At 41.2% G+C, this 115629-nt stretch overlaps 1 protein-coding gene and 1 long non-coding RNA gene across 6 annotated transcripts; one reads left to right on the top strand and one right to left on the bottom strand.

Moving 5' to 3' along the window:
- Nucleotides 1-7172: 7172 nt before the first annotated feature.
- Nucleotides 7173-12113, bottom strand: LOC148053332 (uncharacterized). The gene is made up of 4 exons (XR_015708542.1): nt 11470-12113; nt 9921-10582; nt 9273-9362; nt 7173-8041 (listed from the first exon to the last, which is right to left on the bottom strand). It is a non-coding gene; the product is annotated as an uncharacterized LOC148053332 (long non-coding RNA).
- Nucleotides 12114-12571: 458 nt separating this feature from the next.
- Nucleotides 12572-108241, top strand: ARFGEF3 (ARFGEF family member 3). 5 transcript variants are annotated; one of them, XM_087775938.1, is made up of 36 exons: nt 12572-12867; nt 14023-14074; nt 30289-30370; nt 33177-33308; nt 47742-47810; nt 50638-50769; nt 53060-53182; nt 54723-54765; nt 55783-55861; nt 59238-59342; nt 62078-62402; nt 63814-63926; nt 64679-65589; nt 69203-69286; nt 70472-70638; nt 71905-72070; nt 73525-73632; nt 73884-74099; nt 74358-74468; nt 75874-76024; nt 76644-76958; nt 78320-78453; nt 79987-80132; nt 81713-81892; nt 82280-82424; nt 83529-83651; nt 85916-86019; nt 87580-87724; nt 90408-90536; nt 91087-91263; nt 91848-91962; nt 92608-92710; nt 93347-93478; nt 95103-95233; nt 98979-100209; nt 100972-108241. In XM_087775938.1, exons 1-36 carry the CDS (start codon nt 12783-12785, stop codon nt 101161-101163), a joined length of 6756 nt encoding a protein of 2251 aa, XP_087632064.1. In that variant the 5' UTR covers nt 12572-12782; the 3' UTR covers nt 101164-108241. The 5 variants fall into 5 exon arrangements, with proteins under 5 accessions (XP_087632064.1, XP_087632066.1, XP_087632065.1 ...); XM_087775940.1 differs by lacking the exon at nt 50638-50769; XM_087775939.1 differs by lacking the exon at nt 69203-69286.
- Nucleotides 108242-115629: the final 7388 nt, after the last annotated feature.

The raw sequence follows: 115629 nt of genomic DNA, 5'->3' as shown, positions 1-115629 counted from the left end.
AAAGTGTTCATGTATGACACATTAGGATACAATCAGGATGCACAGCCAAATGACTTAATCTTCTATGAAGATGATACTTTTATTGGGAGCCCATTAAAAAGCTGCTATAATTTTGTTCTTTTGGCTGAACTGGTGTAAGCACCTCAAAACATAGCAACAGCTTTCCAGTGTCTTGATTGTTAGGCTTTTGGGCTCATCTTTGCAAGACACTTAGCAGTTTCTTCTCCTCCAGTCATTTTATGTTATTTTCTTTTTTTTTTTTTTCACAGGGGGGGATATTTTTGGTGTGCTAATACTGCAACAGTGAAGCTCTTCCCTCAGGCTGGTTTTATTTTGTGGACATCTGAAACATTTGGGATCAGATTACATACTGGCAAGTAGGACAATGGCATTGCCATGACGAGCTGGAGGCTAATTTATAGGCTTTGCAGATGTGAATGCATTAGCATGCAAATCATGACTAGCCCCTGCCTATAAATAAAAGAACTTACCTTGCCAAGAGATGGCTGTCCCAAAAATATAATGAGTATTATAAATTATAGACAGGTGTCAGATTATTCAGCTTCCTTTATTCTTGTTTGTGCTTCTCTAAGGGAGAATTTAAAGATAAAATGTATAATACCATGCATGGCACAGGCAGTTATAATCTTTGCTGCCCAGTGCTATTATTACCTTTTGCCAACTGCCACTCCTTCATTTGTTAGAAAAAGAGCTATTCAGACTTGTCAGCAACTTTGAATAGTACATAGCAGTACTCTGAAAAGGAAGGATGAACTGTGCTTAATGCACTGAACTCTGGCTTGGGAGAGATTTTCTGTTCACAGCTCTGCCTCAGGCATAGCTCTTCCTCAGACTTTGTGTGTGGCCTTGGGCAAATCATTTAAGCAGTCCATGCCATCATTTCTTTAGCTAAGAAATCAGCAAAAATAAAGTTTGTTTTACCTGTAGTGTTTTGGGGTAAAGCCTGTCTTTAGTGTCTGTCTGTAGAGGGCTGTATATGTTGGCACATGCTGGGCACTCCTGGCAGCAGAAGTAACAGCAGAAATAGCTTCTGAAGTTACAACTTCAGAAGATATTTAGGAATTAGCTCAACTCATATCGGAGCAAAGTTTCTTTTTTCTTTTGGAACTTGATGAGAAGAACTTAATGAGACTGCCCTTACTGATGCGATTGGCTCTATCAAGCCGCGCACACGTGCAGTGCTGATGTCTCTGTGGCTTTGCCAGCTTCCTGCCACTCCCTACTTCCCCAAAACACCTTTTCATGACAGAAGAGCAGAAGCAGCAAAACTGAGGAATTCCTACAAGTTTCGTCAAAACACATTGCCTTGCAGAGGAGAGAATCCCAGAGTATCGCCTTCCTCCCCTAAGGGAGAAGCTCTACAGTGAGCTCACAGGGAACCGCAGAACCGCTAACTTTTGCTGCTCATAGAGCTACTCATTTCTTCCTAAAGTCATATTTTTTTGAGGTTCATTCCAGTGGAAGAAAAATTCTCCTGAAAGTAAAATAGGCCTGCTGGAGACAAGGCTCCCTGACAGCTTTGCTTATTTTATGGACATGTTACATCAAGCTAAGCCTTTGCCATCTGCTCGGCCCCCGATTGTAAATGGAAAAAAACTCCAACCAAACAAAAAGAACAAATCACAAGAGCATCAAGGAGATAAAAGTGATTTAACTGCTGGTATATGCTCTGCCAACAATGCAGCTTGCACTGAAGATGTTCTTTCTCATGATTCAGACACAAATCATGAGGAAAACAGTTCACACATGACACAGTAAATTTCCTGCTGAGCTGGAGTTTTCTTGAAGCAAACCTGACTCCACAAGAGGGTTCAACTGTATTTATATGAAATTATGTGAGCTTTATGTAAGGACTGTCCTTAAATATTTTTATATTGTTTGCAGCTCAGGCAGTAAGGCACAATGGCCTGTGAATTATTTAAGGGGTAATGCCCATGGTGGAGGAACACGTGAGGCAATAAATGGCTTTTGTAGGTAACTGAACACCACAGCAAGGCTGTGAGATACCTGAGAAGCACAGAAGGCATTCATTGAAAATATGTCCCAGTGCCATGTTCAACAAGGAGAAAGTTAAACAAACCTAAGTGTGAAGATTGTGGTTTTCTGGCTATGTGAGAATTTAGAAAATCTATGCAGCTAGTTTGCTAGAGAAAAACCATCAGAAAGCATTGAGGCAAATAGATTAATGGGGCAAATAATTAGGAGGGGGGGGGAAGTGATGAGATTCAGCACACGCAGGTGTCAATAAAGATGCATCATCCGTAGGAAGCTTACATTTTGCACTCAGTGATAAATCGTCGTATTGACATGCCGCTTGTTATATGGTATTCTTGCTGCACTGTTAAGCACAAAGACAAAAGACATGAACCATCCATACAACATAACATAAATCACTGTAATGCCCATTTAAGGGTTTTCCCTTAAGAAATTAAATTATAATCTAATGTGTTGTATACATCTGTGGAATGCAAATTCCTGTAGAACTGGATTCATTGTGAGCATAATGGGGAAAGATCATTAATGGAAAAATTAACAAGCAGTATATCTACTCCTTGAATTTCTCTTTAAGTTAATTAAGTTAATAAAATTTAATTAGCATCCAGACATTTGATTTTCTCTTAGGATTATGAAACTAGAGACTCTAAATTGTGGTGTGTGTATATATATATGCTTCAGCATAAAAAAATATAGGCCTGCCTCTTCTGCTGGTGTAACTCTATTGGACCATCTTCTGTGACTCTGAAGGACCTGTGTCAGCTCACAGTCTTGCAATTACCTACAGTGGCTACCCTCTATTTACAGCAACAGCCTTTGAGAATGAAGGCAGGGAATACAGGAATTGCTGCTGCCCTCCTCAGAGGGTAGAGTGCACGCACATACACTGGGGCATCTGGCAACTGCAAGAAATATGTGAGGTACGTTAACTTGTGTTATTGGGAAGGACTGTGGTAGCTACAAGACTTGCTTCCACTGCTGAAGGGAAATCCTATAACAGCAATTGACTCCTGCTGCAGGAAGGTGTGTCTTCGGTCAGTGGCCAGTAACAGTAAATTGGTTTCCAACATTTGCACAAGGCTGAATGGAAACAAATGGAACCTGGGATCTTAATTTAAAAAAAAAAAAAGAGAGAGACAATTATTTATTTTTCATATACTTTGTATTTATATATCCTCAGGTTACATGAATAAATCCTCTTATTCTGATATATTCATTGCTGTTCATTAACGAGTCAATGACACTCTGCTATTCTGCATCATAAAGATCAGCTTACTCCTGACATGAGCAACTATTGGACTAATTTGTTCCTAAATGAAGAAATTATTCAAGTTAGACACTTGGTATTTAAGAAGATAATGTTTTCATCTTTCACACAGATTGGGAAACGCACATTAAATTAAATGAACAATATTCTTATTACTAATGAAATGTGACTGTATGAAATAAATACTGTATCTGTAATATATACATAATTTATAAAGTTGGCTGGCATTACAGGTGGGACTACCTTAAGATTACCTGGCAACTGCCACAGTACAATCTCATTTTCACTCACTTTGCCAAATACTAACTGGGGCTGAAGTCTTCCATCTGCATGGGAGCAGGGGTGATTGCTTTGCATTTTGATCAGATTAGTTTCACTATTTCTAGACAAGAGAGAAAATAATGTTTTGCCAGTGTTAATACAATCTGATAACCTTTCTTTGAGAAGATATACTGTCCCTGTTTGCTGTCATGAAGAATTAAAACAAAATGTATGAGTGGCTTATGTATCAGGGTTATGCTTTTTGCTGCATTTTTGAAAACTTGTCCAAATCTCTCCTAATTTCAGAAAATCAGTCTACACATGTTCAGTAAGGCCACTAGATTTTATCAGCTAAAATCTCTGAAGAGTTTTTTTATAGTTAGATGCTAATACTCTACACTGTCAGGGACTAAACAACAGTTTTCCTGTATTTGTAAACCTGCACACTTGTGGGCGGTCATTAGCGTGTGATGCAGGAGCTGAGAGCAAGCAGACTTGCTTATCTTGTTTGGTAATGGTGTCCATGTAACTTAGCAGAGCCCAATCTAAACGTAAACTTGTTACTCATGTCCTAAACAGAGAGTACTGCAGCAACACATAGCTCAGTCCAAGTTACTCTAACCTAATTCAGAACTGTCCCACATACAGGAATATGTCATCTAACTAAGATCTACTAAGGGATAGATTTCTAACTAAGATCTACTAAGGGATAGATCTCACTCTTTAAAAATAAAACAGACAGAGACAGAAGGGCTGACTGAGGGGAGACATTGGCAAGGGGCAAGGTAGGCTGATGCCTGTACAAGGCGAACTATGGCTGGCCTGGGAAGAAGTGTGGGACAGGAAGGCAGTGAGAATAGCTGAAAGCACCTGCAGAAAGAGAGGAGACGTGACAAAGCACAGAGGATCTAGGGCAGAACTGGGCAGAGTGAACAAGGAGCCTGGGACTGTGAGGAGTCATGAAGCTGGATGAGCATCTACGCTTTATGACAACGCACAAGCTGCATCTCAACGTTCTTCTAATAATTACGCTTTTGTATGTACATTCTAACTAAACGTGAGAATATACCAGACAGAATAGCAAAGACAGGTGAAAAAGAAAAAAGGGCAGAGTCATCACGTCTTGTAAACTAGCTGTCAGGAAATCATAGCAATATTAATTCAGAACATCTTTAATTCAAGCTAAACGTCAATTATTGTACACGTCTGAACATTAATTGGTGTTTAAATTTTACACAGAAGAACTTCTCTGTTAAAATCTAATGCCTTTTTGTAAAATATGCCATATACACGAAATTATTCTGAGAAATTAAGTACCTGAAAAGGCAAGTACCTTATCCTCCAATAAAAGAGCAATCTTCTTCAGTCCAGTGGTCTGGCTTCTTATTATTCCTATCTCCCTGTTCCTTACAGGCCCAGAAAAAAAAAATTATGGGCAAACCAGTGCAGCTACTGTGCAGCAATCCAAGCTCTTACAGATCAAAGGGGAGAGAGAGCACATTGCAAAAGTAAAGGGCTATGGTAGAAAAGCCTCTCTCTTTTCATGTCAGTAAGACTTGAAAGCAGACGGTTCTGCTGGCTGCAATTGTGGCAACATAACATGAGGGAAAAGACTTGCATACGTCCAATCATGTACTGCTGAAATCCGTGAGGCTTACAGTAGTACTGAAAGCACGGCTTCTGCTAGGTATGTTTAAGATCAAGCCAACCAAATACATTCAGACTGTATCCTTATAAACAGCCATTGTTCGTTAAAGGACCATCATTCTAATAATCTCCCAAACGTTTTCATCTTTTTTCTTTCTGCTTACTCCATAGCATACCGTAGATAGCAAGGAATCCAATCTGATAGAAACCAGATGAATCTGTAGCCTTGGTTATCAGATCCTTTTTCCCCCAAGGTTTTTCATTTGTAGGCTGAGTATATTTGATCTGGAAGCTACTGAAATCCAAACACAGAACTCTGCAATGCCTTTCTTTGAAACCCCTTTTCAAAATACATGTTGGGAAACACTGTGTCTTTCTGCTAGATTTTCTATTTGTAAGAGCAATTTCCAAAAGCCTTAAAAAACATTTGGATAACAGCGCTCTCCCTCAAGCCTACGAGGCTGTGTGCTTGTGTGCCTGTTGCTGTAATAAGAGCTTTTGTGTGGTTCAATATCCACTTAGCATTGGATTTTCAGATCATGACTTAGAGGCAATTACTGTCTACTCTTAGCAAGTTGGAAGCTGAATGCTATATTCCCTCTGATTATATCTCCAGAAAGTATATGCCAATAACAATCTGAGCATTGATTTCACATTGATTAATACTAGTAGTGAAATTTAAAAGGGCATCACTCAATATGCAAGTTCATTGGTCAGCTTATAGCAAACTGCTGTCTTGAAGAACATCTCAAGAAAAACCTCCAAGCATGTGACTATACCACAGGTCTACGTACAGATTGACTTTACTGTTAATTTGCAGTTTAAGTGTGAAATCCAGCAAATCGGTCCTGTGCCCAGTCAGACGGTAGAGAGAGACGTATAAGTAATTGAGTCTCCTAATTCATGTTGGAAGTATTGAACATGCTCTGCCTTTGAGAAGATGAGTAGTGTCTGCAGGGACAAGAGCACGTGGGGAGTAACAGATCCTTACGTCCTTCGGAAGAGCTTTTGGAGCCCAGGGCTTACCTTTCATGAAATAAGTTCCTACTTATTATTGTGCAGAACAAAGCACACTAAATAGGAACCAAACTATGTTCTGGAGCAAACTTGCTTTCTTAATTCAGAACATTTTATCTTTTAAATCTTCTAAGTTGGTCTTTAAAGTTGGCAAAATAACCACCATTGACTAACACAGTCAAACGACATCTCAGAGAGTTCAGGGGCAGCATGGAGAAGAAAAGGGAGAAATTTTCTCATGTTTAGTCTGTATATGTGAATATTATATGAATGCATAAAAAGAAGGCTCTGACTTGAATTTTGCCACTATTGCATTGTAAAACTGACAACATTCCCCTGAAACCAGGGAATTCATTTCAGATTGATCTGTCTGGGGCAGAATAGCATCTGCAAATCAACACTATTAAATAAACTTCTTTTTAACCTGTCCCTTTGTGCTTCTCTTCACTTTGCATTATACTTAACAAATTTAGGGATCTGTCACAGGGGAGCTATACATTACAATTTGAAATAGTGGCATGAAAATCTATTTATCTATTTTAAAAAGAGCATATTAGGTTGAAAACGTACACAATTTCAGATTTTTCTAGGAATATTTCTAGTACTTCAACCCATTTATTTACACGCTTAACACCAAACAGGGTATGCAATTCACAATCCATTCCCTGGTCGGCAGAGATGGAGTTAGGTCTTGCCGACCTTTCTTGACTGTACATCACAAGCATCTGACAGCTGTAGATGCCATGATGTCCTTGTTTCCTCATAATGAGAGATATCTTTTTCTCAGTCAAAGGCCACAACAGATTTCAAAGCCATTTATGGCCCCAAATATGTATAATGCATTTGTACCTTTGAGTGACCTACATTTCATACAGCTATATGACAAGTTGTCAGTTCAGTCTCTTTCTAGACACAGCTTCAGAGAGCTTGGTTTTGCCCATTTTGCATATTCCAAATCTATGATGGCTAGATGGTACAATCCTGACTTTAGTATTCAAGCCTTTGAATGTACTGCTGTTACACTTTTAAGCTCTCTTTCCATAGATTTCCGTTGAGTACTGCATCCAGCTCTGGAGCCCTCAACACAAGAAAGATGTGGACCTTTTAGAACGGATCCAGAGGAGGGCCACTAAGATGATCAGAGGGCTGGAGCACCTCTGCTATGAAGACAGGCTGAAGGAGTTGGGGTTGTTCAGCCTGGAGAAGAGAAGGTTCCGGGGAGACCTTATTGCAGCCTTCCAATACTTAAAGGGAGCTTATATAAAAGAGGGGGAGAGACTTTTTATAAGGGCAGATAGCGATAGGACAAGGGGGAACAGTTTCAAACTGAAAGAGGGGAAACTTAGATTAGATGTTAGGAAAAAATTCTTTATTCAGAGGGTGGTGAGGCACTGGAACAGGTTGCCCAGGGAGGTTGTGGACGCCCCGTCACTGGCAGTGTTCAAGGCCAGGTTGGACGGGGCCCTGAGCAACCTGGTTGAGTGGGTGGCGTCCCTGCCCATGGCAGGGGGGCTGGAGTTAGATGATCTTTAAGGTCCCTTCCAGCCCAAGCCATTCTATGATTCTATGAGATTAAGACTATGGGAATCCTCTGTACTACAGAGAGAAAGGTGGGACACAATGAGTCCTCTGAAGTTTAGCTGTCTGGCCAACTTGGAACTCTTGTGATATCAAGTTTAACTCCACAGCTACTGCTAATTTCCTTTCCCCTTGAAGACTTTTCAGTAGAGTCTGATGGAAGACAGAGAGCTTTTATAGTTCAAATCTTCATGCTGCCTTTTCCCATGTATTCACTCTTCTTTCCAAACTCTCGTATTTCAGGGTAGAGCAGAACTGGAAATGGCACAAAGAAGGGCAGTCAGTATGACCAAAGAACATACATGAAGATTAAATAGAATAGTCCACTGTAGACTGGAATAAAAACAGTGGAGGGAGGACACACTCAATGCATAAGGCACCATGAATGGTGGGGAGAATGTGAACAGGGAAAGCTTATGCAGTGTTCCTCACAGTACAAAAGCTAGGTAGCATCAAAAACGTAAGCAAAAAGAAGCTAAAACTGTACAAAAAAAGTGTGCAACTCAGCTGTGAAACTTGCTGCCACAGGATAGCTGTGAAGGTCAAAAGTGTAAAGTTCAAAAAGAATTAGATACATTCACAGAAGAAAAATCTGTCGAGTATTACTGAATACATAAAGTGAATAAAACCACTGTCTCAGGAAGTACCTACTCGGCAAATTAACAGAAACTGGGAGAGCTTACCAGAGGAAGGGGCACTATACTCTTTCTACCCTTTCTTAAAGAATCCCCAACTAACTTTTGTCAGAAATAAGCTACTGGGTAAAAAGGACCTTGATCTGACCCAGAATAGCTGTTCTGCGTTCCTGATACCCTCTTCGATTGCCTTTGCAATTCTGCAGGGAGATGAGAAGATTATGGTAGATTGAAGGCAGTTAAGGGGATTTTTGCTTTCCCTCTGTCTTTGCAGAAAGTATGTCTCAGCAGGGCCAGAGAATCTTGTCTCTTATTTCTATCCTGCCATGGATCTCAAGACTTTACTTTTGCTTCAACTGTTCTTTACAGAATAAATGATGTAAGGTTATGTTGAACAGTCAGTCCTGAATATATGCTAGCTTTATTCACAGCTCCCACTCCAGAGGGTTTTTCTCCCTACCTTTGTAATCCCTGTGCTCAGCAGCACTCGTCGGCATTGTGCTTTGCAGTGCTTTGCCTTTGTTCAGCAAGGTCATGCTGTGGAGGGTGCAGAAAGCAGCACCTGATCAGGAACGACTTCCCTGAGCACTCAGCTAGCCTCCGGTAACTCACTGTGTAATCAGGCAAACAAGGACAGATGCCACCCTGCCGTCAATGATGTGGTTACAGTCTAGACAACCAACACTGAAAACAAACCCTGACAAAGGTCTTGCTTGTCTGAGTCTTGCTGCCCTCTGGGAGAGGGAAGGAAGGGTACCTTCCTCTGGTATCAGGTGCCATGAAGGCGTTGGTGAGCCCGTGTCCCAGCTACAGCCTCCTTCACATCAAGTTTTTTGAGCAATTTGTCTTACCTAAGGGGAGTCACACGTACAGAGCTTCCTGAGGAAAACCAGGCCCAAGCTTCTTTTGCAAGTCTGGTCAGTCCAGTCATGGGGGTGCTTCTGGGAAAAGAGTAATTTTGAAAAATCTGGCTAAGCACCATTTTTGAACCATGGAACCAGGCGTTTTTGCTGTCCTTAGAGAGTATTTCTTAGTATTTTGTAATTAAACTGGAAGTTCTCAGGGACACACCCCATCTCTTTGGTCCACACCATCCAGCGTCCGCAGTGTACAATGAGATCTTGACCAAACATATTGTTAAAATGGCCAAAGCATAGGTAATACATGAGTGATAATGACTAATAGCAAATATATGTGATTATTTCACCCTCTAACATGCCTTTCTCTCATACTTTTCCACTGTACATTTGGTTCTTTTTTAGGATCTCAAAGACTAGAGTGAGGGGGCAGGTGTGTGCATGGGCAATATGGCTATATGATACGGGAAGAGATTTAAACTAGCATCACGTTGCCTTCCTTGGCTACTGGAAGGAGCAGAGCCATAGTAGCACGGAGATCTCTGAAGGCAAGCATGTGCTGCTCCTTAAGTCTGCTTACAAGCCTAGAGAGAGAATTGTACTAACACAACCCTGTTACTCTGGATATCTTGGGTAGCTTGCCTTTGCTTACACACTTCTTGGCTGCATTCAGAGCTGTGGATACATCCTGGGATATAATCTGCATTCACGTAATGCAGAAGATCAGTAGCACTGCCAGGTGAGAGTCACAAAAGCACGCTGCATATCTGCCGCTGCATCTTAGTGATACATAACGACTGCATCCTGCAGATACCAGATCTGCATAGGATCCTTCTGACTTCCAGTTGGACAAGGCTTGAGCTGTGCAGGGGATCATCAGAGCTGAGTCCTACGTAGCCGCTACCCCGGTAGAAGTCTGCTGGCTTTGAAGAGCCGGGACAAGGACTGGTGGACTCCTGTTCATTTGGAGATGGAGGGCCTCACATGAAAAGTGCCAGCAAGCTGACTCATAGTACTCTGACATACATTTGCTTGGGAAGATTCATCATGGCTTACTTGTTTTTCCATCTGCATCATCTTATAGGCAGACCTTAAGATGCTCTAGAGAGCCTGAACATGACCTTTGTTTCTCTCACTCTGTTGACATAACTACTGGGAAAAAGTGTTTAGCAGCACAGAATCCATTTTGCTTGAAGACATTGGACAGTGCGTGAAACACAAATAAATACAAATCTTGATTCAGTGACATCAGCATCTATGAAAACACTGTAGCTCTAGTGAAGATTTCAGCTGCAAAGGGCTTCCTGTAGGGACCACAGAGAAATTAGCTAGTGAGTTGATGATGCATGTAGCTAGAAAATAATCTAAAATTAAAAATTAATTCAGTTTCATCAGTGGCTTCCTGAAAATAAGCAATTAATTATTTACTATGAATAAATACATATTTATCTTCTAGCATTCCACAGGTCCAAATGACCTCTGGTACATCATTTCTACATTAAAAATACCTCAAACACCATCACAATCCTTTTTGTTGTTTTTCCCCCAGGAAAAAAAAAAACAATCAAAGACTGGAAAAGACAGAAACTGACCCCCATGCTCATTTCCACTAAGCACATCACAGAACAAAGAGGAAGCACATAGGCAGGGAACAATTCATCATCACTTCAACTCGAGCCTTGACTTAGAGCATCATGGTTCACTGACAACCCTGGCCACTAGCTATTACTACTTTTTTATTCCAAGGAAGGTGGCAGAGCATGGTCAAAGATAAGAAACTTTGGGAAGCTACTTCTAGTTTCTTAGAGGATGGTTTATGCCCTGGAATCTGAAGCTTAAGGGTCTTTCTGTTAGAGCTTTTTTTTTTTTTTAATCCTTAGTATTGTAGCTCTAGGCATTCCCTATCCATCTCCAGACCTTTCTGGCATCATTCTAAATCCTTTTCTTCAGACACGAGTTTTACACTCTGGTGTTAAAATGCAACTGTGGATTATGCATTCATTATACTTCCGAACACAAGCAGGATCAGCCCTTGTAAGTATTTGGATAAGGGACAGCTTTGAAAGGCCAATATCCTATGGGAAATGCTATGGCTGATTCACCAGGTGCCAATATTCTGTCTGGTAATTCGCAGTTGGTACTCTTCCAATTAGCAGTAGGAGACATAACCGCTAATACCACCAGCTGCTACCTGGACTGCTTTCTTATCTGTTGTCTTTTTCTTTTCCCAGCCTGTTTGTCCTCTTGTATGTTTTGAGAGAGATTCTGCAACAAGACAAGGGCATTAAAACACTCAATTAACATTAACTGACGCAGTCGCAAAAAGGGCAAGCAGCATAGCCTACAGATAAGGCAGGGAAACAACAAACTGAAGAAGGCAGGAGTTTTGCTGGATGGAAAGCATTCGGGGCGTGAGGAGGAAGGTCTGAGCTAGCGGAGTAGCTGTTCTCTCTCCCAGGGGCTGGCTTGGTGGGGGGACACAGGGGTGTGCACTCTTCTCAAGGCAAAAGGCATAGATCCTGCAGAGCTCCTGGCCATTTGTTTGATCCCACTTGTTTCAAGGATGACCAGCGCCTGCACACGCTGGTGTGCGGGCCTGACTCCCTCCGCCCCTCCCGCGCGGCTCCGCAGGAGGCCGCGGGAGAAAGGGGCTGCCTGGCGGCAGGGCTGCGGGGAGAGGAGCGCCGGGCCGGCGGGGCTGGGGCGCAGGAATCCAGCCCTGCGGGCCCAGGCCGCGCTCAGCAGCGCGGCGGTGGGGAGGCCGGAGGGGCCCCGCAAAGCCCAGAAAGCCTCTCCCGGCCCCGGACGCGGGGCGCGCCGCCCGACCCCGCCGGTCCGCCGGCTGGGACCGCTGAGCCCGCACCGCCGGCGGACACCAAGCCCACCCCTCCCGCTTCCCGGGGGCGGGCGGGCAGGGGCTGCCCCCGGCCCCCGGCCCCCGCCCGCCGGCCAGGCCGCCCGTCGCCATGGCAACCGGCCAGGCCGCAGCCCGCCCGCCGCCTCCCCGCGCCGTGTTCCTCCCGCGGGGGCGGCTGCCGCCGCAGGGTCCAGCTCCGGCGGCGCTGTCCCCCGCTCCGCTGCCCGGGCCCTTCGCGGCCGGCGGCAGCTGCCACCGCCTCCTCTCGCCTCGGCGCTGGGAAGGGACTCCCCGCGCTCCCGGGGCGGGGGGGAGGCCGCAGCCGCGGGCAGGGCGAGGCTCGGCCCCAGCCCGGCTGCGCCACCGGGGCCTGCCCGGGGTGGGAGAGGAGGAGGAGGAGGAGGAGGAGGAGGAGGAGGAGGAGGGACTCCGCAGCGGCAGCAACTGACGTGTCCCTGCCATGGAGCTCGGCGTGATTCATCAGCGGCGGCGGGGCGGCAGCGGGGTGCCGCGCACCCTCCCCGTGTAGGCACGGCCGCGGCGGGGGCAGCCCCGGCACCGCTCTGCCGCCCGCACCGCCCTCCTCCTCCGCCTCGCCGCCTGCTCCTCTGTCCCCGCAGTTACGCGAGGATCCCGGGGGAGGCAAGATGGAAGAAATCCTGCGAAAGCTGCAGAAGGAGGCGTCGGGGAGCAAGCACAGGGCTATCAAGGAGAGCTGCACCTGGGCCATCGGTAAGGGCGCGGGCAGCGGCGCCGGGCTGACCCCGCGGCGCAGCGGAGCGGAGCGGGGCACGGCCCTGCCCTGCCCGGAGCGGAGCGGGGCAGCAGCCGCCGATGGAGAGGTTTTGTAACGGCGGGGGCAGGGAGACCTCAACAAACTTGTTCGGCGCCGGCCGCGGAGCCGGCCGCGGGTGGGGAGGGACCGGAGCGACTCCGGCGGTTCGAGATGCCCGGGAGCTCGGCGCTGCTGGAAGGGGCGGCGGCACCTGCTGGCGGCCCCGCAGGGCATCCGCGCCCCCCGCCACCCCCACCGGCCCCGTCTGCTTCGTGGGTCTTGCGAGGCAGATACGGGCATCGGTAGCTATGGGTTTCGGTGTATGTTGCGGGGGGTTGTCTTTTCTCTAAAAGTCGTCCGTGCCCCCCCCCCCCCGATATCATCGTAAAAAAACCCTCCAGTACAGTTTTCACTGCTGGCTTATGTTCGGGCATCTATTTTAGAAGCTGGATTTTTTTGACTGGATTCCATGCACTCTTTGATCCTTGCTGTATAATGGAAATAATGATCAATACAATGAGTTTTCTTTTAAGGGAATATGAGCTTAGGTACATTTCAGCATCCACCCATTTTCAGAGGTTGGCTGTGGCTTGAAGTGCTTTTGACGCTAACTACCTAAAGCACTAGTCAGTAAGCCCCTTCACTTCCATCAGCATAACTGTGATACTTAAAATTGCTTTAAATTTTTATTTTTCATCCATGCATAGTTACAGCAATCTGTGGTAGTTTATACCTGTTGCTGTCTTACTAGTGGCCTTTCAGCTTGATGTTCCATAGGTTGCTTCATTAATTGTGTGTTATCCTTGCACAGCAGCCATGCTAAAATCCTCTATAGTGTTCCAGTTTTAGTATATGTGTTGCTGAAGTGCTGATATGTGAAAGGGAGTTCACTGAGGAAAAGGTGGTACTCGGTGCCTTCTCACTGGGCACCCAGTGTCCTGATAGATTCATGCAAATCTTCGGAGGCTTGGAGCCACAGTGATTGTTGTTCTGTCAGCTGGAGTAGGTATAAACTTTAGGATCGTTGGTTCAGAGGTCGTAGCCAGATGTATTACTATGGTTGAACTCAAAAGTTTCTTTTAAAAGCCCTGTTGTTTCCTTTGGTTATACAGAAACCTTGGATTCTCCTGATGCTGCTGTCAAGATACCTCCATATCAGCTAAGGTAAGAACATTTAATGTTGAATCCTGTGGAGCTCTGAGTATTTGTAAAATTGAAGTAAAAATTTGAATTAAAAGTGAGGTAGACAGAGGAAGGGGCTGAATCTATGTGGTTTCTTTAGTTTGTAGATATACATATCTAGGCTGGTAGTAGCAGATAATTTGCTGATGAGCCCTTGGCCTTTAGCCATGAATGAAATGTAAGGAAATGTGTTAAAATGGGCATGAATATGTATAATGGCGACACTTAGTTAGAAAGGAGGGCTGTCTTATGGTCTAAAGAGTTTTACTTCTAAATTACAGCCTTCAGTATAAGTGATGATGCTTCTCAGTCTTCTCAGTGTGTTTGGTTTCTTTTAAATCTAGATCAGTTTTTGTTTACTGAAAATAAATATTCTAGAAACTGAAAGGTTGTATCATCATATAGCTAGGACACTGGGTAGAAACTAAAATAATACAGTTTCTATGCCTACTTCTTCCTTTAGCCTGCTAGGTTATCTTGAGTAAACGTTCTCCCTTCTTCCTGCCTGCATTTGTACACCTATAAAATGGGGGAGGTGGCACTGCCCTCATTTGTAGAGCTATTTAAGATCTCATTTTGGAAAGTCTGATTGCTATGGAGAAAATAAATAGGCAAAATTATTCACTGTCCCTTCTGACAGAACCATTAGGAAGCATCAAAAGTAACTACAAGTGCACTGTTCAAAACAGGAGAGCACTATTTCACGCAGCTTATAGTTAAGATGTGAAATGCTTAGGCTTGCCTTGTTAGAGAATGTAATGGATGCTAAACATTTGCGTGGAAAAAATCCATGGAAGAAATTGATTGAAGTCTATCGGATGCAAAGGTACCCCTTCTTATACAGCAGTACTTTAGTCAGAGATGATTGAGTTTATAAGAGAGTATGTAGGAGTGTTGCTATGAATTTGGCCTGTCCTGTAGTCCTCCTAGATATCTGCTATTAGCTGCTGACAGAGACGACACTTTTTTACCGCAGTATTACTCTCCTGAGAATATTTCTATCACCTTGTTACTCCCCACTGGCTTCTTTCAGATATGCTTGGTGCAGCTTTGTGCAAGGAAAATTAGGGATTGAAGAGCTAGTTATTCCAGAGCAGTCGCCAAATAGGGAAGGAATAAAAGCAGTTCTTTTGCTGCTGTAAAATCCTGTCGGCTGCAGTCCACAAGGAGCCTCAAGTCAATGGGGAATGGATGTAGCACAGGTCTGACATGACCAGTGCCAGACACATGCATTTCCAACACAGGCTGGGCAGCTGAGAACAGCTGGATGAGTAATTCCCAGTAGCTCCATTAGAATTAGATTATGTTTGCTTGGCACTGTGGTTGGAGAAAACTTGGCTTTTTATCTTCCCATTTATCACCCTTCGTCTTTAATACAGTGTATGGTCTCTCTGTTTTTAAGTACTATTCTCATTCCCTATGAATTAGTTAGTTAGCTGTTACCGCATTTCTTCCTTTTTCACTTGCCTACTGCCTCTTTACAGATATGCCTACCTTTTTCTCTTCTGCCTTCAATGTTCTTAATGTTGTATTTGTTTAGTTGGGTTTTTTTCCCACTGTAAATCCTAATCTTTTTAGGTAAAGCTAATACCTTCACAGGTGCAGCTATGATGAAGTAAGCTCTTAACGTTAGACTTGTCAGTAACAATGCGTTCAATATTGCTGGATGTTTTACAAAATGAAGGTTGCACTAGAGAATTTGAATAAAAGCTTTTGTTGTGAGGTCCTTGGTATGGTTCTGCCACACAACCTCAGACAGTGTGGGAGATGTTGCTGTCACCAGTACTCCGAGCTTACTCTTAATTTTCTGCTACCAAGCTACTGCCAAACTCCAGATCAGCACACTGAGCCACATCTTGGGTTGGAGTTCACCTGCGTGATGTGCAAATTAGATAAAAGTTCATCTTTGTTTGGTATTTGTTAAAGAACAGCACTGTGACATCTGGGTTCCTAACACTGTAAAAGAATAGCCTTGAAAATGGAGCAGTGGCCATGACCACAAATACAGCCCAGATGGGTGCAGGATGGAGAATCCTGACCATGCCACTTTCATGCTTTCATCTTGATCAGGTGCAGATTGCATCATCTGCTCTAACACAGATCAGCCCCTGGCTGCTCATCCACTTTGAATCTGCCATTCACCCTTTCTGCTCTAATATTTTTAGGTGTAGTAGCAGAGGCTGGAATACTCCGTGATAATAGAGTTAGAGTGAAGGTATGTATCATATTTCCACCAAGTGACCCTAGTCCACCACTTGGATCTGAGATCCAAAGTGGTAATATAGTAAAAGTGTTAAAGGCAGTGTGCCAAATAGTTCAGGAGAAAAATATGTATTTTTGAGGTCTCTTCCAAGAGCAGCAGCTGAATGAGTACTGCATGGTGGGAGAATGTTCCAGCTTGTTTAGTAGGAAAGTTTGGTGTGTCCTTAGAATATGCTGAATACAAGGAAAGTGTATCGGCACTTCTCTACAGTATATTTGGGGAGGTTAATGATCTAGGGCACATCTATACGGCACAAGAATGGGGGACAAAGATTCATGATCTGCCATGTCCAGTTGAGATAGATACTAGCTCACTTTCAGAAACAGTGAATCTAGTAAGTACCCCAATCAGTACTGTTTAAATTTCTCCACAAAGCAGCATCTGGCTTCCACTAGCAAGTTGTTCTGGTGTTACTGCTGTTTAACAGGATGGCCGTGCCCTTACTTAAGTCCTTTTCTTTCTGGAACTGAAGAATGAAGTCTGCTCACAGGAAGGAGAAGGTGTAAACTGCATATTCCCTTTTTTCCCTTAAAAAGTAAAAGGCCATTTGTGGGTTTTGAAACCAGAGTTCTAGATGAGTCGAGGTTCTTCATAATGTTTTCTTTTAAGACAGTGCTCCTAGTGTGAGAACAGGGAGGACAAGTTATCTCTTTGCATTTCCTCAGACTATGACTAGTTGAGTTCAGGGGTTTTTACATGTGTTATATCAGCTACGTACTTATCTGCACCATACTGTTGGGGTAGATAACTTCTATGTTCTGGCTTGCTCTTGACCTATCCATAGCTTCCTCCCTTGTGTTGGGCTTCTGTTACTGAACACCAGGCAGGCCACATGATAGTTTCCTGAAGTCCATGCAATGAGTTAGGGGGTTCAGCTGTAGCATTTGTACGGGAGCTGTTTCCAGCACTTGTCTGGTAACTGCTCAGATAGCACATGCCTGCTCTGTTTGGGAGCACCTGGGGTACTTTTGCCCCAAGGGAGTGCAGTGACTGGACATTCAGCCTGGAATGTCATTCTTTAATTAGTTTGATAGAGATCTGTTGGGTATATCTTCAGGCAGCTAAATTAGACTATTTTGCTGTTCAGCTTCCTTTGATGTTAATTGGACTTATGAATCCAAATCCTAGTTAATGACCATGCATATTAATTCTAGTCAGGGGCGTTATTTAAATGTCTCGCTTCCTAAAGAAATACAAATGTCCAGCAGATACGGACTTCCACACAGAGTCCTGTCAGCTCTGCTTTGAGATAGCAGTATGTGTGTGCTTTTTCAGTACTTTGACTTGTGATCAGACTATTGAGCAAGGGTATGAAATAGTAAAGAAGATTAAAGTGGACTGGGATGGAAATGACCTTATGTCAGTTCAAGGCTTTGCTATAGATGTCTTGTGAATTCTTGAGAAGGGAGAGTCATGTAACCCATTGGTAACCAGTCCGTCGTTGCCTGCCTAGTATGACGTTTGTCTCTGATGAACAGGTGTCATGAAGATTAGATATATACTAAGTGCTTGAGGAGGCTGGATGGATGACTTGTAAATAATGAATTAGATAAAAGAAATTGATGTGCTGGTGTTTTAATTGGTGAATTGATCACATGGAAAATAGCTTAAGAGAGCTTAATGTTGTCTGCCAGCAAACAATTGTTTGCTACTAAGTTGGGTCACACTCACTTCAGTATTTTCAAGATGACAAATTCTGCCCTAAGGCCAACCACCTACGCTGAGCAAGTCTCTCTTGGCTCATTCCTGGCCAGTTTCTCCACTGTGATTTTAGAGGCTGAGGTGTGATCCGTAGAAGGTAACTGAACAGACACAAGAAAATGAACCTTGAAAGACAACGTTTGATCAGAGCGGTTTAATACTGATGAGGATTATATACATACCAGAGTATAAAATATGAGGCTAGACAGCGCTTGCCAGTCACATAGTGCTTTGAAAAAACTTGGTTACACTAGAGTTTCTTGGAATGCCTTATGCAATTAAGTCACGCCTTATAGGCTGTATAAAACTTAGTGGCTTTCTTTCAGCACGGACTTGGTGCTGTGAAGAGGAGGCTGGTTGGGACTTTTGAGGGAGGCTGTGGCTTGGTGGGTAATTTAGCTGTTGTGTTTTGGTGTTTCTGTCCTTGCTGGAACCTGAAATCTTGTATACAGAATTTCTTACTATGTCCCTGCCATTCTTCATTAGGAAATTTTTTTTATTATCCTAAAGAGACTTGCTCATAGTTCTAAGATATTTCCTGTAATTTCCAGGTCTTTCTACTATCCTGTCACTACTTTTCTTTTCTTCTGACCGGAACAATGGCAAAATACGGTTTTTTCCCCCTTTTGTCAGTGTAGCGGAAGCATCGCTGCAGACTTGAGTTGGAGCTGTTCTGTGGAGCTTGTGTGACGGTTGTCTCTACTCTCGGAGAAACGTGGCTGAGGGCAGAAGATGCATACACAAGACTCTCGATAGTGTAAATTGCTGTTCATGCCAGCTTAAAGTTTCCCCTGTGGACTTTAAAGTAATGGCCATGAGACATGTTGATGAGTGAAGCGTTCTGGCATAGTAACTGATGTAATTTACATTCCTTCAAAGAAGAACCAGAGAGGCTTTCCAAATGCTTACTTATCTCTTCAGCATATCTGTACACTGCACATCTCTGTACCTAAAAGTTGCAGAAAGTAATTGAAATCAAATGCAGGTGCAGTCTCAGACCTTCAAGGCACCAATTGTGGGTGCCTAATTGGAGAGATACGGGTCTTGGCTTTCAGAGGTGCTAAGCGTTTCCAAGTCCTGTTTGTGTTGGTAGCAGTTCTTATGTTCGTTACTGCAAAAGCTTGCATCCCTCTGGTATTTCACATTGGCCTTTCAAAAATAGCCAGTGTTTCTGGGGATTAGAGCTGGAAAGGCAGCATTCGGTGGTGAGCAGGGTCCTCTGTAACAACCAGCTTATCTCCAGTTCTGTCTCCCCTGTTTGTGTCCCAGTGCTATTCATCCTGGTGCTCGTTTTTGAGGGCAATTTGTGAACTTCAGGAACCCAGTGGAATGTTGAGTGGTCAGGAACAGAATTAAACCTTAAACTTAGCTGAACTTTGAAATGTCTGTCCTCCTTGCATTTTTTTCCCCTATAATCATGGGAATTTGGGGATGAAATGGGTAGTTCTGCTCTGTGATTTATTTTTGCATCTCTGGCTTTGCATCTGACATACTTCTTGAGAAGCAGATGCAGCTTAACAAACTCTTAAATAAAACAACATGCTCACACATTTTAGCTTGCATGTGCTTAACAAATAATAAAAGCAGTAAATATGATGTTATCATCACCAAACATCCAATGCCATGGAGACTTCCAATCCACTTAGCTTTGCAGATAATTCATGCACTTAAATAATCTTGAGGCTTGGGATGCATTTTGGCTTCTCCATTGTGAAGAAATATTTGTGATTTAATCATTTCATTCTTCTCCTATCTACTTGATTTTGTTCATCGTTTTTATTAGTTTCTTTCTACTGGGAGAGAGTGCATAGGGAAGCTGATATATATAGATCTCTCTCTCTCTCTGATCCCCTGACCAGAAGAAAGGAGCAGCGAGGGAGGAATGACTGTCTCTGAGGGGTTCTGGGTGGCATACCCATCTCTATTTTACTCTTTCTTATTTTTAAAACACCTTGCTTCCTGCTTATGCTGCCCCAGCCACCTGGCATTAAGTGCTCCTGTGCTTTCCTCCTGAACCTGACTGCTGGGTATGTGACTCATGCTGTTCAACCATTACACAGTTGCTATCTGGCATTCAGCAAGTGGATGATGTTCCCTGGCAGGCATATGGCCAAGAAGAGATTCTAGTGGCAGCGTGGACTGCTGAGCTGTATCTCCTGTGCTGGCAGTTTACAGGCTGGATCCAGACTTTTGGGGGCATTTATGTAGTCCATTTGGTGTTTTGAATGGTGTATATGCTCTGGTCTTGATTTAAAATGTTGCATTCCTAGTTCAAATGTTGGGGGATGGGTGAGGGGAGGAGATACGTGTTTAGAAAGGCAGTGTGCCACTGTTTGATATGGTATTTGGCTCAATCTGCATGTTTAATCTGGGATATGTAACTGGCCCTATTTCTTGTCTGATGGGCAGGTATTTTTATCTCAGCAGAACTTTGCATTTGTTCTGAGACCCCAAAAGACAGCAGTGTTGAGAGGAAAGGGGTGTATAGGGTCGGTTTCCATCATCCATGTCTGAACTCTTGCTGTCAAGGAAAGATTCCAAAAGTGTTGGAAGGCCTCTAGATCTAGGAGTCCCTAAAAACCTGTCAGCTGGGGTTATGGCTCTTGAAGGTATCAAAGAAGGCTTGGTATTGTCATGGGAAAAGGTACATGCTTCTGAAAGACTCTTTCTGTTACTCTTATTTGTGGATTTGTGTGGGTTTTTGTTTTTGTTTTTTTATTTTTTTTAAAGAGCAGTGCTTGCTGTTTCTGAAACTAACTTTCTGCCCTTACGGACATTTTTGTAGTAGCGAACCTTAATATTCACTACTGCTTTGGTCTTTGTTCCTTTTATGGATTCTTCTGAAAGTCCATTCTAGATTTGTGACAAAGGCCCACAATGCACTGGTTTTGGCTGGGCTAGAGTTGATTTTCTTCATAGGAGCTGGTAGGGTGGGAGTGCGGAGCAGCCGAGTGGGGCTGAGCTGCCTGTTGGGGTTAACCCTCAACATACAGTTATTGTGGGATGTACGTAATTCATTCCGTACAGGAGTAGCACCAATAAAAGATGAGAGCAGCCATAGTTTTGAGTGCTTGTCTAATTTCTAACAACAAATGCAACTGAAACATTGCCCTGAGGGTCTAAAGGTGATAATAGGGTAGCAGTGTGTGTGTTTGTTTTAAACATCTGATCACCTTTAGTGCTTGCAAAGGAGAAGAAAGTGAGAACATCGGGAGGCTGTTGGTAATTGCCTTAGAGAATGAAATACGGTTGGGCGGCGAAACCAGGGGACGGAAGAAGAGAAGTGGCACTGAAACTGAGAGGACTGTTTTCCTGCTAAATAAAGCTTGGCTCTGCTGTGGTCTTTGTGTGATGCTGCGCAAGTCATGACTTTTCTCTGTTTCGAAAATGAAGGGGTGAGTGGGAATAATAAAAGTCTTTTCTCACAGTTCTTTTATTTACATTCCATGAAAAGTAACAAAGCTGCAGGAAATACATTACCCTTGGTTTCCTTGAATGTTTGTTTTTTTAAGAAATTGAATATGCCAAGGTGCAGTGAGTATAAAATTACATAATGCATTGCAAATGTGGGGATATTTTTAACAATCATCCCTTAGGTCTGTCAAGATTTAGCATTGCACTGCTGTGAAAGTTGAATGGAATTGCAGATTGCAGTATTAACCTTCAAAATGTAACTAGTAATGACCAGAAATATACTTCGTCCTCCCATTTGTTCATCAAACTGTTTTGTAACTAACTCCAGGCCATCCAGGTGTAATGGAGAAAATAAGGTCATTTGCAAGATGTCTATGCTGTAGTACCTCTGTGTCTCTTTTCTGTTCCCTCAATCCTACCCTGTCCCAGCATTGTAAAACTTCTCCTGATGGAAGTTTAATTCTCCTAAGATGCTTTATTTGTTGTTTTCAGTGTACTGAAATTTTGAAACAAAAATGTTTTCACTGCAAAAATCCTCAGCTTCCCTTCCAGGCTTACCAAATATAGGGAAGAGAGGTTTCATGGAACAGCTAGATAAGCTTTCAAAATTGTAGGCTGAGCAAGTCCAGCATGTGCTCTGCCTCAGGCCAGGAGGTATACACTAAGGATGGATACTCTGCTCCTGACCTCATTTTCATGCCGTGCTTCAAATGATAATCAATAAAACCACCTAAAGGATACAGATTGCTTTATAATGAAGACCTTGTGAGGTTTATGTGTGTCATCAAATTCCTTAAGAGCAGAGTTAGTAAGTGGCTTGTGCACAAAGGCAAACATCTGCTGGGGTGGATGTTCTAGGGAGGATTATAATAAGGTATCACAGAGAGATTACACTGCAGCTTTGGAGACTGGAACCATCCTGATTATTATTTTGGCCTTGTCCACCTCAATATTGTGTCGAATCTTTTGTTGCCTCTCTTCCTCTCCTCTCAAGCAAAGGCACATCCTGTGCTTATGGGTCTTGTTTTGTTCTGTTTGGGTTTCATCTTGACAACAGTATCAGGCTCCTATCTAGGAACTTTGTGTTTGTGTTGAAATCAAGATGTTATTAGCAAGTATAGCAAAGAAGCAAATGACCTTACAAGCGCTTTCCAGCTGAGTGACTGTGCTGAGCATTTTAATTATGATAGAAAGAATGCTGTGGTCTTGGCTGCATTAGGTTGGATGGAAGATTAAATTGTTCATGTTTGCCTTTCCCATGAGTAGAGCTATACTTCTGTTGTTATGGCAAATCCATTTCTCTTGGAAAGTAACAATCTTGTAAATAACAAAAATTAGAAATGCCACTGTGTCACTTTTTTGATACCAAACAGTATTAAATTGCAATCCCATTCAACATTCCAGGTTGAAAAATTTTTAAAGTTCTAGCTAACAAACTGTATTAAGTTCCATTTAAGCATTATTCCTCACTTCCTTTTCCCTATTTCATTCAGTGTCCTCTGATAAGCAACTCATATGCTTCCCTCCAGAGGCAGGTTTATTTTAGTGTTGGGTGAAGTGGTTACTTTGTGTCTTGGTTTGGAAAGCTAAAGGAGTCAAGGGAAGGGGGAAATACATGAAGCAAAGAGGATGGAAAAAGGAAATACTGAGCTGGAGGGGAGATCCAGAGGGAAGTCCAAGAGAGACCTGATGTCAGCAGCTGAGGTGAGAGAGAATCAGATATGGAAAGAAAAGGAGAGTTAAAGCTCAAGTCATATGAAAAGAAGCCTTTCCATTGTAACTGGATGGAAGTGAAGAGTTTTGTACTGTGTGGGGAGAAAAAGAATAAGATTTTTTTGAAAAAGAAGCTGCAAGTGGTGAGAAAGAAAAATGGAAATCATGGAATCATAGAATTATAGAATAGTTTGGGTTGGAAGGGACCTTTAAAGGTCATCTAGTCCAACGCCCCGGCAGTGAGCAGGGACATCTTCAACTAGATCAGGTTGCTCAGAGCCCCATCCAACCTGACCTGGCTTTCAGCCAGAAATTATAAAGTTATTAGTAAAGGTGGAACCTCACCTCGTTATGTGGGAGGCAAATCTCTTGACATGGGAAACATGCACACAAGTGTCTCTATGCTTGTGAGTACCTGGAGTAAAATCCTGGCCCTGCCGAAGCACGTCAGAATTTATATCAACGTAGTATGACAGCAGCCTCTCAACTGTTTTTTTTTCAGGACCTGTAAACTGCCACATGGACTGCTTGTTCGTTCTTACGTAGCACTGTAACACCAAAGTTGTTTAATGGTGTGTCGTCACCTTGTAGTGGTACAGCATCATAAAGTAATTTACTGTTGTTGTTTTCTTCTTGAAAAGGAAGGCTTCAGATTTTGTCTTTTATCCTGTTGCTCTAAGAGGTCTCTAAGTACTATCAAGAAACTTGTATTTGCATAGAGATATAAATTTTGGTGCTGGAAGGTCTCTTGTAGTCATCTGGTCTGACTTCCTTCATTGTGGAGGCATGAGAACTTGCCCTATATTTGTACGCTGCAAGCTCCAAACTTCTGTCTGAGCTCGACTGTAATACTCTTCCTAAGTGGGACGGTCACATTTCTGCTGTAGATAAAATGAATCATTTCTCTAGCATGTGAGCAAGGACTTAAAATCTCCCTTCTTCTTGAAGAGCTGTTGCGCGGAAAAGGATGTATTTATTTCTTGTTCTTCCTCCAGTTTTTAAGTACTTTCATTATGCACCATAAAGTTGTTGGTGGAGTCTTTTATCCATGTTCTCTAAGCTAGCACAGGAAAAGAAGAGTTATTTCTACTTTAATATGTACATGTGTTCATGTATACACTGCTGGAATTTGTTTTACACAAACCAAATCATCCCTTTTGTATAGGGACAGTATTTGCTTCTGTTCTGTTTATTTAAGGGTAACAGCTGGGAGTACCTCCAGAATTTTGAGAATTCATCTGTACCATTTATTTTCTCATGGTGGGCCAAATTTTCTGCTTGAGTAGGTGAGGCTAACGGAGTTACACGCTGTGATGCTTTGTCCATTTTAAGCTACGAAGACTGAGAAGCTCTTCTGAACTGTCAGTGTTACTCTGACTGAAAAATGTCAGACTCTGGCTATGACTGTTATCCTGCCTAACAAACAGCGTATCAGAAAATGGCAACAGCCATGAATCAAGTTCTTATCTGTTCTTTGACTGGGCTGTGAATTATGCTATGGAATGCAAATTACATGCTGGTAAGGCCCCGAGGTTCTGAATTTTGCTTCTGCTATGTAATTTTCAGGGGGAAGATAATGCAGAGATGTCTTATTTTTAATCTCTTTATTTTTAATCCTGTTTCTGAAAATTAATATGGTTATCACCATTTGCATGAAGGGAAATAACTCTTACAGTGGTGACAAATACTTCATTTATAGTTCCCCCTTCCCTAAGTCAGTATCATGGAGGTGAAGGTGGGCCAAGAGACTGTGTTCCAGGCACTAACAAGAAGAAGTTAAGATTGGGCCATTTCCTATCTTCGTTACAATTTTCATCATGAGTGAATTAATGAGCCATTATTCTTCTCTCACTAAAGGCTTTTTCCACTACAATGAGGACAGAAAGATTTTTATTATCTCTTACTTACAATAGTAATCTGTCTTGCTCTGCCCTTTTTGGCAGTCTGTTTTGACTGGCCTGTCATAGCATCCCTTGTGACAGACCTGCAGGGAAAGAGGTAGGTTGATGAGCCATGGCAAACTCGGATGACTAGAAAGGTCGTTGTAACCCAGCATGCTGAATATAAAGGCTATTTACGTTCTCATGACTCATTCTGCAGTTTACGAAGCTGACAGTCATGGAGTGGGTAGCTCAGGAAGGACAACCTGTGCTCCTGGAGGTACTGGTCCTCGATTACGCACTTGGTTCTGTCTCTGACCTTTTTGCTTGATCCTGGGCAGGTCACTTGGGATTCAGTCCAGATACCATGGAGGTCTAGTGACAAAACTCCAGGTAACCTCAGTAGGAACAGGACTGAGTCTTTGTCCTTGATGCTCTGTGCTTTTTCTGTTTTGCACGTAACAAGGTCCACACTTACCAAATGCTGTTTTCTGTAATGGAGTGCCTGTTAGTGCAAATGGCTACTGGTTTCTGGTGACCTTAAAATATATATTTTTATATAATTTTTTTTTAATTGGTCTTCTGGGTCAGGACAGGAGGGTGGTTGGTGCTCTTTCTTCTGAAGGGAAGGGGCTGCCATCATGTTGTACTCATTTGTTCAGTGTTTATGTGTTATACCAGATTTCAATAGAAACACCATGATTAGGAAAGCTGTTTCATGTCTCTGCAATTACTTTCTGTGCTGTAAAATCATTCTTCCAGACCCTTGTTCTGCAGTGACTCTGACCATAGCCTTTGCACAGGTGACCACAGCAGCAGGTGAAGAGTGATCCCTGTCTTCTCTTCTGCTGTCAGGGAAAGAACACTACAGCCAAGATCTGTTATTGGTGCCTCTTTTTTTTTTTTTTTTCTTTTCCTTCTTTCCCTCCTTTTTTGGGGGGTGTGTGTGTTTGTTTTGTTTTGTTTTGTTTTATAAACTGAGCTGTGTTTTGAGAACACTGCTGTGTGGACATATGCAAACAATGCAATTAGTGTGGATTTCAGCATAGTACACCACTCATATCTGAGCACATCCTTCTTCTTCACTATCATTCCTTCTTTACACCATCTCAACTTCTTTCTTCCCTCTAGCTTCTGTTTTCCTTGGTTTGTTTCATCTGTCAATGCCCAGGATACCTTATCCTGAAGCTTTTGGTAGCTTCCCCTCCTCCAAGTCGAAGGTGCTCCCTTCCTTTCATGCCTGCTCTGTGTTGTGCTTGACTCGTCTCATTCAGGGTTAAGTTGGTATTTGTGCCTAAAACTATGTGTATGTATGTCCACACCTGCATGCATCAGTATGGAAACTTAGGAGTTCCAGTGTGAAACTAGTTTCTGTACAGTAACATGAATGGAAAACATTCTTAAATGTGTTTTGAAGTATATTGATGTGCACCAGCTTATTCTGAGGACTTCACATATGTAAAATGTCTTACATGTGTAGCACTACAAAACCTGCATGAATTGTCACTTGACAGTATAGAACTGCAGAGTGGAGTAAGCAATGAGATCCCATGGTGTGGGACCACTCAAAACAGGGTGGAATTATAAAAGGGCTGTAAGGTATGAGAGGAAACCTCAATCCCTTTCTTCATTGCACTCTGAGACCAAATTCTGGTCTGCATTATCTCTTGTACAGCCTTATTGAACGCAGCGCTTAAGTGGTAGACCTTAGTAGGGACCAACTGTGTTAATGTACATCATCCTCTCCCATTCTGCCTGAGGATTATCTGCCGTGTCCTTCTGTGTTCTCATACTAGCAGATGATGCATTTAAATGGCAGGTCGAACTGAAGTGTGGAAGATGCTCAAGCTAATCAAACATTGCGAGGTATCTCTGCAGGTGTTTTATAGCTGTAGCATGGAAATGCTAAAGATTTAATTGACTGAGTGTGTAACAAGAACAGGAAATGACACAATGGCAGTTCATTTTCTCTGAGAATACAGTGGGAACACAAGCTGCGGCAACCTTAATTAGATTTTCAGTTAAAGATTTTTAGCAAGGATGGGAAGTTCAGCTAATTGAATCTGTTCTAATTTCCATCCTCCTGTTTGTCAGTTTTTGCTCTTCGTTTTGGGAGGTATCTCAAGAAACAGCTCTCATTGTTCTCTGCTCATTGCAGTATGTGACAGCAGATGGTAGGCAACCTGCTGATGTGCAGGGTAGCTACACATAAGCCATAGGAGCTCCCACCTGTCTTCATTATAATGAAACTGAACTGGATCCACTCCAGTGACTTATGACTGCCCTCCCTTTCCCCTCTCCTCCCAGTCTCCATCCACTTTAATGTGAGAATAAGTTTCTTGTGTATTAATAATACCCCAGATGTTTATATGCTGTTGTAGTGAACTGTAGAAAGTCTAAAAGAAATGTGGTGTTCTGCCCTGAAGAGGTGCAGGTCTAAATAATCATCAGTCTTTAGCATCCCTGCAGTTACTACTATACACTATTATTAATATTTTTTCTTCTTTTTCTCCTGTGTGTGTCTGGCTGATTGAGCACCAGTTAATGCACAGGGACCTTGTTTTGGCAGCTGTTGATCTACTGATTTCAAATGTGAGTTCTCCCCCAGAGGCTGATAGTGACAACTTTGAAAAGAGAGAGTATGTCGAAGTCACAATGTCAAAGTTAGCACTTAAAGGTGCTTTGTGGGTTAGAGATGTATTGCTGTGGCACCTCTCCAAACCAGAGAGCCCTATCCCAATTTACCTGCATGCTGTGTATGCTTCCAGGCCCAGGCAAAGCTGGCAGTAGACATATAGGTGGTAGCCAGCTCTGTACTGGCTAGAGGATTACTGTCTGAGCCCTGGAGTAGATGTTTTGGCAGTTTCTGTAGATCTGGATGATACGACACTCTGAGGAAATATTTCCTAGATGTTCTGTAGTTCAAGCTGTTTTGGATGCGAAACTTGCAGGTTTTAAGAGTCCTTCTGGTTAAATTGATTCCAGAAACATTGAAGGAAGGAGCTTCTGAGAAAATTGGGCTTTGTGCCTGCCTGTTTCTCAGAATATCCAAAATAAAGCAAATGGTTAGTTTTTAGTTACAAACCTATTTTAAGATACACATGTAGTCTGCTTCAAGTTCTTTAGAAATGTGTGTAATTCATGTTTCTTTTAAAAAGCTTCTTGTGGTGTTATGCCAAATGGCCTTTTACAAATTCTCATAACCTGGGAAGAAGGTACAAATAAGAAAAGACCTGCAGATTCTCAATAGGTCTTTGCCAAGTACAGGAGCTTGCTAGATTGCTTAACTGAGCCATGCTTGTGACTCTCAAGTCTTTAATTTATCATTAAAAGAAGGGGTTGCATTTCAAGGAGCAAATAGCAGATTTGTGCCCCTTGGTGTAGCTTGTGATTTGTGCTTTTTTGGAAAGGTGGAGAGAAAGGAATATCAATGGAACACACCCAAAATAGAGGTGACTTTTCAGACTGAACATTGTCACCTCTGCAAGCAGGATCCGCTGAAGGAGTTACAAGCGAGGTTCCCCAAAGCTGAGATGGGCAGTGTTTGGTAATGTCCATTTAAGTTTTTAAAAAAGCAAGTTCAGGTTGTAGACTACCATTTTTGCAGGGAGGTTGGTAGGTTATGGGCAGACTGTGGTAAAGCGTGACTTTAGGTAGCTTTGACAATATGTCTGGAACTCCAGTAATCACTAATGCTCTAACCTAGGGCTTCTCCTTAGCTAGTTATGAAGGGAGGATTTGTGAGAGGAGCAGAGTATGCACGCTAGTCTACTGCATGCATTTCATTCGTGTCAGAACTTGAATCTTTAGAATTGTAGGAGGGTTAGTAAATACTTTTATTTTTATATACTTTTAGGCAAATAAACTATTTATCATTGAGTCAAGAGAAAGTAAGCAAATTCAGGTCAAAGGCAGCTCACAGGAGCCAAAGAAGAAAAACTCTTCATTTTAATATTTTTAGAAACTAAACATCTTTGACTCTGCTTTGAAAAGACAGGGGGTTTGGGTGTGTGTTTGAATGCATTGAGACTTGACAAAGAAGAATACTTCAAATGGACCAACTCAGGCCTTTTTGGTTTCCAGTTGGGTAAGAAAAGACTTAAGTAGTTGTTTTCTGTTCCTTCTTACCTTGCACATACTTGTCTCCATGGGGAGGGCATTAATGCGATTCCAAAAGGACTCCTTGGGGTGCAGTGCAGACGGTTGAAGAACTAAGATTCTTAAGGGCTGGCACAGAATGATTTGCCATAAGCAAGTATGTCTGTACAAATGCAAAAATAGACTCTGTATGTACAGATAAGTGCCTCTTATGATATGTGACCTAATGAAGTGTTGCAAACCTTCAGGGAGACTGTGGTTGGACATGGGCTGATCAGGAATGAGTTTCCTGCCAACTAATAGGATTTGCTTACAGGGCTTGTGGTTACTATTCCTCAGATGCTGCAGCTCTTCTCTGATAAGGAGCAAGGAGTAAAGAGAGAAGTCACAGCTCCAGGCACTGTTTGGTTTGATCACCAAATAAAAAAAATTCAGTATCTGAGCACTGAGTCAAAAGCATCTAAACCACTGTCCTAATTCATGATTTATTTTAATATTTAAAAATGGTGTTATTCTGTAATCAAAGTACAGCTTAGTCGCCGTTCTAGCACATGCTAATTCAGGTGTAAACCAAACTCATTAGTGTACATTTGTTTTTGTCTACACCATTTATAGTTGGAGGGCGCTAACATGACAGGACACACTGTACTGTAGAGGAGGCCATAGACCATAGTCCTTGTGGGTCCCTTCCAACTCGGGACATTCTATGACCAAAACTTGACTAACACAAAGTGGATTATGAAACCAGTTTTCTAGCAACCTGAATATTAAACAGAAGGTAAGCGACTGAAGTGTAATGCTTGTCACGTAGAGTTGAAGGACCACTAGTGATCTGTGAATCCCTTCTTTATGCTTTGCACATTCATGCATGCACACAGAGGGCTAACAGTTTGGAAGTATTTTGTGAAATTTCAGTTAAAAGGCCATTCTTCACAGTATGTGAAGAAATATGTCAGCTTTCTTTAAAGGGTAAAAGTGCTTCACAGAGTTGTGAAATTCTCCTTGATTACTGTATGCAAGTGTTATCTTACTGAAAGTGATACAGCCCTTCTGGAACTTTACTCCTTTGAATACCAATTTTAGTTCCATTGTTCCCTCTCACTTTTATTTTTTTTAATTTTCCGCAGGGAGAAGTGTCTCCTTCCTCTCCAACTGGCTCTGGAATCGAAGAGCATGAAGCTGGCCCAACAGGCTCTAGCAGGGATGCAGGTATGGCTTTAGAGTGGGGATGTGTTAGTAGGCAGTGGGTGTCAAGGAAATCTAGGCTTTTCTTTTGAAAAATACTGCAGAAAAAGTGTCTATCCTTGGGTGGACGTAACAATCATGTTCATGTTGCTGTAAGTGTTCAGAAGTTAGGATGCAAGTAAAGGCTGTAGGAGCTAAAAATGTTCTGCAGATAGGTGGGAGTTCCTGGCTTTCAGTGTTGAAATGGAGATGTACTCTTATTTGTGTGCCCCTGTGCTACTCTTAGTAAGCCTTGCCATTGCTGAATGTCTTAGAAACTAAACTGAGTCAAGTTTTTCTGTTTTCTTTGATTAGAAGAGAGGACTGCAGTGCTTGGAAGATGGAGAGGTTAATAAAAGATCTGGGAGCTGCATTCTCTATGTGTGGGCACTTTCCAAGGTTTTTTGTACACTGGAAACAGTAGGAGTAGCATCTGATTTGGAAGTTTATGAAATTGCAAAAGAAAACAGCAGTGCAGCACAAACAACAAAAAGACTCTCTTGGGTTTGACAGTATAAAAACTAAAGCAGTTTACCTTTCTTTTAACTGGACAAATGAGTATGTATCAGTAAATACTTATCACTAGGGGGATGCTAGTTGTGGAAAAGTGGTACACTGCTGGGGTGTAAAATGCATGCCACCGTTTTCCAAGAAGAAATTTCTCCCTCAAAAAGGGCAAGCATGAAGTTGTTTTGGGAGTATAAGGATGTAAGTGTATCATTCAAATTCACTTAATTCAGCATATGAGGTGTCAGGCATTTGGTTAGAGAGTGCACTGCATTGGGTCACTACATGGTTGTAGGAGGCTCTAGCTAAGAAAAAAAGGTACTTTCTGAAGGGTTACTGTAATTGTTGGGCTCTGCCAGAAGACACGTATTCTTGCAGTGTAGCACTCTGGTCCGACTCTGAGATCCTGTGCCCTGTGTTTCAGATATATGGGGCAGGGGCAGGGTTGCTTTTAAAGTGAAAGCAACAGTAGACTAGTGGGACTTGAACATATGTCCACTCTTGTACCGGTGCAGGTATGCCTGTTAGAAGAACATTGTAGGGTGATGATCAAGCAAGAATAGTGGAAGAATTATGAATGACACACTGTCCACTGTAGTGTAACTTCCTTGAGAACACTCAGTGAAGATAGAATTTATCTTTTCACTCTTCTAACTTGCTGCACATACACTTGAGTTCTGTAAGAACTGGAATTGCAAAGTTGCAGATTTGCAGCATGGTACCTTAAATAAGAGTGTTACCTTCTATCTAGAAGCCTAAAAAAGTAATCCAGGCAACAATACAGTCCTTCATCTGCATTTATGATATGTGAAGTTTTATGAAGGACAAAAAAAGCAAACTGCACAACTGATGCTATGGAGATAGGTTAAAAAATAGGGTAAAACACAAAAATGAGATGAAATACAACTTGGATTTACCAAAAGTAGACCACAGGATCACAGGATGGTGGAGGTTAGCAGCGACCTCTGGAAGTCATCTGGTCCAACCCCCCTGCTTAAGCAGGGTGACCTAGAGCAGGTTGCCCAGGACCGTGTCCAGATGTTTTTTGAATATCTCTAGGGATGGAGACTCCACAGCCTCTCTGGACAACCTGTGCCAGTGCTTGGTCACCCTCGCAGTAAAGCGTTCCCTGATGTTCAGAGGGAACCTCCTGTGTTTCAGTCTGTGCCCATTGCTTCTTGTCCTGTCAGTGGCCACCACTGAGAAGAGCCTGGCTCTGTTCTCTTTGCACTTTCCCTTCAGGTATTTATAGACATTGATGAGATTCCCCCCCGAGCCTTCTTTTCTCCAGGCTGAACAGTCCCAGCTCTCTCAGCCTTTCCTCATAAGAGAGATGCTCTAAGACAACTTAAGACAAGGTAGTTTTGCTGTGTCTTGAGAGCTTTTAAGAAGACTGGAGCTGGGAAAAGACTTGAGTGGGTACATCTATTGCAGGATGCCTGCCACTAATAAGAGGCACCCATGAAGGTGGTTATAGACTAAATGGAAGAGGTGTTTCTAGTAGAACTCTGAGGAAATAGTGCCACTGGCCATGCTGGGAGGTACTGACTCGGATATTGGCTTTTTCCAGGCAGAGGAAATCAGACTGAATATTTTAGACTGATCAGAAGTTCAGTCAGTCTGTACTGAATGCACTCCCATGTATGTTTGCAGTCCTCATGCCAGTCACTTGCTGACAGTACTCTTCCTCCTGAGGACTGGATTGCATCCATTATTAGTCAACTTCTGAAGGACACAAAACACATCTTGTCAGTGATCAGAAGTGCCGCCTCCACAGTGCTTGTGCTCTGTGCCCTATCGGAGTGAGCGGGATGATAGCTGACTCTTTGTCTCCTGCGGGGCAGGGTATCTGCTAGCACTAGTTTGAGGCCAGGACACTAGCCTGAGTGGGGTTTTTTTGTTGTGTTTTGGGTTTGGGGGGCGTGTGAGGGTTCCACCCTCTCCCCGCTTCTGAAATGTTGAGAGGTTCTGCTGAGGGCATTACTTGGAGTGGTTTGCGATCTCTCGTGTCAGTTACTGATGTCTGCTTTCTTCTGGACACTGGAGAAGTGGGATGGGGAAGGATGATACCAGAATGGCAGCTGATTCAAAAGATGTTAACTGTCCCCTCGTCATGGCACAGGTCTCCCAAGTTTTGCTGTACTTTCATATTTTATATTGTTGGATCAATTTGAAATTTGTACATAGAAAACCTAGCCACCATGGTACCAAACACAATAGGTTTAGGTGTAGTAGTTTACAGCAGTTTTGTCTCAACTTGTACATTGCCATTTTCTCTCTGCAGAAGCTGCTGTCTGATGAGAGGTTTGTGTCTGTGGAAACAGACTCAGATGAGAAACAGTTGCTTAATCAGATGCTGAATGCTGTCAAAGTGACTCCTTCGCTCAACGAAGACCTGCAGGTTGAAGTGATGAAGGTTAGTGTTTCACACACATCAGTGCTTGCAACAGAGGCTGTGTGACTGAATGCTGGCATTAGCAAACAAATTAGCTGTTGCCTTGGAAATCTTCACCTTAGGACAGTACTTGATTGCCTCCTTCCTGCTGGCAGATGTCAGTTGTTTTCATTTCTACTTCGTTTGTGTTTCCCTGAGTTAAACAGGAGATTTACGAGTCAATGCACTGGTGGACCCAGTTTTAGCAAACTGAAAACAGGACAATCAATTCACTCCATGGAAGTTCACAGATAAATGACTTGTAGATTTGGAAGTTTGTGTTTGGTATTGAGCTTTAGTGCTCATGAGGTGGGCTGTGCAGGTTTGTAATTTTGAATTGTGTGTGTGTAGGTGCTTTCTAGTTTGTTAGCTATATGTTCTCTTTGTAAAATGTTAATGATGGAGCATGATTTGTTTAGGCACCAAAATGTCCCTGCACTAGTGCAGAAGGGAAATTATTGTTTTGTGTACTCAGTGAAAACTCCCATTTCTAGAAATGCTTTAGTATTCTCCTGTATGTATTAGGAAGCTCAGCTGCCAGGAGGTGCTGTCAAATTTCCTTGCCCTGTCATTGGGTTGGTTGCGTGACTTGCCAGTACTGCCATAGAAAAGTGACTTCCAATGCCTTGTGTGAAGCAATACAGTGGTGGATAGTTCTCAGATGGTTGGGTGTAAACTGTGTACTAAAGGGTTTGTTGTGCTATAGCTGATCACTGGTCGAAACTGTTTTGGAACAAACCTGGCGGTCCTTTTTGCATGTTCACTATACCTAGTACTGATTGATGTATTTGGATCTACTTACTTGACTGTCCTTTACTTCTAAGTGCATAGATTAGGTATTTTATTTCTTTCTTACATGTGACAGCCTTGTTCGAATGAATACATGTTATCCACTCTGAAACTGCTCTGTACTAGCTGTACTCTTTGCTGCTGACTCAGTGTCAGAACATGGAGAAGGGCGAGCCTAGCAGCAGAAAAAGGGGAGGAGTATTTGCCTGGACTGTTACCCGTTTTATGGGAGCAGGCTTCTGCACACGTACAGGCTTAACTGGTGACACCCAGATCTGCACCCCAAACCCTGCATGCCTCTTCCCTGCCTCTTTTGTCTCTGCAGTGGGAAAGGGGAAGAGTTACGAAGCAGCATTACTGAACCAGCAGGTCTGTCGTGGTATGCAGTAGTTTTTTGCAAGTCACTTTTTACCTTCTTGAGTGTTGCAGATTCAGAATCTGCATGCACAGTTTCTTTGGAAATCATGACATGCATCTGTGACGCATTGCCTGCACACTGAGAAGAACATGAGCACTGTATTTTAGTACAGTTGTATTTTCTCAAGTTGTCTTGATATGTGAGAAGCAAAAAAAACCCCCAGAACACCAAACCACATAAAACCCAAGCCAAAACCTAAGATTTTATTTATGTACACTTTAAAAAAAAAACAAACCCAACATGTTCAGTTCCAGTTTAAGCGCAACAGAGAAAGGGGAACATCGTCTTCATTCCACTGAGTGAAATTTTAATGTACAAATCCTTTTCTGGCTAAAAGCACAGCAAAATGCACGTATGGTAGAAGTCAGGCTACATCTTTACATCCTGAGAACAAAGCAAAACTTCTATTTTGATTTAAATATTTCAAGAGCCCGGAGGGCCAAAACATGTTGTAATCAGGGCAGTTGAACCTCAGCGTCATTATATCTGAGCCTTGCCTAAAAGTCAAATCAAGTAGAGATCTTTTTACATTGTAACCTGAAGGTTGCAGATGCCATTGCAACACTTGAAAATGTTGTAGCTAACTCAGGTCTGACTGAATGGCTAAAGCCTTCCACGGGTTTTTTAGGCAGCAAGTCTCAGCAATGCATTTATATCCCTGGATCTGTTAAAATGTGTCCTCAAGTCAGCATATGATTGTACATTAGAATGTGTTATTCCATCCGGAGGAAATTAAATACATCTTTATCCAGTGCAGATATTGGACACTCCTGAGTGTGAGCAGGTTTGCGTGAAACTGGGTCAGCAGTGATACCGGCCTGGTTCTTTGTGACTTGTTGCACAGTTGCACCAGTCTTGCAGGTATTAAGAATGCAACCATCAAAGATTCCACAAAAGCTTTTAGTCATGCAAAACAGATGTGAAAATAGAGGTGCAGGAGTACAGACTTCACTGTAAGCTGCTGGCATGTAAGCTCCTAAATAACTTTTTTTTTTAAATCCTATCCAGAATATCTCCTGTTGTTCCCAATAGGTGTACACCAGAAATTCACACTTAACATATTATCCAAAACAAATGTTTTGAATATTTATTTTAATGGTTTGTTGTCATCCACCTGTACTGCAGATGTGAGTGTGAAAAGATTTGATTAGCTGAGGAGAGCATTCTGTAAAGCTTTTTATATTCGGGTGACTACAAGTTAGAATTGACAGCGAAAGGAAGAACACAGGAGAGAGGCATAAGTGCCGTTAGTTGCCTTGCTTGATAGGCTTTTGGATCCTGTCAAATATTATTGTAAAGGGGGAGCATTAGGCAAGAAAGGAATAGGGTAGCTAATGGTTGCTGAAAATAAATGGAGAGAAGCTAGCTGGACCTCTTCTGTCACTGAAAAAACCCAGCAGTTGGGGCCACTGTTGTAAAAGTGGAACGGCACTCAGTAGTTTATGGCTAGGTACCAAATCCTCCTTATTTTTAAGTGTGAGTATCATGGCGTGCTCTACAGATTCGCAGATTGGAGGGTCACAAAAACAGCACACTGACAGTGTTCAGGCTTAAGGGCCAGGGCTGGGGACTGTGCTGGAGTGCATCCTGGGCAGCCAGGGAAGGTTTATCCTGCCCAAATGCAGCTGTAAAGATGAACTCAAAGCCTTCATCTCTCACAATACCTCTCTCCTCTGTGCTAGGTGAGGTACCTCTTATTCTTTCTATAAACTTTGATTTAAAGTGGAATTTTACTTTTTATAATAAGCAAATATTAAACTAAACTCCTGGTTAGGGAATGCTGCCAGCATCTCTAGTTATTCAGAATGCCAGTTGTGGATTGCACCTTTCTCTTAGGTGTTTCATATAGAGTGATTATGTAGGGAAATTCCCCCCTTGAATTCCAGAGTAGAAGTGATACTCTGAAGTCCTTGTTTATCTTTTTGCAGGACACCCTTATTATTACTAAGCACTGCATAATTTTTATGTCAACAGCAGTTTTGTGCCCAAAAGAAGGCAGTGGTCTTTTCAGTGAGGAAGGGGAAAAGACTACGATTTCTCTGTGAGGTGAATGGGCACCTATAACAAACACAGGTGTGCTAACTGCATTTGATTTCCCACATAGTAAAGCAAGCTTTCTGGGGTGTACACATTTCACATTCAGACTTGCATGTTATTTAACTGCTGAGCCTTGTATTTCTTTAGAATATCTCGGTGACTGTGGTGTCTGTGTATTCTCTGTACCTCTGATACAGTTTATGGCAGAGATTTATTAGTATTTTCACACTGGGGACTAAACTGAGGTTATTTAAGTGCTTTAAATCATATTAAAAGATACCGAGAAACCAGATAATCCAGAAAGTGTGACCAGAAGGAGCAGTGTATCTGACACAAGGTCACTTTAGCATTCACCTTTGCTGTTGCCATGATACTTTGCTATCACACTGAAAAGCCCTCTAATATATGTAATACCGGTTTGTGTTTTTACTATGCTCAGCTGACTGTATCAAGGGAATGGAAAATCACACAATCATACAATGCCTTGTTGTGGATCTTCTTGTAATACGTCAATACCTTAATTGCAGTTTCAAATGGCATAATCTAAATATTTTTACTTGTATATTTTTCTTTACAATATTTATGTGAGTTGGGAAGGAAGAGATATACTGATTACTAATCAAATTTGGTGTTTTATCAGTGAGGCACCAAAGTGACTCACTGCTCTATTTATGCAGTTGCAGATGTATAGAAAAAATAAGGGGGGCAGTAATTCAACACTTGCCTTAGACTACCGTCATGCAATATGGCTGGCCCAGAAGTGGGAAGAATTTTGTTGTGTGACATGAGGCCATGTTATAATTCAGGGAAATGCAAGGGCATATCTCGTGTTGAGGAGTAGGGACATTTGTTGACCTTAAGCACTAGACAAATGAGCAAATAGATAGTCTGCAGCAGAAGGCGGACATGTTCTGGATTGAAGATGAATATCATGGGTTTGGGTTTGGTTGTAGAGTGCGGGGGATCCTGATTTCTTTCCTGGTTTGATGGTTTTAAATTTTGGTTTCAGATGTTTTTAAAATGGCTGAAGTACTTCTGCTTCATGCTATTAGACCTTTGCTTGCAGGAACATGTAGTACTGACAAAAGCACTATCAGATATGGTCAGATCAGCAGTGAAAAGGAAACTAATCTGTAGCTGAGCCTCTGGATTGAGGTCCATTCCAACTTCAACGGTTCTGTGATTTTTACTTTTTCTCTTTGTTTTTTTTTTTGGTAATTTTGCATCTGTAACCCTGATCCTAAAATCTAGTTCCTCCAGGAAAGGTTCCTGGAAGAACTGGAATTCAACTTTGAACATAACTGTGGCGTTGAAGCAGGTGAAACCAACTATGACGGAAGTGGGGAGGGTGGAAAGAATCCAAAACAGCAAGGATGTTTTTGTTTTTTGGTTTTTTTTTCCCCCTTCTCTTCTCACTAATGTTATGGTGACTTTCATTTATAAGTTGACAACCTTCTTAATAATGCAGTACCTATCTCTATGTAACTGTGATAATGCTATTCGCAAATAACAAAAAAAAAATAGTTTAATGAATAATTGCAAATTAGTAGATGAGTCCTCACCCAGAAATAAGCTCTCCAGATAAACTAGATATACTGTAATGTAACAGGTACTGACAGTAAACAAGTTTTTAAAAAGAAAGGCATGATTGATTATTTAAAATTTCCCTTTCTACTGCCTCCTTTTGTTTTCTTCAGTCACAGATAAAGCCGTGTCATATAATCCCGTGCATGTCAGTTCAGTCTGTGCCCAGATTTCCCAAGAAGTTTACAGCTAGCAAGACAGAAATCTTCAAGCAAGAATGAGAATAATTATGTTTTATGAAGGAAGCTCAATTTTCTGATTTAACGTCTTTTTAAATATTTGGTCTTTATTTTACTATTCTAATGAATGGTGTTACGATATGCTGGACATGTTACAAATATATGTAACATTTCTGTCAGTGGAGCTTCCAAGCTTTGTTTCTTATTACCTCTGAGAAGACTTCACACACTATTTGTGGCTGCTCTACTTGTGGTGTTTTTTGAGATCAACTTGAGGATTTTCTGGTACCAAAGAATATTCTTCCAAAGTGTCTTCAGAGAGAGAAGACTCTTCTAATTCTCATTATTTACCTGTAGTCCATGACTAAACAGCTATTTCATTTAGGAAAGCTTAGTTTATTTCCAGTGATTCCAACTTACATTTGTTAGTGGATTAGGTGTACTGCTTGCTGATGGGCAAAATCTTTATGATTTTTTTCTGTAGGCTTTCAGTGACGAGTCAGCCAAAAGTCTTTCTAATCTGTGAATGAGGTTTAATGAACCCTTGCTAAATCTGCTGTGTTAAGGCAATCTTTTCTCTTTGTCTCTTCACTGGTCCATTAATACAGCATTTAGGAACTCTCCAGTAATAATACTAGACAGCTTTTTTTGTGATTTCTGTTTTCATTTTGGATATATTCAGAACTAAAATCTGAATTAGAGTTCTGTGGTAAAACTTAGCTTGTGCAAGGAGAGGCAGAATGGAGCAAATAGCTCTGCCTCTGAAATGCTGTCTTTAGATTAGGTATTTGCGATTGTTCTTTCTAAGATTGCTACTGTAATGCTTTAAAGATGCAAAGTGATTCTTTGAGTACTAAGAGCCATGTCCTAGTCTTTATTAATTTTTTTCTGTAATAACTAATTCAGTTGATAGGGCCCCAGTCACAGTGTCAGATTACTCAGCACCTTAGAAGGTCACTATTGAAGATCTACAAGGAGTAGTAGGAAGTTTGGGAACAATTTTTTGTTTGTTCTTAGTTTTTTAACCATCATAGTTGACCTGTTTTAGGTTCTGCACAACCGTGTTGTTACAGGTTCAGGGAGATAGTCCTGACCTAATGCGAACTATATTATGTATTTGAAAAGTAGTTCTAAACTGTTTGATCCAAAATGTTGACAGAACGCAACTGTAAAGTCCCAGCCTCTGTGGATGATTATATTCTGCACCTTTTTCTTGGATACTGGTAAATGAGCTGATCACTGTAATAAACACTCACAAATATATGTATCTTCTCATTGTTTTAAGGTTGATGTTTATGAAATGTATCTTTCCACATACAACTTGGTTATGCTTAATAGAATATCATTTGCAACTGTTCTGTTTTGGGTTTTTTTGCTGGTGACTTTTTAAAGTCATTTTATGTGTGTGCTTAGTTATAAGTAACCAGCTTAGTTCCAGCGGATTGAGTGACCTACCTTGTGTGTTTCAAGATAAGCTTATCCTTTCCCAAATTAATTAGAACTATGGGAAATGCCTAGTACTCATAATTAAGATTGTGATTAAAGAACTCCCCTGGTTCTTAGGTGCCTGGCTGTCATAGCAGAATCCACAGTCTTGAATTAAATACCTGAGATTTCTCCTTAATGGGTACAAAAGAATGAGAATGGTAACAGCCTGGATATGGCCAAATGGACAGTGGATGGGAGTTGCCTAAACCAGTCAGTACTGAATGCAGAGTCTCAAAAATCCAGCCTCTTTCCAGGATCTGTGGTTCTTCCTCAGTAGCTTTCTGTGCCTGAATTCATAGCCCTGAACAACCTCTGTGGATCCGGGCAGCCATGAGGCTTCAAAAATCTAAGCAGAGTGTTGGTCGTGTCTCTTAAAAGGTTTGCAGGAGTAGAAAAGTAGGCTTAGTTTCTTGCCTGAAGAAATTCTAATGCAAAAATTTTAACTTTCTCAATACTCCCTCAGCTGTGAGGTTATGAAAGTGTTTTTGCACAGAGAACGTGCTCATTCTGTTGTGTTGGAACTGTCCCACATGGTGTGGTGTAATCAAAATCATTGGGGTCGGTCACAAAAAGCAGGAATTAGAGGAATGGTCTACCCTGGGGCTGAGGCAATCATAGGAAGGGTAAGAAGGCAAGATTCCTGTCTTTCGTCCTCTGTGGTCATTCCTCCTGCGATCATGGATGGATGGCAGAAGGGTTCTTTACTCCAGGTTAACTCAGCAGCAGGTTTCTTTCCGGGTTACCTGATGAATGACTCTTTCGTGAGGGGTGGGGGGGAAATTATTACCTGTGATACACTGTGATCACTATATTACAGTATACATACTCAGAAGTAGAATTAATACTGCACAGATTTTGCTATTCATGTAGGGGTTTTTGTTATTTTGGAGTACTTGTGGCTGGCATTCTTTTTTGCAACAGTGCGGATTTTTCAGAAATGAAGAAACTCAAGCAGTGCTGGATTTTTATTACTGAGCTGTTATCTGTTGTGCAGCATATGCAAGCAATGAGTCATTGGATCATACCTGCAGGTTTTCCAGTGCTACGTGGAAAGTAGCAAGTCCCTAGCCCTGGAAAGTGTAATTTAACACCTATCCTGCATGGAGGGGAAGTACAAGTTCTTACAGACTTTCTTTAGTCTTAGACATATACCAAGAACCTGGAGATTGCTTAACCATTAAGAAAGTGAACTGGAAAGACATTGTATGATCACAAAACCAAATACAGAAACCGTTTAACTTTCATATATTGCCATTTAATCTTTTCCCTGCTGCCAGACATTATTGCGTACTGCAGGTGACAGCGCCAAGTTCTGCCAGCCAAGTTGGCCACATAGCAGTGGCATGGAAGGGTCACTTGCCATGGTTTTTACATGCAATTATGCACATACTCCAGATGTGCCACAGGTGACATGTACCCAGCTTAGACCTTCTCTGCTTATGAGCTTCCCACGACAAGGGCTGCTGCCACTATAGCTGTTGACACTGTTTGGTTCTGGGGACAGCTGAGGAGAGAATTTGTGTCCCAGTAAGTTATTCTGACAGTGCCAGCCAGCTCCTGGGAGACCTCTTCCCTAAAGCTCCTCCTGCGTATCTCTTGTGAGATAGGAAAAAGATATGAAGCTTCATGTGGCATAGTGGTTGATGTTGCGACCACAAAACCAGCTTATCTGGCTTTTTAGTATCTCTTTCCTGGATGCAGGTCAGGAGATGGTCTGGGATAGGGTGAAATCCTCTGTCAGGCCAGACAGTTTGTAGGATGCCACTTCATAGCTTGTCTTCAGACTATCTTCTTGCCAATTAATCTAGTGACTTGAAACAGTAATTTTAAATTAGTTGTTGTAAAGTACATTGCCAGACAGAAATTTTCCCTGATGTAGTTTTGATGGAACCTTGCATGTATCTGAGGGTAAGGGAGTTGTCTTCCCTCTCCCCTGTCCAAAAAATTCCCTCGTCAAGAATAAATGTCAGAATTTTCCATCCAGAGGATATACTGGTTCTTTTTTCCTCGACAGCTCTGGGTTTACTTACACCCAGGTGCTGACATCCTTTCTGATCATTTTGGTAGTGGGTGCATGTAACTTCATTTTTATTTGAGAACTCTTTAAACTTTGTGTTGGTATTTTTCAGTTTGGTATTTGTCCTTTTTCAGTTTTGTTTTACTCAGATTTATATCTTCTAATTCATAAAGTAATGCAGTATACCTAAATAGGCTGTAACCTGTGAAGGGTGAAGTGCCATCCTAGCAGTGCTGGTCAGCCTTTTTTTAAATCTTTCCTGCCTTTTAGTGCTATAATTCTAAAGATAAAAGCCCCTGTCAGAGCCATTAAGAAAACCTGTTAAATATCTATTAAACAATTGCTTTAAATAATTTCTTTCCCTTCTACAACTGTACTGCATAAGCAGAAGTTTCACTTGGTTCCATACCACCATAAATAGTGTTCAGCACTAGTTCTGTTTTAGTCTAGTAAACTAATGGGCATCGTCTTCTGGGAGTTCAGCATGCCACCACTGATAACGTGTGAGGTTCTTCTATATCAGATACAGTCCTTTTGTTTGAAGCCCTGGTGCATTCATAATGCTGAGCGCCAGTTGCTGCTGTGAGAGCAAGGCATTTTATGGGTTTACTGATTCATGGGAGATACTGTCTCCTTTCCCTCCATAATTAAAATCTGCTGTTTTGTACAGTGATACGTCGTGACACAATGTAATTGAGTTCATTAATGCACTTCATTTCTCTTGCCCTTGTTTTCCTTCAAGGCCAAAGAATGCGACCTGAGCAGTTTACTAGTTATTCTGCCAAATAGGAGGACACCTTCTGTCCAAACTAGTTTGCAGAAATACAGGATGACTGCTTTAAATGTCAATTACTGAACGAGATAAAGGGTTGTCCTGCTTTGTCTTCTGGCTGGGTTTTTCATCCGAGCGTACATTGCATCCAAGTTTACAAGCCTGCAAGTAAAATAAGTCAGCAAAGGCTTCCTTTATGAATCCCACAAAGGGATTAGAGGTGGCTGCAAAATTCAGCACTCTAAGGACTGAAGTGTCTACGTGCATCCCAGCTAGGAGAAACACAAATGTTCAGAGGATTTTGCCAGTGGGACTTTGAGTGCTGGAACAGAAAAAGGATAGCAGTAGCATATGGGTGTTGGACTTGGCACTTAAATGCAAGTGAAGTGCTGAAGCATCCTCAGTTGACGACAGATTATAGTTGCTTTAAAGTTTTGTACCTTTTCCCTCCTTCTCCATCTTGGGGGATACTACTTGCTTTCTTACACACCTTGTTTATTTGATGTGACTCCATCATAAGCTCTTCAATGTGAGAATTGCCTTTTACTACAAATATATGCTAAGCACTTGAGGAACTTGGCTAGCAACACTTAGCAGGCTTACAATCTAAAAATGTTTCCTCTTTTTCCCTCTTTAAAAGGCCTCTCTTAAAATATGGGATAGACATTGGAATGTCAGGTTAATTACATTGCAGTTCAAATCCTGTACCTTTTGTGTCAATTGACCTTCATTATATCATCAGAAGCACCTTTTCTTTTTGTTGTTTTTGTTTTGTTTTGTTTCTTCTTATTGTGAAAACTATCCATGCATGTGCTCTTATACTACAGTTGGTACCCTGGGACTCCAGGGAGTAGGAATTGTATTTCTTGTTCCATGACAGTTAGAGCGTCAACAGTAATTAAAATGAATACTTTCATTATGGATAAGCCGTTTATGGAAATGTGATCTCATCTGAGCATTTGCAAGATAATGCAAGCCAATTAAAACATCATGGTGGTTGTGACTTTGAAACTATATCTGCAGTCATCTAATTCCTTCTTTAAAAAAAAAAAAGAAAAAGAAAAGAAAGAAGTGTGTTTTAGAGTCCATACCAATTAAGATCTCATCACGGTAACATACAGTAAAAACTGATTTTCAATTTTGTTTTGTACTGAAGGTGTTACTAGGAATTGCTTTGTAGTTTTGTTTCTGCTTCCACTACGAGTGGTTGCAAAAACAAGATGTCATTGCCCAAGAAAACCTATCTTTCTTTTCTTTAATTTTTTTAAATGCAGACTGCGCTTCAGTTAGTGTGATGAGTAGTTAAGCAGCCTATGGGATATACTGTCTGGGGACTCAGTGTTTTTAGTGGATGTGAATGATTAAGTTTGGTTTTCTTTGTTTGGTTTTAATCCCATTTTTCATCCGGTAATCTAAAAGAGAAAACTGCTGTCTTCCTGTTTGTTCCACATAAATGGGAAGACACGCGAGTTGAGTGTCTGGAGCATCGCCAAGACTGTAAATGAGCCCTGCAGCAGCACTGATGGAAATCATAGCTGAGAGCAGTCTTGTGCGTTGGTCAGAGACCATTTTTCAGGTCTCGCAAATGATTTGTGAGGGAAGATGGTAGCAAGTGGAGTAAGCCAAGAATATGCTGGCTGATAACTTATGCTTCTGTCATTTGATCACATCATATCATATGCCCTTTCTCTAGCTAGTAGGGTCCCAGATCTCATTTTATACAAAGAGTAGCAGTCAAAACTTAGCAGTCTTTTTGCTGAAATTCCCTCTTGCTTCATAGCAAGGTTTTGATCATCACTTCCTTACTGCAGTTGATATCTGACTTTTCTATTGTTCACCTGTTACAAGCAGGTTATTGGCACTTGTTACAGAAAGGATTAGGCATATATGTACTAAGTTTTCACAGTTCAGCTCTATAAAGGTAGGAAATGGAGAAAAAAAAAAAAGGAGAGAGAGGAAGAAGAGATTTTGAAGAGCAAGGGCTTGTAAGAATGCCTAAATTGGTGTGTACTTCCATGTATTGTAGTATATGGCTTCCAGGTTTTGGTCTGTGGAAAGCATTAGGTATTAACGAACTGTACAAAGCCGAGATGGTACAAGAGAGCAGAAAATCACATGAAGCAGATGAGGTTTTACAAGCAGGGAAAATCAGGACATGCAAACTGCTGAATAAGATTAGTCATGGGCCTGGCTGTCCATCTTGGCTCTTAGCACGATCAGAAGAGATTTGTCAGTGGGAAGTGACAGTTATCTGTCTCTGAGTTTATGAACTGTGTGCTACACCTGTGTTTTACACAGCAGTGTGTGGAGAGTACAAGTCACAGTTTTTCCTTCAATACTGAATATGGTTTTTTAGTCAGCTGCTGAGCTCTCACAACTATTAGAAATGTCAATAAAATTTCAGGGTAGTTAATAGCTGACAAGGTGGGGCCCAACAGCTGGATGCAAGGCTGACCAGTAGTTTAGAATTCACTTAGTGCAAAAAAAAAATTGTTCAGTTTTAAATTCTGCAGGGGTAGGCTGAGCAGCAGATGGAAATAACAACCCTTATAACTTACATACTTATTAACCAAATGGGATTATTGAGGGGTTTTATAATTGACTGTTTACTTTTCAGCTACTCTGTAGGATTTGTTCTGTGGACAGGGAAAAAGGTATCGCTGTTCCTCCTCGCTGGCACTTGTCCATGTGCCAGCAAATGCAGCAGGTTGCAGAGAAATTTGCAGAGTTCGTATCAAGAAATACAAAAGTGCAGCATTCTTGATAATTTGTAATTAGAAACAGATTTCCTTCTCTGGCAAGTTCAGGTGTTAGTGCTCTATAGCTTTTATCTCTCCTTGTAATACTGAGGTAGGCTGTGTAACACTTTTAAGATGAGAATATCCATTTTGCCCATTTCACAGAAAAGGGAAACTGAACCAATTTTGGTTCAGAAACTTTGCTTTGCTCTAAAGCTACATACTAAATATCTGAAAAAGAGATTATAGTCCAGGACTATTGTACTTCAGAAGAGTAGCATGCCCTTTTCTGTTCTCTGTAGTATTTATCCAAATTACTTAGCTTCCATTTATGAAGGACTGAGTGAGAGTCAGGACAAAATAACGTATAAAGACAAATGTAAAATTGCCGTTATGTAATGGTTTTCTTGGGATACTTTTTATAGTAGAAACATCTTCTGTAAGAATAGGATCAAGCTCCTGACTGGTATTTTATTTACAAAAAAAAGAAGCAAACAAAAAAAACCTGGAGTAAGGTGTGACAACCTGTAGTGAAATACAGTTTTTCTGCTGAGAAAAATGTTTGTAAAGATGCGGTGCATTTCAGTGCATAGAAACTTTTCAGTCTGACTGCCAAAATGCAAAGGTGTTTGTTTATGTCCTTCTCCAGAAAAATGGCACACTCGGCCATGGGCAGGCACGTCTCTCTGTACCTGTAAGAGCAAGTAACTAATGCTTAAAGCTTCTCTTATACGGAGAGTTCGAATTCCCCTACAGTTACTAAATGCGTGCTTTCCAGTAATGGATTTTTTCCCCCCTCCCTGGTGCAAAATAACTGCAGAGAGGAGTATTCTCCCAAGATGAGATTCAATAGTAATGATGGGTGTTCAGTGGCTGCAGCATGCTAAATGGTGCTATATTAGAGTAGTCTGCTTCTCTTAACCCGCAGATCAGCATTTTTTTTGTTCTTTATGAAGGCTCTGAGATGGTTTTAGAGATCATCACTGTCTGGAGAGAAGATACAGCTTGCACTTGAGAGGTCAACTAGTTTGCTGCTTCTAGTTGTTGTTACATTACAATTTTCTACTGTTCCACTGTAATGTGGAAACTGTGCAACACCATAAAGGTCAGAAAAATGACGCTTTTATGGGGACCTAATAATCTCCCCAAACATGCATCCCTTTGCCTCCTTTTTTTTTTTGTTTATTTGCAAGTTCTGATCAGACAAGCTGTGGCAAAGTTGTTTATTTGTTTTGCTTTCTAGGCTAAGGAGATTACCCCAGGGTGTCATGCATTAGCAGCTGTCACAGAACCTATCCATAAAATAAAAACCTAGTACCACTGAGAAGCATGTAATAAATAAAAGAAATGGTTAACAGTCAGTAATGTTAACTTACCTGATGCCCCGAATTTCCTGGTGAAGCAGAGAACAGTAGTTCTTAGGTGCTGAGGAAGTTGTAGGGACCAATACATTAGTGTTAGCATGATTGATATTTTCCTGGTATGCTTATCCCCAAAACCTCAGGCTATTTCAGACCAAGCAAAGCATAAATTCTGGCATTGGGGGGATTTTATACTTGGAAGGGGAGAGGACAGTAAGTACTTCAGACTCTCTCAGTCTTCCATGGAGCTGGAGGGATTGGAAAGGGAGATGGGGAGGGAGGGAGGACATCTCCAGACACTACAGGCATTCCACCACAGCACCTCTCACCGCATTTCCCCACTCACCAACCACACTACCCCCTGGTAGATCACATCACATTCCCACTCCCCTTCTCTTCAAAGTAAGGTGTTGGATGGGGCTTTTAGTTCTTATTCCTCCTGCAGAGTTCAAGACAGGACAAGCCTTCCCTCATGAATTGGGGCTTATGAATTGTTTTTTAGCTGCTTGTTATCAAGTGACTATAATACACTTACTGGAAATACCCTAGGCTGGGAAATCCTCATGTCAAACAGTTATTAATGGCTTGTTTCACATAATACATATGTATCTGTGTCACCTAAGTAATAATCTGTATGCATTTTTTCCTTCCTCCTTTGTTATACTGATAGAAATGAATGGAAGGACTGATTATAAATCATGCAAAGCTTGTGGATAAAATATGAATGGACTCTGGCCATCGAGTCCAAGGCCGGAGTTGATCACTGGATTCTCTTTCCTTCCGTGGTCAGACGTAGGAGACAACAATAAATAATCCATTGAGCTGTACCTCTGGGGCCAACAGTTGCAACTTCTCGGGAGGAAGCAACTTGATTGTGCTGTTGTTATCCCAGTAACACGTGGTGCTAAGAAGCTTCTGATGTCTGGTCTGAAAATGGAAGGATCTGTGGCTAAAAGCACATGGGTGAGGAGGGGAGGCAATAACAAATGAATCTTATTTTTTTTTTCCTTTCTCCCTCTCTTTTGATTCAAGGTCTTGCTCTGTATAACATATACCTCCACATTTGAGCTGAATGGGAGTTCAGTGTTGAAGATTGCTGAGGTAAGTGCCACCGTTGTACCATTGTTTGTGTCATTTAGTGTTCCACCACTACCTAGAGTGTGTCTTCCATACATACCCTGAAACTGAACTAGTTCAAATCACTCTTACCATCTTAAGAACTGGTATTACCTTATGTCTAGTGTGAAGAAATAGCTGCAAGTTGGGCAGGGCTGATGGGCTTGCATGGGAAGGCACTTTTGGAAACTGACTGACAATTGTATACTACAGCGTTGCACATTTACCACTCCTCATATTTACTTTGCTTTGCCTTTTGCAATAGAAAAATTTCCTTCAGTTCTTTAGAACACAGCATTGTGCTGATTCCTTACTTGGTGCAAGTCTAAAACTGATGAAGTTTCCTCAAGAGCGGTGTGTAGGCCATAGTGTGCCATGTTAGCACAAGTGCCACGATGTGCCTTGTTAGCCTTGTGTGTATCTTTTTTCCTAATACATCCAAGTAAAAGATTTATTACACCTCTAGATGCATGGTGTTGTCCTGGTGCTATTAGTAACTCTTCTCTCTTTATTCTGTTAGATTTTAGTCTGAATTAAATTGCAAAGGAGCTTTGGCTGTAGAAATACATACCTGCAGGTCTATTAAGTGAGCCTTTGTAGGTGGGTGATAATTTTAGTAGGGTGTGTAGCAAGCCACGAGGGTGTTTGCTTAGGTTAGAGGAGATGCACAGGAACACTTAATCCTCCTGCGCAGCACATGCTATTGTGTGCACAATATATTATAAAATTATATTGTTAATGTGGTACGGGGAGAGCTAATGTCCATGGAGCAATGTAAAGGTTATATATGTGTCCTACACTCCAAGTGTGTGTAGACATTTAGAGACATCTTCCTTCTCAAATTTTGGTATTTTGGCAAAAAGAAAAATCCCATGTGAAAATAAGCTAACTTTACCTGGATGTTACAGTATTTGCTAATTTTAGGAATAAAACTGACCTTGCATTGTCCCATTGGAAGCTGAGAATGGGGTTGTAGAGATAACAGGGAACCAAAGAAAACAGCTGCCTGTTTGTAACCAATGGGCTTTAAAAGGCAGGGATACAACATAAACAGTTTGTGTATACTTGGCAGTGTTAGGTTAATGGTTGGACTCGATGATCTTAAGGGTCTTTTCCAACCTTGACGATTCTATATGTATGTTATATATATAGACTTTATATATATATATAATATATATATTATATATATAGATAGATAGATTCTATGATTCTATATAACATGTATAGGATAAAAAAGTAGTATTCATTCCAGATGCCCTGCACAGCTTAGAATTTGGTTTCTCTTGTGCTATGTGAGACTTCCAAATCTATAAGGTATGGCTATTTTTGGAGGTCTTTGTAAGCCCCACCTGTAGATGCTGCAGCAAGGATTAACTGAATTGGTATTTAGAGCAAGCCACAACTTTTTAAGATTTACTAAACCCTCTTTAGGTCAGTGTCCCAAACTGAAGAAAATACAGATAGTTTCCCCTGCTGCAGTTTTTCTCAGCAGAATTTCTAACATGCAAGGCAAAAGCTGATGAATTCAGCTTAGTGCATCTCTTTACTGTGGTTAAAGAGCTCTACCTTAGACAGAATACTTGCTGGGAAAAGCATTCAATGGCTCTAAACCCTTTAGATTTCAGTCTTTAAGAGCACTGCCTAAGACTGGGGGAAAATGGTCCGTCAATCATGGTCTGTGTGCTATGAGCTGTATCAGAAATAATATTTTCTGTTTTCTCTGTAAATCTGAATAACAATAGGCCTGTTATTAATTTAAAGCATCCTGAAAAATGGCAGTTTTCTTTCATAGAGTGGAGTTAAACCCTGCTGTTCTTGGTGGCTGCCCTTCACTTTCATTCCCGAATGGCTAGCCTGGCTCTTAAAAACCTTTGCTAGTATAGTGGTACAAGTTAGTATGATGATAGTTTGTCTTTTTTCTTTTAAAATGAACAGGAGCTCTGATGCAGGCTGATGAGATGTGCCAGAAAGCAAACAAAGCTTTCATTTCCTTCAGGGAACTGGAACAAGCTGAAATACAGAGCATGCATGTTTCTATTTGGAGTGTTTGGAGGTACAGCTATTTTCCCCACGCACCTCAAGAAAATATTGTCTCAGCGAATGCCTGGGTCTTTCTAATTAGCAGGTCCCATTAGGCACATACATGCTTCCTCAGGTTCTTCCTGGCCAGGTTTTAGGTAAGGCAAAGGCTGTAACAGGTGGACTCAATATGCCTTTATATCTGAATTCTGTAATGTATAAGCAGTAGGAAACAGAAAATTATTTCTGAGCTCAGCATTTGCTTACCCTCAGCATTTATCTTTCTGACTTGCTCTAAGGGAAAGGTGGCAGAGAGGAGCTTTCTGCTCCAGTGCTTGGCATTTCTTTCCAAGTCAGTCCCTTAGTTTTCCTAGCCTGCCCTCTGTAGCAGAGTGGAGCCACTGCAGAATTGGAAAGGTGCTGCCTGCACTGCTGACAGAACTCTCCTGAGGACTCTCTCTGACAAAAAAGGCTGTTTTGCACTGCCTGATCATTCTCAATTCACGTGTACAAAACAATGGCACTCCAAATCTTTCTGAATATTATCAGCCTCAAGTTACAGAAGCATCCAACATGAAGAGTACTATATTTTGTGGCTTAAGTATTGAAAATAGACTGAATCTTGTATGCGCCTTCCCATGCTTGCCTAAACTCCTGCAAGAAAGTTGAGTTCATGCTCTGACTGTTGTTTGTTTTTATGTGTGTATTTGTTACTCCTGTCTACATTTTGGAGGTTTGTTTTGTTTGACTCTGTTGTGTTTCATTGGCTAACCCTTCTGTGTTTTGCTCTTAGTTGTGTTTTGCATGCCATAGATCTGGAAGTCCCCGAATGCATGAAATGATCAAAATGTCCATTGCACACCTCCTTGGGGCCTTGAGCTCTCGCATTTTTACTGGTGCTTCTTCATCAATGGCTTTTCAAAAGGTACCTTGCCCAGCTGTTTTAGAACACAGGCCTTCTGTAAGATCGGAGCTCAAGTGGATGGTACTGTTGCTCATTAGCCAGCATGGGGAGGGGAGAGAAAAAGGAGAGATCAACCATGCTCTTTCCAGAAAGTCAGCCTACCTCTAAGAATGGTATTTCATCAATTCATTCAGGTACTCTAGAAAAAGACTTAAAGCTCAAGAGAATGATCTCAGCAGCACTGGAATGGTTTGGCCTCTGCGAAGAGCTGTACATGGTTAACAGGCTTTAGAGCTTTTTGTCCACTGGAGTTCAGGTGATAGCTGAATGATGGGCAGAGTTGGTCCAGGCCTTCTTTTAACTTACAAGACCATCTTCATCACTGCCTGATTGATCCCAAGCTAAATGAAATCCCTTATTTTTGAGAGGTATTATTTGAGGGGATCTTGGAATCTTGAAAAAGGGCAACAAGAATGAGAGATGCTGTTGATTCAGTCCCTTATATCCTGCAAATACGTTCAACGGTAACCTGTTCTAGTGTATTGTCAAAGGACATAATCAGTCTCAGTTTGTGTCATTTGCAGAGAGATATACATATGTTTGAAAAGCTCTGGAATGCTCTCTCTCAGTGTAGCTGGGAAATAAGGGAAAATAAGGCAAGAGCCGTAATTAAGTAGCTTCCACGTGTGATGTCTTAGATCACTCACTTAAGATATGGGTTGGATCCAAGAAACTCAGTCATGCTTTCTTATGCTCATGGCTTTATTGAAATGCTGAGATGTGAGGTTGCCCAAAGTGAGGAGGTCAGAAGGGTCTTAGGAACGTACACATGTTGTTTTCTACTCTAACAAATGCAGAAATGTGCCAGCAACGTGTTCATCTTGAACTTCATAGCCTCAAGCCCACAGCTTTTCTTTCTTAGTCAATGGAATAGCTTGGTTTCATTTCAGTAGGAGTTAGAAACAATCAAGAGTCTTGTCCATGTGCCCCTGTCAATACTGATTACCCTATATAAGCAGTTCACTTCTATTTTTCCCTCTTAAAAACTCATCCTCATTAGGGAACTATAAAAATGGCTTTACATCATATAATATCCTTCTCATTCGAAAACATACACCAGATGCATTTATGTATCCTCTTCATGCATATCACTTATACTATATTTTTTTAAATTACTTTTCTTTTTTTTTTTTTTTTCACAGCTAGTTTAGTCTGTATTCATGGTTCTTCTCAGTAGCTATATATCCGAATGATGGCAGAATAAAACCACAAAGACTGAAAAGTATGTGAACAGTCATTTACGTTTTTTTTATGGTCACTGTTAATGATAAAACTCAGTGTAGGCCAAAGGACCAAACCTGCTTCTTTGGGTCACAGTCTGAGAAGATTGTATTGCACAGTTCCGTCGCAAACCCACTCAGCTCCATCAAGGCCGTTAGCCACTTAGTAGTTACTGTGCAGTAGTTACAGTGGTTACTACAGTTACAGCAGCTCTTCCAGAGACCAACGCCTCCCACAGAAAATCTGATCGAGGACAGAACTGCATTTTGCAGTGCCCTGTCCCCAGGATCCTAGCGGTGTTATGCTTTGGTGACGTTTGTATAGCATCATCTGGGGGCAAAAGTCAAGGACAACTCTGGTCACAGCACAGTGTCAAAAAACAGTGAGCAGCTGGGCATGGAGCCGGGAACTGGATGATCCATCAGGGTTCTTCCACTGGTGCCTTGGCTCCCGTGGGACCTTTGAGCTGAGGAGCCCTCGGGTTGATTACCAGTTATTAAAAGGCAATCATTTGTGTTATTTATCATAAAACACTATTGTATTTTCTGTATTAGGCTTTCAGATGTGCTGCATTATGTAATGATTAATTATAGGAAAAGTGCCAAATACCTATACAACAGAAGCAACAGCTGTAAAGAATTGGAGGGTATTTACGTTGCAGATACAGGCTTGCAGAGTGATAGTTACAAATAAGTATCTAGAAATGAACAATCAAAGCAGCATTTAGGGAATTATCTACAGAGCAAGGCAAGTGCCAAAATCACTTGGGTTTGACAGAAAGGGAAGACTTTGCCAATATTGCCTTACCATTCCTGCAGCTGTGAGACTAATTGATGAATTGCATGCTGCTTCTAGATGCTACTTACTCAGTTTGCCATGTTGCTGAAAACTTTTTATGTGCTAATAAAGCAATATGAAATAGTAAGGAAGGCTGACTATCTGCATGCAAGAGACCTTGGTATCCTCCTAAAATGTGTTACTGGTAAGTTACAGTTCATATCTATGTACTGCTATCTTGTTTCCTCATCAGGTTTGCATTGAGACATATGTATCTAGCTGTCACCAGCGGAGCATTAACACCGCTGTGCGGGCAACCCTCAGCCAAATGTTGAGTGACTTGACTTTACAGTTACGACAAAAGCAAGAAAATATGGTGAGCCTTCTGGCATCAACAAATGGTTCCATGTCCATGGCTGCAGTGTATTGTACTGGCTTGTTGTGCCTTGTGGCTTTTATTTGACACTTCCACAATTAATCCTGTTTAAAAGCTTTTTTGGGCTCTGACTCTGCGCCTGCTTCAGAGCAGTCCATCAGAAACGCAGCTCTCACATTATCAGCTCTACTTGGCTGATTATTTTTTTTTCTCCTTCCATTAAACAAAAGAGGCTTTGTTCTGATGTTGGGCTGCCTTGGCCTTTTCCTTTTCCATTTTTTATTTTGCTTACTTGTTTTCCTAAGGTTCATTGAAATCCTTTTGCCAAAAGTTTTTGCATGACAAATATTTACATAAGCAAAACAAATTCTCAACTAAGGGAAGCGTAATGGAGGTTTTTCTTCTACTTTTTTGTAGAAGATAATTTAAGCTTATGAAATTCTTTGCTTGGTTGTTAGCAAAAAAATAAATTCTATTTATTGCATTATTGAGAGCTGTTTGGATGAAATCCCAGCACACTGTCAGCAAAACTGTAAATGTTCTGGGCACATGTGATATTACATTGGCTTCTTACATTCGTTCATGCTGCTTTGTATATTATCACATTATCAAAAAGTACTATTTGTAAAAGTCAGTTTCTATTTATTAGGAAATTTTAAGAACTGAAGTTGTACAGATTATTTTCCTTACGTCTGTTTTGGGTTAAGATGATCAATTCTATTTTAGATTATTAGACTAGATTACTTTTATACTAATGAGCAACTGCAAAACAGAATTAATCGGTTTACTTAAACATATCTTCTGTCTGTGCTAGTAGGTTCATTTTACTAGCCAAAACATTTACCAAAAAAAACCCAGAAACAACCCAACCCAAACCAAAACAAAACCAGTAGTTTTGACATTTCGGTTGGATCTGAAAGTGGAGTTTTGTTAGTTCTGTTCTTAGCCGAGGAGTAGGTGAAAGTATATGAGAGATGCATTTAGGTCCTGGCAGTTTGTTCTTGATGCTTGAGAGAAGAATTTGGTTTGACCCCTTTGTGCACTGATAAGAAGAATCCTATACCACAGCTGAACCAAATGATGTAAGAGGTCGTTTCCATTTCCTGGCTGCCATTAATTGTGTTGGCACTGTAACATTAACAATGACAATGTGATAAAGTCTCTAATACTCAATTGATTTTGCTTCTAAGTACTTTGTGAAATCTAGACCATGCTTTCCTCTCAGTTATTTTCAATGCGACTTACATGCCTAGTTATTACCGAGTTTTTTTAGATGCAGGAAATCCCTTAAGGATTTACAAATCCTAGTTCAGCTCAATGAGATGTGAGTTCCTTAAATCTAAATGACTGTTAAAACAGATCTTAAGGAAATTTTGAAAATGTTATGCAAAAGCTTCACTTAAAAAAAACTAGCAAACAAAAAACCCAAAACAGATAGAGGACATGGATTTGTTAAGAAAGCTCTGCTGTTAAAGTATTGCTTTTACAGTATTTTTCTACCGCTTCCACTGATTACACAACCTTTGTCTTTCCTTGACAGACAATTGAAAACCATGACGCCTTGCAGAAATTCAAGACTCAAGGTATTTGTACCACTTTTTTAGTAACTCCTTCCAATCTAGCTTTTTTATTCTTCACTTTACTTTCATCAGCACAGTACTGTTTGATGTCACAGGAATTGCATCTTCAGGATTTCTTACATTCACCATAGCTTGATGTTACCTGTGGTAGGAACTGGGATGGCCCTGTTACTTCCTGGCATTTTCAGTCGTGTCTTCATTTGGACCATAGTAACAGCATTGCACTCAACATAGTAATAAATGATTGTTTCAAGGTGCTAACTTCTCTAATTAAGGATTTTCAGTGCTCTGGAGGAAGTTTTAGTAAGTGGCTTTACTTCCTAAATTGAAACAAAGTCATAGAATAGGACGTGGAATCTGGAAATGGTTGTGTTATTGTATTTCAGGCCAGAGATGCGGTTTGTATAACGGCAGCTTTTGAAGGCACATCACTAGCAAAGGTGTGTTCGCACTTGCCAACTGATTTTTTTACAAGAGAATTCTTTCTACTCCTATTCTGGGTTAACTTCCGCCATCTTCCCTGATAGGTAGAAATAATCCCTGCTTTTGATCTTCTCATTGGATTTCTGCAGGAGAACTTGTGTGGATGGAGGCTAAAATCTTTGAAGTGCACAAGCATCCCCTTTTAAGATCAGGACCTGATCAGACATCAGAAGCTGTGTAGCAGAGACAAACTACAGGGAGAGATACAGAAATTTTAGTTGCCGTGTAGAAGTACTGGAGCCAGTCCTTTTTTATTATTATTTATTTATATACTTATTATCTGATTTGGATTTCAGCTAATCTTCTGGAAACGCGTGTAAGCAATCAGTGCTCTCTCTGAATTTAATAGTACTGCTTTTTCATTGTATGGCGATCACTTTCCAATCTAGGACTTTTGCTACTGCATATTCTCTATGAATTTTGGAAGCCCCGCTCATTGTTTAGAAGCTCCGACCAACTCTGAAAGTCTATGCAGTGAATTGAGGTTGTAATCCAGCTGCACATATGTAATGCCTCTGATCTTTGTCCTTTTTGGAGGTACTTCAGCTGAGTCTCTTTGTGATGATGTTGTATCTGTCCTCACTGTGCTCTGTGAGAAGCTCCAGGCTGTCATAAAGTGAGTTATTTCAGTTTATAATTTGAATTTATTACCTGGAGATTGAGATTGTCACTGATACATGTGATTGTACTGTTACAGTTCTGGGATTATGAAGCAAAACTGTGCTTAAATGAAGTGTTTATTAGAGGAAGTAATGTTCCTGATGCATTAATTTAATCATCACTTGAGATGAGAAGCTAATTTGCCTTCTCTGTGTGCTGTTCAACTTTAAATAGCTTCCAGTAAATCTAATCTATAAGTAACTCCCATACAGCAGCAAAATACTTGTCAAAGGAGAAGTTTTCTGGCTTGAAAGCAAGCGTTGTAGAGAGAACAACAGTTACAAGAGACATGGAAAAACCTAACAGAACCGTTCAATGTGCAGAATGAATTAATATGTCCTTCTTAGAAAGGCAACATTTATCCAGTTGAAATAGTTTGCATTACCAAAGTATTCCTTAGATTTAGGAATATCATACACTCTACCTACTTGGAAATGCATGAGCCTGACTTTTGAAATGCAGTTATTATGGGCAGTGATAGGGTGTTACACTGCATTAAAATACTAGAGTCTCTTAGTGGCCAGTACTGTATCAGTAAATACTTACTCATGAGTTAAAAATTACTTCCTGTGGCATTCTAGCATGGCTCGACCAATGGTCTATTAAGAAATGAGCCAAAAAAAGCCTTAAGTGTTAGAGAGGTGACAAACCAGCCAAAAGCAATGCAAACATTATACAGCAATTATTTAAAAACTAGAAATAGAGCAAGCTGGAATACTTTGAAAGTTTTAAGGGAACAACAACTTCTTACTTGACGACATTGTTTCTGTATCAGTAAAATAAGATTTAACTTGCTACTACTGCCAGTTGCGAATCACCTGAGTGGTAGCGAAAAAGCCGATTTGAAACTATTTTAAATGTAGCATAACGTTCTCTCTTTGGTTGGACTGTGTGTCTCTGAAAGTAGCCAGTGATGAACTTGGGGAAATGGGAGAAATGCAAAACAAGCATGCATTGGTATTTCCTTTTATACGCTCTACCGTTTTCAGGAAGTCTATGGCTTAGGGACTACCGGAGCCAAGGACAATGCAGACGTCTTTGTGTGCAGTTCTTCTGTAAGCTTTCCTCCCTTGAATGCCTCTAATTACACCAAGATTTGAATGGGAAGAGTGCCTTACTTAGCATTATTTAGTCAGTGTCAGCATTTGGGAAAACAAAAGCATGTTTCTGAATCTTCTAAAGGAACTTTTTTTTTTTTTAGTTGTGTGCATAGTTACAGGACAATAAGAAGAGATCTTCAAAAGTGTGTATCTAACAATAGCAAGTGGCAAAACCAGCTGAAAGATTAATTCTTTGTATCACATTTTGCCCACATGTGAAGCTATAAACAGCTATCATCTGATAAGTATTGTCCACCAAATGATAATCACTTCGAATTACTGGTTATGAAATATGAAAACTAAACTACCTGACAGGATCTCTCAAAGTCACTGAAAGTCTTTTAAAGAATTATCTGCAATCCCAGCTCCCCATAAAACTGTACTGAATTAGAACAGATTGAGGCATGCTGTAGATAAAGTACAATAAGAAATTCAGAGGACTTAAAAATACTCGCTGAGCCATGATTTACTTCATGCTTGTAATGATGTACCTAGACTGTTAGGTTCTCTAATTATGTGCAAAGCATAGTAAAAGATTCTGATTGAATCTGAAGAAAATACATTTAATTAGGATGGCTTCTTAAAGAACTAACTCAATGAATTAAAAGCCTTTATTTCTTTCAAGGCCAATTTTGGTATCTCCTTCAAAACACTTTGTTGGCAGCAACTTAACTTGCTAACCTTCAGGTTAGTGAAGTGAGGTTTTAGTATGCTATACTGCCTGTTCTAATATCTTAGTCTGAAGATTACTTTAATTCCTCCTTCTAAATTTCAAGCTTATTAGAATTTGGTTTTGAGGGAGGCATAGCTATGAGTGATGAGGAAGAGTTCAGGGAAGTGAATTTTTTTCTCGGGACCACTGGTGACTTTGGTGACGCTGGAATTTGTGGCAGCGGTGATATGAACACAACAGCTACGCTGAGGTGTGTAGGAGTGCAATGTTCCTTTCTTACTTGGAGGAAAACGATTTGGTAGTAAGAGTCATCAGAGCAATCAAGAGCGCAAGGATGCCCTGTGCGTGCCCATGCAAGTGTCAACTGCAAGGTGTTGATGACCTGCATTAAGATACAGTGTAAGAAAAGCTGTGGGGAAAGAAGGCAGTTGTATCTGGAATGTGCCTGTCTTTCCAGATAGATGTGGACTGTTGTGAGGAAAAGGCTATCACCTCTAAAATATATAACCAGCCAGCAGTTTTAAACCCTCCATAGCATAGAGTTAGAAATCTAGTTTTGAGCCTCGGGATTCGCTATTTTCTGCATGGCACGTGAAACAAGTACTGTTTTACTTGGATGAAAGTTCGTCTATGGGAGCAAAAGGAATTCAGGCAGTGACAGAAGAGCAGACATTTCTCATTCCTTAATTTCAGTTAAGATAAATCCATTCTTTACCGCTTCCTTTAGCTACCATCATATATCAGAAAATACATTCCTCCAGCTCTCATCTTGGACCAAAAAAGAATGAATAAATCCTAGTCTTCTTAGGAATGAAAACCATAATGTGAGTGCAATTGGCATGGGTAGCTCCTTTCAGATCTCAGCCTTGCTTCTCTCCTGAATCCGCAGCTAATTCTGAGAGTAGGTACAAGCACATCGTATATTACAAGCGCATCAATTCCAGGTGTCCTCAGGATCTTTCACATTATTTCTCATGAAGCTCACGTTGTGTTTATGGTTTTGACAGAGTAACTGGCAAGGCCCTGAAAGGTAGCCATGTCGTCATGCGACTTTCTGCCTGTAGACGTTGACTTTGACCACTGTGGCTGTCACCAAGAAAAGAGAAAAAATAACCAGAAGAGAGCAGCCTAAATGCCCTTCACATTGCCTGAAGAAACTATCCAATAGTCCAAAATCTTCTGGTTATTTCCTTTTCCTCTGTTTAAGGGTTCCTTCATCCTCAAGTTTATAGACTGAATTTGAATAATTATTTCTGTTTTCTTCTTCCTCTTTTTTTCACGTAGATTTTTTTTTAATTCTTCACTCTGAAATTTGATTAATTAAATCTATTTTCTTTCTATTACTTACAAAAAGTAGCAGATAGCTAGCTGCATGTAATCAGTTAAAAATAAATGGGATGATAAAAGTGATCACACCACTGTAAATCCATAGGAAGAAGCAAAGTAAATCACTGCTATAAACTGCGGTATAATTTTCAAGTGAACTCATGTAGTTATTTTAGAGAATTAAATAATCTTTGTTTTAATGTGATGTGAACAGCATCTTTTCTCTTTGCCAGTGACAATCGGCAACTTCAGCTTCTTTACTTGGAGTGCATCCTCTCCATGTTAAACAGCTCCTCTCCCAGCATGCACCAGCACAAAGGATTCACTGATCTAATATGGTGAGTACGTCTGAAGACTAATGCAAATATTCAGTTTGTAAGTACAAAAGGGCCTTCTCCCCGCAGCCATGCAAACAAACCTGTAATAAATCTCCAGATGTGAGCAGAGCTTGCTGTTAACCTACTATCAGTTCATTCTGTGCCTCATATAAGATTGGTTAGGACCTCATGCTCAGCTAGCACATTAAATCCCTGTAATGAATTGTCACTGTAATGAAGTGTAATGTATTTAGTCAGAACAGAAAATCTCTCACACTTTCTGCAATAGTTCGTATTTGTGTGTGGTATTAAACACACAAATATTCTGCTTACTGTAGGAGAGTGCTGTAGAGATTCTTACTGCTCTGACGCAGTAATACAGGAAGATAAGCAGAATTAATGTCAGATAGTGTGCTGGTGACCAGAAATGCTTATGACCTGCATTGTATAAAGGCTGAGGCTAAATGGTCTTCATGGTGCTTCCACTTTATCAAGAAATCCTCTTTTTAATACACTTCACCAGAAAGGCTTGATGTCTTTAGTGTTCATATCTACCTCTAAATTGTTTGATACCATCACCTAGGAGCACCTGAAATAATCCTTTTCCCTCTTTTTGTTTGCAATAGTGCTTTTTTAATAGCATATGGATAATTCAGTCATAGTAAAAACCCAAGAATGTAACTAATACGCAGTTCCTTGCAGTCCATGCCCATCCTGTGACCCTGGCAGGTGATTGTGTTAAGAAAAGATATACGTGACTTTTAATGACAAATGTGTTTCTTGTGCTTTTACCCTGTAATTTTTGAAATGGAAGTGTTTGACTTGGGCCCAATTCTAAGGATGCGACATGTAGAGGCACCCATAACTTCCCTTGCTGTCCTAGGAAAATCAGTGACTGCTGGACTGGGAGATCTTCAGGTTGATAATACTTGGCAATGTTGCACAGGGACCCTGTGCTGAGGCCTCTGGGAACTCTAATGTAAGAGCAGAATTCTCTCTTTCATAGCAAACCCATTTCAGAAGTTTCTGCACTTGAATGTCACCCAACCCTTTGTTTACGCTTATGTGACTGACTGTGCGGTCATCCTATAAGCAAGGTCACTGAAATTATCTCGGTTAAAAGAAAACATTTCCTGTTTTATTTTAAATTGACATCATTTTGATGATCTAGTTTACGCTGCAAATCTGCAGGTATTTGTATTTGTAACTGTGTATCATGAGGGCAAGCCATTGGGGCAGGACTTCTTAACCTGCGTTGCTGCCAAGGCATATGCATCCTCCAGCTACATGCTTAAGATGAAGTGGAAAAAAAAAGCCCCACTAGGAAGACATGAATCAGTTTAAACTGCAAACATAATTTTGACTATATAGCAGTGTAAGCTCACACTAATCCATTAGCTGTCTAGCGAAGCTGTGAACCAAACTGATAGTTGTCTTTGTTCTTTAAGGAGCTGTTGCCTACATGCATACAGCTCTCTTTCTGGCTGGCACTTTGTAGTCAGTTCTCAACAGAAGATAAAGAAGGCAGCAGACAAAGAGATTTAGCTCTGTGTTCTTCTGACAGTGTTCTCCATAGCTTGATATGGAAGCACTTTGATGGGACTAAGGTGTGTGGGGAATATGTTGCTGTTGCAACCTGTGATTATGCCTGCTTCGAGGCAGACACGTTTCTTAAGCAGTGAATTGATATGTTTTGAAGTGTACCTGATTGGAGAAAGAAATGTAATAAGCAGACTCAAAGTCATTATCTACTGTCTGATTAAAAGCTGGTTTTTTTTCTGTGACTTCAGGAAGCCAAGCTGTTTTAGCAAGAACATTAAGAGAAGCAATAGAAGTGCTGGGCTGCATAAAAATCTTGAGAAAATAAGATGTACTATGAAGATGTGCTATTTTTTATGCTGAATCGTTACTTGTCATTGGGTGCTTGCTCTAGGTGCCAGCTTGAACCTCTGAGGCATGTGGGTGAATCAGGTTTGGGAGTGAATTCTCATGCAGCACTTGGCCTTTTAAATTAGGGTCTTGCAGACTGAAGTAAAATGTCAAGTGCGTGAGTGCAAAGCTGAAATGACAGCTAATGGAGCAAAGTGCTGAGTTGGTTTTGGCTCTGGTTCCACAGAAGAGTGATACACTGATGTGGAATCACTTGAGTGTTCGTGCAGAAAGCCAGTTGAAGGAAGGACAGTGTTTTTAGTGTTTAGTGGCATGTGAAGTGTTACAATGCACACTTTGGGTTACTGTAGAAGGCTTTAATTATGTTCTCAAAAGCCAGCAAAAAAGAGGCTTGCAACTAAGGGTGCTCACTAAAATACATGCATGTGCAGTTCAGTGGTGGAACATCAGGCCTTCTAGTTAACATAAATTGTTTTTTGTTTGGTCAGGTTTTTTTAAAGCTCCCAAGTTGGACTGAAGAAGAAACATTTGGCAGTAGAAACCTAGAATTTCTACCTTATGATAGGTTGTAGCCAATGAAAGAGGCAGGCATGCTATCCTGTAAAGGGCGGTGCTGTGCAGCAACATGAACTTGCAAAATCAGTACCATGTTTATAAAGCACCCAAAAGTATTTCCATATGTACTAGCATGCTGATGCTTGGGAGATGAAAAAAGCCTGGTGTAATTTGTTATTCTATCTAGCCATTGCTGTTGACTGATCATTAAAACAAGAGTGTGTATCTCATTTAACCGTGGGCTATTTTCAATCTGTTCCTGTGAGGTTTTTTTTTTCAGTTACCATCTGCTGCTTTTCTCTTTTTCTCAGGAAGCAACTGTGTCCAGCCCTAGTAGTAATCCTGGGAAATCCAATCCATGACAAAACTATCACCTCTGCCCACAGCAGCATCTGCCTTGAGGCTGATTCACCTTCCTCAGGGATCTCTGATCACGGACGGGGTTCAGGTTGTTCCTCCACAGCACCTGCCCTCAGTGGGCCAGTTGCACGGACAATATATTATATTGCAGCAGAACTAGTTAGACTGGTGGGGTCAGTGGAATCCATGAAGCCTGTGCTGCAGTCTCTCTATCACCGGATATTGCTTTACCCACCACCTCAGCACCGAGTAGAAGCCATCAAAATTATGAAAGAGGTAGGATAATCACATGTGCAAATCCAGGCATGTAAAGCAAAATGTTTATTTAACAGTAAATGTTGCTGATACCTGCATACCAGTCCATTCCATACCTGAGCACTAGGGATGTTGAAATTGCCCTTTCTGAGCAGAGCTGTTGCATCAAAGCCACTCTGACAAATATTTTTAGTTTTACAAAGTCGTAATAGCTATATTTGTCTCCATAACGCAAGCTGCTATGGCAACTCTGTCAGTGTTCATGCTGTGGTACTGCATGGAGCAGATCTTATCACTGAGTCATGACTGCTCTTTTGGGTGAGATACAGTATAGTGATCCAGTTCTCAACTTCTTTGGCATCTATCTCCACTCTCTGCTCTTGCTAGAAGGAGACATTCATCCTCACAGTGTAGTATTCCAGGCATTAAGGTGAATATATGCTTTGATTACGTGCCAGGTTTTTGAAATACAGTTTCCTTGAGCTTTATTAGAATAGCCACAAGGAAGCTGCGAATGTCTTTAGTGGCCATGCCAAGACCAGTCTATTCTGGCCTCTTGCCCAGTGCCTCTGACAGCACGAGAACTGGAGCAGTGTGAGACTTCTTTGAGCAGCAGCTGAAATCATGGGCTCTCCCATTTCACGTGTGCAGCTTTCTTCTCATGTTGTTGAACACAAAGCAACTTAAGTAATTTGTAGGAACAGTGGTCTCTCTCAGAGGATTTTTGTTCTAGCTTGTGCATACCTAGGCTGTTCTGTGTCTGAGGATCTCTCCTAACACCACACAGCCACCCACTGGGTTGTTGTCTGAACTGGCAGTCACCCTGGCAGTTGTCTTCCTCTAATTTTAAACAATAGCAATACGACATTTGAAGTTTTAGGAAAAGCTCAGTCTAACATTGTTTCCTGCAGGACATATCTGTTGCCTCTTTCTGCTTATTAATATGGGCTTGTTTGTAAAGCCTTCTCCTTGTGTTTTCTGGTGGGCATTCATAGGACGCCACCCAGCAGGTTGAGTCAGAAGGAATCACTTTGCTTGTCTTTGCATGACTCTATCATTTTGTAACGGAGTGACTGAAGAGAAAGGCCCCCTTTGGTATATAAAATAATGCAAGATACTTGCTCTATATTTAGGCATAAAGATTGTCTTGTATGCGGTATCAGTTGAAACATATTCAGTCAAAAATGTAAAGCATTGGAGAACATTCTATATGTGATTCTTGTTGAATATTCTACTCTATCTGCTTTTCTGGCTTTAAAAAGAGGAAAGGTAGCTTTAATAAGTAGAACATCACTGTGCTGTTTTCCCTTGCTGTGAGAAATTACAGTACTGCTACCTTGGGTTCCAGGGCTTGATAGAACTATGACTCATTTATTGTATTCAAATAATGCTTAGATAATCCTCTAGTAAATTCTGTTTCCTTTCCTTTCAGATACTTGGCAGTCCTTGGCGGCTCTGTGATTTGGCAGGGCCCTGCTCTTCTGAGTCAGAATCCAGGAAGAGGTCTATTTCTAAAAGGAAGTCCCATCTGGATCTTCTCAAGCTGTATGCTTTGTTTCCTCCTTTAGCCTCTTTTTAACCTGTGCACACAGGGCACTTAAACACTTATACCTTCAGAAGCATACCCAAATATGAGCCAGGGTATCTCCCTGGTTAAATAAGCTGTGAAAATGGAAGAGGGGTAAAAGCTCTTAGTGGTCTGTCATCAGTCTGGGCCTGATTGTAAAGGCATAGATAACTACCTCGTGGAGTTTGCCAAAATACCCAAATATTTTGGTTTACAGCTGGAAGGTCTTGGGTTTGGGTCCCTAATCTTGCAATGAAATAACTGTGTGCTTATTTAGAGGTGCATTTCCAAGATGAAGTCAAAGGAGGTAACAGAAAATTTAAACAGATTAAACCCTCAGATTGAGCAAGAAGAATTCTTCATTCTTAGAAAGATCATATCTTGTAGATAAGATAATTTTCAGGACACAGATGGCTTTAAATTCAGCCTCACTTGGATGTTGGGGGTTTTTTTTCAGTGTAAGTGCTTGTCTGTAAGGGAAAACATGCTGTGCATGCTGGTACAAATGCACGGTAACTGTTTCCCTGGTTGGCACTCCCTTTACAGGTTGGACATGTCCACATGGGAGGTATAATCATTTGTTCTAATACTAGTTGTCTTTCTCAGGAGTAATCTTACAGGATAATTGCGCTTCTTTTTTTCTTGGTTATGGAGGGATGGTGTTGGATGATAGTGACATGCGCTCACTATATGTGCTGCATCACTTAAATAAACTCTGTTTGAATTGTAGTATCATGGATGGGATGACAGAAGCATGCATCAAAGGTGGTATTGAAGCATGTTATGCTTCGGTGTCCTGTGTCTTTGCCCTGCTTGGAGCATTAGATGAGCTGAGCCAAGGGAGGGGTCTTAGTGAAGAGCAGATCCAGCTGCTGCTCCGGCGCTTAGAAGAATTGAAGGATGGGACTGAGACAAGCAGGGACTCCATGGAGATCAACGATGCCGACTTTAGGTGGCAGAGGCGCATCCTGTCCTCAGAAAATCCTGCCTGGGAATCAGGAAATGAGAAGAGTCCTGATATTAGCATTAGTGTTACCACAGACACTGGTCAGACCACTTTGGAAGGGGATATGGGACAGACAACTCCAGAGGATAATCCAGAAAGTCAAAAAAACTCGCTGCCATCTCCAGCTGGACGTGAAAGCAAAGAGATACGTTATAGAGAACCAGAGTCAGAAACCATCGACCAGCCAGATGTTGTTCAGAGAAGCCACACCATAGTCTATCCAGATATAACTAACTTCTTATCGGTTGATTGTAAGACCCGGTCCTATGGATCCAGATACAGTGAAAGTAACTTCAGTGTAGATGACCAGGACCTTTCTAGGACTGAGTTTGATTCATGCGATCAGTATTCCATGGCAGCAGAGAAGGACTCAGGCAGGTCAGATGTTTCAGACATAGGCTCTGACAATTGCTCCCTGGCTGATGAGGAGCAGACACCACGGGATTGTCCAGGTCACAGGTCCTTACGTACCGCTGCTCTCTCTCTGAAATTGCTGAAAAACCAAGAAGCAGACCAGCACAGTGCACGGCTGTTTATCCAGTCACTTGAAGCTCTTCTTCCTCGGCTTATAGCTCTTCCCAGCATAGAGGAGGTGGACGGAGCACTGCAGAGTTTCTCTTCAACCTTCTGCTCAGGTTTGCAAGCAAATATTTACTGCCTAACCAGCATGCACACTGCGACAGCACTGTACACAGATTCTTTTGTAGGATTTCATCTTCAGAGAACATATCCAGAATCAGGTTTGTGCTTTACAAAGCGCATTCCTCCATAGCAGCACACTTCATTTAGGGCAAAGCAAATTGAATATGCAAGTGCTGATTCAAAGGGAGATCAATCCACTGACTCTTAACAGGCTCTGGATTACATCCTCAATCAATAGAGAAACTGAATTTTCTGTAGTAAGATACCTCTTCACAGGTTCGTGAAGATCTGTTGAGAAGATTTGCACATGCTGTCATTAAAGAGAGGCTGGGGTTGCCCCTTAGCATCAAAGGGGTGCGGGGAGGACCATCACCTGTTTTGAAAGAGATTTAAGTAGCTTAGTACATCACTGCATTACTATTGGTAATGCCAGCCTTGCAAAGAAGGTGATAAAAATTCCACAGCAGTAAGCTCTTGAAAGGATAAGAAAAGAGGAGCGACTCTCTTCTTCACTCTTTTTTTTTTTTTTTTTTTTTTTTTAAATACTGCTATCTATCATTACAGGAAATGCAAAGCTCAAAACTCAGACCAAGTGAAAAATAGTTAAAGATCTTACCTTTTAAGAGATTAAATACCTGCAGTTCTTTCTGGGTTAGAATCTTCAGGATTTTGACTTGGTCAATCAAACAAAAAAACACCATGCAAAGGCTAGTTTGTCCTGTTGATAGTACATTTAAAATGTGTATAAATTTATATATTTTTAGAAGGGTTTCTTTTTCCTGACAGTGGCCAAAGTGGAAATGTTTGTTTAAAATATATTTCTCTGTTTCTTTAACTTAATTCACCACAATTGCCTTTCCTATTGCTCCTTTCCTAATCATTGCTTCATTCATTTGTGCTCTCTCACACACATTAAACTCATACAGAGTCAGAAAGGATGCCTCCCATCATCATACAGCATAATTTAGATATGAAGTAGGGTGAATGAGCTGATATTCCTGATGTCCTGTTGAAATGCTGCCCAAATAAGCCCTAACTCAGGAAGATGGTTGATGACATTCTTAAGAAACATTGGCCATGTTATATCACAGAATGGAGATATCTTAAAAGGGACGTTAATATTAATTACATTCCTAATTGAGGTGCTCAAAAGCATCCTTTCTGTCACGAGGGATTTCTTTTTGCTGAAAAAGAGTGAGATTATGCCAGAAGACCAGGACTAGAACTCTAGCTCAAACTTTTGTGCACCTGTTTCCTCGTGCATGAGTATACCACTTCTTTTCTCTTTTGTCTGTCAAATCCCTTTAGAACATTTTAAAGCATTGGAAGAGGTAGACCTGGCAGACTTCTAGATTTTAAGGCTAAACACGGCTTTTGTTGTCATTCAGTATGACTAATACAGTGAGAAAGATGGAAGAATATCACTTGATTTCTGCATTAAGTCCATAATTTCTGGTTTGTACATCTCTTTTAAAAAGATGCCTAGTCTTGGACTTAGACTATTGAGTTGAGGAAGACCTTTCAGTTTCCTAAGAAAGCCACCCCGTGGCTAAATCTGTATTTAAAAATGTGTACCGTGTTTCCAGTCTGATTTGGTGAAGTATTCTTAGAAGATGCCACTCAGTAAGGAATCATGGAAAAATATAGCAGCAAGTTACTGTTCTTCATAGAGCCGTGACTGTTACAGAGGTGTAATTTTATGCTCTCACAAGATCTGTGCAGATCATGTTTCAGTTGGACACCTGGAATGAGACTCAATCCAGCTGAAGCAATCCCTTAACTTGTACTGCAGATCTTAAGCAAAAGTCCATCAGTCCTCCTGAGGTGAGGACTTCTGTTCCTGTGTAGGTGGGAGGGGCGTGAGTTTGAAGATCTGGGGAGAGAGGGAGAGAGAGAGAGACTTACGAAAGTTGAAACACATGTCTGGGGGTAGGAACTCCCCCTGGAGACCTTGTGAGACACCAGTCTGATCTGCCTCTATAGGCAACGTTTGAGTCCTTACTTCAGGACTCCTTCACTAGCACCAACAATTCAAGGCACAAATTAGGTGGTGAAATTAGAGGAACTGGTCCTATTCATTGTATGTACAACATCTATTCACGTATAATTCCTGAAGAATACATTAGAAAATTTGAGTATTGGTTAAGATTCGAGTTGAGAAAAGAGACAGGTGCAGTTCTGAGACCAGCCAGTACAGAAGCAGTATTTTTGTGTTTCTGAGAGACCTTATTTAACTGCTTTGTTTCATTTTTCAATTTTTCTTACACTTTGGGGGAAAAATACATTATCTGCAATTTAGTAGTCTTTCCTACAGGCTAGGTCCTTAAATAGTGTTGTAATATTGTTACGTTTTTGTAGGATTGAAAAGCAATGAAAGGAGGTAGGAATTTGAGGCACTGGCATGGGAGTATAAGCATGGAAAAAGTGAAGTCAGCTAAGCAGAGTTATGGTGAAATCAAGATTTGGAAGCCAGTTGGTTAAAAGCCTTTGTAATCTACAGTTTTCATCTTTCCTCAGAAAGTTCCTCCTTATTGCTAGGTAAAACCAATGCCAGAAATTCCTTAGTGACACTGGAGTGTGATGTCTATCTTAAAAAATACCAAATTATCAAAACATTCTCAACGTTATCTTGACTTGCACAAAACATTAAGTTTGCATTTTTTCAGGACCTCCTTTTACCTGGCCAATTTAAATGAACTGTTGTCTCTGTTAAGACAGTGTGCTAACCTCATTGTTTATTGTGGCTGGCAGATTTTTATCATTAAAGTTGATGATCAGTATTCTCTTAATTCGGACATAACTATTCTCATGAACTGCAGTGTCAAGGCATTAATTCTAACAATAGCGTGCCATTGCGTGAATAATGATAGCAAACATTTTTAGCACCTCTTTTCAGTTTTGATTCCATACCTTTTAGCAGTAAGGTTTTTATGTTGTTAAGTATCATTGCAAGTTTATGCATCTTTCGAGATCTCAGCATCTCTCAAATGCAGTTGTTTATTTTCCCATATTTTAGAGGAAATTAGGGACCATATTTTTCCCGAACACTTTTGGGTGCTCCAATACATACCCACTATGTAGTAGCCATTTTTATGTGCAGTTATACACCTTCCTTTTTAATTGTAGTCTTGCACAAGAGGTTGCACAATTTAAAAAATATTTTAATACAAAACAAAGTGGGCTTTTTTTTTTCCTTTTAAATACCTCTTTCCCTTGAGGTTTTTATTACTCTAGCAGATTCTAGTCCCCGAGGTACATATTTAAGAGAGATAAGGCATCAAATCTATATATTCTAGCTACATCAATATCATGATCCTCCATCCAACAACGTATTAAGATGCATCTTTGCCTTCAGTGATGAAGGAGTCACTGGAGCTACTCACAGGCTACTTTCAGGCACATGGTTGCAGTTTTGGCACTAGGTAAAGAGTCTCTGTTAACGTTCACCATGAGAAATCTACCCCAAGCACACGCCAACCTGTGTGCGTGTGGTTTGTGGCCAGCCCCATCACCCCTCGCCCACAAAGGTTGCTCCCTTGAACAGCTATTCCTTTTTTAGACCCACCCTGGAACAGTTACTCTCTTTCTAAATCCGCCCTCAAACAGTTATTCACCTTATCCACGCCCCCAAAGTGACGACAGTGGAAAGTCCGAGAAGGCAGCAGCACAGAGCTTTCAAACCCTCACGAGGCAAGAAAAACATTTGCTTCTTTTCTGTGTGTGGATTTTTTTTTTTTAATGTTAATGGTTTGTTGTATTTTGTCTAAGACAAGGCATGAGCTTTATGGTGGGAGGAATATATTCACAGTAAACCACTGCAGCAGTTAACAAATGACACAGCTTTACTTCATCATGTAACTAACCTTGGAAGCTGTTTTTTGTTTCGTTTCAAATGTTCCTCTAGGATAAAGCTTACTCCTTAATCTTTCCTAATTGACATATGAATGGATTTCACAGTTGATGTGAAAACCATGAGATACTGTGGGTCATGGAGGGGGGTGTCTAATATTTCTGTTTTTTTGATGGCTCAAACTACAGATCGTGGGGATTCAATTAGGTATTGCTCATACTTGATTTATGTTTTTCTATCAGTAGGTCAGCTAACTCAGAGGAAAATGTATGTGCCATCCATCCTACCTGGGACGAAGGGATTGTACTACTGGGCATGGTTGTAGGCTGTCGTTTCATACAAAGGGGGTTTTCAGGAGTACTGAGTGCTTACAGGTGGCTTATGGGTCTGACAGAGCTGCAAGCGCTCAGCTATCTAGAAAGCAGGTCTTGTATGAACTAAACAGGGCTTGGAGTTGTAATGAGTTCCAGCCAGCTTGGCCTGAAATATCTCTAGGCCATGGAGAGAATGATGGTTACAGCTTGATCCTGCAAGGTGCCAAGCACTCCAGTCCCCATCCAACAACTCACTTAGCCAGGACAGATTTTCTGGGGGGTTAAAAGGGCTGTCACCCTCATTAGCACTATTTGGTGCAATGTATGCTCAGTTAAGTAAGCAGGCTTTGTCTCTGCCCCTTCCCACCTCACCTTTCCAGTCAGCATTGCAGATGTATCCTGCCCTTTGCTTTGCACCTGGCAGTCATCCCAATGAATGCTGGTGCTCCTTGTGTATTTCAAATTTAGCATGTTGCTTTGCTGGACTGTGACTGGAGTGTTCAGTTTGCCTTGCAGCACTGCATTCTAAATGGACTACTTATTTTTCTATTCCCTATTCTAGTACATTTAGTAGAGTAATTTCTACTGATGATTCATTAACTATTCTAGCAATGTGTTGCTGCTGAAATGCTAGGGTTAGTTTTTGATTTTTTTTTCCCTCCAGGCAAAAATCTGTGTAAAATGTGAGAGCTCACATGGTGTTTTTGTTAGGTATGATGCACTCACCAGGATTTGAGGGAAACCTAAATTTCAGCTTCCAGACTCTGATGAATGCAGACAGTCTCTACATGGTCTCACATTACACTCTGCTGCTCAACCTAAAATTGGCCAACTCGGATTACTACAGGAAGAAGCCTGCCCAAGCCCCTGTGTTGCTGGTGAGTTGGGGGATATGGGAAAACTGTTAAAAAAAAAAGAAAATTTGTTTTGCTTCCTTTCACATAAAACAGCCCACACGTAAAGGCTTCAGGCTGCTTGCTAAGTGGAGAAATAATAATTGCAAATGAAGCGTTCTCCACGCTGCTTATGAATCTTGCATGATAAATGTCATGCATCTGAATTACACAACTTCTCTTTAATTCAGGGAGGAATGAATGCTGCTCACTGATTATCATTAAAGTAGCCGTCATTTTGATGGATACCCTGTCTCCAGAACAGATCTTCATTAGCATCATGTGATGCAGCAAGTATTGTTCGTGCACGTTTTCAAGGGATGTACCTTCATCTTGCAGCTACTTTTGAGCGTAATGACAAATTTCTTGCTTAATACTTGATTTGTATTTATGCAGATGAAGACCTGAGAAGTTAGAGTGAAAAATAATTAGGTTTTAGTAATATGAACTGATGATCTTTGTGGCACCTGGGGTTCCTCAGCTTCCTGGACTTTTTAAAAATTGTTTTGAAGGTTGCAGGACTTATGAAACATGAATCTGTGTTTTTCAATTAAGTTGCCCAAGAGAAGTCGTTTCAGAGTTTTCCTAAAAATAAAAAAAAAAGGTGATATATGGAACAAAAAAATGAAAACAAAAAAATTTCTGTCAAAATGTACCATTATTACTGAGCTTCCCATGTAAGAGAATTTATATTCTAGAAGACCTCAAAAACAAGTGGATTTTAACATCATCATCAGTTCTGATATGTCCTTCAGCAGCTGTGAGAGTAAATCTGTGACTCAGAACCTTCTCTAGGGGCAGCACTGTGCACAGCAGGCCTGAGCATGACCTAAGTATTGTTGAAAACAGTTCAGATATCTAATTGGACCCCAGTTCATCTGTGGTGATTGTTCAGTGCAGAAGGGCCTGATTCCTGGACAGGCAGCATTAGGTGCCACAATTTCTTTTTACTGGAATTGAGATCCTATCCCTGCCTTGTGGAAATAGTACGAGATCAGCATGTGCCATTGTCACCGTGCGAGAACTGTCATGACCTGCATCTTGCATGAACTGCAGTAAGACAAGGGAAAGCTCCTTGTTCATGTCCTTCTCCACCATAAAGACACATTGCGATCCTCAGCTGATTCTTATTTTTGCATAACTTCTTTTCTACTCCTGCATTCTGTTACAGTCAGGAGTAGATCTAGGGGCTGAGGCTCATACTGTAGGGCTTACTGTTGTCTTACATCCAGCTTTTATGGTTCTCTGCAGAAGGAGTTCATGAAGCAGGTCCAGTCCAGTGGAGTGTTGATGGTATTTTCTCAGGCCTGGGTTGAAGAACTGTACCACCAGGTACTAGAAAGGAACATGCTGGGGGAAGCTGGATACTGGGGAAGCCCTGAAGAGCACAGCCTTCCACTTATCACCATGCTGACTGGTGAGTACTATGTTATGGTAGCAAGGCTCACTTCCAAACACATTTGAAACAAACTGCAATAACATGCCACTTCATTGCATTGCATACAGAGCAGCATGTCATTATGCAGCATGTGGTGTTTCATGAAATTACTGGTACAGAAGGAATCAGACTTAACTGTGGCAGGTATTTAAGTGTTTGTTTTGGATCAGACAGACAGCTTTTGAAGCATAGGTTTAAAAACAAACTGTCCCTGGGAGACAGGGAGAGTAGGTTTGTTCACTGAACCAAAACATCTCTTAATTCTGTCCACTTCAGTTCAGGTAGACTTGGTACCTGTTGATGATAAGCAGTAAGGCTGCTGTTTTCTTGATGTCATAGCAAAGCCATTTCAGTGTGCCTGTGGTGCAGTACAAATATAAATAGTGGCATCTGATCGTGGAAGCATTCCACAGATTGGGCTCTCCTTGATTCATATTTGTGCTATGCCAGGGATATGCCAAATGGCGCTAGAGAGAAGCTGAAAACCTGGAGCACCTTTAGCTAATTCTTAAAAACAATCCTTAGCTTCATTTGAGGGAAAAAATCAAAGGGTATCAGCTGAAAGGCAGCAGAATGTCTATGATATTCTACTGATACTAAATGCGCTGTCTGATTGGATGTGTATACTGTATGAATACAAAGAGGTAATTAAAACAAATTAAAACAATGTATGCAGGGAGAATACTGGCTTCAGCTGAGCCATTAGCTGGTAATCAAAGGGCACTGCTCTGAAAGTTTTTTGCTGATTGTATTGAGCTCAGTGTTGCTTTTAGCTATGGGGCTGAGAAGCTGAAAGAAACACTTTGGAAAAACAATAGCCATGAAGTATATGGAGAAGAGACAGACAGACCGGGGCTGCTAGAAGGAAAATCAACCTGATGTTCCTAACATTAAACTGTCTGTTGGAAGCTGGTCTTCCATTGTGTTGGAGAAAGGCTTGTATTTCTTTTGTTGAGATTGAACCTACGTAGGTCTACTAAAAATTGCATTTAGGACATAGGATCCCAGTGCCTCCTGAGGACTCAAACTAAGGTCTGGGAACATCTAGATACAGGATTTAGCAAGATTTGAAAGGTTATACTAAGAAATGTGGAGATTTAAGGGTGTGGGAAGTTCTGAACTGTAAGAAATGCCATTAAATCTTTGCTGAGAGTTCTGTTGACTGTGTAACTTCGGGGGGGGGTGGGTGGGCTTTTGAGAGTGGGATATTTCCCCTCTTCAAGAAAACGTTGGCTATACTGGGCAAAGCATAAGATGCCACAGCTCATGTTTATGCCAGGGATTCAGAAGGCTGCCAGAAAAGAACAACTAAAAAGCATACCTGAGAAGTCAGGAGCGGTAGTACTTATTTGAACGAAGAGCCAGTAAGAGATGCTTTCCTTATACCATCTGGGTGTCAAATAGTAATCTGTTGTTTTTTAATGTTCTGGCAGATATCGATGGCTTGGGAAGCAGTGCAATTGGTGGCCAATTGATGGCATCTGCTTCAGCTCAATCTCCTCTTTCCCAAAACCAGAAGACAGATGATTCTGTTGTTGCAGGTATTAAGACTGTATTATAAGCACAAATGTATCTACCAGCAGCGGGTCGTTATATACCATAAGCATATTCAGATAAATTTTTTTTTTTAGAACAACAATTTAAGGGTTGAAGGAAGTATGTCAGTACATCGTATACGTTAATGGGTAGTCCAGCATGAAGAGGACAAATATGACTTGTTTTTTTACCACTGATGATAAAGCTACTGTTGTGTCATTTTCCAGTAGTAGTAGTAATGCATTTCTCACTCCAGGAGTTGCTTTTGCCCGATACCTTTTAATCGGCTGTTGGAAGAACTTGATTGACACTTTGTCCACACCACTGACTGGCCGCATGGCAGGTAGCTCCAAGGGGCTGGCCTTCATCTTGGGAGCAGAAGGAGCCAAGGAGCAGAACCAAAAGGAGAAGGATTCCATCTGCGTGAGCCTGGATGGACTGAGGAGGGCAGCCCGGCTGAGCTGTGCTCTAGGTACTGCTGCATGTGGGATGTCATGGCAGACTCATAAAACAGGATGGTAACTTTCCTTGAAGGAATTTGGGAGAGAGAGAAAAGCAGCATCATGTTTCAGTTTTGGATAGGAACCTGGACTGTAGGACTCCCGATAGAGCACGCCTGCCCTAGCATAGACATATCCAGCCATATTTCCTTGACACAACCTGTTGTTGAGATCGCATGGGATTGGGGAGGAAATGCTGGTTAAACAGTAATTGTGTTGTTGCTTTACAGGAGTTGCTGCTAACTGTGCATCTGCTCTTGCCCAAATGGCTGCTGCTTCCTGTGTCCAAGAAGAGAAAGAGGAAAAAGAAATCCAAGAGCCCAGTGATACTATAGCTCAAGGTAGCTATGTCATTATATTACCTACCTTATCTCATATTGCCTGCAAAGATGCAACTGGAAAGTACTTTGCTACACAAGGACAGAGGGGAATGCCACTACTGTGCACCACTCACTTGTAGGCATATGGGATGTATGTCTAGAGGCTTCAGTACATGTCCTGCTGTCCTAGGTTCTTAACATTATGTCACACTAATTATATTTTATATGGAACTAAAATCAATGGAACAACAGATAAGACAACAGCATTTTTGAAATGTGCACTTTTTAAGCCTTGTGATACTAGTACAACCAGAGGGCATCAGAGAAACTTTTTTTTTTTTTTTTTAATATGTTGGGTGGTAATATAAGCTGAGTTTGTGTCCCTCTCCCTGTCTTGTGTATACATCTTTGGTTGTCTTTTGTCATCATCAGATATTTAAAACTGTTTCTGAATCATGTTAAATGAAGCTGGAATAAAAAAAATTATATATGTATAACATGTAAAAAGTTCTGCATGTCTATACCACTACTTCAAACTCAGTGGTAGTCAGTAAAGTCAATTGTTGTCTCCCATGGCTGTTTGGAGAAGCACATAAAATGTGTTTGATGACATCTGATTTCTAATGGCAAGAAGCCCATAACAAAATGCGGTGTTCCACAAATGACCCTGATTACTACTTAAATTTGGTGTCTCAGTAGAGAAAACAAAACTGAATAGGCCTGAGCAGAAACTAGCTTTTGACCACTCTGCTAGATATGACTGAAGCGAGTTGGCCAGGCCACGCTAAAGCAAAGAGGAGGCAGTGGTGGTGGCCAGAGGCCAACAGATCTGTTCCATGAAAGCCTGCAAAGCTTAAAAATTTGTTTCCATTCCAATGCAGCAGGAAAACTAAGCTTTTCAGAGGTTCTCAGGAAAAAGAACGAGGTCCAAATGGTTGTAGTTCAGCTCAAGATTAGTTTTGCTTTGACAAGAGTATCCATTAACAAAAGTTCTTTGGTGAAACTTTCATATGGAAATTGATGTGAAATCTGCAAAATCTTTTTTTTTTTTTTTTTTTTTTTTCCATACCAAAGGAGATTTTGGTAAAAATAAATATCCAGCCAGCCAGCTTCAAAGAGAAACATGTAATATCACTGGCAATCTGCATCTGTTCTGTGGGCAACTAGATGTGAATTTGGGGGTGGAGGGTGTCAATCTGGCATTGATTTTTTTTCATGCATATAAGATCAATCAAAAGGGATTTTAATTTTAAAACTGCCTTATGTTTATTAGGAAGAAATGGGTTTCTCTGATCTTTTTTTTGTCTAAAATCCATGTTCTTTTATAGCTTTCAGACTGCATACCTTTGCCATCACCCTATATACAAACCAGTGTTTGTTTAAAAGCTGGAGAAGCTAATTTTTTTTTTTTTTCTTCATGCTGCAGTGAAACAGAAAGTGGAGCAGAAACTGGAGCAGATGGGGAAAGTGCAGGGAGTCTGCCTGCACACTGCTCATGTTTTGTGTATGGATGCAGTCCTTAACGTGGGCCTGGAGATGGGAAGCCACAATCAGGACTGTTGGCCTCATGTGTTCAGGTACTCACCAGCTTTCCCAAAAGAAACAGAATTTATACCGCGTTGCCTGAAAGTAATGGACTAAGAAAAAGGGCTTTACATGCTCTGGGAGTGTTCTGTACAAACAGTGTCAGAGTGAATTATCTGCCAGTATCTGTAAGAGAAAAGATGGTGCTGTTTTCCACCACTACGCAGGGACAAAATCAACGCTTAGAAACTTCGAAGTTACCAGAAGACTATGGTAGACCCAGGAACCTAAATGGGCTTTTCAGGCACCTCCACTAAACTGTTTGCTATCTAGGCACACAGGAGGCCAGTGGATGTAAGAAGACAGGTTATCTATGTGTAGTCTGAGAGATAGAGATCGTCTGTTTATGGTTTGAGGAAAATGTACTGTGCATCGTATGTAGTTCAGACCTAGAAATCAGTGCCTGTGAATTGGCAGCAGGTTTCCACGTAAGCTGGCTTCTCACAGTGATGGGGCTGTGAGGCAGCCAAGAGCTATACTTGCACTATCTTTCTGACTCACCTCTGGAGTACAGACCCAAGTGTTTCTTCAGTGAGCCTGGTGATTAGTGGGGGGAGGGAGGAGGTGTTGTTCTGAGGGTTTTATTAATCTTTTGCTTCTGTTTGTTCTCAGGGTGTGTGAGTACATCAGCACACTGGAGCACACCCATTTCAGTGATGGTGCTTCCCAGCCCTCCCTTACCATCACCCAGTCACAGCAGGCACCTGGAGGGCTGCACCCAGACTCTGAGCCTGGGGAGTCTCCCCAGGCACTGACCCCCCAGCAGGAAACCGCCCTCAGCAGCAATCCTGTCATTCAGCCAGTTTCCATCCAGGAGCTCATCAAGGAGAGCAGTAAGGGCAGAGCTTTTGACTTTCGTGGAGGCAGCCTGCTGTGTGGGACCAGTGCTGCCAAGGCTGTTCTCACACTCTCCACGCAAGCTGACAGGTAAAAGCAGCGCTGTCAGGAACCAGGATCCCTGTTCCCAAAACAGGACCAAAATGGACCTTTCTGTGGTGCAGTGGGGCCTGAGCTTTGTCTGTTGCAGCCAGTTGCTTCAGTTGAGTTTCACAAGAGAGCTGCATGTGTGTCACAACCAGCAGTTCCTAAAAGACCTGGTTCTCTGCATCTCTGCAGTACCTGCCCTGGGCTGAGTATGTCTGTGCACAACAGTGAATATGCCAAGTAAATCAAATGCATCCTGAGAGTGGTGGATTTATTGCTTGCACGTAAATTAATCTGTTGTGTTCATTAAAGCAGACAAAATAAGTGGGTGTCTTGTCCTGATAGGAAGGGACTGAGTGACAAGACCAGTGTCAGAAAGCAGCTGCTTCTGTCAGGACTGTGTGGACAGCTTGTCAGCCTGCCCCAATGTGTCTGGAGGAGGAAGGGCCACCAAGCATGGTCACAGAATGGCTAGGTTACATGTCCCTACAACACGGTCTGCAGACCGAAAAGTACCTTTTATTCAGGAAGATCACAATACAACTTGGTTCCGAGGATTGGAGAATAGTAGTACTATAATTTTAATGATGCAGGTTTGATTTCTGCACTGTTACTTCAGTGCAGACGTTATTAGGACTCAAATCCCCAGTTCCCCAGGACTATAGAAAGTTTTTCATTAAAAGCAACATCAGAAAATCATATTTGTGTCAACTTGTGGCTGCACCACATAAAATTTCACTGTGATCTCTGTGGAACCCACCTCCTATGTAAGCATGAGTTTACTGCTTTAAGGTTACAGATTTTAACTCATTTTTAAATCTTGAGATCTCATTGCAGCTGAAAATAACAACTCTTGTTTGTATTCCTAAAGAGCAATTCAGGTACAAAAACTTTAAGTCTAAAACTTGAATTAATTTGTTTTTCATGTAAGGGGTTGTAACTTCAGATGAAGCAAACTGGTGTAACTCTAAAGTCAATGAAGCTATGATGATCTATGTTGTGAGGACTGGGCATATTCTCACTTTTTTTGATTACTCGTTCATGAACTGCTTGTAGCATTAAGATACGGTAATAGGGAAGTGTTGGTTCTGTGAAAAAGCGGCTTTTTGTTTTAGTACTGCAGTTGAATCTTGGAAGTGTTCTGGCCGGTCCTACAGCACTCTACTTTCCATCCACCAATTAATAAAGCTTCTGGATCAAAGCCTTTCTGTAGCACCGTATAAATGAAAAAGCCCTCAATAACCCAGTGTGGCACCAAAGGCAACACACAGTAGCCATGTAGAGATAAGGGTTTTCCTCTTAGATAAACATTTAAGTCTGCATCTCATGAATTTTTCAGTTAGATTCTGTTCTTTTACTCACAGGCTCTTTGAAGATGCTGCTGACAAGTTAAACTTGATGGCATTGGCAGGCTTCCTTTACCAGCTCAAGAAGGCTTCTCAGGCCCAGCTTTTCCATTCAGTCACAGAAACAGTTGATTACTCCCTAGCAATGCCAGGTAAATCACCTCAAGGTCCCTTACAGAGTTCTCTGTTTCATATACAACTGCAGTGCTTACTGGACTTGCTTTGAATTCTTACAGTTTTAATTTTTCCATTTGAAATTTCAAGGTATAAATGAAACACAGTATTTAATTTAAGAAGATCTTTCTGTAGGAGCAATTCAAAGTCTTTAGAAGAGGTTGAGTGCTTTTTTTGGACAGGGACCACATCCACACCTGCTATGGAACACTTCAGAGGACATTAATTTGGTTCTTGGACTTTGGGGGTGCTAATTATCCACAGATATTTAATCACAGCTCCATTTTGGAGCCCGATCCAGTATGGAAATTCAGGTGAGCATAGACCAAAAACAGTGGATTTAGGTTAGACATTTGACAGTGGGGTAACCTCAGAAGTGTTCAGAAGATGGGTGGTAGCAAACAAAGCGCACAAGTGAAGAATGTTAAATAAAGCGGTGGGATTTGTCCTGCTTGCTTTTCCCCAGCAGAGTGGAGCGTATACCTTACAGTACGAAGCCTTTAAGTTGTCGTTTCCATCACTGTCTCAAATAGAGCAGAACGATTGGGCCCAAAGGAAGATATTTCACTTAAATTTGTACTGTGCCTTTAGAAGGTATGGGCTTTGTTCTGTCCTGTGGCAGATGTGGATTTTATCTGTTATGTGTCTCCAATTTAATCGGTTTCTCCTCTCCCTCAAGTGCTACTTGTCATTTTCTCAAAGTGATACTTCAAGTTGTTTGTTTTTCGCTCTTGCTTGTCTCCAGGCCTCAACATTCATCACTTTAATAAATAGTGATCCTCTTATCATGTATGTAGTAGTCAGTCAACAGTAGTTAGTAAGAATGAAAGTAAAATTAGTATAGAGCAATTATTTTTTTTTATTAAAAGTGGTATGCCCCCGATTACGTCTTCTATTAGAGATAAAAGCACCAGCATATTTTAAATGAGAGAATGAAGTGTCTTTCCAAATGTTGTGAGAGCAACGGAAGATGAATCCCTTTCAGTAGGAAACAATGAGTATTACTGGCTGGAGAACAGAGAAGTATTTTCTCACATTCTCTGCTTCATATCCTTTGCTTGATAAGAAATACAAAAGGAGAAACCAAACTAAATAATTTGCAGTTTATATTCTTTCCTGTAGATGTCACCAAAGGTTTTTGCAACTACTGTTTTCGGTTTTAATATCAATTATTTGACTCCTTGCTGAACTTTTCTGCACTATTTCTCCAAGCCTTGTCTTTGAAGTGTTTGCAAAAAGAAGGATCACTTAAATCAAAATAAAGTGTATTTAATAAGTTGTTCTTAAAACTTGGGTCCATCTCCTGTTCTTTTACCTACACAGGCATAGGCTGTGTTTTACATTGATTTTTTTTTTCTTTTTCGTTTTTTTCTCCACCACCCTCCCTGCCTGCCCCCGTTCTGACTTAATACTAATAATTTCTAACCTGATTTAAATTCCAATTTAGACATCTAGCGATGGAGGAGCTGCTGTTGCTTAGCTTCCATTTATTTTCTTATACTTTCTTGTAGGTGAAGTAAAATCTACCCAGGACAGGAGAAGTGCACTTCACTTGTTCCGACTTGGTGATGCCATGCTCAGAATTGTAAGGAGTAAATCTCGCCCGTTGCTCCACCTCATGCGCTGCTGGAGCCTGGTGGCACCTCACCTGGTAGAGGTAGGAGTGGGGGAGAAAATGGGAATGCAATGGTAAAGCTGAAAAAGCTAGAGAAGGCTTGATAGCTCTTAAAAATGTATATCAACCCTCAACACTGTCAAATCTGGTTACACTCCCGTTGGGGTATTGTATATACTGTGTCATATATTGGGATACCGCCACTGAGGAGTACACTTTTAAATAACTGATATGGGCAGGTCCAGGGACAGTGTGTTCCATTTTTGCAATGTAATAGTTCTTGTATGTCTGTGGTGAAAAAACTGAAACCACCCGAAGACATTAAAAGTAACTCTTCCATATACCTGTTTTCCCAGTCAAGGTCTGCATCCTTGCAAGTCTTCCCATAAAAGGATGCAGGCTTTCTTTTCCCACATAAGGCAGCTCAGCTGGGAAGATGGTGACATTTTTCCCATTCCTTCTCCTTCCTTGTGAACCCTGGTCAGTGGCATGCCAGTAGCAGCCACATAATGGATTTCAGTCATAACAAATGACCTTTCCTCAGCCAAACTTTCAGTCTTATCTAGTGAAATGCTGGTGTCATGACTTCTCACAGTTTTTGGATTTGTATCATTGGTATGAATAAACGTGCAGTGCTTCCTTCCTTTCTGTTGATGAGGTATGTGGTGTCATCTGCCCAGGTCTATTGGAAGCATGCTTTTCTGGAGTTTTAAGATGAGCTGTTCAGTAAATTGCCATAGGACTTCATTTCATTGAGTCAAGAAAATGTGTGGACTATCTTACAGCAGAGTTCAGACATTGGGGAGTCTCAGTGGAATCCCTCTAAGTGAAGTAGAAATCGCAGAGAATAGTTTTATTGTATGCTTTAACAGCCCTTTATCTTGAAAACTAGTGTCTCACTTGCCTTTGGATGCCAGCCTGAGACCATTTTAAATACTTTTCATGTTTTGAACACTTTTAAGTCTTTTAAGATCCCAAGCCAGTTTAAACTCAAGTACCTTCCTTGTTTTTAGAATGCAGGGCTGGTCAGTCTTTTTGGTTGACTTTGGTGCAGATGAGAGCATTACTGGGAAGAAGCAACGTCAGGGAAAGGATAGAATTTAGCATAACCTGCATAGTTGCTCAAAACAGCTTTATATCCAGATTTACTGGTGTTTAATTTTTTAATAGCTCTTCCAAAAGTGATGAGAACCTTCTCACTTTAAGTTCCACAAATAGCCAAATGAAAACTGACATTTGGTCATGCATAAACAGATATGGTGAATATATGCAGAAACTACCTTTTTGAAAGGAAAAATGGTCATGTGATAGAAACAAAGGACAACATTTCACATGAGTTCTGTTCTGTGGGTTTTATTATTTAATTTATTTATTTTAGCTCTGTGCTTTTTGAATTGTCAGCAAACCTTCATGCATCTGTGGGACACCAATCAGCTCAGAGTCTGTCATTTGTTTCCATGGCAGTACTCTCCCATTTCAATTGTAGTGGGGTCCCTAACCACGTTAGTGGTGAAGCCGTTTTTAGGGTTCAGCAGCATGAAGTGCTTACCTCCCTTAAAAGGGTCGCACTAAAAGCAAATTTTTTGCTTGGACAAACTCTAATACTCCTCCTTTCCCTGCAGGCTGCCTGTCATAAGGAGAGACACGTGTCTCGGAAGGCTGTCTCCTTCATCCATGACATCCTCACGGAAGTGCTGACAGACTGGAATGAGCCTTCTCATTTTCACTTTAATGAGGCGCTTTTCCGCCCCTTTGAGCGTATCATGCAGCTAGAGCTGTGTGATGAGGATGTCCAAGATCAGGCAAGTCAGCCCTGATCAGGGTGTCTGTATCTGGCCTACCATGCCCAAAGGAAGGTTGGTTTCCAGAGTGCACTTGGTCCACTTGAGAGTGTTTCCCAAATTCCGTTCAAATGGTGCCCCTTAATCATCTTCAAGGAATCAAGAAGGCTCTGCCTACCTAAGACAGCATTGTGGTAGAGCACAGACGCAGTACACCTGGCTTTAAAGCGATTAAAGAAGACTTTTCTATTATCTAAAAAAAAAACCAAAACAATAAATTAGTCTAGACTAACATAGTGAAATCTAGGAATGTTTTTATAAGCCATCCTCATTCCTTCTGAAGGTCAATCTATGTATCAGTTCTGGTTTTTGGTTTTATTCTTTTAACCTCTCCTACACTGTCTGCAGGTGGTCACCTCTATAGGAGAGCTGGTGGAAATGTGTTCTACCCAGATCCAGTCAGGATGGAGACCCCTGTTCAGTGCCCTGGAAACAGTGCACAGCAGCAGCAAGTCAGAAGTTAAAGAGTACCTTGTAGGAGAATACTCTATGGGTAAGGACTTACTGCACTGACTGTTTCATATGTGCTTTTGTTTCCCTGTCTTATTCCTTGGGGACACAATAACTAATTCAATATATTTAATTGCCCTACCTTAGCAGTGGCACTGCAACACTCCAGGACGGCACTGAAGTATCTGGTTTATTAGTTGGGGTGGGAAGGAAAGCAGAGGTATTGTGCTGACTTTTTATCTTCTAGATTCTGGCAGATGAGTAGAATGAGAAAGAAATGTTTCAAACCTACTTGAATATTTTGATCAAAACAGTAGTGCAGGAGTACTGAGGTTGGCTGGGCCCTTGTCACTGTTCTGCTAGAGAAAGGAAAGCATACTGTATACAACCACCACATCTCATGTGGACTGTCTTTCTTACTATGCGAAACCTATTGCTTTTATACATCGGGGTAAGCTAGTGTGATAATCTGGGCAAGTGCTTGTCAAGGCACTTAATCACAAGGCTTCAAATTGCTAGCACTATTACAAACCATGTTTGCTGTAAGAATGATTCTGCATCCCTCCCAGAGATGTTTGCTTTTATGGAAACTGGGTAATATGGGAAAAATCACTTGAATCTGTTCTTTTGCCCCATTAGAAGGTATTTTTAAATGTTACAAGTTATGTGTAAGAAATATGGTTTTCCTCCTAAATTTTGTCTTTCAGATCTGTTGTGATCGATGGCAAAATGCAAGTGTATACATCTTTTGAAGACTGATAATCTACTTAGGAAAAGCAAGGCTAATTTGTTACTGTGTAGTCTGAATAGTTTTCTGCGTGACTGCTGTCATTTTGGCAGTCATCAAGAAGTAAACCAGAACCCTTCACCAAACAAAAGTGTTAGCTACTGAGCTCAAACCTGCTCTTACCATTTGGGCAGGCCTAAGCTGATATTTTTAATAGATAAGGCAGAGGGAGTCTGTATTACTTCCTATGTAGGGCTACACGAGTTGCCTCAGGAGCAAGAGAAGGTTTTACTTCTAAGATCGTTTCTGTCTCTGCCCAGAATAGAAGAGATTCTACAGATTCAGTTAAATTCTTGAAAAGCTGTTGGAAAATCACCTTTATGGGGGATGGGAAGAGTTCTCATCTTGTTATTTCCACAGGGAAACGCCAGGCTCCGGTGTTTGATGTCTTTGAAGCATTTCTAAACACAGACAGCATCCAGGTCTTTGCCAATGCCGCCACCAGTTATATTATGTGCCTTATGAAGTTTGTCAAAGGACTGGGTAAATATTTTTATTTTCCTTTTATCTCATTAAGTCATGATATGTCAAACTTGATCCTGCAGAAGAGAAGAATTCAGTTATGTAATACATAGTATGGTAAGGAAGAGAGAGGCAGTGAAGAAATTGAGTCCAGAATGCTTTAAAAAAATAAAATAAAAACAAGACCAAGGGATTATTTCAGAAACATTTTTAATGCTATCAATTCTTCAAGTTGTTATAGCAGCAAAGATGCATCTCACTATTAAATGTCTGCTTTATTTGATCTTAATTTACATCAGGACTTGCTTATATTCATTTAATTAAAAAAACAAAACAAAAAAAACCCCAAAAACTCGAATACTGCAGAAGTGGCCTGGCTATGAGCAGTGACAGCATGGATTGTCTGCATCAGAACAGGGTATGTTTTACATTCAGTGGTCAAAGCCACGGGGCTCCTTTCTACCCTTGCCCACCTCAGCAGCAGTAGTTTGGCATATGCAGTGCTGAAAACCTGCTGAACCTTCAATGAGATCATGAGCATTGCAACTAACAACACTTCGTCCCCATGATTAGTTTTTTTGTTTTGTTACCGAGGGCAGCAGAGACCCGGTGTATAAAGTCAAGGTGACCCTGCAGAGTAATTGTGGTTCTTCATCAAACTTCAGAACAAAGGCAAATGGTGTTGGGTCATTCTGCCCCCATGTTCATGTTCCCTGGCTTGCCTTGATTGTTAGAATTTGACACTTTTCATTGAACTGTGGCAATGATTTTTTTTTTCCTTATGTGAACTGCAAAACTTCTAATGAGTGGTAAAATGGGGCTTTTATATATATATATATATATATATTATATCATAGAGGTATCTAGGTCTGTAAGTGACTCCCTTTAATTTAAACAAAGCACCTAACTGCAGCAGATCTAGTCTTTAATGTTGTCCTCGTCTTATTAAGCTATTTCACCATGGATTTCAATGGGGGCAGAATTCAGCTTGTGATGACAGACCAGAATTGTAATTATTACTACAAGGGAGAAACAAACTTGCATGTCCAGTACCAGTAGAGGGAACTCATGTCCCTTCTGGAAAACTTAAAAGCCTGTCTTACTTTTCTTTAGGTTTCTTACTTTCATTTTGTCCCCTTTATAGTTACATGTCAAAAAGCAAGATCTTTTTTTGTATTAAAGGTAGCAGGACTATGGAATACTTCAGTACTGAGCAATAACAACTATACTACCGTTTATGTGCATTTTAACAAAACTAAAGGATTCAAACTTCACTGGCTGACTTGGCTGATCTCAATAGTAGACAAGACTTCAAAATACATTATGGAGGGAATAGTTAAGGGCCTAGGAAAAAGCAAATAAATGTAGTGAAAGGAGAATAAAGTAGGATTTAATAAAAGGATTTAATATTTATCTTGTGGTTTTTATGAGAGGAATAGCTTTTAAGGCAATAAAATGTTAATGCATATAGGCATTTAGTAAAGCTTCAGATTTGGCACTGAATAGGAAGTATTTTGAGCCAAGGGTGGGCAGAACATTGGCTGAGAGGGGAGGAAAACAGACTGTGCAGACAGGGAAAACGCTGGAGTGAATGGAGTTATCCAGGGAGGAGCTCTGCAACAGGATGCCTTGGAACTGATCTGCTTATTTAATACGCTTAGTGAAGCTGACCTAAAAGTAGGAGTCTGCTGATGCCACAGAGTTAGTAATACCTGTGATATTGAGACACTAGAGTCTGTGGATATCATACAGTTGAAACTGTGAGACCTTGACACCTGAATTAGGCAGCAGAAGGAAATATTGTGGCACAAAATACAACATGATATATCTAAGGAGTAAATAACTAAAAGGAAGAACTTGTGGTAGAAGAATTTTCCAGGGCACTGGGGTGCAAATGAATAGAAAAAAATTAGTACATTAATTGAGCAAAGGGTGAATATGAGCAAGTAATTCATACACCCGTGGAAAAAAGTGGAGTGGAGTCAATATGACAGATGACGATAAGGTATGATTATAAGAACTCCAAAAAGCTCTACTAAAGAGTTATTATATAGGTATGTATTTATTAAAGCATTTATTCATATAAAAGTCCATGTATAAACTGTGACCAATATTACTGTATTGTTTGTATGAGAATCATCTGGTTGTCATCTAATAAGATCAAACAAAGGATGTTTTCTGGATTCTATTCAGACATTAGGGCACAACTAAATGAAAAAGGAAAGCCAATGCTCTGTTTGTTTCTCTTCTTCTGTCCTTCCCAATGCTACCTTTCCTATCCCCAGGGGAAGCAGATTGTAAGGAGATGGGTGACTGTGTGCCAGGATCAGGATCTGCATCTACAGACTTGTGCCTTCCCGCGCTTGATTACCTCAGGAGATGTTCTCAGGTACGATGAACAATCTTATACAGGTACTAACCTGGCCTAGGAAACAGTTCTGACCTCCAGGCTTTGCATCAATGGTTAGGTAGTGTGCATGAACACAACAGAATAAGTCTGTGATAAGTCTGATGGTAATAACCTGCACTGCCAGCTGGAGAGTGGTGATCTGAAGGAATCCCATACCTTCTAGGCCAGCTAACAGTGGGAAAACTGAGGAGATAAAAACACTCAGACCCAAGGAGCATGTGGGAAAATGTGAATGTTCAAAACCTAGTAGTAACATATTCAAAGCTACATTCATTCTTATTTAAACAGTTACTGTAAACAGTGTTGGGAATGAAAGAGGAAAAAAAAAAAGACACTCCTGAGAATTCTCAGCTCTGAAGAAGAGCAACAGGTTACACCCTCTAAAATACAGCAACAGCTTATCTGTACCGTGAAAACATATCTGAAGCTCAGGGCAAATCTCTAACAATTAGAATGCTGGCATGTTTCCTGTAATCTCCTTGCACACAGCACAGATTAATATCCAGGGTTATTAGCATGTTTTTTGTCTGATTTTATAATGTTGTTTATATTTCTGTAGTACCTGCAGGTCTTTTTGTTGGACCCAGGCCATGTTTTTTTCTGGGTACAATACAAATGCATAACAAAGGATATTACCATAGCTGAAAGGACTTAATATCTAAATTCCGCCATAACGAGTGGGTTCAGTACACAGAGAGGAGAAGGAAAGAATAAGACAGCTCAGAATAATGAACAGCAGACATATCAAACTGTACTTGATATCTTATTCACCTAAAAAAATTTAGTGCATATCTATGTGTATATCTAATTTATGTTCTATCTATACACTATGTGCGTCACATCACTCTTCCTCATCCTTACAAATCCCATTCCACAGTGAGGCAGAAATATTTTCACCTCTTTAAAAGAAGCAGCCATTTTTACCTTGTTATACCTTTTAACTTGCCAGTAGAAGAATAACAGGAATGACTAAAAAGAAATCCTGTCTGTATATTGCAAATACATGGTTTACTTTAGAAAGGCCTGGTAAAATACTGGTAGCATCCCAGCTATAGCTCAATTCTGCAAAGTTTGTATTTGTTGTGTAATGGACAGCCCAGGCAATGAAGCTCTGGAGTAAACCTGTACAGGTCCTTTTATCAGTATTTACTTAGTCCTTCAGAGCTCCAAAATATTGTGTGTACAGCTAATGGAGCTTCTTAGGTCGTAGGTGCAATCAGTAAGTAGTAACATTTGTCTTTCACAAATGAGGAGGGAGGACACTCACTTCCCAAAAATGTGTTATTTAAATGCTTTTCTCCCTCTCTTTCTCCCCCCTGACCCCTTACTTGTCAATGAACTTCTGGCCTCTAGTTGTGTTTTTCATTTACACTACTGCTGGATGAACAGAACAGATGCTGGCATTATGCTGCTTTCATAGCTTTTATTTTATTTTACATACCTGTGTTGTATGTGATAGCTTTTACAAACTTTCCCATATATATTTATCTTTTCTTCTCTTTTTTTCTCTCTCTCTCTCCTTTCCCCCACCCCTGCCAGTTGCTAGCCAAAATCTATAAAATGCCCTTGAAACCCATCTTCCTCAGTGGCCGGCTGGCTAACTTGCCCCGAAGAGTGCAGGAACAGTCAGCCAGCAGTGAAGATGGCATTGAGTGCATCCTTTCTGACTTTGATGATGACACTGGTAAGCGCATTGAAAGCAGTAAATGCAGAATTAATCAATTGCTTCTTCCACATGTCATTGTAAATTTTGCCAACTGCCGAAAGCAAAAAAGAGGGGAAAACCTTCATAGTTTATTGTGTCCCGGTTGTCTACATACACACATGTGCGCACACAGAGCTTGGAAGTTCAGGTCACGTCACCTTCTTTATGTTAAAAGATACAGCTCATACATAAGAAAAATGCAACCCTCTCTTGGGACAAGATAATAATATTTTAATTATCCTGATATTCATAATACAACCAGTATATATTTCTGAGAGCTAACACAAAAATACTTTCTAGGCCACAGCTGAAGTAAAGGAGTGAAAACCTTTTAAGATTGGTATCGGCAGGCCTGCCTTTAACAGAAAAAATATCAGTGTTGAGTTAGAGTTTAGAAAGAGAAAAAATACTTGTTTAAGTATGTTTCCAAACTTATGTCCTGTGGTCTGTTGAACTAAATGGTGTATTTCTGAAGTGCATAAAAAGCACTATGACCTCCAGAAAAACAAGCGTTTGTCTCCTGATTATTTGTGTGGATTGTATGCGTTGTGGATTAAATGTGTTGTGGATTAATTAGGTGTTTGATGAACTAGATCTGTGTGGAGCCAAGTGGTAGAGGAACGCAGCCTTACTGCTTCTGGGCTCATCACGGCCCTTCGAAGCAGTACATTCACTTTTGAATATCTGAACTACTGAACTGTTCTGACCTGGCTGCCTCTGAGAAGAGCCAGCTCCCACTAGGCAGAAAGCAGGCTGACTCCAATGCATTTCATTCATATGCCTCACCAGAATGACTCTTGGTACCTACTTTTATCTAGGCTCTTCCACCACATGGATTGTCCTGTTCCATTGCTGCCCTGGATAAAGGAGAGAAAAGCTGTTCTCTGTAAAAAACAAACCACAAGTCCTAGTTTAAAAAAAAAAAAAAAGGAAAGAAAAACCTTTTACTGTCTTCTTTCTATGTTTGGGTTTTTTTCTCTCTGGAAATTTTAGGATGTTCACCTGGGTTGTGGGAGACCCAAGTCACTGAAGTCTCTGCTTTGAGTCAGGCTTGGGACTTGACTTAGGGTCTCCCCAACTCAGGTGAGCACCACTTGCCTGCTGTTCTGAAGTAGCTCTGCCTACCACTGTCTTGCTTGCTGTTAATAGAAATGCCACCCTGCACCAAAATAACCTTCTGATCTGGTTCTTCTCAGAGCTAAGCACTGAAACTTTCACCCAGTTTGTATTTAGCTGGTAATGGCATTGGAACATTGCTAGGCAAAACTGACAAAGAGAGAAGACAGTGCTTCACCTGCCATTCTAGTGCTGAAAGTCAGTACCAAGATGGGGCAAAATGTTCTAGCTTACTTTGCCTTATGGTGGGGCAGCATATTTGATTCCGTGCCAAACTCTTCAAGAGAGTGTTTCTAAAAGATACTCAGTTCTTCCAGATTGGAAGATACCCAGATTTTGTGCTGAGTGATTTGTGCTGTTTCCTTATCTAGAAACATCATTAAAGTCTATATGACTCCAAACAATGTCACCATACATACTGCCCTATGGAAGTGGTGTGAATAAATAAATGATCAACCCAGTTACTATTTCACTGTATTTTCCTTGATTCTTAGGAATACTCTTGCAGTCAGCAAACTCAGTGCATCTTAAACAAAGTTCCCTTGCAGCCTTTTTTATTGCTTTTGGAACATAATTAGCCAGCAAGTATTGTGCAGGCACCAACTACATCAGCATGGCTACCAGCATGGCTTCCAGTGGCAGAGAAGAAGGGCTTATTAGTGAACCAAAGTAAAATCCATTTTAGCCCAATAAACCTTTAGCCTTTTAAGGAGACTTAACTCAAGAATAACACTATACATTGCAGGAGCATTGTGAGTATAATATGCAAGATCCTTCTAGTCATTTATAATATCATGGCGGACTAGCAAGTACTTAAGTGAGCTGTGAAAAATTGAAGGGCAGAAATTCCTAACCACCTTCAGAATTGTATTGACAACTAGTTGTATCCCATGATCTTTTAGGGATACGTTTCCTAATGTAGATATGAACTCACAGTACTACCTGTATCCTAACTGCTGTTCTGGTAATTGTCCAGCTCTGCCATAGCCACATTTAATACTCTTCTATCTGTGACCTCTTAACATTTAAAGAGGGCATGTGAGGCCGCCTGATGATACTTCATAAGGCATTATTACTGTTCAGTTCTGGGTACCAAATAGAGACAGTTAAATTATGGGTAGTCACCTTAGGATCCTTACCTAAAAGCATAACCTAAATGGGTACTATCCAGTCTGGGCAGCATTTGCAATGTTAGTGAGGTGTATAAAATGTCCCGTTAAAAAAATAAAAATAAAAAAAACCCCAAGGCTAAAGAGACTGGACTAGTGGGAGTAGTAAATTGAGAAAGAAGACCAGAACAAGATGTACATGGAGGAGGAAGGACGGGACAAAACACAAACTTAATAAAAAGAGAAGGAAACAGAGACCATAATTTCAAAAACTGATACTGCCCACAACCATTACACAGCAACAGTGAACATGCAAGAACCCATGATCTTTAAGTTAATTAATTTCTTAGCCTTCATCACTTTCTGAGGGGAAGTTCCACCTGTGGTCAATGCAGTATCTCACTCATGGCTTTTAATCTTTGTTTTCTTACGTGTAGGCCTTATCAATGTCTGGATTATTCTGCTGGAAGAATTAACAACTGCCATATCCAACTGTCCCCGCCAGCACCAGCCTCCTACTTTGGATCTGCTCTTTGAATTGCTGAGGGATGTTGCCAAGACACCTGGTAATGAAAGGGTGTGAAAAAATGTGAACTAGTAGAGCCCTGACCCAAACCTCTTAGAATCCTAAACCACTTCTGTAAAGTGTGTTACTCATGCTAGAGCTGTACAGAGACATTCTCAAGTAGAAAGGGATTTTCTCAGAGCGTGATCTGTTGTTCCACTTAGTGCATTGTTTTATGTAGACAAAAAGCATCTTGTAAGAGTATGTTGAACATACTCTTACATTTATTGCACAAACAAAGAGGTGCAGTACTCTATCAATGTCCTAGCCACGGAAAACATTTGGCTGCTGTCCAGGAAATGGAAAAAGAAAATTATACAGTCCTGTAGACCCACTGGGAAAGACAGCAGGTAAACAGTAGGCTAAATATTGATATACTACCTCACAACTAGATCCAAAACTGCTTACCCCTCTCATCCCACAAAAAAAGTTTCAGAACCTGCTTTCTTTAGCACTGCCCCTGGCCTCAAGCTTGGAACAACTTAGCAAATGTACTGTGCATGTAGGCTTTGTAAGCAAAAATATATAACCATCATTGTGTTTATTTTAAGGCCCAGGATTTGGCATTTACGCAGTTGTACATCTTCTTCTTCCCACGATGTCTCTTTGGCTCCATCGCAGCCATGGTGACCATTCTTACTGGGATGTGGCATCTGCTAATTTCAAGCATGCCATTGGCCTTTCCTGTGAACTCGTAGTGGAGCACATTCAAAATTTCATACACTCAGGTATGTCATTGCACTGTCACATCTATTGACAGTCATCAGTGGCATATTACTATAGCTACTTGGGGAGATGGTTTCATTTCTTTTTGGTTACTCAAGCATAAAGTAAGAGGAAGAGGGTTGAAAATTTCTGTTTGTTTGTTTGTTTGTTTGTTTGATTGATTTTCTTTCTTTATAGGGTTTAGAATTATGGAAAAAATTAACTTGTAAGGGACCTAGGGAAGTTCTAGCCTCCAATCAGAGCAGGGCTATCTTCAAAATTAAATCATCACAGTCTATATTCTGCTTTCCAAAAGAAGATACTAAGACTTTGATCATAAAGAACTAGAATATTCAGAAACAGGATCTAGCAGAATATCTGCAGTACCACTTAAGCCCAGACGTTTTCTATTGTTAACATCAAAAGGACTGTTCTTATTTCAGTTTGATGCGATGCATGTTTCAAAATTGAATTTTAGTGGTAGCTGCATAAAAAGATTTGGTTTTGCAAAGTCTCTGAATAGCAGTAAGTGTAGCAAGACTGTTTATCTCTAATTAATAATGAAAAGGCAATGATGTTGAAACCAGTCTGTGTCTTTTCCTTGTAGATATTGGTTATGAAAATATGATCAATACTATGTTGAAAGATCTTTTCAAGTTGCTGGTAGCCTGTGTAGCAGAACCAACAGAAATTATTTCCAGAGTTGGCTGCTCTTGTATCAGGTAACACAGTCTATTCACTCTGTTAGCATATTAAAAAAAAAAAGATGTCTTTATATCTTTGAAGAACTTGTGGACTGATTAAGCTGGCTAACATCTCAAAATAAGTCTACAATATATCTCTTGTTATTTGAATAATGAATTTTAGACTTACTAACCTTTTCTTGCTGTTTTCTGTCTGCTTCAGAACCTGTGATTTTAGGCATTGCTATGTGTATCATTCCCATAAAAAAGCACTTGTACGTTACTTATATGCAGTTAGTCAATAATTAATCCTTAGGAAAAATAACCAAGGGCCTTTCTGTTGGAACTCACAGGTCTTTAGAGGTAATTAATACCTTTCACAGTCTTCACGTTATTACAGTCATAACCAAGATAAGCACTGCATTATATACTTAGGCAACGTGTGGTTCTTGTACTGGCAGGATGACTGCTTAAAGAGGAAAAGCAAAAGGGAAAAAAGAAAAAAAAACAAGTCAAAACTACAGTGTAATTGCAAAAATAGGTCAGGGTAACAACTGAGGAGACTGGATATCATTAGCTAGCTACTGAGTAGGCATTTTGTTCTGTTTTCAACCTTCTCCCATTACAAGTAAGAATTGTCTAATTCCTTCTTGAACATGGTAACATTTTCCTGTGTCCTTGCAGGTATGTGTTGGTGACAGCAGGGCCTGTTTTTACTGAAGAGATGTGGAGGCTTGCGTGTTGTGCCTTGCAGGACGCGTTCTCTGCCACTCTGGAGCCAGTAAAGGTAAACTGCCTTTTCGCTGACAGTCAAAATGTAATCACACTAGTTATAGACTCACTAGCTTTTGACAGGTTGCTTTTTCTTTTTCACAAAAGTTTTTGGGTACAGTCCCAAAAAAAGAAGCGCAAGGATTATGTGGTAGCTTTTGTTATTTTGTCAGTTCACTCACAATAAAAGGTGTTGGATCAACAGTGGAGATTGAAATCAGTTTTTCTAAACACGTGCAGACAACACTAGTCACTAATAGTCCAGACTTATTTTAAATTGCCCTGCCAGTATGAAATCAGAAGAGTTTAGTAGGTGAAAACTTAACTTTTGATCTGTCTTCCTCTGGATTGGCTAAAACTAGATGGAAGACAAAGTTGCTTACTTGATCCTGTAGCTGCATGCTCCATATAGATTATTCCTCAACTCACTATCTTTCTTGTAACAAAACAATCCTCATCACAGGCCAGACTACATAAGAAGTTGTAATGCCTTTGCATCAAATACATCAAATGCTAAATAGCAGGTGACTGGCTGATGGTAATGGGACAGATGACTGTGAATCTTGTATTACATATGAACAGGCTGGACAACGCTACAGTCACTGACTTCATTTAACTCACAGTGAAAGTCTGATGTTGTGTCTCTCTACAGAACCTGTTGGGCTATTTCCACAGTGGTTCCGAAAGCTTTAGTGGAGATGCCTGTGAAGTGAAGGTAGCAGCCCCCTCCCTCTCGCCAAGTGCTGAAGCTGAATACTGGAGAATCAGAGCCATGGCACAACAGGTACTGACTGATGTTTCAGGGGTAGTCAGAGAACCTTTTAAACTTGAGGCTTTTCTGTATGAAAGTACATCTTTATCACCACCTTCCTCACAAACTCTACAGGCAAAGACTTCCTCATCACCAAACTAACATTTATTTGTCTAACAGTAGTATTGAGAAAAACTAATAAAAACTAGAAAAAAAACCCTTAAAACTGTCCCCCTGTAAGTAAGAACTAGGAATACCTAGGGTGGGGGAAGATGCATAGGTACCTGAGGAGGACTGACGATGAGCCTATGGTGCGTGCCTATCTTTAAAAAAGGCAACCCTAGCATACATCAGTGGAAATGTTTCTGATAGAGAAAAAGAAATAGTAGTGGCACTATGAATTCTCACCTACAATGTCATATACATTTTTAATTACTCTGTTAAAGAATGATAATTTCAAAGGGCAAAAAATGTACTAGAACAGAGACTGTGACATGAAACTAGAAAAACAAGATTTGTTCAACCTATCAAAGCAGAGTTTGAAGAGGAATGCAGATTTTTTCTCTATTAATATATATAATATATTAATATCTATATATATATATAGTATAGATTGCAGAGAAGAAAAAGAGTTACTGAGAATTAGAGGAAAATGCTGACATTTAACAAATTATTTAAAACTCACCACTAACTCCTGATCAGCAGAGCAAGCTTGGAGACGACCTTCTCGGGGTCTTTTTGACTACAGCGGAGGTTGTTCATTTCATGAAAGTGGTTATATGAAACAGGTTCCTTGAAATAACAGCAGACTGAACTTAATGACCTGCAGGGTACCATAAAACTGTCAATACTGTATGACAGTTTCAGCATGGGAAAGCAGCTGGATTAAAAGAGGGAACAGATGTTTGGTGTCAATTTCTGACTTCATTAATCATACCCTGATGCTGCTTGAAAATCTGAGACACACAGACCAGGATTTGTGATCACAAATAATGTGGCAGTGGCAGACTTTGTTTGCGTAGAAAAAATGTTTTAAATTAAGTATTAAAGACGCAGAACTCAAGAAAGCAGGGAATGTGGCATTTATAATTTTCTTGTAGACACTATCAGTGGTGCTCCCTGAGTCCTTCTCAGTGGGGATTTGACACAACTACTAAGCTACAAAACAAAGCTGCAGCAACTGAGAATTGTTTCCCCATTTCCCACTGAAAGAACTGCAAGTTAAGCGTCTGTTGTATCTTCATGGCTGAAAATAATCCTTCCAAAACCCAACCTTTCTAGGTACAACAGGCTAACTACACAAACAGATCCTTGTCTCCACTGTACATGATATTTTGTGATAGTAGTATACAGACAGCAAAAAGCTTGTTTTGGCATTTGGTATTATGCCTTATACAAGTTCAAAGAAAAAGATGTCTGTCCTTTGCCCTGCTCTCTGCTGGGTGTCTGGAGGTAGCCCATGGCTCTGAGGCTGTTTTACCAAAGCAGCATGCTCCAGGGAAGGCCTGCCTGGGGGGATACCTTGCATTCTCTCCATCACTGTAAAATAAGTCGTCATAACAGATCTTCCACAATGCAGGAAATCCTATTCTCAGGCTCTCCAAGGACCCAGTGCAAGTGCTAAACTGATTGTTTTATGTAACTTGTTGTTTTCTAGGTCTTCATGCTGGAGACTCAGTGCTCCCCAAAGACCCCTAGCAACAAGGAAGGGTTTGAACATGCCCAGTCATGCGTGCTCATCATTGACCTGCCACCAGATAAGAAACCAAATGGGCATACCCAGAGAAGGTAAAATATCTTCTCAGGAAAATACTGTGTCATTAAAAGCAAGACAAAAATATTGTCAGACTGGCAGAGATGTGAACAGAGCCTGGCAAACTATGCCTCTCCGTAGGTCTCATCAAAAAAATGAAATACACCGATCAAATAAAAATTAGGTTTTGTGATACAGGAGAGAATAGTTTACTGCTGTCTGCTCTCCAAACGTTCCCATGATAACACACTGGTGAGCAGGCACGTGCAAGAGCTGTTAGAGTTATAGACAAGCCTGTGTCAGGGTCTATAATGTGGCCCTTAGCTGAATAAGGAAAACGCTTCTGATAGTAAAAATTGGTAGGTTACAGATGCCTGAAGGATACATAAGGTCACACAAAGCCTTCAAGTAGAGGAAATGCAGATTAAATTACAAAAAGAGTTCTCATAGGAAATACTAGGGAAATCCTTCCAATATTGAGATTATTTTCTTTAAGAAGTAGAGTTAAAAATAGCAGTTTGAAGAAAGCTTTGGAAGTACTGTTACATTTGTAAGGATGCCTAGCAAATGAAATAATGTCTGCTTCACTAATGGTCTTTCAAATTCAGTATTACTGGGTTAAGAAGGTAGAAAAAGTTAATGGATAAACTGGAGCTGTATAAATTGAAGAGACCACATCCAAAGCTGCAAAACTGTCAACATATTGATCTAAGGAACGTTGTTTTTGCTTGGCACTTTATTTTTGTGGAAGTCCTTCTACATGTTCCCATCTCAGAAACTCATGCATTTGCATGACAATCTGATCCTGTCAAAGAATATTTCTTTTTGCTTGCACTCAGTTGTTTAAACAACTGCTGTAACATCAATAGGGCCAAGAATTAGAATTCTGCATTCAGGGTTTGTGTTTGTATTGCAAGGTATGTAACATATGGCATGAAATTGTCTTTTGCTAGATACCAAACCTGCTTCTGTACCACTTCTCATTCAAAACTAAGCTAATGTTTGCAACAAGGAGCCAGAATGTGATGGTCCTTCTTTGGATGGACAGGAAGAAAGACCATGCACGATGTCTGTATTCTTACACAGCAATACAGAAGTTTCCCCCAAGAGCAGGTGCTCTGTTGCCTCGCCTTCAGAGAACAGGGCCCTGCACAGAGACAACGAAAGGCTGAGATCACAGTCTAAACCCTTACTTCGTGGTGGGAAAATATCTGCTTTGTCCAAAGGTTTGCAGATCATTCTTCTTGTTAGAATGAATGCAAAGCAAAAGACTGGAGTACTCCCCTCTCATGACACATAAGGCCATGCAATCTAACAGGCTGCATTCGTAAAGGTAGCATGGGTCTTGCTTGTCTTTAAACAAATAAATAAAATAAATAGCTTGCAATTAATACAAACTCTGAATGCTCTCACACTGTGCTTCGTCTAAAAAACTGCAAAAAGTGTATATGCCAATAGGCAAATGTTACCCCAGCAATGCTCATTTTTCACCAAAACAGGGCTCAAAAGTTGACTGTGCCACTGTTTTTCATATTATTTGCTACAGCAGTGCAGTAATATGCGAGTCTTGCATGCTAGTAACTGTGGCCTTTCAAAAGTTTTACTTTAACCTTAGTGGGGTTTCTCTTCTCCCTTTTTGCTTTTGTTTCCTTAATGCTGCATCGTTTCACAGGAAGCTGGGGTAAGGGAGTTTTTCTTCTTCCTGAAAAGTAATAATATGTTTCAGTTTGAAACTTTGGGCAGAATAAGAAGATACTATCCTTAACCAGCTTTGGCATTGTGTGTTTGCACCTATAGCTCTGTAGTAGTTTCTCTTGGAACTGAGCAGTACTTTAAACTGTCCTTGGAAATGGACTTTTTGGCTATTACAAGGAAAACAGATCTCCATTCTGATCCTGCTTTTGAAACAGGATTAGTCTCTTGAAATCAATGCAAGCACTCATTTAACTTTATGCATCCTCTTAAGAGCTTTTCTGAGTCAGAGCCTCTAATGATTTTTACAGTGGAAAGCTACTTCCCCATAAAGAGCTCCAATGTATGTATTAATCATCAAGATTTTAGCACTGTCAGATAATAAGACTATTAAATTCTACTGATGTATTGGCACTGGCAGCTGTGTCATGGTAAGTGAACTGACATAGGTAAATTAACTCTAGAAGCACAGTTTTGTCTGACTTATAGCTTCTGCATGGCCAAGCATATGGTAGTCCCTCAAAAGTCTCAGGACGTTTTTGTTTTTTGTTTTTTGTTTTTTTTTTTAAACCAGGACCACTTGTGGGCTTTTATAAAGTCAATTAACATAAGGCAAAATTTTGAGAGTTAAAATATGTGTTTTTCTGGATTTTTTTTTTCTGTGTTGCATTCTCAAAATTGAGTTTTGATACGATTTCTCAAGAAAAAAGAGACTTTTTGTTTTGGTACTTTGAAAACACTTTTGAAGTTGTTTAATGCAAGTAGGATAATTTTTGCAACAAAAAAATTAAAGAGCTACAACTGAACATCTCATGTTACATGAAGATTTACTTTGTCTTAGACCTAAAACTTCAGTATTGCAAGCAAACTGAAAAATCTCTTCTTCACTAGATAGCAGTGCTAATTAAAATGTGACCCATCATAGTTCCCTAAATCAAAACAAGTATTACTACGTGTACCAGAGCATCAGCTCCATTTAAAACATTACCGCTGTAATCTTATGCAAAGACTTTTTTTTTAAATGCCTTAAGATAGGTTTCACAGTTTATAATTTTAAATCCATGAGATACTAAACAACAATCCTGTCCCACCCCTTCTTCCTAGCCTCCCTTGCCTGTCAGCTGCTCAGTGTTATTTACTAGTGAATGATCTGAGAACCTTGGCTAGGGGAATTTGCCATTCCTGGGTTCCCTGTGCAAATCAAAAATCAGTAAGATCTAGAACAACTCACAGCATCTCTCTGAACAGGAGCACAGCTAAGAATCACCCAGTATTGCATGTGAGAAACAGGGTTAGGAATAGAGATTTCCATGCTAGACTCTCAGTGTTCAAGTTGAAGTCTTAGGAGCAAACAGCGAAATGTGCTTTCAGCAAGACTTAAGCTTCTTTGCATGCTCCATTGCACTGCTGATGTTTCTGTAGATGTTTTTTATTGGTTGGCTCTTTGTGTTTTGTTTTTAAGAAATACTCCTGTCATTAGTGGAAATGGAAGCCAAGTGGTAAACTAGTTTTGGCCTCAATTTGTCATGGCAAAGATAAGGTTGGCTGAAAAGCTGGTGGAGGAATTTCTAAGGATATTTCAACTTAGTCAAAGTTCAGCAACAAAAACAGAAAATATAGTCAGGAACCAATGGCAGAAGTGCTGCATAGCTTGTGTGTTAACAAATTCCTCAGTTACAGCAGGCTGAAATATTGAGAGTACTTGCAGCTGCCATGAAATTGAAACACAGAATATTTAATCCCTTGGTGTTAGACATCTCTGGAGAAAAGGACAAAAATTATAATAGAGCTTTGTTTTAATACCACCTCTGTACAAGTGCCATTAGTGTGCTTGCTGTGGACAGTTATTTTTTCTTAACCAATGTAAGTGTCTTGCCTTCTAGGAAGGTATTTGAAAGAGTAGCTGAAAGACCATTTCCAGACAACTTTATCTTCCTCCACTTTTTTGTAACAAAGCTCTGAAAATTTGGCCTTTCATTAGCATCTTTCATGTTAGATTCTAAAATATGAAGTATTCCTGTACTTCTAGTAAAAGCACAATGCACCATTTTAATTTTTTTTTTTCCTTCCTATGCTTGGTTTACCAAGTATTCCTTTCAGGACAATAGTGGTGAGCTTGCTGTCCCACCAAGTACTGCTCCAGAATTTATATGACATCTTACTGGAAGAATTTGTGAGAGGCCCTTCTAACTTGGAGGAGAAAATGACAATACAAGTACCAGAAAACAAGTTGGCTGGTTTTCTCAGGTACATCTCCATGCAAAACCTGGCTGTCATCTTTGACTTACTGCTGGACTCCTATAGAACAGCCAGAGAGTTTGACACCAGACCTGGGCTGAAGTGTTTGCTGAAAAAAGTGTCTGGCATTAGTGGAGCTGCCAACTTGTATCGCCAGTCAGCAATGAGCTTCAACATCTACTTCCATGCCTTGGTTTGTGCAATCCTGACAAACCAGGAGAACATCACTGCAGAGCAAGTGAAGAAGATCCTCTTTGAAGATGATGAGAGAAGCACAGACTCATCACAGCAGTGTTCTTCAGAAGATGAAGACATTTTTGAAGAAACTGCCCAGGTCAGCCCCCCACGAGGGAAGGAGAAGAGACAGTGGAGGGCTCGAATACCATCTCTGAGTGTACAGCCTGTCAGCAATGCGGACTGGGGATGGCTAATCAAGCGGCTTCATAAGCTCTGTATGGAACTGTGCAACAACTATATTCAGATGCATCTGGACCTGGAGAGCAATGTGGAGGAGCCTCCAGTGTTCAAAGGAGACCCTTTCTTCATTTTACCATCCTTTCACTCAGAAACCTCCACCCCATCGACTGGAGGGCAATCTGGGAAGGACACACCATCAGAAGATGACCGGAGTCAAATCAGGGACCAACTAGGAGACAGCCTGACACCCCGAGGAGGGAGTGGAGAAATGTTGCTGCTACCTCCCCCCCTAAGTCCTAAACCAGAGAAAAAAGAGCAAGCCAGGAAAAAAGAATGGTGGGAGAGTGCTGGCAACAAGATCTATACCATAGCCACTGACAAAACTATCTCCAAGCTCATGACAGAATACAAGAAAAGAAAGCAGCAACAGGCCATGACATCCTTCACCAAAGAGGTCAAAGTGGAAAAGAAAGGGGAGCTCCTGGGTTCAAGAGGACCAGACTCGCCCATACTCCAGCGGCCACAACATCTTATAGATCAAGGTCAAATGAGGCATTCATTCAGCGCTGGTCCAGAGATCCTGAGGCAAGAGAAGAGACCACGCTCAGGATCCACAGTCAGTTCCCTGAATATATCTGTCAGGGATGCTGAGGCCCAGATACAGGTAGGACATACTTGTAGAATGCTACTAATAATATAGCAATAATTAAAAAGAAAGCTATAAATATTTTTCTATTGCTTTTACTATAATGATTATAATCTCTTCATTAAATGTCTTCATTACATAAAGAAGTCATCATGATGAGGACTGAATATTTCAGCAGCTGGCACTGATGAAAACCTGATTCTGTCCTATCAAAAGCAAATCAGTGGAAGCGTTATCAGGCATATACTAGTACAGCTTTCAAGAGTGCTGCTGTCACTGGGGCCAAAGCTGCACTTAGTCCTAGGAACTAACAACCTACAATGAACTCATTGCTAACTACTAGGGGCTCTAGCCCACTCTAAGGGCTATTGAAAATGTGATGCTGCTTGTCACAATGCTTTTGTACTTAAGAAGGTTTTTTTGTTAATTCCACAGCAGAAATAGCGGGCTCTGTTGCTAGACAGAAACTTGCTCCTTGCATGTCCAAGTGAACAAATCAGTGAAAGCATCAAACTTGAAAGTCTTTGATCACTGTGGGATGAAATAAAAGGTGATGAAGGGCGAGCATTATACCCACAATACAAAGTCAAACAATGACTTATAGTACTGAATGTGAATTAGGAAGACACAGCAAACATTAAATGCATATGCTGACATTACTCAGTCCTCTTCATGAGACTGCAACCACCAGGTATCTTATTTTCTGCCTCAACCGATGGGCTCATCAATTTAGAAAGGTCTTCTAAAGGAGTCTTTGTTTTGTATCCAATTTGTTTGTAGGCATGGACCAACATGGTGCTGACAGTTCTCAGCCAGATTCAGGCCCTGCCAGACCAAACTTTTACAGCCCTGCAGCCAGCGGTGTTCCCCTGTATCAGCCAGCTGACTTGCCATGTGACAGATATCCGTGTCCGCCAGGCAGTACGGGAATGGCTGGGAAGAGTGGGCCGAGTTTACGATATCATCATTTAAACCTAGCTGTGCTCTGTTGCATAAGGGGAGAAGACATCCAAGGTATACAGCAAAGAAGTATTTGGGGTTCATTAATTGCCTATTTGTTGGTGATAAATTAAGAAACAATGAGCTTGTTGATGTATATACTCTATCCACTTGAGACTGTGTGTCCCTCACTCACACTAGCAAAGGAAGCAAAGCATGAGCGTGTCCAGGGGAGTCTGGAATGGCCCCAGAACCTGCCAGTAAATCAGGCTAGTACCTACAGGGGTGTTACATTTCAGTAGCCTTCATTTTAATTCCAATTTGCAACAGTGGGACCCACATGAAACTGCAGCTGAATTTCCACACTTGCGATTAGTTGTGAACGCAACTGTCATCTGGATGTCAAACCAGGCCAGTAAACCTATGTAACTTTAAAAAAATAAATAAATAAAAGTCAGGGAAAAGGTGGGGCTATAGGACAAGTAAAAAGGTGACACATGTTTAGGGTAACTTTTTTCCCTTCTGAAATTAGCATGAGAGAGGAAAGCCAAATAAAGATTATTGTGATAACTATATGCCTCACTCACTAGAGAAAGTGGAAATTTATTTTGCTCTGAGAAGAGCCTTTGAAGTCTGGTCACATTTGGGGTAGCTAATAAGTGACTATTAAAGTATCCCAGGTCTAAAACTGGTGAACCAAGCACAGACTATTCATCCTTTCATTGCTCTTGTGGCATATTGCTTCAAGAGAAATGACACTGTCAAGCTGCCCTCTATACAGCACTACCCTGGCTGCCTCTTCAGCTATGCCTACAGCTGATCATTTTTCCACGTGTCTAATTCCCCCTGAGGGCAAAAAGGAAGTTTGTTTTGCTGTTTCCAGTGAAGCTGGGGGGAAGACACACCACAGAGCAAATACCAGCATGTGCCAATATCCAACATTCACCTAAACAGAGTAAAGTATTCCAGTTTAAGCAACACTGCAGCTAAGTTTGCTTATGCTTCTACTGGAAACTTAGACGTTCACTCACATCGAGCTGCTGTAGTCAGGAACACCCGTATCACCTATGTTAAACTTAGCCTATCACTCCACATTGAGCTGAATCAAGATGGAAAATAGTCTGAAAGGAAGGTATCTTTCCTGTTTTTCTCCCATTTCTTGTCTGCTGCTGTAAGTAGAAGGGGACAGATCCTCATGGAGGTACATCCCCCTCCGTGCAGCACTCCTGTAGTGACTACTACAATTTGCTGATATTATTAAGGGGTGGGAGAAGGGGAAGGATTGACTATTGTATTGTCAAACACATACGTGAAGCTATTGACACTAGACTTGCTGCACAAGTTATGTCATAGCCCCTGGGACATTCCATCTCGTACTCCCATACTACAGAATTTGTTGATTAGAAGTTGAAATAATTTGTTGAAAATAAGTTGATTTTAATCTTGGGTGACCCCTTAATGATGTTCTAAATCTTTTAAAATGTGCACACCAACTAAATATACAGCTTCAGTCCCTGCTCCAAAGCATTCTCAAAATGGCATCTCTTTGTATCAGGCCTGGATTTTGCACAACTTTTAGCATCTTAAACCTAGGAAAAGAGAGGGAGCCAGGAGGCTCCGCTGAACAGCCATCACCCAAGCTGATGTGTTTATGAAGAGTCTGCCGCTATCCTCCTGCCTTTACCCTCCATTGCCCACCTCCCATTTGTCACCTACTAGACTTGTGCAGGGAATATTGGTCCCGTAACTTTCTGTAGTGTCAGTCACACTATTTCCCTTTCTTTCAAAACTTTCCTTTGCTTAAATTGTTTCAAGGACGCAAAAATTCCTTAAAAACAGCTCTTTCTTACCACCTACATTGACTTTATAAATGAGTAATTTAACAATTTTATCAATTGTCAATTTTCCCCCAACAGTTTTAATACTTTGTTGGGGACAGGTGAGATTAGCCCTTGGTATATGGGAGAGTAGTGGCATGGTTTGATTTCTGTTGCCATGTCTTTCTTACACATCTTTAGGTAGAGTAAAAGGGTGATTATACATTTTGTTAAAGTTTTTGTTGGGCATCTATACAGAACTGCTTTTAAAGCAGTACATTAATTAGGCAACAATAGAAATCAGAATAATAAACTGTACACAAAACACCCAACTCTGCTGTTTTTCATTATGCATATGATGAATGGATGCAGATCCTTGCTATACTAATCTAAAACTAAAGCAAATCCCTAAATTATGTTGGAGAGGTAAAATTGATAGCAGTACCAACGGGGTCATTTGGGATTCCAGAAGAGGGCCTAGTATCTCAGAAACACTTGTGGTTATGTGTTGTGGTTGCAATACAAAAATCCTTCTGTAAAACAGAAAGGAAAGCTCTAGGAGTGACAATGCCACCACCCCTACTGCCCCCCTCAAGCCCACGAACACGGCATAGCCTAGTGTTATTTGATTAGCCACCATCTTGACCCAAAATATCATTGCATTTCAACTTCTTACACTACAAATACCATACTGGAAATGAGTAGGAGTAAATTTTCTGTATTGCTGTTGCCCTATTTTAAACTTTGCCCTCCAAATGATGCACTAAGTGCCCATTGTCACCCTCAGTGCCTCTGCACGTTAGCACCCCTCCATGAGAGGTCATGAGTAACTGTGAGTAATTCCAGAAACGTAATTCAAAAGGATGGGGGTGGGGGTGAAGGAATCTTTGAAGCCGCAGTCTTTACATAAGCGAAGTTTAGCATGTGCTGCTCTTCCTTTTCCTTATATGTAAAATGGTAAGCAGATGAGGAGAGCAGGCCATGGCCACTTCAGGAACCATTGGTCTGAGATGCAGAAGTTTTCTGATGCACCTCCAAAATATAAATAAATAAAAAATTGAGTTGGTTCATCAGATCCTCAGCTATTTTTTCGCTAGTTTAGCCATAGACATCAGCAAGCCCCAAAGAAGTACAATACTAAACACATGAAGTCACCATTTCATAGACCAGTGCAGTCTGTTTCATGCATGCTTCAGGCTTAAGGCTGCCAGCGTGCTACCTTCAGGCCTCACAAAGCAAGCCTTTAGCCCAAAGGAGGAATCTGCCAGAACAGTCCCAGGAGAAGGGTACTGGCACCAGCCTGTCCTAAGCTTCAGAAGGGGACTCCCCAGCACTGAACGCCCCAATCATGTCCAGCTGTACCATGCTACAGCAGCTTTTCTGCTTTCCACCTGTGAGTGGGGAAGCACCTCAGTTAGTTGCACAGAGTAGCCCGTGTATCCACACGAGTAAGTCTTTCTCACGTAACCCATTCAAATCCTTACTTATAGCCCATAACAGAATGCATGAGCTAACAGCAGCGTATTGCCAGCTTTACTGTTGAATCAGAACATTTGAGCTTTGAAAAACCAGAGTCTGTGTATTATAGCCTGAGCTTCTCTTTGCTCTGGTTAATGACCACATTCTTCTCTTTTCTTGCACTTACTTTTTTTGTCTCATAAATTTCTATAGGAGTTGGGTTTGATTTTTATTGAACTGGCCAGTTGTTTTTAAAAATGACTGGGCAGTAATTTCTATTTAACTGAACTGCTTTAAAAAAAAAAAAAAAAAAAGTGTGGCAGTTTGGCATCTTTCTCAGGTACCAGGGCTGCACCTCTGCTGCCTTTGCCTAGCTCCCACTGCCCTCCTCAGGGCCACCACAGCAATCAGAGGCAACGACATCTCATTGTAAAATCTTGCAGGCAGCCACTAACAGAGAAAGCTGCTGTTGGCCAGCATCAACTACCTTTATTCACGTGGAATAGCTCATCACCGTGCAAATACTTAAAGCTGAAAAAAAGCAGCATACTAATCAGGGAAGTGCTACTTTTCTTGTATAGCAGGAGCAGGGGCTGACCCCAATTGATATGGCTTCAGGCCATTGCATATGTTTGCACTTTATTCTGTAGGGTGAATATATGCAGATATGAGAGACGATTGGTGTGTTTAAGTATAGAATCCTGTAGCTCCAGTCACTGTCCTACGCTGAGCATTCTGCATATTTACAGAGCGATATTCACAGTAGTAGTATGTTTATCATGCTCTCTGAATATTTGTGTCACATCAGGAATGGTTAACGCAGTTGTTCTGGTAACTTCCCCAGAGCAGTCTTTTCTGAGCATTCAGCAGCCGTAGAATTACCACCACTATCTCTTGGTTAACATGCTTTCATGTCTTTCAGATGTTAAGATACAGATTTAATAGCCTCCTAGGGATAAACACTCACTTGAGAATAACTGACTTAATTTAGCATCTAGAAAGAATTATTAGGGAAAGATTTACATAGACCTGGGCAAAACTTTCCTTGTAAAACTCCAAGCACAGGCAACACAGCTTTCGCCTCATCACAGATAAAAAATTCATGTCCCCTGGACTGCAGCTGGCTCACGTCAAGGCCAAGCACAGTTTACACCCGTGACTTGTAAGGTACTTTGCCTTTCAATTTGAGCTTCAAGTTTTGTTTAAAACCTAACCTTACTGTAAAATTCACTGACAAATCCTCACCTGCCAAAGACATAACCCCCACCTCTAAGTACCTTGTGTTACCATGTGTAATCTCCCTCTGCACTTGTTATAGTAGCATCTCAGTGTTGGTATCTCCACTGCAGAGCTCAGCGCAGCACCGGTGTGAAACCGAGTAGCAAACGAGTTAGGAAGTAGAGAGGTCCAGCTCCGCGTGCTGCCTGCACTTTGTACCTCTCTCCACAGCTTAGGCCCACACTCAGAGTTCCTAAGCTGTTGACATCAATGTGAGTTATGTCCCTGGAAATCTTTAATACTCAGGACTCAGTCCTTGAATCCTTCAGTCCCTACATACAGGTTCACAAGTTCTCAGGAAAGGGGAAGTCCTATACAGTTCCTGATGTAACCCTCTCTGCTGCGTCCTATATACATCTCCTGCTTGAAAAAATCTACAAGAACCAGCACACATTCCCACACATCCCAGTGCCCCAAAACTAGAACCTTCACTTCTGCACAGATCCAGTTTTTAACATGTAGGAGGCTGACCATAGCAAGCCAAAGTAATTTATTTCTACCTAGCTCTTCTGTGTAAAAGCTTATTCAGAAATTGAGCATGTGGTTTGGCTATTTTCACCTTTAGCAATCCATTCTAGAAATGCCATTACTCAGTGATAAATAGTTTTTAATTCACAAAAAAAAAAAAAAAGTCCTTTCGTCCCTTGTCCTTGTTTTTGTGGGGGTGTGATTAAAGTTTATGTTTAAGTAAGCTATTTACTCATTACTCTGGTTATACTCATTTCTGGGAAGATCTATGTATAGTGCTAATCATGGCATATGACACGAAATACAGCTAGTTTTTTTTCCATTTCTAATCATTCCACAGTTGTCTGAAGAAATGATGCAATACCATCAATTAAAAAAAAAGTTTCTCCTCTTTTTTATTATAAAAGGACCAAGTTACCATAGCACAGAAGCACAAATGTTGGATTTTATGCAATGTAGATAACAGCGTCCAACAGCTACATATCCCTTTTCACTGAGCCTCCCTTTCTGAGTAGGGCTTCTATAGGGACACAGCGTAAGGGTCTCTTAGCAGCCCTCACCAGCAACGCATCGGAGGCTCCAGGAAGTTGTACCGCTGCAAGGAAGAAGTCGTAGCTCCTCTTTCTGTTGTTTCCACTAATCCCCCTCAGAACATACCCTTTATATGTGACACTAACTGTCTCGTATCACACTAAACAGGTTTGGCCAAACATGGGGGGCTGGCTATTTAAAAAGAAAAAAAAATATAAAAGCATATGGCATAGGTATGCATCAGTCTTTTCACTTAGTGGTCAGAGGTCTCTAAGCTAAGGACTAAAAGCAGAGGGAAGCAGAAATGCCCTAATTCTGTGGATATTGGTGGACCTACACTGTATGACCCTGGATTAATGCAATAACGAGCTCGCCTGTGGGACCAGATCCCTCAAATCCTCTTTATTTTTGGCAAATTCGCAAGTTGAGGTTTACATAGTCTCCACTGCCACATTGAATCAGGGAACTGAGTTTATGGAGGGCATTTTTTGTTAAGAAACATGGCAACAGGATCTATTTCAATCCTTTTACCCCAACATCCCACTTCTCAAAAGGTAGTTATGTACTTCCATACATTTCATCTAAATACCATGGAGCACCAGGGCCCTGTTTCCTGTCCATGCATTTTGTTCACCTGGGCTGCAGTGAAGTGCCAGGCTTCCACAAGAAGCAAGCCGAAACGAGAGAGCTGAGCTCGCGGAGAGGCACAGGTCCATAGGTTTAAGCAAGGGACAAATGTCACCTCCACAAGCAGGCTGTGGCTCCTGAGCCCCCTGCTCTGCAGAGGAAAGCAGGATTCGATACCAAAGGGAGAGCAGCCAGGAAGGGCAGAGCCCTGCACTGCACACTGTTTGCTGGAGCAGATGGGAGCAAGAGATTGAAAAGTATGCAATGACAGCAGCGAGCACCTTCTTTCAGTTCCTCCCCTTTCTCTCCCCCACTCCTTTTTTTGTCATTATTTGTGAGACTGCAAACATACTTCCACGGGCCCTTCAACCAGAACTGAAAACTGAAAGCAAGCCAAAGGGAGTGGACGCTCCATTTTGCCAAAGACCTAATCCTTTCCTGTTTGAAAATGAAAAAAAAAAAAAAATCAAATTTTATTTCCGTGATGATGGCTGCCGTAGGAAGTGTTTTACCACAAAAACATGATTCCCAGGACTTCATCTCTTTAGCTGTATATTCAGGAGGAGCCACTAATACTTTTTAAGAGAGACTGTAAATCGCCTTGTCAAGCGAGTGCTTACATTGGGTTTACCTTCCACTGAGTTCATACCTAGCTGCAATTCCCTGGTCTCATCCATCTCTCCTCCCTCTACCCTTCTGCTTTTCTTTAGAAACACACCTCCCTGTGTCTGCTGCGTCCTGTTGTGCTGCTAGCTTTGTTTGGTCCTTGGGTGTCCAGTGGTCAGGCAGTCACTGTAAGCTGGCTTGCAAATTGTATTTTGTGTATATTTTATTCTGACTGAATTCTGAAATGGAAATATTTTAAAACAAAAATAATTATAAACTATTTATGTTGCTTGTGTTGTAGAATAAAGACGCAAATGCAAAACAAATCATGCTTTGGTTTTGTCTAAAGATAGTTATTTTACAATTACTGATGAAGCAAAGGAGCAGAACTGAGAAGGGGCCTGAAATACTTGGTACGTACCAGCAAGCACTGCAGTTTTCACACGTGACCTGGGGAATTTCGCCACTTTGAACTGCTGGGTTTTTTTCGGTGGGAGCTGAGATCTAAACACTTTAACAAATGAGCCGTACCCCATGCCTAAGCGAAGCTACAGGATGAAGCTACTGAGACAACTAACAGTACAAGTAGACAGGTGAAGCATTTCTCCCCCCATTAAAACATTAAAATGAGGAAAACACTTTTGGCTTTGATTTCATTAGAGATGGAATTTAAAAACAAAAACAAAACCACAAAAAAACAACAGAAGCCAAAACCAAACAAAAAAACCCACCAAATGAACATGGCAGAAAAAGCACCTACTTTCAATCACATAGATAACTTTGAAAACTGTCCTAAAAGGTAACCTGAGGTATTGAACTCTGCAAATTCCAGTCGCACACCAAAGTACACCGCTTTCCTGCTGCCGAAACCCAGCCAGAGCCTCTCCCCCCAGCCCCTCAGCATGACAGCCACTGCTTGCGTGCACCACCAGGGACAAGTAGCCGGGCAGCCATCACAGGGTTCCTCGGAGCGCCAAGTCAAAGCCAGACTTCTGTTGGGTTTTTGGGCTAGGCATTCCCTAGCCATATTTCCCCACCACGCTCAGTTTAGCTAGTAACCAGAAAGCGTTCCCAATCTACAGGTGAGTGCAAGCAGCATGGACGATGCAATGTTTCATCCCCCTAAAAAGCTAGGCAAGGGCTCTCCCCTGTCGCCCAAATGCCTCTTCTGATTAAAGTTGGATTAATGATCGCTCCTGTCGGAGGGAAAAACACCCTTTAACTTAATGGAAATATTTAATGAAAACAGTAAACACCTTCACAGCAGCCACACACTCTTTCATACGCAACCAAGATTTAGGTACAGAAGAAGAAAGGGTTGACCAGTAGCCCTGTCAAGAGACTTGTCGTGGGGCTCCCCAAAAGCAGGAGTGTTTCAGCGACAAGAGGTAGCAGCATACAGTAACCTTTAGGGTACATCTCTGCGCTCAGGGATGCTATCCGCAGCCCAAAGGCCAGCTTTCCACATAATCTCAAGAGTGAAAATGCTGCAGCCAGCATTCCCACCTGGCCTCACTGGGATCTCCGGGTGTGGGCTCCCACGCACTGCAGCAGCACAAGGTCTGGCCTTCAAGGTCTGTTACAAAACCACCTCATCAGCATGAAGGTTCAGACATACATATTAGAGCAGATTACAAAGCAACTAAATGAGGTTGTGATGCTTTAATAATCTTACAGCCCTTCTGGCAAAACAGAGTGTGTTAATCCCAGCAGTTGGATCTAATTCCATTCCAGGAAACTACCTGCTGCTGCTCGTCTCATTTAGATCCCATTAGAAAGATTTTCATTGCCTCCTAAACAGCATTTATTAATGTAAAAGAGCAACCGGGCAAGTAGGGAAAGTACTATTTCACTGCTTCACTAACTCTTCACATGTACAAATCCCCAGCTGCCTTCTCACTTAACGGTGGGGTTAGGGCTAGACTAGCAGGGCTTCTGCCACCACTGGTGCAGGAGGAAGGGGTCCACAGATGGTGGAAGTGGTGAACTTTCTTTGTAGTTATATAGAAGACACTTGGCCTTCTTCCTTTGTTGAAGAACAAAGTGTTAAGAACACTTGCCAAAGAAAACAACTGTCAACAAATATTAAAAAAGAAAAAAAAAAAAAGGAAGAAACAGCCACACCATTAAATCTCAAGCGTTGCCTCCCCTTTACGGGAGTCACTGAATTCATACACCAGATTCCAGAACAGGGTGCAGGAAAGGCAGCGGCCATTGAATACACTGCTTTGTAGACAAAATTTAACAGGTGGCTTTTGGTTTTGTTAATTGACCAGTGATGAAAACTTCCCACAGAAGTTGTTACCAAACACGTTTATCAGAAGAAAGTGATTATGGTTCAATTTTGACAGGCTGACTTTCAGATCCAGACAGGTCAGTTCTCTCAGGTCCCTCTAGAGCCTACCAAAAGACATTCCCCCTCCTAGGAGGCTCAGAGGAGGAACAACACCCACCAAACCATGTGAAGCCTCACACTCTCTCAACACGTTTGGGAAAGCTCTTCATTCCTCTGCCATTAGAAGAAGTGCCAAAGACTGATGCGTGGGCATCAAGTTACCCTAATCTCCCTCCATGATATACATTTATTTATAACAAAGAGGATTGCAAAACTGATGATTTTTCACAAAGTGGCTACACTGTATTCATCTGTGGTCAACTAAAAGTTAAAAAGCTCCCCTCATTCCAAGCCGGCCATCTTCCCTAAGTGTTGCTTTTTGACACGGTGCCAAGACAGTGCCTGGTGTCACCAACACCATTTTGCAGATGGGATGAAAACAAACTGAGCAAGTAAAAAATTTGTCCTTGACCTCAAAAGGGCCCAAAGTATCTACAGCACATGCCCTGGCTTCTTGTTTATCCCAGGGCTGTAGACCTGTGGGATACAGGCAGATCTGGCAAGAGGGAGAGAGAAAAGCATCAGAAAAGACATTTTATGAGAGGGATACTAGAAATGTAAATTAGAGGTACTAGCAGATACTTCAGGTACAAGACTAAAGAGAAGGAAAACTCACTTTGATTGCAACAGCCAATGCACGATAGGGTTGCGTAGGAGCCCACGGGCACATCCATACACCCACTCAGAAAGTACCAGCGTGGTAATAATGGGACAACATTTTCAGTAATCCTACTGGAAGCATGCTCTCTCCAAGAGAGATGTTTCTCGATCCACATTTTACAGACAGAGAAACCTTTTTTGTATCCACTGAGAAAGCCTGTGACAGAAGTAGAAATAACAGATAGAACCAGGCTTGGGTTCTGTCTGCTGACCCACCTGAAACACAGGGTTATCTCCAATTTCTGAGCTTTTGGCAAAGAAGCTAGCATCAGGATAAACCTCTTAACATCTAATAGCACCGTAAACAAACACAAGTTGAACTCTTTATCCAAATGCCTGACACAATGTCCTAGAACGGTGCACTCAGCATCCAGGTTTCAAAACCCAAGAGAATCCCAAATAAATCAAAACAAGTTAGATGTAAGCATGAGTCAATTAGGTCCTAGTCTTATACTGAAGAAAAAAAAAGAAAAAAACCCAAACCCCAACACATTAGTCACGCTGCAGATGCAATTTTCTGACTCCTGACAGAAATCCATGGTAGTAAATCTGGTTTGTTTTTTCCTGTTTTGTTTTTACAAGAGAATTGCACCTTTATCTACACTGTATTTGTGGGGAGATCTGTGTCCATAAAGTAGAGACAGTACTTGCCAGCTCTGAGGAAATACACCCAGGCTCAATAATTTTTGTTTGCTGTGGTTAGCATGACCACTTCTAAGGAGGTCTCTCTCACCATCCTCATTCCCCACCACAGTCAAACAAAATTACTTAGGATTAAAATAATTTAAAATACTTCTCCTGCATGGAATTTCTCAATTATTTACTCTGGTTTTGAATGATACATTACATTTCTGACAGACTGCTTTGTACTTCAAATGAAACTCCTTTCTGCCAGAGATTATGGGGAGAGGAACAGATCAAAATAAAACTGGATAAGATGTTATATTGAAATCTATCTATCTATCTATAGTAAGTATGCCCAGGAGGTCAGAAACAAACAAATCTTCAAACTTGGGAAACAAGAATGTCAAACATAATGAGAAAGTGAAAAATGGTTTTGTTGTAACTCATGTAAGGAGAGGAAGGTGGCAAGGCTCTTGGTTGTTCGAAATGCTTACCTGTAAAAGCAATTCATCTTCCCTTGAGAAAACATGGAAATTGTCTCCTGGGTAGAATTGCACTGGTTGCACCACAACAGCAAGCACCCTGATAAAAACGTTTTTTTGAAGTCCCAGCTGCAGGGATGGTCATCAGAGCAGATCTTACATCTCTCTTGCATACATTACCTTTTCTTTTAAAAGGATGCTAAATAATTTAATATCTCAGTGCAGGCTCTTGTGACCAGCCCCAAGCCCAAGAGAATAAAGATTATTAGTTTTCAAAGCCAACCATGGAAAAAAAAAAAAAAAAAGTGAAGGTTTAAATCTAGTTTGCTAATAATTTTTTCTTACAAGTTTTCAATCAAATCTCCTTTAGCATTTCAGGAGAACAAGAGCAGTAAGAGGGATGGAATGGAGATGCAGCGTAACAGCCTGCTACGGAATTTTTTAGGCAGAGCCGTACTGAGAGTAGGACAAGAAGGATGGCCGCCATTAAGTGTCCCTCAGGGGTAGTGGGGGGTACAGGGTAAATTGTGCCATCCTAGACAACAGCACAGATCTGCAGTGATTGCTGAATTAAAACAAGATTTGAAAGAAGAGCCTGGGGCAGGGCACAACTGCCAAACTACATCACTTTTAGTGTCTCTTTTAGAGCCTGAGCCATCAAACCAAGCCAGGCCGCCTGGACAATCATCCCTTTCAAGGAGGCATCATCCTGCACAGGGCAAAAAGCAATGTTTGGAGCCAAGTAAAGTCAGAAAAAAAACAAACTGAAGAGCAACCTCAAAACAAAAATGCCTCTAACCAGTAAGGTCTAGTGCTGCCCTTACAACCTGGGCCCAGTATAACTGCTCACCCGTGCAGGCACCATTGCCCCACAGCAGCCACCTGGTTCCTCCTGCCATAACACAGCAAGTCACTTGACATGGAGAGTGTGAGGATACACCTGGAAATGGGATGAGAAGATCCCCACCTTGCAGCAGAAATCAAATCGAATAACTGCCTCAGTTGTTCTGTTCACAGCTGATTGTGTTTGTACGTCACTGCCCCAAGCAAAATCTAATTGGTATTAAAAAGAAAATCCATGTATAATCAGCCTGGACCCAAGCCTTTCCCACTGTACAACTCTGTTCCCATAGAGCAGTGCTGGAGCTTCACATGGGAACGACGTTTTGCCCAGCAGCGTTGATGCAGGCCGAACCCGAACGCACCACGGGGCACCCTCTTCCCACTCATTAGCCAGGAGGGAGTCGCTGCAGTGGGTATTTTCTCAATACTCTCTCAAATGACAATAAAGTCTCCTGGATTTAGGACATGACAGACTGCATGCATGAAAGAACTGTTCAGATCATCCATTCGACCTCCCTCAGCCCCAGAGCAGAATTTTCTTTACATTTTGCCACTGTCTGGCCCTTCTACTTGTACAAGCCTCCACCTCGATGTCAGCTTCCCACACTATTGTGTAACTCTGTACACCTCAATATCAGATCATCATTCTTGGGCTGCAGCTTAAATTTGCTAGCTGAAAACCTGGCCTGTTGGTTATAAAGCTGTCCACACTGAATGATGGCTCTCAGCAACTGCACTGTCTAGGTATTTCTAGATGTAATTATTCCCCCCCATCATTCACACATCCCCCAGACAACACGTTTCTTTCACGATCTCCTGTTTTCAGTGCCGCACCCAGCTGCCTGGATAAGGCTCTCATTTTAAGAAGTCACACTTAAAGCCTTTGCCTTTGTATCTGTGGTTTCCCCTTGAGGGTATTGCATCGTGCCTTACCTTTTTTTAATACCAAGGGCCTTTCATTTCCAATCCCATAGCATACTTTCCACTCACACCTCTGTAAGCTCTCACCTCCCCAGCCCGAGAACACTGTGGCAGTGCGTTTATTGCGCTGTCCCAAGCGCTCTTATCCTTATGGCCTTGCACTGGTTGATTCTGAAACATTTTTATATTCCTTACGTCAGAAAACGTCTGCCCTTTGTGTCTAAAACTCATGCCTTTTCTCCCCTCTGCCTCCTGACATTTTAGTTTCCAGTCTATACCTCCATAGTAAGAGCTCTTCAGCCTTCCCCTCGAGTTTTTAGTTGGTAACTTCAGTACCTACTGGGGTAACGGCTCTTTATTTATCCAATAGACATTACCCAACAACACATATGCTCAAAGCCTAGCAACCAATCAGCATGCAGCACATGCACCGCATCACATGTGATGTGATTGACGCTAACAGCATCGTAAGCAAAAGCAACCAATGGGGAGTTTGAGCAGCTCCCAATGAAAACAATGCTGTCATGCTCAGCAAAGTGTTACGGGGCACCTGCTGCACCGAGAGGACACCCCAGGGAGGAGGACACCTGCCTGGGACTCCCTCACTTCTCTTCCCACCTGGCTGGGCCGGGGAAGCTTTCCCTTTTCTCTGCCCCTTCAGGTAACGTTGCGGTCAATGTATGCCATCAGCTCCGCTAATAAAGCTTCATGCATTTAAGGCTAGCTGACCTGTCTTTGTGCAACAAGGGTCATATCCTCGAATCTAGGCTTGACTGCAATTTTGCTGACAAGTTGAACAATTAACAAATTCACTTCAGAAAATAAAGCTCTTGCCATATCTGCAGATTTGAGGCCTTTTTTATACACAAGATTTTCTTCATGTATTTCATTTCTACAGTGAACTTTATTTTACATGTTGCAGGAGGCTGTGCACCTTCCCCATAAGTTGGAAGTAGAAATCTTTAGATGCACAACTGGAGATTCAGCTTCAGGATGTGAACCCTGAATTGCAACAGTACACAAAATGTGTGTTATTTCAAGCAAAGGGATATTCCAGTTCACCTAAATTAAAACAGCACAAAATTGCCCAAAGCCTCTCAGCTGATGCTCTGTTAAATAATGCACATTTCAATTCAGGGAGTTTCATATGGATTCAGAAGTCCATGGACAGGAATAATTTTCTCCCTTCTCCTGAAGGGGCAACTGAGCACAACACTGAACAAGCGTCTCCCAATTTACAGCCCCCGTTCTCATACGGATGCAGTCTGCAGCTCCAGGGAAGCTACCCGGCCAGCGATGAGCTGGGGTTAAGGAGAAGCAGGTAACCTGCCTGATCCGTGCCAGAGGCCAGGCAGTGGGAGCTGGGTAATCTCCCCTACTTGAGCTTATCCTCAGCATACTGCAGCTTTCTCCTTACGGTTTCTCCCATGGCTCTCCGAGAGGCCACTTGAGGAGCCAGCTGTGCCTAACCTTTAACCCTCCTTTTACAGAGCCTGAAGGGCTGCCCGCTACCGTGCCTTTGGTCTGGTTTGTCATAGCACTTGTCCTCACGCATATACAGGCAACTGCAACCCACTCCAAGCTTACGTACTGCATCAGTTGGTTTAGTTTATACAGGGAATTTTCAACTCGCTCACTCTTTCTGTCATCACTAAATAGATTTCAGGGCAGGAATGGATTTCAAAAGCTATATTTCCTCAGGCTTTCAAATGTTTCAAGCATTCTAACAGTGACAAATAAAGACTTACAGATTCATTGTTAATGACAGGAAAGATAGCAGGGCTTCTCT

The sequence above is a fragment of the Nipponia nippon genome, unplaced genomic scaffold (genome assembly GCF_047370975.1).
Source record: "Nipponia nippon isolate SJK-2023a ecotype South Korea unplaced genomic scaffold, ASM4737097v1 scaffold_4, whole genome shotgun sequence".
NCBI lineage: Eukaryota > Metazoa > Chordata > Aves > Pelecaniformes > Threskiornithidae > Nipponia > Nipponia nippon.
The sequence above is the reverse complement of the archived record's forward strand: the minus strand, read 5'-3'. Positions and strand labels throughout refer to the sequence as shown.

Excerpts from the sequence above, each read along its gene's own strand:
- ARFGEF3 (XM_087775938.1), top strand. The coding sequence starts at position 12,783 with ATGGAAGAAATCCTGCGAAAGCTGCAGAAGGAGGCGTCGGGGAGCAAG. Across the intron at positions 63,927-64,678 it reads CATCTGGATCTTCTCAAGCT|TATCATGGATGGGATGACAG; the intron begins GTATGCTTTGTT and ends TTTGAATTGTAG. Across the intron at positions 73,633-73,883 it reads AGATGATTCTGTTGTTGCAG|GAGTTGCTTTTGCCCGATAC; the intron begins GTATTAAGACTG and ends TTCTCACTCCAG.